Source organism: Amblyomma maculatum, chromosome 1 (genome assembly GCF_055883805.1).
Source record: "Amblyomma maculatum isolate TAMU_Amacu chromosome 1, ASM5588380v1, whole genome shotgun sequence".
In the NCBI taxonomy this organism is placed as follows: Eukaryota; Metazoa; Arthropoda; class Arachnida; order Ixodida; family Ixodidae; genus Amblyomma; species Amblyomma maculatum.
The window spans coordinates 222,522,949-222,644,844 of NC_139344.1; the positions used below are offsets into that span (position 1 = coordinate 222,522,949).

Consider the following 121,896-nt stretch of genomic DNA (forward strand, 5'->3'; position numbering starts at 1 on the left):
CGGAAGTATACCCAACACTTTTTGGTGCGTGGATGATTGTTTTGGCAAAACAATCATCCTCGGTATACCTACGAACTAAGGAGGAATTTTAACTGATTTTAGAACAACAAGTAATATGTTATATTTTACCTAGGAGCTTGCGAAGGGAAACAGTTTGCAGTTTTGGGGAATTAACATAACCCTTGCAGAAGAAGGTGCTTGCTTGCAAGGAATTGTTTACACGTGCACACGCAGTTTGACGCATTTGAAAAAGTGACGGTATGGCTAGCATAGCAGTCAGGGCGGGATATGTGCTGTAGCACTAGCTTGTGCGCTGCTTGTGTCGAGTCGCTGCCGTGTATGGCGATGCTCTGCTTCAGACTGTCCGCACGTGCCCGGGTTCTGCTCAGACGAGTGCAGTCTTCACTGTGACGCGGCAAAACTTGTTGCTAAGCTAGTTGGTTCATGATCGTACGGGAGAAAAGTAAGCGCAAAAAAAAAAAAAAAAAAGAAGGCAAACACAAGAGAGCAGACAGGACAACGCGCTACTGGCAACTGCTTCTTTTATTGAAATCCACACACAATATATAGGGACATCGTCGCGCCACCTCTCACCTCTCTTGTGTTTGTCTTTTTTTTTTTTTTCGCTTACTTTTCTCCCGTACACTGTGACGCGGGTTTGACGACACCTATCATCGGGCAGGAAAACCAGCCGTCGCGAGATACTAACGCCGTTCTCTTCATGTGTCACCTAGAGTCCACGTGCCAAAATACAGCCACACATTCAAAACGAGTACCCCCTTAACCTCCTATATTATTCATGCCCGGTCTAATAGGCGCCAAGAACAAAGTATGCTGGCCGTCGTGTTCTAGCCACGCGGAAGAAAGAAAATTACCCGGGGTTTAACTCCGCTTAAAGCAATTAAGACGCGCGAGTACACTCTCTGGCATGGTTTTGCTTGGCGGTTTAGCTTTGAGAAACTACCATACCGATGTCAGTGCACCTGAAAGTCCTTAGGTGGTGGCACCCATTTTCCATAACCCTCCACTGTGGTACCTCTTTCATTTCCACCTTCTTCTTTTCCCATACTGTGTGGCTCAAGTGTCCAGCGAGAAGTGTGAGACTACGCCTTTCTCTTCCTGTTTGCAATTTGCGCAGTTTGCAAGACGTCCGTATACGGTGCGATGTCAGTGTGCGTTAAAGGACCCCATGTCGTCTAAATTTCCAGAGCCTTCAACTCTGCGTCACTCCTCGACGAAGAGGACATACAAACATCAGACTACTTTGCCAGGCTCTGAACCTCTGGATTAGTGCTTTCGCACTAGGCATTGTTCCGTCGCAGCACCCGCGCTGTGGTGAGATAGCGGCCATTATAGTACGCGGCAGTGCAGTGGCAGCACGTCTTTCCGGAGGCTATGCTTTCTGCCTATTGCCTATTCTGCTGGCATTCCTACGGAGAAAGGACACGCGCACTGAAATTATTTACCTGTGTCAGCAATAAAACACTGCAACATGGAAATACGCCTATTTTACTTAAACGCCTAATTCTAAGCAAGTAGGAACTTTCCTGCCGCTTCTTACTGTCCAAGTCACTTTAAAAGCTCACAGAAACGTGTAGTCTGTCCAAGCAGCGATGGAGATGGCATCACTTGAGACTTCAGTAGCAGGTTGCCTCTTCTGACAGATAGCCGTTTAGTAAGTTTATATCGCCAACAACAGTCCCTGGTTACACGATCGGCAATACAGCTGTCAGGAGTATGGTGATGTGCAATTGGACCGAAGCGCGCATCGTCTTCTACTACTACTGCATATTAGTACCCTGATCCGCTGTCTTGAATATTTTGTAAATTTGGCTACGGCAAGAGCATAATTATGCACTCCCTGGGAAGAAGGTTTCTGCACGTTGCTGCAGCCGCAGCTACGTGCCATTAAAAGAGAAAGTATATCGTTCTACAGCGCTCCTGAAGATAAAATTCGAAACGCAGGCGCGCCTCCAGGCTAAAAAAGAGTCATTCGAAACACCCGAACATAATATACGCATCGAAATTATAGGCGCTTGTGTCAAGTGCCACCGTAGAGAAAAGTAAATAAAGAAAAGTAAAGAGACAAAACTATAGGTGCTCGCGACGATGAATGAATGAGCCAGGTTCTTCTGCGCAGTGAGGCGCATACATCGTATCGTAAGAACCACAAGCGCAGATCGCCGCGCAGACAAGCGCAGTAAAGCTTCCATAGAAGATGTAACAGACGAAGGTGGGATAGTTGGTGGTTGACTATGGAATGCATATTGCCGCGAAACCTTCAAAACTGTATTTGTTGTTTTTCAACAGCCGACGGCGTACAGGCTTATCACTCTGATTCTGGACCGCGTATCAGTTCCTTAATCTTTGTTTGTTAATGCTCGATGTCGCGAGTCACACCTTCATCAGTTTCGTTGTAGCGCAAGATGCACCGAGATCTATCTCGAAGATTCCGGCCACTCGTGTGTCCTTCCACAATGTTCCAGTCCGTGCTGGTAGTTGTTTGCGACGTTATCTAGATTGTTCTGTGCAGCCTTTAAATTGGGCGTTGACGAGTGTGACGAGCATTCTTTGTTCGACGACCGACGAGCGCGTTTGTTGCTATCGCTGCTGCCGAGTTGCTTAGTTCTTTTGCGGGCGCAAGTCAGCCCCAATAAAGAGTTATTTCAGTACCATCACGCCTGTGTCTTCTTTTGGCGTGTACGGCCTTGTCACCACTACGTGACATCTGGTGGAGGTGCTGCCTTGATCCTTCAAGCGAAGACCCAAACCGTGTTCCTGTCGCCCTGGAAGACCAGTCTACAGGTCACCGAGCCAGTCGTCGGCTTCAAGGTTTCCAACCTGAACACTGTCTGCTGCCGGACCCCATTCGATCTCGGAAGGCATCGATGCTGACAATGGCCCAGTCTACAGCACCGAGATGCTGGAGACTGGATGGACCTTTTCGACCGTGTGGCAGAATTTAACGGCTGGAACGACGCTGCGAAACTAAGGCAGGTCTCCTTTGTTCTTCAAGGACATGCCCGAGTTTGGTTCGAAAATCATGAGGCAGCTATGAAGAATTGGGACATTTTCAAGGAGGCGTTTTTGACTGCTTTTTCAAGCGTCGTCCGAAAGGAAAGAGCCCAGGCCCTCCTTCAGTCAAGACTTCAACTTACTAACGAGCCTGTCCTGGCGTACGTTGAGGCGATGAAGCGCCTCTTTCGCCGCGCCGACCCTAACATTACCGAAGGTGAGAGAGTAAAAAATTTAATGCGAGGCGTTAAAGAATCGCTTTTTGCAAGTCTTGTCCGAAATCCGTCAAAAACCGTGGCGGAATTTGAAACGGAGGCGTCTACTATCGAGAAGACGTTGGACACCCGGATGCGCCACTACGAGCGACTACTTCAGCCGGACTACTCAAGCCACTACCCCAGCGCATCTGCAAGCGGAGAGAACCTTCGGGATCTCATTCGGGAGATCGTGCGAGAGGAGCTCCGCCGATTGATGCCATCCTCGCAACAACCTCAAGTGGCGACGCTTGCGGACGTCGTCCGTGAAGAAGTCCAGCAAGCGCTGGGCATTCCTCAAGCGACGGCTGCGACTGTTCCAGCACAAGAGGCAACAGCGATGAACTACTCTGGTGCATTACGTTGCCCTGCGCCCCGACGTGATGACTTTCCGAACCCTCGCCGCTACCATCCTGTTCCTGAAAACCGCCCCTTGGCCCCCGCCCGCCAATCCTACCAACGACCAACAAGCCCCAGGAAGTGCGACGCATGGAGGACAGCGAACAACCGGCCATTATGCTTCCGCTGAGGTGAGGCCGGTCACATTCTGCGGCACTGCCCGTACCGACGAATCGGTCTCCGCGGATTTGCAGTCGACGCTCCACGACCTCGCCCAGGTGAACGACCGCAAGAAATCGACAGCTATCTGCGTAGCGGTGAGATTGCGCCACCAAGCCGTCGGTTCAGATCTCCATCGCTGTACAGGGCCCGCTTTGCGTCGCCAGGCCGTAACTATGATGAGAGTATGCGCGGAAGGTCCCCAAGCCCGCGCAGGGGAAACTAAAGGCAGCAGCCTTTGGAGGTGAGGTTGCTCAACGGCGAAAAGACGGATCCTCCGCCGCCGACGACCACTAACGACGACGCAGCTATTTCATGGCCGCTCCACACGACAACATCGACGACAACACGACCAGAGTGCAAGCCGACACCGTCGCCCAGCGAAGTAATTGGTATGCTCCGGCCATGACCTGAAGAAATGACGGAGCCGAGATCGGACACTAAGGCCCACGTGCAATGCGAGGGCGCGAACAAGTGGCCTTGAAGTTGATATCGACGGTCGCAGAGTCACTGCCCTAGTAGACACCGGAGCTGACTATTCAGTCATTAGTGGACCGTTAGCCTCTCAGCTCAGAAAAGTTACCACCGCTTGGGATGGCCCGCTGATTCGCACCGCAGATGGCAACCTGATTACTCCATCGGGGCGATGCACTGCAAGAATAACCGTAAATGGGCGTACTTACCCCACCAGCTTTGTGGTCTTGCAGCAGTGCTCCCGCGACGTGATTTAAGGCATGGACTTCCTAAATGAACATAGGGCTATCATCGACCTGCGATCAAAGCTCATCAAGCTCTCTGCAGACAAAGCCATTCCTGCTACGACGACGTCGACGCAACACATCGCTCTAAACGTTCTCGATGAAGAATTGACCGTCCCGCCCCGATCAAGCATCGCAGTCTGCGTAGGTAGCGCAAACATCGAAACCGCTGAAGGCATCGTCGAAGGAAATATCCAATTGCTCTTAGAACGAGGTGTCGGAATCGCAAGAGGCATCGCGAAATTCCGGAGAGGTCAAGCTCAGGTGCTGCTAACAAACTTCACCGAAGAATGCCGGCATTTCAACAAGGGCACGACGATCGCTTTTCTCGACGAATTAGCGGACCTCAAAGATGCATTCACCCTCCACGACCAAACGCTGGAAGACGCACCGGACCGATTCCGTCAGCCCAAATTTGACATCAACCCGGCATTGACCCACAGCAGGAAAGACCAGATTCTCAGTCTTCTTCGAAGCTACGGGGAGTGCTTCTCGTCATCATCGAAGGTACGACAAACGCCATTGACCAAGCACCGCATTATAACGGACGAACACGCCCGACCTCTGCGCCAAAGCCCTTATTGTATATCGCCACGAGAACGCCAGACCATTCGCGATCAAGTTGAGGAAATGCTGCGTGATGACGTAATCCAGCCATCGAACAGCCCCTGGGCGGCACCAGTCGTTTTGGTCAAGAAGAAAGACAGCACACTTCGCTTCTGCGTTGATTACCGCCGCTTGAATAGCATAACGAAGAAGGATGTCTACCCGCTTCCCCGCATCGACGACGCTCTCGACCGGCTCTGCAATGCAAGGTACTTCTCATCGATGGACCTGAAGAGCGGATATTGGCAAATTGAGGTCGACGAAAGAGATCGCGAGAAGACCGCATTCATCACACCGGACGGCCTTTATGAGTTCAAGGTGAGGCCATTTGGCCTCTGCTCCGCACCAGCCACGTTTCAATGAGTAATGGACGCAGTCCTGGCAGGCTTGAAGTGGCAAATTTGTTTGGTATATTTGGACGACGTTGTTGTCTTCTCGTCAAACTTTTAAGATCACCTAAAACGACTGCAGACAGTGCTGGAAGCCATCAAGTCATCGGGACTAACGCTAAAAACAGAGAAGTGCCACTTCGCCTACGAAGAACTGCGTTTCCTAGGTCGCATCGTTAGTAAGGATGGTGTTCGCCCAGACCCGGAGAAAACAGCTGCAATTGCACAATTCTCACCGCCTGTCGACAAGAAAGCTGTGCGCCGATTCCTTGGGTTGTGCGCTTATTATCGACGATTTGTCAGAGACTTTTCGTGCATCGCCGAACCGTAGATGCAGCTTACAAAGGCTGACGTACCTTTTAAATGGGAAGCGCCGCAAGGGGAAGCCTTCGACGAACTTAAGCGCCGCCTGCTGTGCCCTCCTGTACTTAGCCACTTTCATGAAAACGCCGAGACCGAAATTCACACCGACGCGAGCAGTGTGGGCCTAGGAGCCGTTCTCGTCCAGAAGAGTGCCGGACAGGAGAAAGTAATCGCCTACGCTAGCAGGTCCCTCACAAAAGCCGAAGTCAATTACTCGACGACCGAGAAGGAGTGCCTTGCAATCATCTGGGCCACTTCTAAGTTTCGTTCATACCTATACGGCCGACCATTCAAGGTGGTAAGTGACCATCACGCGCTCTGCTGGCTGGCTAATTTGAAAGATCCCTCCGGCCGCTTTGCCAGATGGAGCCTACGACTTCAAGAATTTGACATGACTGTAGTCTATAAGTCGGGCCGGAAGCATTCCGACGCAGACTGCTTATCCCGCGCTCCCGCCGACGCTCCCCCGAAGGACGATGACGACGACGCCTTTTTGGGACCTGTAAGCGCCAGCAGTTTCGCAGAGCAACAGCGATCAGACCCTGAGCTGAAAGCGCTAGCCGAATACTTAGAAGGAAAGACCACTTCCCCTCCTGGTGTGTTCAGGCCACATTCGTTCGCGTTAAGAAATGGCCTCCTAGTGAAGAAGAACTTCGCAACCAACAAGACCGCGCAGCTTCTTGTAGTGCCTAAAAACCTCCGGCAGGAAATTCTGCCGGCGTTGCACGATGAGCCCACAGCAGGCCATCTCGGATTTGCGCGCACGTTGCGCCGAATCCAGGAGAAGTATTACTGGCCGCGACTGCCTGCCGAAGTTGCCCACTACGTGAAGACGTGTCGTGGAGTGCCAACGACGCAAGACGCCGCCGATCAGACCAGCAGGACTACTAAACCCGATTCCGCCCCCAATCCTGCCCTTTCAACAAATTGGGATGGATCTCCTCGGCCCATTTCTATCTTCGTCTATGGGTAACAAGTGGATCATCGTGGCCACTGGCTACCTTACCCGTTACGCCGAAGCAAGAGCACTACCAAATGGTACCGCGGCAGAAGTCGCCAAATGTTTTGTCGAACAAATTCTCTTGCGACATGGCGCCCCAGACGTGCTCATCACGGACAGGGGAACGGCGTTTACGGCAGAGTTGACGCAAGCCATCCTGGAATACAGTCACAGAAGCCATCGACGAACAACTGCGTACCATCCCCAGACCATGATGGCCTTACGGAGCGCCTGAACAAAACAATCGCGGACATGATCGCTATGCACGTCGACGCTGAACACAAGACCTGGGACGCCATCTTGCCTTACGTGATCTTCGCGTATAACACGGCAGTCCAGGAGACGACCAGAGCGACCCCGTTCAAGCTTGTGTACGGTAGGGAGCCCACGACGACGCTCGACGCAATGCTACCGCACGTAACCTACGAGGACAACCTTGACGTCGCCGCCTACCTGCAGCGTGCAGAGGAAGCCCGACGACTCGCATGGCTGCATATTAAAGACCAACAGCGCACCGACGGCCGACGATACAACTTACGACGACGCCACGCAGAGTACAATCCAGGAGACCAAGTGTGGGTTTGGACACCAATTCGCCGTCGCGGACTTAGTGAAAAGTTGTTGCGTCGATACTTCGGGCCGTACAAAATCATTCGCCGCGTCGGACCACTGGACTATGAAGTCATTCCCGACGGAACGTCAGCATCACAACGGCGACGCGCACGCCCAGAAATTGTACATGTTGTACGACTGAAGCCTTATTACGCGCGTTAAAGAATCTGTGGTGTTTAAACTTCGCAGTGTGTATGTTTAAGTTGCTTTGTTTTGGAACATCGAGGCGATGTTTTTTTTAAGGGGGGAGTAATGCCGCGAAACCTTCAAAATTGTATTTGTTGTTTTTCAACAGCCGCCGGCATACAGGCTTATCACTCTGATTCTGGACCGCGTATCAGTTCCGTAATCTTTGTTTGTTAATGCTCGATGTCGCGAGTCACACCTTTATCAGTTGTAGCGTTGTAGCGCTAGATGCACCGAGATCTATTTTGAAGATTCCGGCCACTCGTGTGTCTTTCCACAATGTTCCAGTCCGTGGTGGTAGCTGTTTGCGACGGTATCTAGATTGTTCTGTGCAGCCCTAAAATTGAGCGTTGACGACTGTGACGAGCATTCTTTGTTCGACGGCCGACGAGCGCGTTTGTTGCTATCGCCGCCGCCGAGTTGCTTAGTTCTTCTGCGGCCGGAAGTCAGCCCAAATAAAGTTATTTCAGTACCATCACGCCTGTGTCTTCTTTTGGCGTGTACGGCCTTGTCACCACTACGTGACAATATTGCAACCGCGCGAAGTGACAGGGACGAAGAGAAGAAAGCACGCTCTTCTCTTCGTCCCTGTCGCTTCGCGCGGTTGCAATATGCATTCAATTGCCATAGAAGTCCATTGTTCCCCATTTAAGACGCTAGCGCCAATTCATTTTATAGCGGCCGGAGGAAAGCATATTGAAGCGTTGTAAATCAACTTCATCTTAGAGCGCGATTCGAAATATCATCGGCGAAAAAGGAGTACTTCCCGCACATTGACCCCACACTCTCCAGCACCGAGGATATTGCCGTGAAACCTTCAAAACTCGTTGCTCAGAATAAACCTTTTAGAGCTATTGCAATGTGGCGGAAAACTGCAGAAACGGACCTGGCTGATGAGTTTTGTCAGCTTATTTCTCATCCTGGCGTTTCATTAGTCTGCGAAGAACTTCAAAACTGTATTTGTTGTTTTTCAACAGTCGCCGGCTTACAGGCTTATCACTCTGATTCTGGACCGCGTATCAGTTCCATAATCTTTGTTTGTTAATGCTCGATGTCGCGAGACGCACTTTTATCAGTTTCGTTGTAGCGCAAGATGCACCGAGATCTGTCTCGAAGATTCCGGCCACTCGTGTGTCTTTCTACAATGTTCCAGCTTGTGCTTGTAGCAGTTGCGACGTTAGCTAGATTGTTCTGTGCAGCCTTTAAATTGGGCGTTGACAAGTGCCACGGGCATTCTTTGTTCGACGATCGACGAGCACGTTTGTTGCTATCGCCGCTGCCGAGTTGCTTAGTTCTTTTGCGGGCGCAAGTCAGCCCAATAAAGAGTTAGTTTCAGTACCATCATGCGTGTGTCTTCTTTTGGTGTCTATGGCCTTGTCACCACTACGTGACAATATGAAAGATGGTTCACTCCTTAAGCATGGCCCGTTACTCAGAATAACCCTTTTAGAGATATTGCAATGGCACGGAAAACTGCAGAAACGGACCTGACTGATGAGTTTTGTCAGCTTATTTCTCGTCCTGGCGTTTCATTACTCAGCTACGTATGCGCAACGAAAAATTAGTGCATGCTTAAATGTGCAACATGTCTATTTGGATTCTGTATTAAAAATCGGTGAGCTTAAAAGTGTTCTTGTGTCGTGCCGTAAAAAGAGTGCCGCTGTGCCTGATGCCAAGTCTTACGGAATGCTTCAAAATCTTGGGCCCAAGGGCACTGCAGTACTTTTGGGGATATGTTAATGAGTTCATTCCCCAGTCATGGAAGATTGCGCGTATCATTCATATTTTAAAGCCCTATAAATCCCCTTTGTTTCTCGACTCGTTTTGGCCAGCGAGCTTTTTATGCAAAGTGATGGATAATATGATTAATGCCAGGCTTCAGCGGTGATGTAATGAAACAGGAGTGTTTTCTGAGTTCATGACTGAATTTCGTCGACGTATGTGCACTATGGATGCAGTTGTGAACCTATAGTAACATGTGTAGAGAAAGGGCAATATTACCATCGCAGTATGTTCGGACATCAAGCGTGCATTTGGTACTGTAAATCACATTCATGCCCTCTCAAGTTTGCCAGATCACGGTGTGAGTTGAAGATCGCTGCGTTGGATTTCCCACTTTTCAGATGGCAGGAAATATTCACGCAGACGCGGAAGAAGCGCCCAACATAGCCTAGCCTTATGCAAGGAGTGCCGCGGAGCAGCGCGCTAAGCTCTTTTCTTTTTAACTGTGTGACGGCGGATTTGACACGGACTCTTCCTTCCTATGTGCCGACGATGTCCGCATTTGGATTTGTGGCAAAACGGAAGACTTCATCCAGTTTACCTTGCAAGCAAGCCTAGATGCCATATACTGCTTTTTAAGAGAGGTGAATGATGCTCTCTCACGCAAAAAAAAAAAAAAAAAAAAAGAAAAGAAAAAAAAAAGGCTGATTTGCCTTTTACTCGAAAGAATCTAAAGGATTTCTGACTCTGTGTCATCGGTCAACCTTTAACGCCTGTTAAGCAGCACCCCTTTCTTGGTGTTGTTCTTGAGAGCCAACTCTCTTGGGCTCCTCATATAAAATCTATCAAGGACCAAGTGAACACTGTTGTCAACGTGCTTCGTAGGCTTGCAGGTATACGTCTTGAGGCAGTTCTTCGTCATTTCTGCTCAGAGTTTGCAGTGAACTCATATATCGAAAAATTACGTACTCCTCGCCGATTATTGCACGTTCTGTCGCGAACCTCACAGAAATGCTTGCAAAATAATTCTAGTGGTCTCCGTATGTGCTTGGGAGTTCCTTAAGCAACTTCCAGCGCTCTGGTAATTGCTGAGGCAAGGCAGCCTCCGTTAGAAGTGTTACGGACAACAGACACCTGCAAGCATATCTTCCGTCGGATAACCCACCACAAAATGCATATATTAGTTTCCACGCTTCATTAACGAGATGGAAGTCATATGCATCAAATGATTTAGCAACAACGCCAGTTTCTTCCAAGTAATTACTTTCGGAAAGGAGAGACAGAACATCCCCCATGGCGTTTAGTTACAGTACAGTTGTCTGTCGAAGGCATAATTAGGAAGCGTGACACGATGGTATTTGTGGCTCAGCAGTTAGCACTTTACCAGATGCACATGTGGTATCCCGGTTACATTCATGTGTATACTGACGGGTCGAGTCTTCAAAATTAATCAGCGTCTGCGCATTTGTGATTCCGCACCTGAATGAGTGACAGTCATGGAAACTAGCTCACGCGACAGAATTAACACCTGCCTTACCCTATTTATTTGGCTTTCCAGTTCATCGCATCGTTGTGTGACCCGCGTAAATCTGGGTAATCTTTAGTGACTCTCAGTCCGCACTGAAATCTCTTGACACTGCTAATTTCATACCATGGAAGGCTAGACTGGAATACGAAGATCTTAAATAATTTTCCACGGTTGCTAAAAAGTAGCATATTATAGTCTTCCAATGGATGCCCGGGCATTGCCGTATTCCTGGAAACACAGAGGCGGCTAGGCTAGCACACTCCAATGCCTTCCGTTCTCGAGAGGCTCACAGCGCCGCTTTTTGAAGTCCATGCGTAATGAGATGAACGAATAGACTTGGTTTGAGCCAAACCGTAAAAATTCTGATCTACATTTCATCGATCCATTGTTACGGTTTAACATTCCGATACCTATCAGCAGAAGTTTAGAAACGCCCCTTCACTGCTTGCGTTTAAAAACGGCTTACACGAAGAACTTTCTCCATAGAATTGGCCGCACAGACAGCTCACAGCGTGTGTGTATCGTCATGAAAACGAGGCTGCGGCTCATCTATTATTGGATTGCCGGGTGCATGGCAACTTCATGTAGTGATTGAAGAGAGACATAAGAACTCTGTCCTTGTTTATTCTTATATCTCTAATGTATGACAACCTTGAACGGCGTCGGAGCCAATGACCAGCCTTGCCACCCTAGACCAGCCATGGAAAATTAGGGACTGTTACCATCAATTCCGGTCTTTAAGACAACTTTGTCAAATGAGATGTAGACGATATATATATATATATATATATATATATATATATATATATATATATATATATATATATATATATATATATATATATATATATATATATAGGCAGATAAATGAAGAGGAAATGAGGGTGCTCGTTATAATACATGAAGGAAAGAAGCCAACAGTCGGCGAGGCCAAGGAAAGCATTGGGGATTGTACTTTGTCTTTTTTGTTTTTAATTTTTGCTTCTAGAATCACATAAATTAGTAATGCAATCTGTTTAGAGGAAAGATGATTAAACACAAAGTAGAAGAAAAAACAACGTGCCGATGATGGGAACCAAATCCACGACTTCCGAATATCGCGTCCAGTGCTCTTCCAACTGAGCTACATCGGCCGCTGTCCCCCATGCTACTTTTTTGGGTATTAATGTTGTCTGTATACGAGCTTACGGGGGTCTCGGTTCTGGCAGTCTTGAAGCCATAGATAGCGTAAGAGGGTTCTAGCACAGCTTTCGCCCTCGCTCTCGCTGGCGGTAACACAGGACGTTCCACGTCCACCGCTATACTTGAGGGTGGCGCTGGTGAACACTCTCAAGGTTCGTATACAGACAACATTAATACCCAAGAAAGTAGCAGGGGGGACAGCGGCCGATGTAGCTCAGTTGGAAGAGCACCGGACGCGATATTCGGAGGTCGTGGGTTCGGTTCCGACCATCGGCACGTTGTTTTTTCTTCTACTTTGTGTTTAATTACCTTTCCCCTAAACACATTACATTACTAATTTATGTGATTATCAAGTAAAAATTAAAAAAAAAAAAAAAGACAGTACAATCCCCAATGCTTTCCTTGGCCTCGCCGATTGTCGGCTTCTTTCCTTCATGTAATATAACGAACACCCTCATTTCCCCTTCATTTATCTGCTTATATATATATATATATATATATATATATATATATATATATATATATATATATATATATATATATATATATATATATATAAGGTCAAATAGGATTCGCACGTATATCAGGGAAATGTCGGAATGCGGCTAGTAGTGTCACTTCAATAAAACGGCCAATCTCGCAGTTGTCATAGTGGGCTCCGAATGCGTCCTCAAAGAATCGTAGTCATGAAGTGCAGGGGAGCTTTGGTGGACAAATTCGGAAGCCAAAACAGGCTGGTTTTAAGCACGGTTGCAGATGCGCTTCTGAAAAGATGAAACATAATAATGAAAAAGAAATGCAGAGGCGATGGTTACAATTTATGCGACGAGGTACACGTTAGCAATGCACATATGGTGCATATACACTGTGCGATGAACATATGGAGAACACTAAAGCTGTGATTATGAAATGCCTTTATTTGCATGTGCGCCGTATACGCTTTCTCCATAAATTGAAGACATATCAGTTTAATGGACGGAAGTATTTTGTTATATCCGAGTCTTTCCTCTCTGCCCTTCAAGAGGAAAACGGAGATTTTCCTTTCTCCATTTTGCCTCCTGCCAGGTCTGACCCAGCTAGGTATCCTTTTAAGACGAGAGCGTCATTCGCGCCGTGAGGACAAGGATACACAACAGGGAAAAAACTCGGGGGACAAATGACTTGACAGCGTTAAAGGATCCGTACAGGCACTTGGTGTGCCCTGGCTTACCTTATCGCTAACTAAACCCACTCGAATGAAAGTGACATAATACATAGGGTGTTTGAAGCGCGACCGAAGTGTCAGAGTCATGTTTGATTCCACCGCTTAACCACCCACTTTTAGAGCGCAGCTCTTTGGCGCCCGTTCCTGCGTTTCGCGTTGTCGTCGCCGTTGGCGTCGGCGTTGATGTCGTCCCTGTAAGCAGCTTCGCAGCTGGGGCAGCTCGCGCTCCTTCTCCCACCCCCACCCCCCTCCTGCTTCCTCCGTGGCGGCGACCGCGTGTGTTATTTGATTGCTGCTGCAACATTCACAGATTTCGCTCTATCACTAGGTTCAAGCCAATCGTAAAACCCCCCCACACTTTTTGTGGCAAAAGCTACACTACACTATACACTTTGCGCATTTCGCGGTGCCTGAAAGAGAGCGGCAGTGCGCGTGCGCCAAGACCGGCTTCCGAGTATAGATGTTGCTGTGTTGTAATTTTGCCTAGATTTGCACCAGCCTTCGCTCTACCGAAACTAAAATTCAGCTTTCCGAAGCGGTATCAGACGTGGATAACCACCTCCTCCACCTCTGGGAAGCGCGGCATTGCCTTGTCCGCCGGTGGCGCCGACAAAAGCCTAACCGTAAACTTAAGGCTCGAATTTCCGAGCTCACCCAGCAGGCGGCCGAGTATGCGGCCCCGCTCGCAGACGCCAACTGGGTGGATCGTTGCAACACGGCGGCGCGGGAGATGTCCAGCAGGAACACCTGGCGGCTCTTCCGCGCTCTTATCGACCCAACGCAGACACACACAGAAACTCAGAAACATCTACAACGTGCCATACACAGCTTTCAGGGCAACACAACTCAGCTAGCGCACAAGTTGCGGGACCAATACTTGTGCACTACCCAGGACCCCCGCGGACCGGCGCACTCTTATGCAGGTTCGGAGAACGCTGAGCTGGATCAGCCGTTCCAGCTCCACGATCTGCGGGCAGCCCTGGCGAAAATGAAACGTGGCACAGCCCCGGGTCGGGACAAAATTACAGTCAAATTACTAGCTAACGTACCCGACCCGGCCTACCAGTCCTTATTGGATTACATCAATTCAGTTTGGCTTGGGGACGTGCCACTCCCCATCAATTGGAAGACTGCTCTGGTCACTTTCATTCCAAAAGCTGGCAAGGCTATCAAAACGGACAACCTTCGCCCCATCTCTCTAACCTCGTGTGCGGGCAAACTAATGGAGACGATGGTGCGTGACAGGTTGTCCGAGTTCATGGAAAATCAACAAATCTTCGCAGACTCCATGTTCGGATTTCGCCCGTACAGGTCCGCACAGGATGTTTTGCTACAAATTAATCGGGACGTTCTTGACCCGGTCGAATGCCCTCACAACGACAGGGTCATACTCGCCTTAGACTTGAAAGGAGCCTTCGACAATGTTACGCATGAGGTAATACTCACTCATCTTTCACTAACCGGTTGCGGACGCAACGCGTTCAGATACATTCGGCAATTTTTGACAGATCGCCAATCCTACATTAAAATCCAGGACACCGAACATGGCCCGTTCCAACTTGGAACCAGAGGAACACCACAGGGTGCAGTGCTGTCTCCTCTCTTATTCAATCTGGCTATGATGCACCTGCCGGCCCAGTTGGGTGCTGTCGCTGGTGTGCAGCATGCGCTGTATGCCGATGACATCACCCTGTGGGCCACGCAAGGTTCTCCTGGAGATATTGGGGCCAACCTGCAGCAAGCGGCAACCATAGTGGACCGTTATGCTCGCCGCTGCGGCCTTCAATGCTCCCCTTAAAAATCTGAATTTGTACACATACGCCCCTCACCAAAGTGTACGGCCAAAATTGAGCTCTTTTTAGAGACATGATCAATTCCTGAACGCACAGAAGTCCGGGTACTGGGGCTTTTCATTCATCAACATAGACAGTCGGACACTACCTTGGCGAAACTCCGTAAGGAGAGGGACCAGGTGGGCCGCATGGTCCGCCGGGTTTCTAACAAACGTGGGGGGTTGCGGTGCAAAGACACAAGACGAGGATGCACTCGAAGTCGTCCTGCGCAAAATTTTTAAGAGAGCCCTCGATCTCCCCGTGAACACCTCCAACCAGCGTCTACTGGGCCTAGGCATGGTGAATACGTTCCGGGAGATCCGAGAGGCTCACTTAACCAACCAATACACTCGTCTTTCTAAGACACTGTCGGGTCGCCGCCTCCTTGCCCGGCTACACATCCAACATACCACCCTTATGGAAGAACGTGTATGCCTCCCTTTCGAGTGGAGATGCGCCCTCCACGTACGTCCTCTTCCTAAAAACATGACACGTGAAGACCACAATGGCCGGCGCCTGGCGCGGGCGGAAGCCCTGGGCCGCCATTATGGGTCGAAACCCGGCATTTACTACGTGGACGCCTCCGGCCCCCACCATGGGGGATGGTACACGGCCGCAGTGGGCCACCAGTCTAAAACTGTTAACGGGCTTACATTTCGCGCCCGTAACATAACCCACGCGGAGGAGGTCGCCATTGCTCTGGCAGCTACCCACACTGATTCTAAAACAATTATTTCCGACTCGCGAGGGGCCTGTCGGAACGTCGAGCAAGGCTGGGCTCCATACTTAGCCTACCGACTACTTCAAAATTGCACCTACACCGGGGACCCCGCTTACCGGAAAATAGTATGGGCTCCTGCTCTTATGGGTCTCGAGGGGAATGAGGCAGCCGACGCCGCCGCCCGCGCGCTCTCTTTCCGGGCTTCCCATCTCGACCCCCTAGATCAGGATCTCGAATTCGAACCCGCGTATTCTTTTAAAGACATTGTTCTTTATTATCAATCTTGTCATAGCCTTTACCCTCGCCCGAGTAAAGGTCTATCTAAGACGGAGGAGCGGCTTCTACTCCGTCTTTATACCAACACTCTGCTGTGCCCGGCAGCACTAAAACATTTTAATCCCTCCTTCACGGGCAGTTGTCCGCACTGTGCGGAGAAGTCTTCGGACATCTACCACATGGTGTGGGCTTGCCCATCCAACCCAGCTATTCCTCCTCACCCCAACCCCACTCGGGAGGACTGGGAGGCGACCCTGCTCGGCTGCTATGACCTGCAGGCCCAAAAGGCCTTGGTCGAGCGCGCCCGGGCAGCGGCCGACGCCACTGGGGTCCCATACTAGGGACCCACGCCTTTTTGACCAATAAACGTTTGTCACCACCACCACCAAGACCGGCTTTCGCCGCAGGTGCGCCGCGTGTTCGGCCCACATCGTGGTTCGGCCGTTGGCTGCGCTCGTTACAGAGGAGAAGGAGGAGGGTAACGGCACCCCAGCAGATGCACGCGCCGGCGCGCATCTGCTGGGGTAGTTTCCACACTGCGCATGCGCGCGCCGCCGCGGAGAGTTAACCGAGTGGAGCACCGCATGCTCACGGCATTTTGATTGATTGATAAACTTAATTGGGGGAAACTGAGGTTAGGGGTAGTGGGTTAGGAAAGAGCAGTAGTCGGCAGTCCTCTGTCCAGGAGTCCGTTGGCCTCAGCAGCGGCATAAAAGTGAATTTTGACTAGAACGTTGGTGAACTTTGATGCGTTCAGCGGAACGCTGGTTGTGTTCGGTGTAACGCTCGGCGCCCGAAGCCAAAGCTTTCGTTTCGTGCTCGGTTCAGCAGCGTTGAACTCCTCTAATTTTTGAGACCTCGTTATGACGTACTACTTTGCACAAAGAAAAAAACTCTCATCTAACCCTCTTCCAACTTTATACCAAAATACCGCAATTGATGTTTTATATACTCATGACGACATGTCCCGTAACGTGACTTTCGGTACTACTACTTCCGGCGACGTGTTCTGTATTCTATGAGGCATATAAGGTTCTCGCCTTAAAACCAAACCATGCAGTTAAATGTTTTCTGGGCACGGATCCGACCGCGTTTCGATGGAGGAAAAAAGCAGACGTCCGTGAGGAATCCGGCCCGAGTTTTACCCTGCAGGCGTGCATAGGCCTATAGTGCCACATGCGTCAGAAGGCGGCGACATTTAACTGCCCCCTCCCCCTTCCGCTCCCCGAAATACCCCTCCCCCTCCCCCCGGTCGCCAAGAGTGATGCCACTAAGATGGCCAACATAAGACGCGACCAGTACCCCTTCCTCAAAATATCCCATAGTCACCACCACCATCAGCTGTTGAAAGTATTCCGAAGCCCTCCACTATACGGCACCTCTTCTTTCAAACCCGCCATCCTCCTTTCTCTTACGGTGCGGTTAAGATGTCCACGAAGAATAGAGTGACGGTTATTGGGGATTTCCTTTTTTATATAAACCAAACCAGATTTTTTAAAGGCGATTGACACTTTGTAAAACTCTGTGCCAGTCTCTCACTGCCAAAATTTCGCGGAATGAAATGCGGACGGCGTTAGAGGTTACCGCGTCTACTCTACGGCGGAGCTTGAGCGCCCTCATTTTTTAAAAGTGGATAGGCATCAATGCGCTGGGCGGCGCGCCCAACACACTGGCTTTCCTAACAGCATGACCACCGTGACTGAACCGAGTGCCGCCACGCACGCATGCATAGTTCAGAATGCAGCCACGTGCTATCATGTGGAATTTAGAATGCAGCCATGTACTCACCTGCGACTTGCCTTTGGGACATCATCAGTGAAACGCTGTAGATCCCCGTGGACAGAAAAGAGAACTGAGGAGTCGCAAAATAGGAATGAACTTTAAACCAAAGTTTATTTCCCGACAGTCAATGAAACGTGCAGGAGGGGAGTTAAGTTTTAGAATGGGAGAAAATGAGTCGCCTTTGCATGTCGTTTGGCCGAGAACCCATTTTGCGCCTGTGAAGCAGTGACAATTAGTCTTCTCCCCTTTAAGGGGCAGATCTGAAAAAAAAAAAGGAAACGTATGGTTTATCACCAGTACTGAGCAGGCAAAGCGATGCATGCAGGATGAGAAAACAAGGATCGGCTGCACCGCTTGTGGCTTTCAAATAAGTGTAATGTATTTAGAATGTTGTAAACTTCTGAAAAAAAAATAGGCCCTATTCATGCAACATACGTCTGGCTGGCCGCACGAGATTGAAAAGTTGCGACCTTTGCAAGCAGACAAGCTTTGAAAATTGAAAGCCTGCGCGAAGATTTCAAGAAAAGTTGCAACTCTGTCACTATTAGTAGTTCGTTGCGCCAGCTTATCAGCAACGTCGTCGGTGATGAACCCTACCGCGACACTTCAGCCACTGTCCTTGATGTCGCGGATCGCTTCCCTCTGGGCTGGGCATGGTACCTGCTTGCACTTAAGCCAGGCGAAAACCGCTGTCGCTGCTGCTGTTGACGCGATCGCCGTCTCCAGTCCTCGGTTTACCGCTACCTGCACAACGGGGCCCAAGGATGCTTGACTTGACGTCGCCGTTGGTGTCGTCGCAAAAAGTGACCTTCTTCTTTCGCCGAGCAGTGCGTCGTCGCGGAATCGGCAAGGCTTGATGTTGCGATGCATTTGGTTGGAACTCTGACTGATTAAACTCTGGTATGTTCCTTGCTACAGAGTGGCACCTTAAAGCAGACTCTGCTTGAGATTCTAACGGAATGAGTCGCGACGCACCTGGTTGCGGCTCCGGTAGGCTAAAATCGGGTATGCTCGATTCTCCCGACTGGTACCCCTGAGTGGAATCTGCTTGAGATGTCAATGGAAGACGCTCGTCGTCTTCTGCCTCCGTGGGCTTGCAGCAACAGGAAACTAGACAGCCCATCGTTCGTTAGGTGGTCTCGTCGAAATCCAAAAACCTGAATATGTTTCAGGGGAAGCGAACAGCCATGGTTGACACCGTCCGGCGGTAGTTCTCTCAAGAACTCTTACGTGGCAATATCTGCGAGGATAAAATCCTGCTCGCGATGACGGCTACGAGACTGTTGCTCGAAATGGCCACGTGCACGTGAGGCCAGCATAATGATGATTGCGCCGCTCAGCTGAGCATATGTCGGCGATTCCTGCGCACGACCGAATGCCTCGTGTACCACCAGGCTCAAGGGTTCACGGGCCGATGCCGTTCCTTCTCCGGAGCGGTTCTATCCCGCGAGCAGCTCCGCGATGTGGTAGCGTGCGCGGCTGTCCTGTGCTTATATGGCCCTTCCTAGGTGCCGGTCGGTACGACTGGGATTTGGTGGGCAGTGCTTGCCTTTGTTCACAAAACGCTGTCATAGCTAACAGTAGATTCAGCGCTTTCTTTTTGGTGAACAAATGAATGAGGCGCCTCGAAGGCACCACTATATATATGACATAAAATATAAGGCTGATTAATGCTTGCGACAAGCTGCCGTCACACTTACCAGCTGTTCAGGCGGGAGGTGACGACCAGAACGCAAAAAGGCATATCAACGTCCGATTCCTTGCTGCCACGCAGTGCACCAGCGCACGCGACAAAGTAGGAAGGGGCGCGCAGATTAAAATGTATCTATCATATCTTAATAGTCCTACGCCTGGCGGAGAAGGCTTACTCCGGCCAAGACCTTCTCTACGGCCACGGCGCAGGAGAGCCGGCAAGGAGACCCTCCCCCTGGCTGAGCCCCTGCCCCGAGGTCTATGTCGGTGTAAATAAAGTCTCACTCACTCACTCAGATTATATCTTTCATTAGCGGCCGAATTCTACTGACGCCAAGATTCAAATTTCTCTCTAAATTGTAAACTAAATCGTGCATCCATGTGTGAGCGTTTTGCCTGAGCTAGTGTCAGTGATAAAGGCTTAACCACGGCGCTCCTTACAAAAATTGCTTTGGACAGTTCATAGACAGTCTATAGACTTCTGGCAATAAGGTCTATAGACCAGCCCTTTAGACTGGCCTCTAAACAATCTATAGACCTATGATCTTACACTTCTTTTAGATTTCGATCTATAGACTGTCTATAGACAACATAGAGTCTATAGACATGGTTTTGTGGACTACCAGTAGACATTTGTCTATATATTATCTATAGACTAATGTCTATTATGTGTTAATAAACATCAATCTATAGATCGTCTATAGACGACCTATAGATTTATGGCCCTTTACTTTTAGTAGACTCATGTCTATAGGTCGTCTATGGACAAATGTCTATGAATGTAATAGATTTTTGTCTATAGACATATGCCACGTTTAGATATCTACTCTCTCTTGTGCAATGTCTGACTACTTTTCTAGTCTTATTTCATTTATATGGCACCCATGAACATTGCCTGCAAGTTTTTAAGCAAGGAGCAAAAAACGCCAGCGCAGAGTTTCTAGCAAAAGGCAGCTGTGGCGTCATCTGGCGTCGCTGAAGGGAAGCGCTGCTGTTCAAAAGTGCCGAGGCAAGCATGGCACGTTCCTGTAATGGTGCTAGATGGCGCTACTGCTGCCCTTCGGCGGAAAATTTACGTTTGCGTCTTTTGCTCCCCAGTCTCGTCGCAGTCGGTTCTGGTTTTTCATCATGCGCGGCCAAACCAAGTATGCACCACGGTCAAACTTACCTCGTAAAGAAGGGGACAACAATGCGCAAGCTTTCTGCGCAGTTTCAGCCCAAATTAGCCTCCGGTTGAGGTGGGAGAATGTTTCAAACGGGGGTTCGATAAGGTTGCAGAACACTATATAAACTTACCATAAGTGGGCGCTGAACTTTGAATCCGTTTGAAACATAATACATGCATAATACACGAAGAAAACACCGACGTAACCCACGCGGCGCACGCCTTGTTATGCCTTGTGAGCCGGCCGGCCATTCGAAATGGGCTGCTGCTCGAATGAATTCCCGCTGTGTCTGCTCGGTCGCAATAAACCGCGAAAATAAAAACAGATTTGAAAGGCATTTCTCTACCATTCACACATTTGGTCGACTGAAGTTTATTCGCGTATCCTAGAACACAGTGATAAATTTGTTTTAATGCCGAAATGGCTAACTAAGATTACAAAAGCTTTCATTTTTAACAAAACCAAAACCAAAACCTGACCATTTTCCGCATACCCATTGCCTTTCCCCAACTGATGAGTATGGTGCACTGTCACATTATTTTTCTGTCCGTAGCGAAAGCAGTCGCCGTTGTAGTCGGTGATGTAGTCGCGTGTCTAGAATAATCGGGGGCTGCATGAAAAAATTGTATCATTAATTTGTGGTTCTAGTGATTGATTGATGAGTGACAGGCAATGACAAGTTATTTATTTATTTCAATACCTTTAGGGCCCGTGGAGGCAGTAGAAGGGAGTGGAATATAAGACAAAAATATATATAGCACAAGTGTGGTAATACAAAAAGATACAAAGTTAATTAAATCCCATTATACATTTTGAAAAATAAATACAAAACATAAAATATGAGATTCAAATGTGTCAAAATGCTCAGACTGAAAAGCCAGTGCTCGATTAAGCTAATTACGAAAATTCAGAATATGTAATTTATCAAATATTTAAAATAATAGAAACAGGAAAACTTGGTAACAGGGAGCTGAAATCAAATTGCCCAGAATGAAAAGCGAATGCTTCACCATGTTCAATAAAAAACTTGGGAGTGCATAATTGATCAAAAAATGAATTAGGATAGTTGAAATAAAATGAAAAATATGCATTCAGAGGTGTGAAAGTACTCAGCAATAAAAACGCAATGCTTGTTGATGCTAAGTATATTGTCTATAAAAAATAAAACGATTTAAAATAATGAGCCACGAAAAAACCGTCCCTGCGTGTGAAACGCTGCCCCGTCTTGCCTTAACGGCTGTGCTTAAGTGTCTTCCTATTTTTTCTAAGTGTGTTTTAGAGAGGGTCACTTTCCTAAATTCTCATACTTGATTTCCTTTTCGGAATTTTTAGGCGAAATGTTGATTGGCTGATACAAAACGTCTTTAAACATTTGGTCATAGCGACCTAAAGATTGTTTTCATTACCTAAAGATGGTAATGTTTTCAGTGATTTGCTCTAAGAAGACTTTCTTTTGTTGTATACAGTGGAGATTGTGAGAACCTTAGCTTTAGGTATGACTAACTTTCTTCGCTTTAAGTGTTCCGATTAAATATTGCTTACTTGTGCTTTCGATACCTGCAGTGATATAACCAAAATAGCCTTTAAGAGGTCCCTATAAAACAATACACTATCGGACATTACTTTATAGCTGAACAAAAAAAAAACCCCCGAAAAACAGAAGCATGGAGAAGCCTCAAGCTACAGCTACGGTCTCTCGCTGCAGAGTTCCTTTCTGCATGCAGTGGTCAGTGCTCAACTTGTGCACATTCGCGCACTTCAAGTACGGACTCCTAGACGCTTTAGACAACAAGCTATCGATACTCTATGGATTGTGTATGACTAGAAGAAAATTAAGGGCATCAGAGTTCAGTCTGAAGCAGTTCAGTCTATAGACAAAAGGAAATGAGAGACATTTTAAACAGTAATCTACAGATAGTCTACAGACTGTCTATAGCCAATAGAAAATTAAGACCGTTATAGACATTAGTCTACTGACAGTCTATAGACAAAAGAAAATGAAGGCCATTATAGACTTTAGTCTATAGGTAGTATATAGACAAAAAGAAATTTATGTCGCTCTAAACATTAATCTATAGATAGTCTATATATTTTCTATAGCCAGAAGAAAATTAGGGCCGTTATTGACTTTTAGCTATACACAGTCTATAGACAGAAGAAAATTAATGCCGCTTTAGACATTAATCTTTGGATATACATTCTATAGCCAAAAATATATAAGGACTTTATTTCCTTTTGGCTATAGACAGTCTACGGACTGTCTATAGCCAATAGAAATATCTTAGATACAGACTTTTGTCTATAAATAGTCTATTAATCGTCTATAGGCACAAAAGTCATGTCGAGTGCTTCAGACTTCTGTCTATAGATGAGCTATAGATTGCCTATAGACAAAAGTCAGGGTCTAAAGGTTGGTTATAGTGTCTATAAAAAGTCTTTATATCGTCCATAGGTCAATTTTATAAATAAAACAGATATAATCCCTGCCAGTTTAGTGTTCCGGATTTCGTCGATTTAGATTTCCGGTGTCCATCTGCCTAACCGAGTGTTCAACAACCAAACGTAGGTTTTCTATACATGGTTATACCAGGGAGGTGAAATTTCTTATATTTACCAACGGTAACAAATTACAGACTGTAGCGCCAAGCTCCCCTTCAGTTACGCTCGTAGCGGGAGGGGGCGAACTGGTAATGGACTTGATGGGGGAGGCCGAGAAACGGAGCGGTCCAAAAAATTAACAGGGTTTCAACTAAGGTTTAACCGAGTCCGCAAGCACGGTTTAATTCGGTTTAGCTGTTGGTCGGTATTTTTTTTTTTTGCTCTAAGTTTCGACTTGGTTTCTCTCTATTATATACACACGTTAGGCAAAGTGCTCACCTTTACGGCTTCTTCTCTCCTGTTCCAACTCAGCCCGCCGGACACGGCGCGCTTTTTTCGGCCGAGATAGTAGAAGGAGCGGACTCACTCGCCATCCTGACGTGGTCATGCGCGGTGCGGTGCGCCTATGCAGGCAACCATGGCGCACAGCAAGATGTTAAATTGTTATTTTCAGTTTTTTATTTTATTCTTTTGTTGCAATAATTATTACAAATTACTATTTTATTAGTATTTTTATTATTTACCATAATCACTATTTATTATTTTACACAGCCTACTAATATTTTCATTAGTAACTGGATTACAGGAAAGGGAAGGCGTATAGTATCTGTCACGCTCTCTGTGGACACATATAGTAATAATTGGTTTACAGGAAAGGAAAGGCGCAATATCTGTCACACACATCCTGAAGGCCTGGTTGGACCTCGTGAAATAGAGCATTCGCACTAAAAACAGCGCGTTGAAGGGGGTGTCAGTAGATTGCTTTGGGCGGTGCTGGTCGCGCGCTCGCATGCGCCCGCACCCGGGAGAATGCTCTGCCAGTAGATTTTCTACTGCACTGTACTATTCCTGCAGCGGCGCGACCGACTCGCTGCAGAAATGACAGGATGGAAAGAAAAACCACAGGTATAGCGCTCTTACGGGCGCACGCACACACTCGCAAGAAAGCGCGCCCGACCACGGCAAGAAATCATACAGAGAGCAGGTATTGGTCAAATATTTAGGAGAATCCCCCAAGGTGGAGTAGAATTGTAATAAGGGAGTAATTTTACTTATTGGCATCCACCTAAGCTCAGCCATACGACAATAAAGGAAAGCTATACAGCTTTCTCAGAAACTTCGTAGTTAAAGAAAAATTCGTCCTGATCCGGGGATCGAACCCAGGACCACCGCCTTTGGGTTCAGGGTGACAGCCCCGGGAGCGTATTGCCAAACCATATCCTGTAAGAGCACTCAAGCAGATGACGCTCTGGCGCGTGATTCCGTTCTCTCAACGGTATGGATGGATGGATGGATGGATGGATGGATGGATGGATGGATGGATGGATGGATGGATGGATGGATGGATGGATGGATGGATGGATGGATGGCTGGCTGGCTGGCTGGCTGGCTGGCTGGCTGGCTGGCTGGACGGACGGACGGACGGACGGACGGACGGACGGATGGATGGGTGGGTGGATGGATGGATGGATGGATGGATGGATGGATGGATGGATGGATGGAATGGATGGATGGATGGATGGATGGATGGATGGATGGATGGATGGATGGATGGATGGATGGATGGATGGATGGATGGATGGATGGATGGATGGATGGATGGATGGATGGATGGATGGATGGGATATAGGAGCGTCCCCTTTGAAACGGCCGTGGTAGCAGTAGCTATCATGCTCATTTTTCTACCTATATCTTAATTATTGATTTAGATTGGTTAACTAAACCATCATTCTATTTCTTAAAGTTTTTGTTTCTACATTACTAATATTATGTCACTTCTCTGCTTTTAAGCCACCAATCTTCCAGTCGTTTTTTGCTAGTTTCCACCGCCGGTTTATTCACCCGGCCACTGGTATCTCTAAACTCCAGAGCTTCAGGAACAGTTACTGTGCCTAACTTCCGGGTGGATACCATTACATTCGAGTATAATATGGTCAATTGTTTCACTGGAGTTACCACATACAGCACATGCGTCATCTTCATTGTTAAATTTCTTTTTGTAGCTGCGTGTTATAAGGCACCCTGATCTAGCTTCAAAAAGTAGGGCACTGCCTCTTGAGTTATCAAAGAAAGCTTCCTTCCTGATCTGCATTTTCGACTTTCGGTATAATTCCACACTCTGTTTCTTCTCCATCGAATTTATACAATTTTTACCGTCTGTGTTTTTCACCTGTTCCTTAATGCTCTTTATTTCTCCGTCCTTGTTACTAGCATACTTACTGGTTAGTTTCCTAGTTATTTTCCTCCATTGTGAGTCAGCGCTTTTTAAGTACAGGTATTTAAATACTTTAGCTGCCCATCTGTTACTGTCCAATTTTCCTCAGGCGTTCCTCATATAATATTTTACTCTGAGCTTCCCGTACTTCGAAAGATGCCCAGCCCATATCTCCCTGTACCGCCTCATTTGTAGTTTTGCCGTGGGCACCTAGTGCTAATCGTCCAACGGCCCTCTGATTTATTTCTAATGTCGACTGTACCTCTGATTTTAGGCACAAAACCGCATTTCCGAAAGTAAGTCCGGGTACCATAATTCCTTTCCAAATACCCCTCGAAACCTCATACCTGTTGTATCCCCACAATGCCCTATGCTTCATTATCCCGGCATTCCTTCGCCCTTTGGCCTTAAGTAATTGCTCATGCTTTACAATGTATGCCAATCCTTCGTTTACCCATACCCCCAGATATTTGTATTCTACTACTCTAGGTATTTCATGGCCTTGTATTTTAAGACCCTGATCAGTTGAGCCGTTGAAAATCATCAGACCCGACTTAACTGCGCTGAAACTGAAGCCTAGAGCGTCCCCTTCGTCTCCGCAATACTTAACTAGAGTTTGCAATTCTTCCAGACTCTCAGCTAGCAGCACAATATCGTCTGCGTACATCAAACCGGGGAGGCGCTGCTCTACCGCCTTTCCACCTAATCTATATGACAGGTTCAAACCTAGGTTACTGTCTTGTATCCTCCGTTCCTGGTTTATCATATAAAGAATGAACAGCAGCGGTGATAGAGGACAGCCTTGTCTTAATCCTTTGCATACTTTGACATCTTCCGTACTCTTTGTCCCTTCCCATGTAATTTCTACTGTGTTATCCCGGTATATTTCCTGTAGGAACTCTATTATCTCATAACCGATACCTTCTTCTTTTAATATGTTCCACAGGAGTTCCCTATTTACGTTGTCGTACGCCCCGTTTATGTCCAAGAAGGCCAAATACAAAGGTCGTTTTTCCACTCTAGATATTTCGATGCATTGGGTAAGCACGAACAGGCTATCATCTAAGCGCCTACCATTTCTAAAGCCGTTCTGAAGTTCTCCGAGTGTCTTGTTACTTTCTACCCATGATTGCACCTTTAATTTCACCGCCTCCATGGCCAACCTGTACATAACAGATGTTATGGTAATCGGCCTGTAGGATTTTATGTGCATCCTTTCTCCTTTCCCTTTATAAATCAAATTAATTTTACTCTGCCGCCAGCTGTCAGGAATTTGCTTATTCGTTATACTGTTTGCAGAGCTTTTAACAACGTTTCCTTACTTTTTGGACCAAGTTCATTAATCAGCTTGATCGGAATTCTATCTATTCCTGTAGATGTGTTTTTAGGAATATTTTTTTCTGCCTTTTCCCAGTTTAGATTGGTCAGTTCTAAGCTGCTTTGTATTCTGCTACCTTGTGTTGCTTCCTGATTTGCAGAGATTACCCTATCGTCGCTTTTAAATGACTCGGCTATAAGTTATAACTGATGTAATGTAGCTCACTGCGTTGTCTCCCTTTAAACAATTTCCCTCGTTATCTTGAATCCGATCTTGCTTTCTTTGATTCCTCTCAGCAGTGTCACCTGGCGACAAATAGCGGAAATATTGTAGCGACAAATAGCGGAAAGAGCTCATTTAAACCCAGCCGTTCGTGTCACTTCTGTGATGCATTGAATTATTTGCAGTACATAATAAATTTTCGTGGCAAGAAACAGATAACAGGTGGTTGCCCTGCCAAAAATAGAGACAATGAGGGATAAAAGTCTCTGCGTAGCGCTGAAGAGTCAGTACATGGTCTTTCCAGTAAAGCGCACTATTCTTATAGGCACTCAACAAGACTCCAATGTATCTGGGTGGCCTAGATGTCCATGCCACGCCAGCATGATCAGCAGGCATCGATCCCCACATTCCAAACCAGAGACCGCGACTCTTAGATCTTTTGATTCGAGCACCTGGCACTGAACCGAAGTCCTCTGTAAAACGAATAACCTCATCAATGCTTAGTTTGTCAGCGCAGAAAAATGTGAGGTCATCTGCATAAGTTAAGATCTTCAGTTCGTGACCCATAATACGTAAACCACTAACTGCTCTGCTGTTTATGACACTTATGCAAAGCGACTCCAAGCATAGAGCGAACAAAAGCGGGGACAGTGGGCATCCTTGTTTAACAGAGGATTCGATGGGGACAGGTTGTGATAGACGGCCATTTGCAATAAATTCATGCGAAACATTCTTTGTAAGAAAGGCGTATCCCAGCAGAAACTATTGAACCAAGATTGGCACGATCTAACAGAGAAAAAATGAATGAATGAGACGCATGATCAAACGCTTTGTCAGGCCAATTTGCAGCAGTTCCAGTTTTTCGTGAGCATCACTGCATTGCAAAACGATACGCGCCACATGTAGATTATAGACTGTATTGACCGGACTCTCAAGCCACATGTTTGATGAGGTCCAATCAAAGTAGGTATTTCAATGTGTGGCTGATTTGACAGGATTTTAGCGAAAACCTTATAATCAACATTTGAAAGCGTGATAGGCCTGTAGCCGTCCACAAATCGGAGTTTTTATTTATTATCAGTTTATGGTATTAACACAATGTGACTTTTGATAAAAGACTGCGGCAGGAACCCGACACCAATACTAGTCTAAAATATTTGGAGTAGGACAGGGGAGAGAACAGATTTGAATGCCTTGTTCACCTGATATAACATCAGGACCCGGAGTTTTGGAAAGCGGCAAACGGTCAATAGCGTCTTCCACTTCAGTTACGGTTAATGGAGAACTTATCGCCTTACATTCATCCTCAGAAACGGCCTAATCATAGTAGAAACAAGGCGCTCTACATGAACGTCATCAGCATTACTTGCAGTGGCAGAAAAAAGACAGGTGTAGTGATTTGCAAACTTGGTTACTATTGCATCAAAATTAGCGAGCAAATCACCACTACAATAGAATTCTGAGACTCGTTTGACCAGCGTTTCCATTTTTGTGGGATTCATCTTTGGAATCAATGAGGCGTGATAACTTTTTCCGACCTGTAAGTGCATGCCGGCGGTCTTGGTCTAGTCCACCTGTCAGCGCTGGGAAAGATACTTCGAAAAAGTATCTTCGATACCGATTCTCGATATCCTGAAAAATTGTATTTCCGATGCCGATACAAGATACAGGATCGAAATCGAGTTTCTATACAAATGCTCGGTACTGTGTCGTCGATACTTCGGTACATCACACAAATCCTAACATAATAAAGGTGGCAATACGATTAGTGGCATTAGGAAATTATACCGTGCTTTCTGGAATCCTTAGAGCATTCCTATATTTTTTTGAAAGAGCTTAACGAATACGCCAGCACGGATTTACTGTTTGTGCAGCTGTCCTTGCAGAACTTCACACTGAATTGAAGCCATGGTTACAGTTAAGCAACGCTTCCACCAAGCCTTGCGAAATATTTCTTTAAACTAATGCTCTTCATGCGAACCGACCTGTGAGCACTGTTACGACCGTGCATCATCCGCACTTGCGCACTCTATTGTTCGCCTGTGGGCATGGATAAGTGCTGTGGATATGTGCTGTTGGTACAAGGGCGCTAAGTGAGCCTGTTTCCAGGAATCCTTTTGTGTAAGCCTGTTTTGCTTTGTGGACACCCTGCAAATGCCAAATTGACCCTGTCAAGAGAACATCTAGAAAAACACAAAGAAATGTCCCCCTGCGGGAAATAGCCGGAAGTGCTTTGGTTCAATTGTTCACCCTTCCCGTCGAGAAGCCCTATCGTCCAGTGAGGAATGCCTACTGTCCAAAGGAGACGACAGAGTGACACGTCCGCTGACGTGCAGGACAAGAAAGGAGCATGACGCATACGGCCATTAAATGATTTCCCGGGAATGCAGGAAAGATTTGCAACTGTCGAAAAGGGACAATGCTGGGAGCAGTATGTGGCGCGCACGTGCTTGGGTTTCTGAGAAGGAAATCCACTTGCCGGAACCAGCCTATCGTTTCTTTGCTGAAGAATAGAAATGTACCTCCTCTCCTCGCCGTTCCCAAGCTTTTCCCGCCAACTAGTGATCACGCCCAACGAATCAATGCCGGACCAGTCAGTGCCTCAGACCATCAGTGCAGTGATGTGTTCGATTGGATGCCGATATCTGAGGGGCGTGCCCTGGAACTGGTTGGTCAGCATCTTCAGAGGGGGGCTGGACATAGGGGGTTTTAAGGACATTGCAGAGCACAAAAAAAACGCTCTGAGCCCTGGGTAAACGGCTCATCCAGTCGCTTCTCGCTATGAACTCTTAACGCTTGCCATTTTGCTGATGTACCCTTCTTTTTCATGTAAATAATCATGTAAATAAGTTTTCTCAAAGTGCCATTAAACCTGCTTGTATATACTTTACCAACTTCGAAGATTCAATCCTTCATCAACCCCGAGTCTCTGCACGCTACCAAGTGAAGGCCGGGTCGACTTAGTCCCAGCGTCACGACAGCACTTGGATATGCATACAGATACAAAGGTGCAACCTGCGTGCGTTTGGGGAACTGAGCAGTTATATTGCCATTAGTGCGATAAAAATTTTTTTTAAGCTCTGCATATTGTTAAAAGCTAGAAGGCAGACAAAATAAAATGACTGAACGTTATTTAGTCCGGAAAGAGCGCGATGAGGGCGTGCTAAAAGCGACGCAAATGAGAAAAGCCTCTCTGCATACGCACACGAGCATACCGCAATGTTGTATTCGATGAAGATGCCTTTTATCGGCGTATAAGAGTGAATCATATCAGCGTTAACTCAAGCCTCCTGAATGTAGTTAGGAAACTCGAGGTTCACTAGCGTCGCTAGCGAACTACGGCTGGTTGTAGATAAAAGATGGAAGTATCTTTAACAAAAAGTGACTAATACGATTTTTGTTTTTAAGATGGAGATATCTTTACAAATTTTATTCAAGGTTTTCTCGAATATGTTTCTCGAAAAACATTCTGACAACGCATAATGTGTTATTCGAACTGTGCTGGAAAATTGAATTCATATAGCTTTCATGTCGTGAATTGCATAAAATTTTTTACGTAATATTTTTTCCAGAAAACAAAAAAGACTAGTAGGAGCCTGTTTCCTGCGCAGTTACAAAGGATGGATTTGTTTTCCATCAAATGCCGATAACTACAAGAATTTGATTAGTCGACTGCGTCGTCGTGGACTGAGGCCTTACAAGCTTGTGTTTTTGCCGCCTAGCACAGCCGGCACGCGAAGCCCAGGGGTTTTGAGTAGTGCATAAGTTACTGCGTCCGACAGCACACCGAGGGCACTGCTTGACGAGATTCAAACACCGCAGAGACGGGGGGCGGATGGCAAAGGGGGGGAAGAGCGGATACAGCAGTGTGCAAGATCCCTACTGCGTGTTCGTCTTGCGTCTCCGCTTTGCTCATATCTCTGTGTGTCTGTTAAAGGCTTAGCAGCTTCGGGCTACACACTCTGTGCTCAAAAGTAAAGCACCTCGGGAGCACCTACTTACCTTTGCCTGCTTCAGTTTTAAATAAAGGGAATCTGGAAATGTGGTTGACGCTGGGGGGCCGGGGCATTTGAAGGGAACTCATGTAGTACTACAAGCCGTGTCTCAGGACCTGTACTACCGTCTGAGCGAGCGCCGTCAACCCAAAGTGTCACAGTGGTTTCAATATTTGAAGTTTTATTTAGTATCGAGTATTTTCAAAATACAATATACTTCAAAAATGTATTTTCGATACCGATACTCCGATATTTTCATTTTCAGCGCACGATACCTAATACCGATACACAAAATGTATCTAAAAATAGTATCGAAGGTACATATGTATATTCGATATTGCCCATGACTGCCACTTGTATGTCCGGCAGGTAGTTTCGCGTTTCATGTTTTTCCTTAACGTTTCCCGTCCGTGCATTTTTGCAAGTTAATCTAGTTCATGTTTTACCGAATCTTATTGTGTCTTCTAACGTTGCTGATCGTCCGTGCTTATGGGGTGTAATGCATGAGGTGTATTTTATCTCTTCGATTCCTATTTGTTCGTTTCTGCCCAGAGTTCCTGTTTTCTGTATCGCGGAAGCGTTTGTACAAAAATTTAATTTCTCTGCTCTTTTCGCCACCCATGTACCATTCTGTGTATATTCGGTTACCGGGACATGATGTATTTAAATGAATATAGAAAATGCCGCTCCCGCCATGCACGAAGACTTTCTTTTATACGTTGCACACTGAGACCCTGCATGTTATAACGTGGTTAAGGAAAAAGGGGAATTTTTGTATCTACAGTAAATTGCCCTCCTTGTGATTCTCCGGAAACCATTGAGCATTTGTTTCATCGATTGTAAATTGTTTTGGGATATTTTGCAACGGACATAAAAAAAAAAAGACTTGATTTGACACCGAATTTTCTACGCTATCTCAATTGCCATTTGTTGATAAGCCTTTAGACATGTTCTTTCTAATTTGGTTACGCAGCCTGTGGAAAATGCGCATGATGGACAGACACTGTGAATATGTTGTTTCTACAAAATACCACTTCTGTAGATGATTGTCTATTTAAGGGAATTGTATGCACAGGCAGGACTTTGAACCGGAGTGGCACTCACTCCTTGTGATGTGCTCTAAATTGCCTCTTGTTTAGAGTTTTGTTGACTTGGTGTATCCTATTGCGCATCGTGTTTTTTCCTTAATCATTTGTACATAGTCCATGTACATAGGACATTGTTTCAGTGTAATAAATACCATGCGAAAAAAAAAAAAAAGCTTCTGTGGTGCATTTTATTAATACTACGTATCTCAGAATTCAAAGGATCTGTTCAAATCGTCTGGGTGCAATTTTTTTCTTACTTTTTTTACAATTCACTACATAAAAATACATTAGTAACTTTCCTGGGGCGTGCTCCCTTTTAGGTTGCATTATGTGATGCTTTTGGTTCTTAATAGCCACAAAACCAGCCGTGAACAGAGCCACGAGGTGATGGTATGGCAACTATTACACTATGCAATTACCTTCACCGTAATCATTTCCTGACTTCAGTGGGTGCATGTTACCTTTAGGTTGCGTTCAGACAGCTTCAGCCTTCCAAGCCCGCTTTATATATGCAAAAGAACTCAGTTTGCTGGCAAACCGTGCGGCAGTAGTTGAGTCAGCATTTCCACAGGTGATATGAAATTAAATAATTGATACTCATATTCATTCTACACATTCCATGCCATTAAAATGCTTTTTTGATCTAACATACCCCCCCCCCCTCTCTCTCTCTCTCTTTGTAACGCCAAAAGGCCGTGAGGGTAAATAAATAAACAGTGGTTTGGTTTACGGGGTTTAACGTCCCAAAGCGACTCAGCTCCGGAAATTTCTACCACCTGGGGTTATTTAACGTGCCCTGACATCGCACAGCACACGGGCGCCTTGCTTTTCGCCTCCATCGAAAAGCGACTGCCGCGGCCGGGACTCGATTCCACATCCTTGGGCGCAGAGCTCCCTAACCACTGTACCACCGCGGCGGGGCGCAAAACAACGCAAGAAAATTGAGAAAATGCGTGTTCTAGTTACCTGCTGGTTGGTATATGACGCAAGTGATAGGCAAAATACAGGCTTAATTTTTACACTACCCTTCCTGGAAGAATCGTCGCCTTCGAAACCAAGCTCGAGACGCACTTACGCCTCCCCACAGCACACAAAGGCCACAAGTTTAACGACACCAACCACTGCAGCTGCCGCCTACTGTAATAAACCAGCTCCAACTGTACCGGGGTACAGTTGGAGCTGCACGCAAACGTCTTTCCTCTCACGAAGGGGCGGGGAGCCAGCAGGAATGAGATGCACAGCGTACAAAAGCCTCGAAGAACAACCGCGACTGTGACCGATAAGCCAACACGCAGAGAATTCACGGCACCAGGCTGGTCAGGCGACAGGCGCAGACGTCTGTTCAAAATTTCAAGGGAGCGCATAGGTCACCTTACGTACAACAAATCGAAAGCATTTTAGCCACCCTGCCGCGATCCTTGGGATGTCCCTGATTTCTCCAGAGAGAGAGAGAGAGGAGAAAGTCAGAGGGAGAAGTCAGAGGGAGGCTCTCGGGCCCTCTCTACTCTCTCTCTACTAAGGGAGGAGAAGAAAGAGGAAAAGGAGGATAAAGAAAGAGAGAGCCTCTCTTCCTCTCCCTCTTTCTCTCTGTGAGACAGACTTCTCCCTATCTCTCTAGAGAGAGAGACGCTCTTTTTTCTCTCTCTCACTCTCTCTCCTTATCATCACTAACTATCATTATCTATCATTAACTATAACTATCGATCACTATATACCAGAACCCCATCGATATCCCGCCGGACACAACTCGACACAGTTTCTGCGGCCGCCATCTTGCGGAACGGAGTCGGAACGGTTACAACGGTTCGCGCAAGGGCGCAGCGGTGCCGGCGGCACGAGGAAAAAACTCAAGCGAGAAAGAGAAATTCTCCTTTCAGCTTTTGGTCTCTCGATTTCGCCCCTGACTGTGAGGAGGTGCCGCCGATTTCCAATTCCTGTTTCCATCTGCCTAACCGTGTGTTGCTATAGTAACAACCAAACCTATCTTTGCTATATATGACCATACTGTGACTTGCAATGAGTGACCATGACTACCTGATTACCATGCGCAAGGCCAAGGTCAAAAATACTTAAGCCTAAATAACGCCAATTAAACCTGTGTGAAACACAGGCTAGAAAATGAAGTCTGGAAGAGTACAAACATCCAATGACATAATTGCGCCGTTATGCTTAGTTAACCCTAATATGCCTAGCTAAGTCTAAAGGTCTACGTACAGGGTCACATTACACTAGTACGTTACCGTCTGAATGCACATTGATCGTAAATACACCTTCCTAAGCCCAATTAGCTCGATAGGGCTTAGCTAAACCTCCTCAAAGCATGCGTGCTATGCGGAGAAGAGGCATTTAGAGAGGCAGGAATGAACAGCTTAGCGACTCATTGAGAGCCAGTCGTCGTGTGGGCGACACGTGGCTCAGAGCTGAATGCTTTCAATGGAATAGCACATAAGCCATCTCCCTTTCCAACTGACAGCGGAAACGAATGAACTGCGGGGCTCCTCGGAGCATCATCCACGGCCGGCGTAATGCAAACGCGAGGCAGCCGATCGGAAGCAGCGTCGCGTGCACCCGTCGTCGGGTCAGGGCGACACTACCGGCGGGCCTTACCTGTTTCTGCGGGTGGGACGACGTCGTGCACACTACATTCTCTTGCAAGTCTGACGACTTGCGGGACCGCTCACAGCACAATAAACTGACCGCGCCCAGTTGCAGACGACCATGCACCACCCGCTGTCGTTAGCAGACGCTCTGGAGCTGGAGGCGGCCGCGGTGGGTATCACCGTATACGCTGTCGTCTACTGCAATGAGCGAATCTCGTTCGGTCCGTATTGTCGTATGGCGTTTGACAACTGCTTTTTAAATGTAATTCTGTCTAGGACGTATCACTGGAGCGGCAGTATTATCAAGCTTATTTACCCTATGCGGCAGCATATCAGACTGTAAGCAAAACTGCGCGATTCGCTACACCCAGCTTGCCTTTTGGCGGTGTCTGGATTCATAGCACAGGTTATTCGGGGAGTTTTAAAAGTAGGCTGCCTCCGTAATGACGCACCATACTTTATCACACACTTCTTCAAAGCGCTGGTCAACGTTTAACGACCGGCCACCACTTCTAATGATCTGCGAAATGAGAAAAATGTTTCGGTAAGTTGCATTTACATGTATTTCTACGGGTCGCCCTCCCAACTCGCACCTCAACATGTTTCGCGGTATTTTAAAACTACTTCGCCTCAGTAATGAGATTTCATATTTTGACGATCTGTTCTAGGATGTTCATAGTTGCTTTGTACCGAATAACGACATCACAGGTGCTCCGTGAAATGAGAAACCTGCTTTGGAATATTTCGATTCCATGTATTCCTATGGACTCTAACCCTACTTTTCACCCCCAGTCGGCTGCGGCACCGCGAGCGCCCCCTTTGTTTGTAAACACGGTGTTGGTCTATAGGGACGTCGCTGCACTGCACCGTAGTGTTTTTTGTTCTTTCTGCCTTTTCGGCTTTCTTGTCATCCCAAGAAAATAGCTTGTCGTTTTAGTGTACACAGTGACGTTGTCTCCGCGATTCCAAACTTATTTACGGCTGTCCTATAGTTTTTTTTTTTTTTTTTTTTTTTTGGTACGTTACGTAAACTTACTGAGGAATCTTCCTGCACTGAAATTTTGGAGCCCTTAAATTCACGGCAATTCTTGAGGATGGCTACTTTTTCTCTATAATCGACCAACTTCAAAATAACAGGTCGTGTTTTTTGTTCCCGACTCGAGAACCAAGTTTATTCTTTCTACCCCTGAAATTGATATCCTCAGGGTATCCTTCATGACTTTCGAGGTTATTTCTTTTTCTAGGTTTTCCAGAAGATCTTCATCTTCTTCGATGCCATACACAATAGCGTTTGATCGTTGACTTTTGTTCTCAAGGTCATCAACTTCAAGTAAGAGGCTGTTCATGCCGCTTTCAAGCTGTGCGATACATTCTTTCACATAAGTGTTTTATATTCTAGTCGCGTCAATACATAAAGTTTAATGTGAACTTCGGTGAGTAACTTGTTCATCATCTTATTTTCGGCCTCCTTGCCACTGATGTCTGCAGCCATGTTACGAATTTCGGACAAGACACCCTATAGACAAGCGTCATGTTTGTAAACAAAGGTGGTGCTGCGATCGGCAGCGACATCGGGTGTAGGCAAAAGCGCGGCGTGCCTACACTGCGCAAAGCGACGCTGTCTTCGAAACCAGTTCGCGCGTGCGAATATATTGAGACGTAAGCTTCGCTTATACGTAGAAATAGCTTGGTTTATGCCTGGAGAGTATTTCCGCACATTATCAGCCGATTACAGCTAGAATTACTTGGCGAAGAGCGCTGCATTGGCTTCCTTCTCCGTGTCCTCAACAGCGCGCGGCTGCCGTACGTAGGCGACGGCCGTGAGTGATTAAGGTAAATAAAAACGAGAAAGCGCAATGTATAAGAAAGACTAATAGTCAACCCTGTTCAACTCCCAGGCCTATTCCTAGCGCATGCAAGGAGGACGACAATATGAATGAAAGTGTGTTTTTCATATGACGAATCTATTGACTGCCACAGCGCTCGTGTTGTACGTTTTGTTCTCTCGTCCCTGTTCTTTTGCGCTGTTTTAGAATCTATTGACTGCCTTTCTGTATTGCTTCAACACTCACTCTAAAGAACAATATTATCGGCAACTATATATAGTAAACTAGAAATCACATTTCTAGCTCACTTTACCGGCAACTTAAGTCATAGAATTTCGTATCTAAAAAGAAGAACTCAATCTTTTAGATCTTTTTAACATGTTGGCAAACTTGCACTGCCAACTTGTTTTCGCCTGCCCGATAAAAAAGACGTTGACGTCTATCTCATCTTACAGATGTAGCAAGGCCATTCACAGGTTAATATGTACATGAATGCCAGTACGAAAGCTCTCATTTTGTTCTCTTTGCTCTATAGGAGAGACGCATGAGTGCAGATGAAACGTTCTCCACGATCGCTTGCAGCGAAATTTGCGTGATCTGCTGAGCTTTTTTTAATATACATGGAAATGTTTTATTCAAATGCGCATCATCTTATTCTGCTTATTTTGCACCCCTCATAGTCGATTCCTCTTTGGAACATTGAACTCCATGTACCATATATACTTAAATATCCTGCTCGATCAGAGCTAGATTGTACGTGAATATTTAATTCGTTCGTCAGGATCTCATAAGGACCACCAAAAATAAAATTTAGAAATTAGAAATAATGCTGCGGGACTGTCCGGATCATAACAATGTTTACTATAGAACTCGTGAAAGTACAAACAAAGAAAAGCTATACTTTACAGGTCCGGGCCTGTTATAGCCAGCAATATCGTACTGGAGTGGCCGCGCTCAAAGTAATTGCAATTACCTTCACAGCAGCGTTTGTGTCCTTTCTGTGTGAACATATGCACGGGCAGCACTGCAAGTGAATAGAACTCGCAGTGCAGCTTCCCTGCGGGATCATACGCACACGGAATATATCGCGTCTGAACTTCTTACAACTTAATAGCATATCAAAATGGGCACGAGCTGCAGACGTTTGTTCTTGCGCTATTCGTCATGCCGCCGAAAAGCAATCATGATAATTAAGGGTTACAAACGAACTGATCTAGTTTCGGTGAAGAACTGCAACGCATATATATGTTAGCCGCGAAGGCAATATCCGTCACCGAAGAGTCTACTTGTCGCGCTCAATGCCGCTGCCCTTCGCTCTCATCTTTATTCTACCGCTAGAAACATGTTAAAACAAGTGCCATTTTGCTTGTTGTACCTCGTGCCGCAATCAACCGCACCACAGCTCGTAGAAATATTGGGAATTATGCCCGAAAACACAGCAATCGCCGCGCATCCAACGCAGACGGCTCGCGCTTTTGCCTACACCACGAAAGTCACTGCTGTCGCCAGCGCCACCGCATCTCCACTGACGTCACGGGCTGACGCTTGTCTATAAAGACGGGTTTATGGTAGATTGAATTGAATTAAAGGTGATTATTTTTAATTAGATCGTATTAAGTTGGAATATTGCGGACTATGACGAATTAAGAATTATGGTGAGATTAAGGCGAAATATAATGTACTGAGTTAGATTAAGGCGCACTATAATACATTAAGTCGGATTGTAGTATGTTAAGATGTATTAAGGCGGTTGTGGTGAATTAAGGCAAACTAGATTCGATTATGGAGGACTGAAATAGGTTAAGTTATATTAAGGTGGATTAAGTTACAATGATGGGAGTGTGCTGGATTGTTGGATTAAGGTTGAATATAATAGATTAAGTTGGGTCAGGGCGTACTATAATGACTTAAGTTAGATTTGAATGGATTAACATGGATTATGACGTGTTATAGTTATACTAGGGTAGGTTAAGTTGGATTGTGTTTGATTAAGTTTGAGAGGGATTGGGGTGGATTAAGGAATTGGAAAAGAAGTTATCTCACCAAATAATAAGCAGATACGACAAGGAGCCCGCATGCTATCCGCCAGTTCTTAAAGTGAAGCTTTAGCGTCCCCATAATTTTTTATTTCTTCTCAAGGTCAGTGCCCTTTGCCTTGGCGCCGGCTGTCTTCTCTCCGAGCGGCGCAGCTTTCGATGACCACAGCCCTGCATAGAATGCTAGCCCATTAAAAGCACTTTTTTTGGTGTAAGCCTGCCCTTCGTCACAATGTGAGCCGGCAAGTTTATCACAGAGATGTTTTTTTTTTTTTTTTTTTTTTTTTGGGGGGGGGGGGGCAGTTTATTTGCTTATTTTAGCCTTTCCTCACGAGATACGCTTCCGCGGAAGGCTTCGTGCCAACCATCGGGTGAAATAGTCATGCCGCCCGGGCCTTCCCGTATTGGGTGCGACTCAATATGCAGACATTACCAATGGAAATTAATGGGCTGCTACTCAGGTTCTTAGAAAATGACAAGGCATACCCCGAACGAATTATAAGTAGTTCGTTCGCGGGATGTCTTGTCATCCTCCAGGAACATCAGAGCAAGGCTACATAGCCGTGTACGAGGTTCTTCCGACAAGAAAACAACGGGATTTATGGATATGCTTGCTGATTAGGTTACCACCATTTCCCACGAGGATCGCGAAATACCCGCGCCGCTGCATTCAGTATCGGGCCGACGGAACAGTCTTTCCCAGGCCGGAGATGGGGTGTGGCAAACCCTCAATCTCGCCTTAGGTAAAACACAGTAGGTAGTTTTAGAGTAGGGTCGGAGCGGATAGAGTACGCTGGCAACACTTAGCCGCACCCTCCGCCCTTTCAGTGTAGCATTCTGCGCATGCGTATATGCACCCTTCTATTGCCCCTGTCCCCCTAACTGACAGGGTCACCCTATTCTAAAATTCGCTAGTGACGACAAAGCTTCCAAGTGTGTAAGTACTGTATCACATTTCACGTCTTCGAGATACCATTGTCATTATCGGTTTTAACTATTCCTCTTACTCAGTACGCTTTGAACCTAGACAAAACCTCCGCGTAACAGGAAGCCGTCTTTACAGTATGAAATTGTTTTCGTCGTTCGCAGCGAATAGAAAAATATTGCGAGGCCAATGAAGTCTGCTTTAGTGGGGAAATACGAAAGCATTAGTGCTTGTGTTGATGATCCCGAATCACGTGACACTTCTTGTGTGACGCTATTCCTTTTTGCAAGTCATTCTGAATCGCATGGCACTTTGTCATGTGTCTCCTGTGTGACTTCATCACTCTTTGCAAGTAATCCTTAATCACGTGACACTTCTTATCATGACTTAGTCGTGACGTCACATAATTAGTATAAAGTTACATATAACTGTCGTAACACCTTCCACTTTTACTTTTTGTAATGACACATGACTAATCATAATTACACGACTTATTATAACGTCATATGACTGCGTATTGCGCTATATGACAGCATTACACTGTTAATGATGATATGTGACTGATGAGACGACATAGACCTTCGTATGACGTAATGTGGCCTTTTGAGACCACGACTGACTCTATCTGCGGACACTTCCTGCGACGGCTTTTCTATCTCGTGTCATATAAGGCTTTCATCTTAAAACAACAGCATCATTTGCATTGAATACTTCACAAATAAAAAGAGTGGGCACTACAGTAAAGAAACTATCGTAACACCTGAACGCGCTACGCCACTCGTGACACCGCTCATCGCCCGCCGAGCAGCCGTTCGCATACATCCTACTCGGTTCTTAACTCTCCAGCACGCCAGACATGTTTATACCGGAGTTCGCCATGGGTTCCCACGCTTCTTGCCGAAGGACGGCGCGCCTTTCTGGTCTGGGTGTGAGAAACAATGCGCCTGTCATTGGCCACTGGTGGGCGCTTGGCTTGTACACATTCAAATTCAAATTAATTTATGTTTGCCTTGTAACGTTACAGACAGAGGAGGCGCAGAAAAAGCTGTCAGATACAGCTTGACAAAGCCGCAGCCCCCTTTCGATTGGCAGCGGCTTGCAGGAAGGCATCTAAATCAAAGGCAATCGCATAGCGTAATAAACAGATATACAATTGCGAACAGGTGCGGAAGAATACGAAACAATATTACACAAAGTTAAGTTACAATGGGCAAATGCAAATGCAGCAAAACGAAATAGGAGATATAAAGAAAATCTACATATTAATATACATAGTACGCAAATATTTGTTTGACGAACTGAATAGGTCAAAATTATTATATTCATATTCATTCAAAAGGGAAGGAAGAGTCAATTACAGACGTTCTCTACCTGAATTTATTCGAGGGGTCGGCCACAGTACTGGGGGCTAGGCGGCAAGACCTTATACCGTGTGGTGTTATTGACCACGCGACATTAAAAAGTGGATCCTGTATCGCTGCTTCTACTTAAACGATGCTTGGGGCCTGATCCCCCCCCCCCCCCCCCCCATTTTTTTTTTCCTTCAGGGTGGGAAGCTTAACAGTGCTTCTACTAGTAAATTGTATTGGACAAGAGCACACTACCTAATTCCTTTATTCTCAGGATTTTCGCACCTTTGCACGTGAGTTCGTGGCTGTTACAGAAAATACTATCGATTGACCTCTCTGCACGTGAACACGGGAGCGCGTAGAATGCAGTTCTATCAGAAAAGTTGAAAATTGCCAAGTGCTCGCAAAATGTGATGCAACTAGCGGTGTGTTATCAACTATATCGAGGCTATGAAAGTTGCTGAGAACATTCATGGACCGTTCCCACGCTGCTCCAGATCTGTCCATGTACACTGCGTTAGAACGCTGTGGAGCCGGCGGAGCAGTGTCTGACCTCTATAGCAGTCTTTCAATTCATTGAATGGCAGACGCTCGACCGGACAGCGCCTGCGCTTCCACTGATGACAATCGCGCTATACACAGACAGTTTGACGCATGGATGTACAAAGCTGGCCGTCGTCTATGCTTGATCTTCATCGACTCCTAAATTCTCTTTTCATTTGCCATTATCCACCTGGGAAGAGATTTTCGTTCGAACTGAAACAACCCGTTTAGCTCATCAGCAATGGTACACCTCTCACGTTTTGCGGTTCTCAACGAGAAATTGAAACAACGGCCCGGCGTTCTTTTCTTGGTGGGGATTTTTTTTTTTATTAAACTGACTGCTTCGAAGTCGATTTCAAAACAGATTGTGTACACTACCGATCGGGAATCAAGAGTTCATCGCTTGCCAACAGCCGTCGCGTAATGCCACGTCCTATCATGGGTCACAGTAGAGCTGGCGTCCAGAGAGCAACTGCATCAAAAACAAACGTTCCTGTTTTGTGACCTGTCCTGCTATTCCTGCAAGCTTCGCGGACGCGTCGAAACGCTAACCCATTACCCTTTCAAATTTATAGCGCTGTGCATTGGTGCGCACCTCTTAATACGCGTCATTAACGCGTCACGCTACGGGTGCATGCTACTCTGCAGATCAAAGTGCCGCGCAGTCACATGCGGCTCAGACCTGGCGTTTAGTGTTGCGTGGCAGTGTGCGATGATGCGTGATGCTCTCTCTACTCCGCCTTGTTACCGAACGGGGTATGCGTTGCAACGGAATCCACCTCTGAGCCTATTCCTCTGGTTTTATGTTTTGCCGTAGTTTTTGCCTCTTTCTTTCCTTCTATGAATATTTATGTGCTCTAGTTTCAACGATATATTCTTGTAATAAATGACGTCGACTCAAATATTCGTCGATTCTTTTTCTGGTAATCGTTAAAAAAAAGAAAAGAATGAGCAGCCACTGTTACCGCGGATCGAAGGAACATTCTACAATTAAAAAGACGTGTTTTATTGTTATTTACTCTTTTACACTAATTTAATTATATTGCTTTCACCATAGTGATGTGGATAAGGAAATAAGGAGCTAAAAGTTACTGCACCCGCCGTATTTTATATACGTGCGAACTGTCTGCTACGGAACGCTTAACTCCACGATGCACTACGTCTCCAAAGAAAAACACCATATATACCTTGTAGCGTTACGGAGTGTGTCTCACTATGTGTACCGCGCAACGTGTGCTTAAGAAATACCCCTACTTTCATTCTTATTACGCGTTTCGTCGGCGAGTGACAGTGGCAAGTTGTCAAGTTGGCAAGGCAGTGTACCCCGCCCTTCAAGGACACCACGATTATAACGGTATACACGAAGCAAGAGAAGGGACAAACTTGCACAGACAGCAGGTTGCGAAAACATCGGAAGGCAATTACCCTTAATGCAGGCGGAAATCCCGCAAATACTTTTGAGAGAGGGGTGGAAATGACGCACCAGGAGTAAGTAGCAGCGTTCACTTTGTTCCTGAGTCCGGAAGACTGCAGTCTTGCAACGACTGGCAGTGCACAGAGTGGCGTGAACACTGACTGCGCTTACTTCGGCCCCCCTCTTTCTTCCTCCAACGTACGGTAAGTATGCTCTCTTTATCCTATAGTGAAACAACAAAATTATTGGATTCGTCCATTCGTATCTAATAATTTTTTTTTTCATAGACTTTTAGCGCTTTGTTGGTTTAGGTGGCGTTGACGAAAGAGATCTATAGGCTACAGAGCAAGAGGGGGGGGGGGGGATACTGGCATCGGCTGGCTCTGTGGAAAGCAAGTAACTGTACAGAGCTGCTCGTTGTGTTTGCTGGAGCGTCTTAGGGGGCCCGGTTCGTGCATATTCCGGCTGAGGAATTTTCTGCCCCTGTTTATTCACGTGGGCTCTGTGGTGCCCAGATAAGTTTGATATGAAAATCAGGCGGGACCCGATAGAGGGGTTTAAGTGAACCTGGGGTGGTTTCGTTGGGCGGAAACTTGCGGGCGGCGGCTTGGAAATATGTCATGATTAAGAGTAAGCCGGTCAGCTGTGGCCGTTGTTGTCTCTAGGGCGATCGCGTATTCTTCTGCTATAGTGATGTCTGTAGAGCTGAGACTTGCCAATGTGAGAAGATTAGGCGCGGTGGGTTGTTGGAAAAAGCAGATATCTCGGACTCGTCAAGACAAGCCACGCGTCCTATCGCTCCTCAGACATCACACCTAAACGTCAACTACAGTGAGAGAGCACTAGCCCCGAGGGGCTGCTGTGGCTGACGGCCCGAGCGCACTGTACAGCAGAGTCCAGTGCCACTGCACCAGTGCCACTACACTAGGAGGAGGTATAGTCCTAAAATGCAACGCCTCTTTTGACCAATAAAGTATTCAACCACAGCAACAATCCCAGGGTTTTTAATGTGATAGCATTTCAACTCGCGTTCGCTGAAAACCCAGGGGTCATAACAAAATTTCCTGATTGATCAACACAGTGTTGACATCACAGGTCGTGACATCGTTCAACCACCGTTGCCTCCTAAGAAAAAACTCCTTTGAAAATCAGAAGAGGTATACGCGAAACTCGAACCGCTGCGCTTTAGATTGCAAGTCGGGCGAGCGAGCAAACTTAACGCTACTGAGAGCTTCTTTTTTTCGGCATGGCATTTATTAACCCCGTTTATATATAGGAACGGGATATATATAATAATAATTTGCAAAGCAGCCAACTAACGGCTCCGCTGCTGCAACTTGACGATAATGTACAACTGAACATACACAGATGAACAAATCACATCTAATAGGGTAGCAAGGAGAAACAATACCTCCACAACGGAAACCAGTATATTGGATAGTCCTTTTTATTCTAAGTGAAGTGTCTTTTAGCTGGAGCAGCTTCTGGCCAAATTTTTTTCCACGAGAAACGACCGCGTCAGTATTCCAGTCCGACGTTCGAGTTTTCAGCAGGCTATGCAGACCAAGTAGAAAAATCATGTCGTAGGGTTCGTGGTCATGCTGAGCGGCTATAAGGTGCCGTACGTTTTGGGAATCCAAATCAAAGCGTTCTGAACCAACTGGTGTAAGAAACCGTAGATACCGTACCATACCATACCATACTGTACCATAGAATACAATACCATACCATACTGTATCATAGAATACCATACCATACCATACTGTACCATAGAATACCATACCATACCATACCACACTATACCATACCATACTGTACCCTAGAATACCATACCATACCATACCATACCATACCATACCATACCATACCATACCATACCATACCATACCATACTATACCGTACCATACACTACCATACCATACCATACCATACCATACCATACCATACCACACCACACCATACCATACCATACCATACCATACCATACCATACCATACCATACCATACCATACCATACCATACCATACCATACCATACCATACCATACCACACCACACCACACCACACCACACCATACCATACCATACCATACCATACCATACCATACCATACCATACCATACCATACCATACCATACCATATCGCCGGTGATCATGGGAGTGCAACTTAAGCGGCGTTAGAAGGCGTGTTAATGTCTTCATTCTATGGCTGTTTGGTTGCCTATATATATGGCAACGTTTAGACGGCTGTCTAAGAGGGAGGTTATTCTGAAAGTAAGCACGATTACCCATGAGCTCAATAATGCTGTCAGCGATTAAAATCCGGCTTTATCTGTAGCTGCGCTAAGCATGTCATTCGTGGACAAATTTCATTTCTTTCCGGGTCTACCTCGGACCAATTAAAGGACCAGCTGTCCTCGGTGGAAGTAGTCCGTTCCATCCTTGGCGACTACCAGGAATTACTAATTCAGGTGCTACCTTTCACTTCATCTAGGCTGCAATGGGGATGATGATACTGATGATAATGGTGAGGTTGTCTTTTTCGCTCTCTCAGACGGTTATATCAGTTTTGTTATGTGAACTCTATGCGAACGCGGCCTGCAGCCGGAGATGGATGACGGGAAATTTCTTGCATAGAGTTTCACAGACGGTGACAGATCTGTTACGATGTGACACCATAATGATAATTTCGGGGTTGATTTCAACCTAAATGTGGTTACGATTAACTGACGTCTGAATGCAACCTCCATGGTTGTGGCGAGCCTGCGACCTCTCACTTTGTATGGCCGTACAGTTTAGTCCTTACAGCAGTCGGGAAATGGTAGCTTCCGTGCAGCGTCTTGCGTTGTTAGATCGTTAATAGACCTCACGACGAGCGTGTCGAGCGGGCCTCAACACTACCTGCCCAGCAAACACATTGCGGCAACGACACCTGCTGCCCACCGTATGCAGACGCACCTGTTTCCTATTACGTGAACAAATGAGGCAGCAAAGAAAATGCTTGTGGAAAAGAATAACCAGCAGTTTGGCCACTTCAAGCAATGAGCGGAGACCCACCTTCGATGTGCGTCATCCAGGCGTCTAGGTGGGCTATACGTATTCGCCACCAACGAAGCTCTCTCCTTCTGCGTCTTGCTGGGAGGCGATGAAGAGAAGTTACGCTCCAAACTTACAAGTGATTAGAAAACATGATCGGCCTGGTTTCCAGCACTAGCATTTTCCATGACTCAGCAGTTGAAGGTTTCTTTTCTTTTTTTTTTTTTTTCGTCAAGAACTTCAGCTGAGTTCGTCGGCACCAAATTCTTGTTGGGTTCTACTCTTCAGTGCAGTGACGCTTTTTATGTATCGTTCACTCGAGCCTCCATCGCTTCGCGTATTATTCACTCTTTCTTTCCTCTTTCACCGTTTCGAGACTGACATTCGCAAGAATCGATTGCTTGTGGGCAAAATTTAACAAATCCGCAGGAACCGGCCACCTGTTTAAAACTTCCTCGTGATGGTCATGTCCTAAAGTCATTTCAGTACTTTCTATGTTCTGTCAGTACCAGCCGCGACCTGTTAGCCATGGTATCTTCAGCATTTGCGTGCGATCGTGTTTCTCTTCAGCCGAGAAAAAATTACACTGCAGCCACCAGAAATGGTCCATAGGATATGGTACTGACAAACACCACACAGCTGACATGATTTCAGCGCGTGGTCTTCTTGGCACTGACGTCTTTTTCGCGTATAAGGGCATACGACTGTAACGTAGACTTTAAAGCCACTTCCGCCATTAAACCACGGAGGAAATGACGACTACTTGCAGACAGCACTGCAAGAACAAAGTCGGAGTAACGGTGCATTTACCAGAGGCACCATCTTAGCAGGACACTGATCAGGTACTAATGATATTCTGTTCATTAGGATCACTTTTGATGTTTTGCGCTTTGCGATAAGCAATGAAGGGGATCTTGGCATTGTTTAGACCTGGAAAATGGTGAGGAAAATATTCATTTTTTTTTTCTTTTTACGTGTTTCGATGCTCGATCTTGAAACGGAGAGGCGCTTTGGGGTGTTGACATAACACACGCTTAATCAATATATATTGCAGTGAGGCAAGTAACTGTATTAAACACACAAGCCTTCAGTAGAAGGCTGCGCTGCACGGGAGATGTGTCGACGGATCTCGGATTGATCGGCGTCGGATGGTCAAATAATGCGAGCGCCATTTCGCAGACATCACAACGCGGCGAAACATCAACGGGTCTGTCGCCTGCAGCGGCAACGCCTTCGGCAAAGTGCTTCATGTATTACGCAAGGGATCGTTCAATAACCGGGCCTGACTTGGCCTCCCCCTTGCTCTTTCGTAGGAGCCGTTATTTGGCGCGGCGTGTTCCGCGAAGGGCACTGTCGCGCGCAATGAATCAGCGCATGAGTAACGCGGGCGAGTTGGCTTTTTCGCGCCCGTCTCCTCGACCAGGAGCGCAGAGGACCTCCTCCCTTTCTGCCTAGCTGGAGTGGGCCTTGGAGCGCGCCCATTGTCTCTTTTTTCACGGGCTTGCCACGAAATTAAAGAATTAGCCACACCGGAGCGAGAGCAGCAGCGGCAGCCGCGAGGGCGGCCGCAAACCGGTCGCCCTCTTTCTCCTTCCGGAGGAGCGCCAAGGCCACGCTGCGCCCTTACCGCGGCGAGAGTGAACCAGTTTCGTTTTGATCGGCGCGCTTCGCTGGGTCAGTGTACCGGCGAAAGGCCCCCACCACGCGCGCGCGCCGGAACGCTCCCCGCCGGCACTGCGCGCTGCCCGCCGCCGCCGCACGACGTCGTCCCACCCGCAGAAACAGGTAAGGCCCGCCGGTAGTGTCGCCCTGACCCGACGACGGGTGCACGCGACGCCGCTTCCGATCGGCTGCCTCGCGTTTGCATTACGCCGGCCGTGGATGATGCTCCGAGGAGCCCCGCAGTTCATTCGTTTCCGCCGTCAGTTGGAAAGGGAGATGGCTTATGTGCTATTCCATTGAAAGCATTCAACTCTGAGCCACGTGTCGCCCACACGACGACTGGCTCTCGATGAGTCGCTAAGCTGTTCATTCCTGCCTCTCTAAATGTCTCTTCTCCGCATAGCACGCATGCTTTGAGGAGGTTTGGCTGAACGGACGGTGAACGATAACGCTGCTGTCTATAGTATCTCGAGTGCGCAAAGTTGTTAATAAGGTTCTTCACGACGTGTTTTAGCACCATTGCTCGGCCGAATGGGCGTGAGCGTAGTTGTGCACAGAATGTCCGCCTTGGAAGTTCCGGGCTTCTTCCTCAAGTGGCAGCGGAACACGATAGCTTTCGACAAGTTTGCATTTCACGCCTTTGCTCAGGTTCTGTCTCAGCTGGTTTGGCAATCATACGCGTCTTTTTATTATGAATAATGTATCTCGTGAGAATAATGCAGTCGCGACACTTGCAACCTCAGTAACGAATACTTCAATTCGCTTTCGGTGAGCACCTAGCTGGAATGGGGCATTTCGCAGTGTATTTCCAGTCGACAATATCTCGTACATACTGGCGCATTCTTTAAAGACATTTTACTTCTACAATGGATATAACCAGATAAATTAAAAGTTTTAATTTCGCGGGAAGTGCATTCCACGTTAGAATGTACTTCCCCCGCAACCGCGCAGGTTTCGTTGCCTAGAAGATGTTTTTTGTTTCCTTGACGTGTTCCTACTTTGGTGGCTTTTGCAAATATGCGACAGAGCTTTAAGTAATGGGAAAAGGTACAGATGATGCGCAACAGCTCTGCCGATTTGGCTTCAACCTCGCAAAAGAGGCCGTACGACCTTTGTTTTTACGCGCAAGTGCCAGTCCTGTCGTTTGGAGGCTCGACGGAGACAGAGAGGCGGTAGAGAATATTTTATGATGCCGCTCTATGACTCAGCCTCTCGCGGTGCTTGATGAATGCAACGTTTGCCGATCCCTGAATGATGGCCCCGGGTTTGCTGGACCCTTTCCAAAGCGAACCTGGCACGTCCCGCAAATCAGCTACGCCCTCCTCGTCCTCCACTGAGCGTCGCAGCCCAACTCCGGATTCTGGTCGCTAATGTATTCACCGCTCAAGCCGATTCACTTGTAGAAATGTCGCAGTGGTGAGCACTCTCAAAGCAGGGTTATAACGCAGCATAAGTACACACGAAAGTAGAAGATTGTATATACAGCAGCCGCCGTAGCTCAGTCGGTAGGTCGCCGTGCGCAATATTCGGAGGTCGCAGGTTCAGATACAAGGGGCATGTGGTTGCACTTTCTTCTCTTTTTGTAATTAATTTCTTCCATTTATTCGTAATTACACTATTAAGTTCCCTTAACGCCACAAATTAAGCATAGAAACATTCCTCTGTGCTTGATTTGGGTCTACTAACGGTTGGCTGTTCTAATAAAGTTCAAGAGAGAGCGATAATAAGGCCCTTGCGTCCAAGCAATGTACAAGACAGGACATCATATATATATATATATATATATATATATATATATATATATATATACATACACACACACACAAATATATATATATATATATATATATATATATATATATATATATATATATATATATATATATATATATATATATATATATATATATATATATATATTAGTCAGTACGGAACACAACTTCCGCTTCCCTGACCTGTGACCTGGCGCCCAAATATAATTGTATATTTATTGTTACGCCTTATACCATTAGGTATTTCAGCGCAGGTTTACATTTATTTTTACACTTACCCATGGGTTGATGCTGACTGGTGTGTTTGTTTACCTCACGATAAGATCGATACGAAGCGACAGCAGATGCAACACGCGTAAATTAATTAGCGCTGTTGGATGCAGACAAGGAACAGAAGCCTGTGTGCAGTGGAAGCAACTCGTTTGGCGTGAAGAGAGGTGTCCGGGTTCATTCGAGACTTCATATTTATTTCGTGAAAAAGCAGCCCAGAGCCACTGCTTTAGCAGCTTCAGGATCGCTATCAGCTGCGCAGTACATTTGCTTCGCGCGAGGCTGTTTCCTGTTACGGACACCTCTGCACGCTCAGCTCGCGCTTGCCTTACGATCGCGGCCAGGACTGGGCTTCGTAAACCGTCTCTCGATCAAACACCCAAAAAGGAAGGCCGCCAGCGATGCGCACCGATAGGCGTCATCCGTCTTGCCCAAAATCGCACGCTTGCATCACATCGTGCAGAATATCGGGCGCTCCTTCACGCAGACGCCAGGCATTATTCAGTAAGAGCAAATTAACAAAATAAAAACAGCAAGTGTGGCCTGGCTGGTGGACCGCAAGGAACGCGAGGGCGATGCGCTGATCTCCAATAGTCACGTACTACGTTCGGGGGGCCCGCGAACTCAGCGCTGACGCCAGCGTGGCGCGCCGCGGGGCATTTGCGCGCGCTTTCCGCCGGCGCTGCACGAACGCACCGCGGGGGTGGCGTCCTCCGCGCGAAATGGGCCCCGCGGCCGTTGCATAAAGAGGGGCCTGCCCCCCGCTCTGCCTAACACCGCGCTGGCAGCTAGAGGGGCCTGTGCACTGCGTTGCTGAGCTGCAGAACCCCAAGGTGGTGTTGCTTCGCTAGCGGGTGAGTCTCCATAGACACTAACATAGTGGATGGTCTTTATTTTCTCGATAAGAGTTTTCATCGGGTACTTTCACACATTGCTCACTTCTTGTGGTCTCGTTGCATTCATTGTCGGAGAGAGGGCTTATCAACTTGTGGTATGAAATGTCAGAGTGTTCAGAAGTCTTCGAATACATGTATACGCATCTGTAATCGCTTAAATTTTATGATATCGTTGTAGTTTGTGTATATAGATTATGTTGCGTTGCTGATACGCTTGCGACAGTAGTGGTATTCGTGTTCTAGAATATTTGTTTCTATAATGACGCTCAGGTAGTTTCTCCTCTCGTATATAGATGGAAGACTTTGATACTTAATTGCCAGCGCCCATAAATGCCCAGTTATATATTTTTTCTTTCTAAGCAGGGCGAACTGTATTGCGCAAGCTTAGGCTATACGGCATACGCCACGTTACTCAGCCCTTCTTGGGCCGCCTGCACACTGACCGCAACGCCGAGTGAAGTCATGTGCATCCAAGCGCTCCATTCTCAGTTGGCACCGATGTCCTTGGGGGACGCATTCACGCACACATACGTCTGCACGGCGCTAATGACAGTTAGGTAACGACGCTGAGCGTTGCCTGCTGAGAGTCTGCAGTGTAGCTGATGAACACTGAAAGAGAGAGAAACCCTTTAATGAAAAACAGATTTTAGCTGGCGTTTAAATTTCGCTGACATGCTACTCTGTGTGGGAAGGAAAATTGGGGAGGGAAAGATTGAAAAAGAATGGTGAGGAAAATAATAGAATTAAAGGTGGAGATAAAATGCGGCCATTAATTGCGTTGTAAGGTACATCGTGGAGTAATGGTATAAAATGGAATGATTAAATGCATAGTTCGATAAATGTGCAGCGTGAAACATTCTTGAGGGTAAAATTTAAGGTGAAGTTTGTCTAAAAGTCAAATTTATTTTAAATACGTAAATAAAAAGTTCATTGCGAGTCTCTGTTGCCTAGGGCAGGCTAAGGGACCTAAAACAATGTCCATTGTTAAAGGGACTGGGGAGAGCTTTTCCATGCTATGTTCGTAGTACGCACGCTCGTTAGCGTACGCAGGATACTCAAGTAGGATATGTTCCACAGTTTCAATCGAGCCACAGTTGTCACAATACGGGCTGTTCATTTCACCGAAACGGTAGCGCAATCCATTTGTGTATGCACAGTTTAGACGTAGTCGATGGTAAAGAGTTTCTAGTTGGCGAGGATATTTCGGAGGAAGTCTTGATTTTAGATGTGGGTCAAATGAATAAAGAAATTGGTAGTGATGCATCGGCAAGTTCCAAAGTCGATACTTTGTTTCGGAAGCAAATTTTTTAGCCAGTTGGGATGCATCAAATTTCTTGAAGAAGCTCCGAATGTATCTTTGATGTTGGTGGCCTTTACGAGCCGCCTCATCGGCTTTTTCATTGGCTTTAATGCCACAGTGAGCTGGCATCCACTGAAATGTTGTGCAGTGGCCTGCGGCAATAGCCAATAGCCAAATGATGCAGATACCCGATGTCAAGGGAAACAGGCTGATTGATGAGTGGTTTTCTTCAGCAGGTTATACAGGATTTGCAAAGATGCTCGGGAATCTGTGAAGATAACCCATCGTGCGGGGGTCTAGCGCAGGATATAGGAAACAGCTTCTTTAATGCCGAGGAGCTCAGCTGTCGTAGATGGCGTCTTCCGCTGCTGCCGGCAGACAGTACATGGTTTGTTGAGGGCACATAAAGGCCATAGGAAGAAGTGTATTGAATAGTTAAACCGTCGGTGAATATGTGGGTGTACTGCATATATTCCTTGACTAAGTAAGCGAGAGCGGCTTGCGGAAGTGCTTCCTGTGGCATGCGGCTCTTCGCATCCGCGCCAGGAAGAGACATATTCACCTTTAGAGACGATATGTGCCCATGGAAACACTGGAAGACAGCCTTGCGAAGGTTCATTTAGCGCAGATAAAAGGGAAGCGCCAAGGCACGCAGCTGGAATGCGCCTCCCGATATCGGTCGGCACTGCAGTAATAGCACCGCGGGCGACCCGCCGTATTTTGTTTGCGCCGTTCAGAAGGGGAGGCACCGGCGGAAGAGGAAACAAATACGAGAGGATGGAACGGAGCCCGCGCGGGTCACGCTGGGTGTCCCTATGTTTGCAGCAGGGCACGGACGACAAGGGGACCCTCTAAAATTGGCGGAAACATATCCAAAAACCGGACGTACTTGTGAAAACCACCCCGGTTTGGCAACTGTGCCGAGGCACTCGCCAAACCGGTCACGTACTCTTCAGTCTCGCCAGCAGAGCGTCTAGAGCAAAACGCGGCGCCGACGCAATTCCTTCGGTCAGGTCAGCATCCTCCCCCTTGTCGCCAAAGAGGCTGGAGACATTGCGAAGCCCGATAATAAATAATAAGCCTGGCTCGGAACCCTATAGCTTCAGGCGCTAACTCGATCATCGTGGAATGTGCACGCAGCGTAAAAGCGGCTACTTTTCCTGCATGCAGTGCTATCGCGGTGTTGCGTTTGCCGTTGTATATTCTTCTCCACCACAAAGTAGCACTCGTATGTGGTGCAGTGGTCCTTTCTTCCCCTTATTTGATATTTGAGACTTCGCTGGGCGCGCGCACTGCAGCCAGTTGTAGCGGCGCTGCTTGCTGCTTACAAAAACCTTTGCCAGTAGCTGCACCATGGAGCACATGACGCATTATACTATAACATGTGCTTGTTGTCTTCCTTGCAACCTTCTTTGTAGCCGGAGACTTTTCGCTGAGGTCCTGAGAATGTGTGTGTGTGTGTTTTTTTTTTCCCCAGTCTCGCATCACATCCTCTCTTTCACAAAGCAGAAAAAAGTGGCGACTGCGGCAGAAAAAGCTAGGCGGGCATTTTGGAAATGAGAAAAGCGATCGCCTTTGTTTCGGGCTTGTACGAGCGGGAAGGCTGTCAGCTACTCCTAAACAATCGTTATCTGGGTATTACGACAGGTTTGTGGCTTCGCCTTACTCGTGGCTGCCCCTCCGGGGTGGTGCAGTGGTTAGGGCGCATGACTACTGTGTCCAAGGATGCGAAATCGAATCCCGGCCGCGGCGGCCGCGAAGGATACATTAAAGAAAAAAACAAAACAAAACAAAAAAGGTGTGTGGGTAGGCGTGAGACTGGATCTGTGGCAGAGGCTGTCGACGCGGAAAATAATACAGCGTGACGCGTGCTAAGCTTTTCTGCCATTTTGATGTGCAAAAGAAAACAAGGGAAACACAGAGGGCTTCTTTCTGAGGGAAATCACCTTACACTCTCGAGGGCCAACGTCGCCTGACCAAGGCTCCTTGGAAGCGTGGAAAGCACCCATGACTGCTCGTGTGCGACGGAAACTGAGAGCGAGCGCCACTTCTACCGAGAAGGCGATTCTGCTCGCGTGATTCAGCGTGACTAACGTGGAACAGACCGTGCTGTTCGCTTTCGGGCGCGCTCCACGTAACTAGCCTAGCCGCAGAAGACCACGCACAACCAGCCAGAAAGAAACAGTGCCCGCCTTGCCTGATCAAATGCGCATACAAATAAAACAAAAAAGAGGCCAAGCGCGGTATACGCTAGTATCTTCTGAGTTATCTGCAAGCTCTGTTTCGTGTCTTCTGTGATGTTTTCTTTTTTTCCTTTTAGCCACCGCAATTTCCGCGACAAAATTATGCTCGACGAAGAGGCATCACCCTTACACTAAAGAGAAAATAAAGCATAACGCTCTTCCCATCTTAATTTTACATAATATTTATTTTCAATTTCTTTCTGCAGGTAGAGAAGGGGAGGGGGGGGGGGGGGGTGATGTTCTTGTGGCAGCATTTCACGCTCGACTTGAAAAACCAGAATGACTAAAAGTGCTTTTAATACCACCAGTTACACGGGCAAAGTTAACAACTCCGGTTAGCATATCCGCGGTTACGCGAAACCGTGATTAGCCCATATTACACGGCAGACCAGACATAGTAACTAGTTATGGTGCACACAGGGCCGCACTGCCCGCAGTGATGGGCTGCGTGCATGATTTTGACAGCCCATAGTCAGTGGGAAGACCACCGTTATGCTGAGTGCACGGAACATGCTGTCATGCGAAGAAAATAATATTCTTGTATACGTGATATGCTAATGCAGCCCTAGTAAACATAAAGCTGACACCAACCCCGTAGCAGACGGCGGTGACGACTCAGCGTGTAGTTCGCGACGAAATATATGCAAGTGTAAATCTGAGCTCGATCTTATTCTCGCGGAAGCCTGTGCTCGAAGCTTCCGTGAAACCATGCGCTGGACGGGCAAAAATTATGGACGGGTGCGGAAAAAGAAAGAAAGAAGAAGCAATTCACTCTTTTTTTTCTTCACATAATCACCTAGCAAGCCAAGTAAAGCAGAAGAGTTTTTTCGGCGTGATTTTGTCGCAGTCAATGGGTGTCCGTCTTCGAAGGTCGGCCCGCGCTCAGCACGAAGTAGGCCCGGCGGCCCTCCTTGCCAAAAGCATTCTAGTGGCCGCGTACCGGCATAAAAAAGAAAAAGGAAAAGAAAGAACGCGAGCGGCAAGAGGTAGCGTAAGGCTCCGCAAGACACTCTGCGCGCGCCCGGCAGCGCCAGGCTCGGCGCATCGCATTCGGCGCACGTAGCCTCTTCCGTGCCAGCAACGACCTCCTCTCCCGGGAGCGGCTGTGCAACGCGCCAAGAAGGATCGCACACGTAACCCGCCGTCGTTGAGGGGCCAAAAACGTAGGGCATGTCCCCCCCCCCCCCCCCCCGCCCTCTCTCTCTCCTTTTTTTTTTTTAATTATTTTCAATGGCTCCACATACCTCTGTTGTTGTTTTGCCCTCGTCAGCAAGAGCCCTAAGGACGGCAACCGAAACAGTTGGCTCTTGTGATCCACAGCGGCGATCGGGTTATAAATGACGCCGTACTGGAAGGCTAACTCCTCATCAAAACGGGACCCTTACAAAGTAGGGATTTCGGTTGATGTCCGTTGGTGCAATTTTTGATTACTGGCCGTTCTTACCGAGACTCAGTACTAGCGTTTTCGGACTCATCTGCGTCGTAGAAATATTGTAGCCACGGTCTCGCTCTGTCCAGCATGTTGTGTTTGGCTGCGCAGCGGGTTCGTGAGCGACCTGCGGCCGCAAGCAATCAGATTAAAATGCCGAACATAGACGGTTCCGTCAATTAGCGACAAGTGAATCGTGCAAGCGGGCTTCTTATCCCGAATCTCGAGCTCGGTAAAATGTTTGGTCGTCATGTTGGAGAGCGCTCGCGAGCCCCAGCCCATCGTGGCTGTTAATTGCTTCGCGCCCCAGTTCATAACGCGGGCGTGCGCGTGACATCATGGTTCCTAAAAAGCTGCCGGCATTTCCTCTCTGGCTCGGTGTAGCGGGTTGCGGCCGGAGCGTGCAAGCGGCGCATCATCAGCGCTAGTTGCAGACCGAAGCTCGGGCTGAGCTATAGCTCTCGGGGTTGCAGACACGAGTCGAATTGCGGCCGCGTTTCGCTCTTCTAGGTGGCCCAAAAATGAGCTGGCGAGTGCGATGCTTCACTGCTGAATATGATTGGCACTTAGCTGGCATTGTGAACGCGAGTGACGCACTCTGATGCAGCACTTGCAGTTAATTCAGACTATAGTTCCATGCCACGCAAATGATTTCAACGAGCCCGTTTCGTTGGCAGGAGTCCACAGTGAGGTAACTTGAGTCGAAGCGGGGCTGTTGAGCCAGAATTCCGCCTAACCTTCTCTGCCGGCGCTGGATCATAGGCAGTGGGAACTGTTAACTCTGGAGCAGGAGCACGGCCGCCTGACTAGAGAAAACAGCTGCACTCTGTTGTCCGTGCCGTATTGGCAGCTCGACCGTTCTAACGGAAATAGGAAAACAGAGACGTGGGGCAAAACTGACGTTTTACTCTTGGCATCGAGACTTGTTGTTTGCGTGGAGCACGTTTCGTGTCCCCACCTCAAAAGTGTCTCCAATGCATGTATGTCTTTTGCCAAGGAGCGTTGGCTTTCGGACTGTGTTGGGCTGCTCGCTGCGTATTGCCACCACTCTAAATCTCTCGAAGAAGGTAAGAGAAAGGATATCGTTGCCCCCGCTTCTCCGAAACTTCACTATACACGGCTTAGAAGCCGTTACGGTTGCAGAGCCCAAGTGAACAGCGATATCGGAGCGAAAAAATGATGAACATTTCAGAAAGGATTACTTTTCACATGTGAGTGACAAGCACACTTTCACATTTTTTACATATATTATTTTAGACAAATAGTACCAATTTGACGCCCTTTTTGTTTCACCTCTCCGCACAGACGTAAACAACCATTTCATATTGGAGATACTAATGCAAGAAAACGCTTGGGGTGTTGGGGCCATGCGATAGTCAGCTTGCGCCGAAAGCGCGCGGCCCCTCGAAAATAGGACAAATTTAGGAGCTGGAAAATCAAAGTGGCGACAGCTTAGTATGTCTGTGCGCACAGTTGAGATTTCACGCTTGCTTCACTTTAACACAGCACCGGCAGCAACGCACGTGTGTGTGAAATGCTTCGTCGACACTTTCAGCTCGAAGGTGATTAGCCCTCAGAAGAAGCCGTATATATAAAAAACAGTATATATAAAAAACACGCATAATTTTGCTTCATCATTTTGACGCGCTACACTGGCTTGCCGCGCAAACAAGCATCAAGTTTCTTATGTTTTCTCACTAAAGAAAATTCTGCAAGCACCGCGCACCCGTTGAAGGATGCGCGGGATATCTTAGTGCTTTTTTATTATGCATGCCTCTTAAGCACTCCGTGACAAGGCAGCGGATGCGTTCAACGCGAAGTTGGCGAGCTTTCGCAAGGAGATTTTCTTTTACCTCCTTTCTTTTCATCTGTCGATTTTTATCAGCGAACACTCCTTTTTTCTTGCTGGCGAAGCTCTACACCACGTTAATACTATCGTAAAACATAACACGCGAGCGAGCGAAATTTTGCCCTTATCATGGACTGGAAGAAAGGGACTGCTACTGCTAGTGATATGTATTCGCATTGACTGAACAGCTAGCTAGAGAGACAGAACTAGCCAATGCATCACAACGACCACACACATCCATTCTTCAGCAGACATTTCTTCGTTTATTACCTACAGGAGGACAGCGAACGACTTGAAAAATATCTCTGTTTTGTTGCTGGATGTCAGTAAACGGTGGCGTGCCTGGGTTCGCTATTCTCTACTCGCGGGAGGACCCCCGTTCAGCCCACGTAGGAAGCAAGAAAAGCTTACATTCTACACCTACCCTTCTCGACACGGTCCGAAAATTTGTCGCACTAAAGGAAGAAAAAGCGACTCTGTGCTGTGCTGATATAAAGTGGTAGACAAGCAATGTATGCAGAAAACTCCATGAGGCAATTCGCTGTCCGTGATTATACGACACCGGTTGGAGATAACTTCATGGCATGCTTGCCAAGCAGATAAGTAGTGACCATGCTAAGCGTAGCGTGAAGTCATCAGCCGCCGCAACGCCCTCCCCCCTCCCCCGCACACACGCACACATACAAACAAACAAAAGGTTGCACTAACGCGGAAGTGTGGCATCAAGGCCACGAAGCGCAATTTGCATTCATCTGGTCGCCAGCGCTGACGCGGGATAGGTCTCTATATCGAGCGCACAAAGTGCGGCTCGCGTCACATAACTGCGACACCAACAGTCCTCCAGTTCAGAAGGCAGCATGAAACAAAAGAACAGTTACTTTCTTGCCATAACTGCGCACCACCCTTTGCCCAAAGTCTTCACACCAAAGCATGTTCACTGGAGTCAATCTCCCTCTAAGGCTGCACATTGCGGATCACTGAAACTAAATGTCAAGCAGAAGACTTCTCTGCCGCGATAAGAAACCGTCTCCTGTAGCATTTCAAGGCCGTTTCATGTCAGTGGCACCATGACGGATTCATTATGCGGCTGAAACGAAAAGCCTTTGGCTTGCAGGCTTTTGACCAAGACTATACTCAATACCTTAGATAGGCAATGGTATTGTTGTGCTGATTTCTCTTACGTGATGCCGCGCTTACGTATGAGTCCAGTTTGTGATAACTGACAGTAGGTCCGCCCCCATTCGGTGATTTGTTGTGGGGCGTTATTCTGCATGACATATTTTGTTGTAGCTTGCGATCTAATAATTGCTTGCAACGTTGAATTAAAACACTAACTTGTGTTCGAAAGGAGCTGACACCTGCAGGCGTCAGTCAGCGTCAGCGCGGCTCTTGAAACATCAGTGCCTTTGCTTTTTTATAACCAATGAGATCGCCGAAAGCGCAGGTGGTATGCGAAATTCAACTCACGTGCTCGTTTTGTTAGACGGTCATTAATGGAATGGGCACGCGGTGAACTCGTTAGACCTACCCGGATTCTCGCGAGTGAGAAAGCTCTTTAACTGCAGAGAAGATATTTTTCCGGCGTATTTGCGACCGCGTGCGCCTGCACGCGACTCTGCGTGTAGTGGAGTAAAGAGACCCTAGAGACAAATTGAAGCCGGCTTATTTTCACTCGGCAGTTCGCTCCAATCGCAAAGAGGCCACTCCCAGCAGAAAAGGAGCGTTAATAAGCTGGAATAGACCAATAAACTAAACAGGTGTCGCCACCACGGACCGATGTCGCAAGTAAACTACTTGCGCCGACACCGATTATTTTTTTGCCGCGGATATCAAAGGCAATGCTGTACTGCCATTCACTTCAAAGCGGAGGAAGTCCGTCCTTTCGGTGAGGTCATCACAAGTTTGCAACGAGTGAAGCAAAATAATAATAATAAACGATTTACTTCAATTGTCTCGTCATTAAATCTCTGTTTTGCTCCCGGACATACGTCAACATGACCAGAAAAAACCTGATAATCAATTTTTGCTCAAAACAGTAAAGGTCGTTGCCTTTTAAGCACTGGAATAAAAATGTTTCGTTTGGCTTAGTTTAACGTTTATCGTTAAATTATCGTTTGGCTTAGTTTAGTTTAACGTCCCAAAGCGACTCGGGCTATGACAGACGTAGTGGAGGGCTCTGGAAATTTCGGCCACTTGAGGAACGTGCGCTGACACTGCACAGCCACACAGTCCCTTGTTTTTTCGCCTCCATCGAAAAGCGGCCGTCGCGGCGGGGATTCTATCCCGCATCCTTAACCACTGAGCCACCGCGGCGTGAAAGAGAAATCTTGCGCGGGAATGACAGGCAGAAACAGGCAGGGCACATGTTTTTATCGTTACTGTGAGGAAGGCCGCCTACCCGTCCGGAGTTCAGAGGTGGCATTTGCTGTGCATTAGACGCCAGTACAGGGGTTAGTATATGGCGACTATACTTAATGAAACAATACCAGATGAATAAGTCGCGCCGATAATTCGGGGGACATTTAAGCTCCACTTCAATGGAATTATTGTTTGCATATCGCTTCGCAAACACAGATCCGTGAAAGACTCGATTGCTATCGCTTTTTTTTATGATCGTAAAGCGGTCGGTTCTTAGACAGTGTCTCGGCCAGGAGCATATGGTTAATTATGATGCATGGATAACATAAAAAGCGGCTTGATAGTGTCTGCTTTGAAGACGCAGACGTCCATGAGGTATTTTTAAAGAAATAACTGCCATTTTTTTTTATCAAACTTATCTTTTTTTTTTTTTTTTTGCCTGAAACAGGGCAAGCACACTTGAAGCGATTTTCGGATATAACGAAATCCGTATTGTCAAGTTCGTTATAACTTTGCTAGACTCTATTGTTGAAGTGCGTGAGGTGGGGCTTTGCCCATTACGATCGATAGGCTGATACTAAACTTGTACGCGACACAGTACCACAGGAAGCACTTGGAATACTCGACACTGCACAGTCCTTGGCTAATAAATGCTGCCAGTTTTCCTTGCCCAGATCCACAAATATAGCCGCGGTGAGACAAAACCCTGCTGAGGCACCGCATGACTTGACATATTAGACGTTGAGTGATTGCGACACGACAAAAAAAAAAAAGTAACAAGTAGGTCATGTAGGCAATTTCAAGGAGCTATTGTGCCTACCGGACGCAACCTTGAACAGAACTTACTGCTGCCTACGTATGAGCCCGTACTTTTTGAATTGTGCGCTCTGCGGGACTAATCATGTCCGGATTTCGGCAGCTCAAAACCACGCATGAAATCCAAGGTCCCTGCGCAAGTTTAGCAACGATTTTGCTTGAAGCTTACTCGAGCAGGCTGGTGAAATGACCTAGCCTGTCTACTATTGGAGGCGATATATTCGAGTCGCGCGACCGCGTTCTCTGTGAACCATCAAACGCCGTTTTGCATTCTGGGCGAAAACAATGCAGGTATTTCATTTGTCATTCGGGTCAGGTCAGTGCGAAGCGTGCGCCCGCTAGCGTCGCTTTACCCTTCACACCGATCTCGCTGCGAGACAACACATTAAACGTAAAGTGGATATCCGCAGAGCTATCTTAAAGCAGATGCTCGGGAGCACGCTGCATCGTAACGAACGCTATAATGGAGACTAGATGGAGGCTGATGACTGTAATAGTGGATCCTTGAAAAGGTATCGCAGAGTGAGAGACATTTACGCACGCGTGACGCCCGGAACGTTACCCAAAAATTACACTGGGTCGCTGCTACTTTTATGCTCGGTTTGAACGCACAAAAGGCAGGTAGGACAGAAAGCAGAGAGAAAGGTGGAACGAAGGTTGCATTTCAAAGGCCCAGTCCGGTGTTTTTACATGGCTTCCCTCGTTCCTATATATGTCATGGGCATATGCTAGATTAGCAGCAGCAGTAGGGTGATTTGGAGGTGCTCGGTTGGTTTGGCGGGCCAGCTCTCCTAAACACACCAGGTGCCGCGAGTCTTGGAAAAACCAGTGTAAGGTGTTCTACATCACATAGGAATGATACCATGCGCCTAGGCCGCCGCACACACACCAGGCGCATGTCAGAGGTGAAATGTTCGAGGTAACGGTTTCAAAAACGAGACCGGAATAAATTCCCAGCGTATGTTGTTACGTCACCAACTCGCGAGCACATTTGGTCACGTCTTGATGTTGTGAACAATAAGGGAGGCTAACTCTGTGTTTAGTTTTTGTTCAATTACTGTCACCAATGGCTCTTTACTTAAAAAAGCGCACCTGATGTCAGCATATGAGCAGTTATGCTAATACTCGCTTTTCTTTTCTTTTTTTGTGCCCATTCCTACATTGGGTCGTAAAGACCGATGATATTTTTTATTAAATAAGTATTAGTGGCTAGTGGGATGAGCGGATCACTCACTTAACGTGTGTGTATCAGTGGGCAACCCCTGTAATGGGGGCGCGAAGTGTCCGAATTCTGTGCCCAGCACGGGCTGCTCGCAGTGTGTATTCGCAGCCCTTTGAGACCCGCCATAGTGGCTCAGTGGTTACAGCGTTCGGCTCCTGGGAGCGAGAACGCCCGGGCCGGCCTCGTCGGGGCCTCGTTTCGGTTGAGGCGAAATACAAAAGACGCCCGTCCGCTGCGCAACGTTAGTGCACTTCACAGATTATCAGAATTAGTGCGCAGTCTTCCACTTGCGGCGGCCATTTCTGTCTTTTTTCTTTCTTTCTTCCACCTCATTTCCCTATGGAGTGGTTAAGAAATCCATCGAGAAGCAGTTGCGATGCCTTTCCTTTCCGCATCGAGTTTAGCTTTCTGGGACATGACTTTTCGTTGTAAAGCGACTGTGGAATTTTACAAGATACTGAACACAATGAAAGGGACAGCTTAGGCTTCCTGCACGTGGCAAAATCTCGCTTTTGAAGTTTGTCCTGGGCTCGTACCAATTATTTAAGACTTTTTTTTTTAATAATAAATAGGAATAATATATAATCCTTCCGAAAGATGATCTGCAGTTATATTGATTGCAATGGTACAATCTTACGCTATACGAAATAAAAAGTGCAGTCATAAACAATTTCCCGATGAAAACATGTACTTGTCCAGAACTTCTGAAGGTGTAACTAGTTATTATTGCCTTAGCTCTTGAAGGATAGTAATTCTTTCCATGAATTTTACTTCAGTTAGCGAACTTCGTTTCGAAGTTAGTGACCGTGTCTTCCTATCTCTTTTGTAAATCCGACCATGTAAGTATGCGTGTTCCCGCCGCAATCTCCGACACTGGCGTCATGCTTGCTTATGACCATGTCTCAATGTTATTTTTTCCGTTAGTTGTGATCAAAACATACAAACTTATACACATCATCAACTCAGGCGCAATCATCATCATTCGTGTTCGACCCGCAACGTGAATAAATCAGGGAAACAGTCCTGGTGGCCGCCGCTAACTTTGCCAAGACATGGGGAACCTCGTTGGCAGGGATGTATGCCTCAGCAAACGGTTATATTGGCGGCCTTTTCACTACATTATGACACAATCCTGTGCTTATCTGGTCTATATAGCATCACTCGTAGAAAGTGTGGAATTAGAGCATTTCAACCTCCAAAACTGCGCTTATATAGGATGTGAGAACCGCGTTAGTGCAAATTGCGGAATAATTTTGAATTCTCGGGATACTTTTGCATTGTGCCTCTATGACAATGCAGAGTCGCACACGCTATCTCGTGCCCAGCGACAGAACATCACAGACACTGATCCACAACAAGGTGTAGGCTGCCAACTATTCACAAAATCCAGCATAAGTTAATGATAACTACTGCAGCTCTATAAGCGTCACAAACTTCAAAAGACGTAATTTGCGGAAGCCCATGCACGGTGATACTTTTAAACTTGAGTGTTAATGTACAGGCCCAGTGTAGTGAGCCTACTGGAGACAAAAAGTCTGCGGGAGGCGTGAGCGGCAATCGAAGCTGACAGCTCTGTTGTTAGCCCGTGGCTTGGGACGCCACACCTTATGAGTTGAAAGTCTGACGCAGATGCTTTTATTAGTAGTAGTAAAAAGAAGATGATCGTTCTCAAACATGCAACTGACGCACCAAGATCGCTTTTCTGGCGTCCTGGAAAACCTTCTCTCCGATAACTTGCACTTTATAAGTGGAAACGGTAATGTACAGCCTTTGTCGAAAGTATATAGCCCAGGGGAGTTTTCTTGTGGACCATGCTCCGTACGCCATCATGCACTGGCAGCATTTCAGCCGTCTTAAAGGTCACAAATACTCTCGGCCTCATCCCTCCGAAACTTGAAACTTACACGCATTCTACAACAGCCACGCACCATAGGCCGCTCAGAGAGAAACTCCTTGAGTATTATACCCGAAATACGCGTTCCAAAAACTAATTACTTGAGGGAAGAACCTCTGATTCCATTTATTTGAATTCAGCGGGCTTCTAAATTTCTTCGTTAAAAAAAAAAAAAAAAAAAAAAAAAAAACGACCTTCACGAAAGGGGGCTGGAATAAAATCCTGCAACTATTTGTCTTCGCTAACAGGCTATACCGACGCGAAGCTGGAACTTTCTCCTTTACTCCCAGTGATACAAAAAGCACCAATGTATCTTACGTTACTCACTTTGAAGAGAACCGGCTGTCGCGCGGCTGCGCTGTTCGGTTCTTTCTTTTCTACGCAGTTTTGATGCAAAAACATCCCCGTTAGCAGTCAGCTCCGTAAGAGAACAGAATGCGAGCGATCACGAAACCAATATTGCCATGACGACGCGGGTGATCGAGAGGGACACGCCTCTCGTCACGTGCACCTTAAGAATCGCTGCTGCCTTAGGGACCCCCGTCTGCCGAGACGCAGCTGTCGGCTTTGCCCGAGGGTTAGGGAGTCGCATTCACGCGCGTGTCGCTGTTGGCCGCACCGAATGTTGGCATTCGTTTTGCACCGAGGACGCCGTTTTCACGGAACATAACCACACATCGGGATGCACCGACACTGACGTGAGTTGTGAACACCCGGGTGACTAAAAAAAAAAAAAAAAAAAAATCTAGTTAGCAAAAAAAAAAAGGAATTCCTGGATTTATTCGTTACAATGCTAGCTGACGTCATTTGCTCGCCCTTCGTTACGGAATGCCATGGAATCCTAAAAGCAGCAAACGAACGGTAATGACAACTCATCGAAGAGAAAATTCCGAGCCTTCACGAAACTAAGCGGTATCTTTCTCGCCTTCACTTAAAAAAAAAAAAAAGAAAAAAAAAAACATTGCTTGAGACTTAGGCTCTCAGAGTATAGTCGCATCTGTAACGAGCGTCACATATGCATGATCGGCCATCTTCACTCATTTAATTGAACAGACAAGGGTGGGAAATATAAGTGTACATTACGGCATGCATATGAAGAAGCTAACATTTACCGAAGCTAAAAGTATTATAGGGTAATTGTGTTTTTTTTTTAACCAGCAGTATCTATACCAATACGAAATTATAGCGCAATCATTGTATGCCTTCAATATAATTTATTAGAAAGCAGAACAAAAAGCATCTACTTGCTGCCAGTGGGATCCGAACTGACGACCTCCGTGTGTCACTGGTGTTCTAACACGCAACACAAACACCCCCAATAGCATAGAAGACAAAACAGCCGCCGCCATAGATTAGTTTGTCGATCTCTTCATCCAAATATTTAACTAAAATTGGTGCTGAGACTATAAATTAGCCACGAACGGCTGTTTAAGCATTTCGCGGAAATGGCGCCACAGCAGTGAATGGCAGCCAGAGAAGAAGACGCGTGTGTGTCTCGTGTCTTATCGTTTTTTACAATTACTTTTTCGTACCTTTTTCTGATTAATGCTTTTATCGTGACGGTATGTGCAGGATTTACTGGTGTTACATTTTGCAGCGTCTCTGCACGTTCCTGTGCTCTCGCCCCATGTCTATAGGCATCTGTGCGGGGTTTTCGCTGAACGTAACAAACGACGTCTATGCGGTGTGGAGGCTGGATGCAACCGGGTGATGCAACCGTGGCTTGCTTGATAATTTGCTACTTTGTTAATTTTCAAAAGTAGCTGTTCTTCCAAACTTCAGTCACTAATTACCTTACGTTTTTCTTTTTTTTTCTTCAAATATCAGCAGCTAGTGAAGCATTAGTCGGAGGTAAGAGCCGTTGTATAAAGCATTAACACCTTGCATACCAGCTGCCTTGTTTTATTTCACTGGGCTACTGCCAACGTGCTCCAGACTCCTGAAAGTGCTTGGAATATTCTGGAAATATTATCGATTGTGATTATTTCTCGGTTCCACTCTATGAATCAAACGCTCAGAGAGTTGTGCGGACTTTCTTTTTTTTTTCCACGAACTTCCTCTGACTGGAAGCAGCGATGAGGCGCGAGGCTTGAACGATGGTCTGGCGGGATTTGACGGCACAGGATCCTTTCAAACCCGCCAAGCACATGTTCGGTCGTGGCATGTATCCATTTGATGGGGCCGCTGGGTGTTACTGGTATGCTGGAGCGTTGGCCTAGCTGTCAAAGTATGTATACCTCGCATAAGAGAGATACCCGTTTGGACACCAGTGCCTCCTGGTCATCAACATCAGCCGGACTATATCCAGCGCAGGGTGAAAGCGTCTCCCATATTCCTCCAACTAACCGGGTCCTGTGCTAGCTGTGAGCAGTAGTGAGTTGCCTGCTGGGGCTCAGCGGTTTTCTAACGAGTCCAAGGTTTCTCCAGGCGGGATGTTCCGCTCTGCTGGAGTGAAATGCATGCTTGTGAAATAGCTTTTTCTAATCTACACTCAGTAGCAAAAATTATTGTCACCTATTTTGATGGAACGGAGGCGAGACTTCCAGTACTTCGTATCTAATTAGTTTTTATATTAGCCTCAAATTACTACCGTTAGCGTTCGTTCCGCATATCTATGTGTACCAACGAAAATAAAAATGCATGCACTGCGTAAGAAGGTAAAAAAAAAAAAGTAGTGCGATGGCATTGCAGGCTTCGTTCTCATTTAAAATTTGAGGGAGTAGTACGTGTTTCGAGTAAGTACGTATATTTTAATTCTCTGAACCTTAAATGGTAGCAGTACCCCTGAGAGGCACTCTACTGGATGTACTTATTCTCACTGTAATAAATGTTCAGAGAGAAAGTGTTGAAACAAACGGAGGTCAGCGAGAAACGTGTCTTTATTGCAAGGTGTGATATACGATCCAAGTTGTTAATTATTTTTTGCCCAACTACTTTTGTTAACTACATATCCATGTCGGGTGACGTTTTGACATAATGTAGCAGCTTACGACGACATGCTGATGACTATGTACGGGATAACAGAGGCACAAGTTAAGACACTAGCGATTAAGCGAGTAGCAGAGTAAATGGACGCTAACAAGTATCCGCAAGGGAGCCGGCAAATGGCTCTTGATATCAGATGGGAAGTTAATTATTTCAATAGAAATATCCTTGTCTGGAGGACAGCCCTTTTCGTGCTAATAATTTTTTGATCGAAGAACTTCTTGTATACAAGCTTAAAGGCACCAGGTGTTGAACTTTAATTAGTTGGCACATAGCACGAAAAAGAAACAATATCGCAAGAAAGGCAATCACAAAAATACACACCCAGCGTCGTGACTATTGTGTCTTTTCGTTCCCATCTTTGCTGCGCTGTTATATATATATGCTTTTTATTTTTTAATTCCGGAAACCCACGTGATCTAAATATATATATATATATTTTTTTTTCTCCTACTATATCCATAACTCAGTAGTATTGCATCGCTGGTTTCAACGAAGTCCTTGCTTTGCGCGTTCCCTTGAGCTTATCCGTGTCTTCGCGCCCTGTGTAGAAGCTGCCGTGTTCGGTGCAGTGGGATGGGAGACTGCAGTACCGTCTGACAAGACGGGTATTCGTATAGAGAGGACGCGTGATATATCTTGGAACAGGAACTTCCATAGCAGACGGCGGTGACCCGGTCGCGCTCCATGCATGGTCGAGTACGATGCTTCTCCGAAGCCGCCGTCGTTGTCGCTCTGTCACCAAGGGAATAGCATCGCTAGCGTCAGTATTTGCCGCCAAGTTGAGGCTCTCAAACTGTACCTTCTGCTACTACTAGCTTTTGAAAAGGAAATCTAAACAAGTAATTGATTACAGGAATAGGGGATTGAAATATTTAGAACATTGCCGCTCGAAAAAGTAATCGACTGCCTACAAAATTATTGCAAAATGTAACTGATTACAAATAATCAGTTCCTTGTAACGCCTTATTTACAGCCTTTGTCAAAAGTATACGGCCCAAAAATGTTTGTTCTAAGCCCAGTAACGAGGCTCATAAGGCAACGCTAGCGTTCGAAATATCGTAGATGACAAATCTCGCCCTCATTCTCCTCGAGCTTACATTCATATTCCATTATTGCGGCCAGCAGCCTCGTTACAGTGCTTAGAAGCGAGCCTCTTGGGCCGTGTACTTTTGACAAAGACTGTACGTCTGCAGCCGATAAAGCCACAGTAAGTAAGTCGATAAAGCTACAGGAAATTTTCTGCTGTCACAACGGAACTTATGTGCTGTTTTTTTTCGACACTGGACCTGTTGTGACTACAGAGATCTTGGTAGACGCATCATAATTTTGCGTAATTACAACAAAAAATTGCTGATCAACTACAAACTACGGAAAACATACAGAACTGCAAGAAAGTACCGCAGAACTACAGAGAACCCAGTCGGAAAAAACTACACAAAATGTTCTGATGTTACGACAGAATTTCTGTGCGGTTTTTGACGGGAAACCTGTTGTGCTAACAGAACATTCTGTTGTAACATCAGAAATATCTGTAGTTACAACAGAAAAGTGCGACAGAACTACAGACAACAGAAATATACTACAGAAAAACTACAGAACTGCAGAAAAGTACTACAGAACTACAGAAAAATCTGATGGTTACAACAGAACTACAGGATATTTTGTCGTATTTTTGACACCGTTCTGTAGTTTTTTTCGACTGGGAAGTCTGACGTGACGACAGAATGGCGTAATATTTTGCCGTATCTTTGACACAGTTCTGTAGTTTTTTTTTTTTTTTTTCTACTATAGCTGCGCCCATGTCACTAGGTTGCCCATTTCCTCGCCCTTCCTCTTCCTCACTCCTCTACCCTAAAAACGGATAGGGACGTAGCCACCTTCCAACGGAATCAGGTGCGCTACGGATGCCAATGCGCGAAACTAGGGCGCAAGCAAAGAAGAGCGAAAGTAGTAGTAGTATGGGGTTATTTTATTATATGTCCAAAGGAAGGAAAAGATGTTTGCCAGCCCCGGTATCTGTTATCTGAAGCACCTGAACTGGAGCGACGAAAATAAAGGGATAGTGAGGAAGCGGTAGACGAGATCCAAGAGGTGAGCGATAGGGCGAAAGGACGGGGTAGGCAAAACTAAAGATAAATATATGACACAATGTAAAGTAGTTTGATAGAGGCCCACCCGCATATGTCTTAGGTCACTGAGCACTCGGCACATTGGACAGGCCTCCGCAATAGCTCTAAGTGCCAAGGCACAAAGGCCCAGGTACAGAGGCACGATCCGTGCGCGTGCTGTGTTCATATAACTGTTACAACTCACGCATGCGGCACACTGTAAAAAAACTGACGGCCGACGTGGGGCGATCGGCCGTTATTATCCTAGATAGCACACGCGCAGCGTTCGGTCACAGCGCGCTCTATGTGGCGAGGTGGGACATTAAGCCCGCCTGTTCGATGTGTTCACACAGGCTCACATGTGTTCAAGAGTGAAAGCTTAACTAGAATTGTGTATAGAACTGTGTGTGTGTCTGTGTGTGTCTGTGTGTTTCTGTGTGTGTCTGTGTGTGCGTGTGTGTAATTGTGTATAGATTTGTGTATAACGGAAGCGGCCTAGAGAACGCTGAACCCCGCCCTCTGGAAGCAGGCTGATCACCTACAGTCATGAGCAGTATGAGATGGAACAAGGTTTTAGCATTCATGTTTTGGTTATTCAATAATTATCTCTGAGAAGTCAATTTTATTTTCGTTTTCTAACAAGTTTTCCTCACGACGCATAAATCCATAGGTAGTCCTCATATTTAAAAAATCTATACTGAGAAAATTAGCAATTGTGTGCATAATGTTTGTTCCATCTCATACTGCTCATTATTTTACAATATAGAAATCTTTTTCGACGCTCTTGCAGCAGACTTTTACGGATCCCCAAGCGTGTCGGGTTAGTACCGTTCTCGGGCAGTGAAGCGATGTGCCGAACCACTCAATCGGCACGTCGCTACGGGGTGTGATCGACATGAAAACCAGCCAACCACTCGGAGACCGCGCCCGGCTTCTCTTTATGGAGAGCTTCCGGAGCTAAACGCCTGACCGACACACCTCGTGCATTCGTAATCAGTGTGTCGCATTTACTGCCCGCTCACACAAAAGCCGGCAGGATATGTGCAAGGCGTTCGTGCGGAAACGGGCTTCAAGAGCAGACGCGCACGCTGCTTACGCGGGCACCCGACCTTGTGGCGCAGCCCGTCGACGAGCATTCCTCATTAGTCCGGTTGGGCAGAACGGCATACGATACGTGGTGAGCTTCAAGCTGGATGTAGTTCATACGTACAGTGATAGCGTGGCTTGAGCTTATACGCTGATGGATCGTAATCCGTAAATAAGCTTCCATTTTCCATTTCGTTTGGCTGCATATCAGTGTGACGGTAGCATCAGACGACGAGCTGTCAGTCATAAAAATTACAAGATATATCGGATACTACCGTCGGTGATAGTCCTAGCCACTCGCAGAATTCTCACTAGATAACCACCGGCTGCGTTACGCAGCCAATGCTGAGGTGTGGCGCCAGTGAGCCAATGGTCGGGCCGCTTCCACGGATGCTTGAGTGTCGCAGCTTCGTCACACAAACAATGTCAGATGCCCAAATGGATTCGAAATAAGAAAATGAGGATAATGTCTCCAGGCCATGGTGGCGTGTGGTGCGGAGCCAGCGTCACCTTTCATGTCAGTGGACAACTAAACAATGGCTTCATAATTTCAGAACCTGAAATCACAGCGTAAGTGACGTTTAGCGTGAAAAAGAAACGCTTGAGCACCTCGATGTTCTACCTTGACAAAAAGAGATGAGAAGGCTGCTCACTAACACATCTAAATAAATATATATATATATATATTAAAAGGCAAATGAGAGGCTCGTTAATAAAGCATTTAAATGAGCGAACAGAGTCCCGGAGTGCAAGGCAAACTTTTTTTTTTTATTCATACTGTTTACATTTACAGGAATGTTGTCTTGTGTTGATTATTGGAATAAAGAACATTAAATGCAAAGCGGAAGAAAAAACAACGCGCCGATGGTGGGAGACGAACACACGACCTCCGAATGTCGCGTTCAGTGCTCTTCCAACTAAGCTACATCGACGGCTGTCCCCCCCTCCGCTTGCTTGAGTATATATATATATATATATATATATATATATATATATATATATATATATATATGTATATATTGATACGTGGTGAGGTTAGTCCAGTCGTGGGAAGGTTAGTCCAGGTTGCCGCAGCACACGAAGCACAGAATCACAACAGCGTTAACCTTCTTCTAGCACTAAACGTTGCTACCACTTTGTCGTCGTCTGTGTCACCGTTTCTGATCGTTGTCTTCTTTAGCGTCCAGCGATGCAGGCATATATGTCACAATATATATATATATATATATATATATATATATATATATATATATATATATATATATATATATATATATATATATATATATATATATATATATATATATATATATATATATATATATATATATATATATATATATATATATATATATATATATATATATATATATTGTAGTTTTAGTAGGAAGTATTCTTTGTGTATCTAGTTCATTCGTCCTCGCTTCGTGTGTAGTGCTGTGCGATTCGGCTGTGGAAGGATTGTGTTGATCGAGTTTCGTTGACATAAAAAATGCAAATAGCGGATCTTTTCAAGTCGGGGTTTATTATTTGATTACGAAAATACCCATCTAATGGTGGTGATTCAACGTGGCTTCTTCTAGTCCACGAGACAAATTCCAAATCTACCTGTGCAGAGCATGATAAGCTATTTGCCAGCTCTGCATAATTCCTATAAGAATACAATGAATAGTTTTCCACTTTTCCAGTGCAATTGTCCTGAGTTTTAGAACATACGGAGGACAGACATTTTCATTACCGTGATCAAAAGTTACGCATACCAAATGACGCGCTCCAACCAGCGCTCCAGCAGTGAAGAACTAAGGGAAGGTATAAGGGGGGAGAGCAGGGGGGGGGGGGGGGGGTAGCTAGAATCAGCTAATACGAATTGTGAGCCATTTTTGGCCATAAGAAATGTTCAAAAAACCACTTGCTCCAAAAGATTACCCAGGAAGATTTTAATGAAACAACCGATCTCAATAGAGATCGCTTCGTGCTTTCACTTCGCGGTTGCATGAAAATAGGGCTCTCTAAGGTTTTCTAAAGTGCACTCCAAAAATGAGATATATACAAAGTATGTGTACACTTCAAATTACCAATATGCACCGCCGCGCCACTATGCACACCATATTTTAGACACAAAAGTACGGCCATGTGCACGATGACAGTGACGTTGATTCATCATGAACGCAAATAACAATAATAATGCTTTTCTTTTTATCCCAGTATAGTCAGCAGAATTCTCGTAGCAATTAACGTATTGAAGGTGCCAGGAAGTACACAGGATTCACAACGGAACACACCCTTTCGTGTAATATAATAAATTACCGTCCGAAATTGTCCTGACATTTGCCGCACAGGCGTTAAAGTTAAGATTATTTTGTGGGTTCTGGTTTATTGTTTTGGTTTATGGTGGTCAACGTCCCAAAGCGACTCAGGCTATGAGAGACGCCGTAGTGAAGGACTCCGAAAATTTCGACCACCTGGGGTTCTTTAACGTGCACTGACATCGCACAGCACACGGACGCCTTGCTTTTCGCCTCCATCGAAAAGCGGCCGCCGAGGCCGCGAGATTCGATCCCGCATCCTTGGGCACAGTAGTCGAGCGCCCTGACCACTGTGACACCGCGGCTATCGGTGCTGTATGCAGCCAGAGAGAATGACGTGCCAAAGAACCGAAATGGCTATAATATCCAACTGTCGCAGTGCTATTCCAACGGGCCACTTGCCAGTGTGACTCTCCAAAGGAGCAAAAGTTCGTGCGGAGTGCGTTCTTCGTCTCGAACCACATCAAGTCGTTCAGAGATAACCAGCTCGACACCTCACGACGGAAACTGTGAGAGGTAGTAAGAAAGTAAGAAGCATACAAGTTGCACAGAAACTTCGTAGCTGAAAAAAAAAAAAAAAATAGCCTTGGACCAGGACTTTTTTTTTTTTTTTAACTGCGAAGTTTGTGTGAAAGATGTTTTCTTTGTAGCCGTATGGCTGCGCTTGGGTTGGATTACTCGAACTTGAGGGAGCCCTGTAAAGTTTTCACCATGACGCTGTCATTTGGTCTTAGACATCATTTGAGCTCTGCCTTAGCGACCCACGTCAAATGACCTCGGTCGCGCGCCACATACTGTGCTCAGACTGTCACGCAGAATGTTAGAACCTTGTTACTTTCATATGGAGTACAGTGAAAACTGGCTTGAAGCAGAATGCGGCAGTAATCATCCGTCTATAGTGCTCAAACCAACCCAAGGAAAAATAAACGAAGGCGAACTATAGCTTCTCATAGTTTCAAGCTTAATATGACGCCATTCGAGCGGGCTGTTTTTAGGACGTCATTACACCGTGCGATGCGGGTCGCTGCCGACTCACTCGGCTTTCTGTGAGCTGACAGAGCGCGTGCCATTCGTTTCTAGTTTTCAGAGCTTGCATTTACGATTTAAGCACGCAAACGTAATCCTCATTGACCGGCTTCTCGCTCTCCGCTTTCGCACGCTGCGTGGATCTGATCACCCTTTCTTCCGCACGTAGAAGCGGAAAGTACGCGTATGCGCGCTCTATCCACTACTGTTCTTACGCAAAACACGCTTAATTGCTGTCCGCGTAGCTCGCATGGCGTCTGCACGTTGGCGCGCAACGTATTGGCGGCGTTGCCTCGAAACAGGCGCATTTCTTTACCGTTTCTTTACTGGTACTGAAGCATGCACACAGCCGCACTGGAACCTCGCGGCCGCCGATCTACGCTGCCGTCGAATCCAATGAAAAAGGCTGTCCTCCGGCCTAGCTCAGAGCTCCACAGCGGTGCGCCGCGTTACGTTGAAGCATAATATGCGTCGCAGAGGTGCCCCGCCAAGCATGATTCGACAGAGTAGCATTAGCACAGTAATAGGAAAGTGCGCCTTCATGTGTCGCTGTTCTGTATTGATAAGACGCTCAGCCTCTTTGACTGAATGCGGATGCCTGAAAAAAAAAAAAAAAAAAAAAAGCAGGCCTGATGCGTTGTGGGCAACTCTTGGAAAACTCGTGGCTGTGTTAGTCAAGGGCAACACGCTCAGAGCGTCATCTGCTCCAGTGCGCCTACGGGATATGGTTTGGCAATACGCCCCCGGGAAAGATGTCGAACGCGGCGCAGCGAAGAGCGCTGCGCCTGTCGTTCCGAACACGTTGTAACTGGAAACTGAATCCGGCAACGTTTATCTCAGCAATCCTATCTGATTAGCCTATCCTACTTGTACTTATCCAAGAATGATTAGAGTTTAAGTGGAATGTCATAAGGCTTAGCAAGGTAGAAGGACTAGTGAGGAATATGGTGGAGTTGAACAATGGGCATGTCCTCTGCTGTATACAGGGCCGCCTCAGGGGAGAGAACACGAAGCGGAATTCTCAATGCACAGAGAAAAAGCGGGAAGCATAAACCACTACCTCTGAATTAACGAAATGGTAGCAGCCATGGTGTGCAATACAGCTGAACAATGGACACGAACTATAAAATGTTTGAGGGAGGGGGGTGTTGAGCATGACTTCAACTTAATGATAGAGCGAAAGCTGGGAGTGTTGCAGCGATAGCCTTTGTAACACCGCCTTTTCAATCCACGGTTTTTTCATGATTCAATAATAATAATAATAATAATAATAATAATAATAATAATAATAATAATAATAATAATAATAATAATAATAATAATAATAATAATAATAATAATAATAATAATAATAATAATAATTGGTTCACAGGAAGGGAAAGGCGCAGTAGCTAACACACTTATTCATGTGGACACCTGAACCGCGCCGTAAGGGAAGGGAGGAAGGTGAGAGTGAAAGTGGAAAGAGAGAAAGAGGAGCTTCAGTGGAGGGCTACGGAGTAATTTCGACCACCTGGGGATCTTTAACGTGCGCTGACATCGCACATCACAAGGACGCCTGTCCGTTTCGTCTCCATCGAAACGCAGCCGCCGCGGTCGGGATCGAACCCGGGTGCTTATAGTTTTTCATTAAGTTATTGTTTTGGGAAAAGGAAGGCGCCTGTACTTTTGGGTGGACACCACGAAATATTGTACACCTACACCTAGACAAGTCAAGGTCATGTTTTCTTATTTTTTTCTTGTAAATTATACATTGGTTTATAAAAAGGGAAAAGCGCAGTATATTTCAGACTTGAGGGAAGGGAGGAAAGTGGGAGTGAAAACGGAAATAGTGAAAGAGGTCCCGTAGTGGAGGGCTACGGAGTAATTTCGGCCACCTGGGGGCATTTAACGTTTGCTTACATCGCACAACACATGGCTGCCTCTCCGTTTAAGTTAGGTTTTGGGGAAAAGAAGGTGCTGTGTATTTTAGGATGGACACCACGGCATCATGGACATCCACACTTATTAGGTCAAGGTCACTTGAAGGTCAAATTTGGTGCCACGCGAATACCGGCTATACCTAGCGCAGTGAAGCTTTCGCTTCAACTGTACATTTGTTTACAAAGAAAAGGCGTAGTATCTGTAACGGTTACTTGAAGGTCAAACTGAGGCTTGCGCGACGACTGCTTTGCCTAGCGTAATGAAGCTTTCGCTTCAAAACCTCAAGCTGACACGCAAACATCAATTTAGAGGAAGTTCAAATAGATGCCGAGACAGCAGTAAAGTGAAAACGTAGCTTTAGCGATTTCAGTGAGGGACTTACTTCAACGCTGAAATGGGAGAGCTGACAACAGGAAGGCAGTTGAAAAAATGTATAGTTAAGGCTCTGAAGATGGTCGAGGATAACTGTTGGCAAAATTTGCGAGAAGCAAGAGCCTAAGAATATGCTCTGGATTATGTTCCGGAATATGTTCCGGTTACATCTGGCGTACCGCAGGGGTCTGCGCTAGGACCACTTCTTTTTTTAATTTTTATAAATGATATCGGTTTGGGTATAACTTCTAAAGTTAGGCTATATGCAGATGATTGCATGCTGTATCGAAATATAGAAAATAAGGAAGATACAAACGATCTACAAACAGACCTTAACCGGATCATAGAATGGTGCTGTAAATAGAATATGACTCTAAAACCTAAAAAATGCTGCCATATTCGTTTTAGCCGAAAAAAGGTAAACATCTCTAATAGTTACTTTTTAAGTAGTCATCAAATAGCCACATATCAGGATATTAAGTACCTAGGCGTTAATTTTATGTTTCTTGTAATTTAACCTGGAACAAGCATGTGGATTACATAGCAATGAAGGCTGGTCGCGTACTTAACTTCATTAAAAGAAATTTTCGTAACGTACCAAGTGACGCGAAAGAGTTCTGTATATCTCAAACGTGCGCTCAATTTTAGAATATGCAACGGTAGTGTGAGATCCAGCTACTAAAAATCCTTATCAAGAAACTTGAAGCGAGACAGAATCATGCAACATGTTTCATTTTAATTACTTATGATCGTCACAGCAGTGCCAGTTTCTTAAAAAAAGCATTTAGGATGGGATTCCCTACCAGCTCCGTCATACCTTCTTCAGATTTGTCTTCTTAAACGACATTATGAAAAAAAAAAATGCCATTGATGCTTAGCTTGACCTCCCACATACATTTCCCGTAGAAGAGACCATAGCCGTAAAACACGCGAAATTGCCTGTCGGACATCTGTATCTAATTCAGATTTGTTCCCACGCACATTAAGTGAATGGAACAGCCTCCCAAACGCAATAGTTTCATTAGATGACAACAGCTTTCCAGCCGCTCTTAAAACACATTTACGGGGACTAACTGATGCATCACTGTACCATGCACCATAAGCTATTGACTGCTCTCCTTATCAATAGAGAGCTTTGGCATGTTACTTTTTCGCTTTGTATATGTTTTAACCCTATCATGATTTGCACAGCATTTCCCAAGTGTTTGTTACTGTTCTTAGCTGCATTGTTGCTGGGTCTTTTGTATGAATTTACATTAAATTAATAAATAGATAAATAAATAAATAAATTGTATGTGTACCTTCTTTTTTAAAGCCAAAAGCAGAAAGTGGACATCGAACAGCCCTTACGGAGATAGCGGTATTCAAATGCACTTTATATTTATTTATTTACTTATCAGGGCCAAAGGCGTTGGCATAAAAAATGTTAGCGCAAAAACTTGGACGAAGGCTAAGAAGAAACACATACGGCTCGGTAGTCGTCTTATCGGATTTTTTTTTTTTTTAGGTCCAAAATTTTAAGACAAATGTAATTAGGTTTAGATTTATTTCAGCTCTGGGGCTAAGGCTACAGCGGGTACCGTGCTGTAAGAAGCAGATTGCCTCAATTAGCTCGCTAATTAACTAAACACGTTAATAAACTTTTTTGAATTTTCATTTTAGGGGGTATGTTGTATTCGCAGAATTGGAGCTCATGTTCCAAATAGTAGATCTGAGAAAAAGTTTTCTTTAAAAAAAAATTATAGCGCGCGTACAAAGCCCGCATAACTGTGCTTCACACACTATAGTACAGCGTGTTTGACGCAGGTCGCTCCAACCAGTATTTCGTCGCTTTGGTGACATATCACCTGAGAGGCAGACAGGCACGCGGCAGTTCGTCGTCAATTTCGCTTCGACTGCGGCCTTGCTTACAGACCGGTACCTAATGCACGCAGTCACTTTGCAAGCAATCTGGCATTAAAATGATCATTGGCCGAGAGATCTACGCCGAAGATGCGCCCGCTGGCGTTGTGTTGCGATGTGTTGCGATGATGCTGCAACGTTTTTAATGAAAAATTCTTCTTGGCTATACTATTTGGACGACAAGCTGCAATTTTGCAAATACAACATATCCCCTCAAGTGAGAATCAAAAAGTTAACGTATTTAGTGAATTATCGAACTAATTGAAGCATTAGGTCTCTTACCCTATGTTTCAGTATCAGTTTATTTCCTACAACAAGTATAGTACCTACAAGGTGTGACGAGGGTGACGGGATAAAAGTTGTATCAATAGCAGCTTGACTGGCCCCGTCTCCCCAAACAACATGGCAGCAATCACGACAGCTGGGAAGCTCGGTACACATATATAATGGGAAGAATAACAAGTAGCAACCACTTCATATTAGCAAAAAATATACATACTAAGACAAATGGGAACAAACAAAAAGAAGGAAAATATGCATTGATTCAAAAATACAGTCAGATTGTACAGTCCTGGTTAGTAATTTCAAATATTTTTTTCTTCGTTAGAATACGCAGCTGCTCGTCCGTTAACTTGTATTTGTTCAGTATACTTGACAGGGTGTTCTGAATCATCTGGCGACCATAGTTTGTACGTGGTCGTGGAATGTACCAATGTTCATGATGGCGGGCGGAACGAGATGACATGCTAATCTGTAAATTGGCAGCGACCCGTAATGTTGTTCTATGTTTATGGATTTCCGATTTCAGGGATGCTAACAATTGATGCTCGCAGAGGGTAGGAAGTTTAGCAATCTTGTATTTACAGAATAGATCGGTAGTGGGGGAATTGTAAGGAGCGTTTGCAATTGCTCGAACTGCAAGTTTTTACGAAGTAACTAACCTATTTATTGATTTCTTGGTACCATTACCCTAAACCAAATGACAATATTTCAGATGAGATGCAGAAATCGTGTTATAGAGCTTCATTGTTTGAGGGACGAGTAAAAAGTGCTGCACTTTTCTCAACATACTTAATGCTTTACACAGTTTAGTTGTTATGCTATCTGTGTGAAAATCCGATAGCATATTTTCATGAAAAACGATTCCTAGTGTTTTTGCTGAGGAAGAAATTTCGATTTCAGTATTGTTGCACTTCAGCTGATTAATGCGAACATTAGTTTGTTTAGCTTGAAAGAGAACTGCTTTTGATTTGGAACAGTTTATTTTTAGACTATTTGCGTTTGACCATTTACATAGTTTGTCTAAGAATATGTTTGCTGTTTGAACAAGGTCATTTGCATTATTTCCTGTAAAAAATGTACTGGTGTCGTGGGCATATATAACGTAATTTATGGTGTTATTTATTTATTTATTCAGGTTACCCCTAAAGGCCTTCCAAAGGAGGGTATTACATAGGGGGGGGGGGGGATACAATTTAAAAAAAAAACACGATGCAATTAGCAACAATTACAATAAGAACCGTTATATAACATCAAAAGAGGAAAGAAAAACAACACCAAATATTCTACACATTTCCGTCACAGCGAAGTAGCTCTTGGAATTTTTTTATGTTAGTTTCTGTAGCGATGTGCGATGGCAAGTTATTCCATTCAATGATAGTGCGAGGTATGAATGAATTGGCATAAGATGAGAAATGACACTTGGCGCGTTTAACTTTGAAAGCATGATCAAGTCGTGGAAAAATGACATCAGGTGACTGAAACAAATCACTGCGCAGTAGTGGATGGTGATAAAGCTTATGGAAAAGTGTTAACCGAGCGTGTTTACGACGACATGATAAGTCTTCCAGTTCAGCACGTTGTTTTAATGCTGTGACGCTAGTGAAAGGTGAGTAGTCTGAAAAAATAAAACGCACAGCACGGTTCTGCAAGGATTCGATGTTGGTGATAACATAGGCTTGATCAGGGTCCCAAATAGCCGCAGCATATTCAATTTTAGGGCGTATTAGAGTGATATAAGCAAGTTTTTTAACATGGATAGGAGCGTGTTTGAGAGTACGTTTAAGAAGACCAAGTGAACGGTTAGCAGCAGCTAGGGTGAGGTCGATATGGTGATGCCATGTTAGATCAAACTGAAAGTGCACGCCAAGGTATTTGTAAGTGTTTGTTAGTTCAACAGCATTGTCATTGAGCATGTAAGTGGTTGAAATGCGAGCGGTACGACGGGTGAAAGATATAAGTTTAGTTTTAGAAACGTTTAAAGTCATTAACCAGGTTGAGCACCATCAGCTTACTGCGTTCAGGTCCGATTGTAGGAATTGGCGATCACTGTCATTAATAATGTTACGGTAAATTACGCAGTCATCTGCGAAAAGACGAACTCTAGATGTTACACAGGCAGGTAAATCATTAATATAGATTAGAAAAAGCAAAGGACCAAGCACACTTCCTTGGGGTACACCAGATGTCACATAAATCGAAGAAGAGTTAGAATTATTAACTGAGGTATACTGAGATCTAGAAGAAAGAAAGTCCTTAATCCAGGCGAGCACATTAGGGTGGATGTTAAGCTGTGCTAGTTTTAGTAAAAGTCTGTGATGAGGGACCCGATCGAATGCTTTTGAAAAATCCAGAAAAACTGCGTCGACCTGAAAGCCTGCGTTAAGTGATGATTGTAAGTCATTAACAAAGCCAGCTAGTTGAGTGTCACATGAAAAACCCTTGCGAAAACCGTGCTGATATTTGAAAATAATGTTATGATCTTCGAGGTAGTTAATGACTTGGCTATGAATGATATGCTCTAGAAGTTTGCAAAAGTTGCTGGTTAACGAGATGGGTCGATAGTTAAGTGGGGAGGAACGATCACCTGATTTGAATATAGGTATTACCTTTGCTCCCCTTCATGGATCACTGCCTTATCGTGGCGGAGGGGCTTGATGAAGTCGTGAGCTCTGCTGTGTAGGGCCACCCAAGATAGACAGGTCACGGCAGAGAGTCCTGACAAAATGTGATTCACTGGAGAAGGTAATGGCAACCCACTCCAGTATTTCCTGCCAAGAAAACCCTATGGCCAGTCACAATACTATTAATGATATGGCGCCGGAAGATGAGCCCCCCAGGTTGGAAGGCGTCCCATATGTTACTGGGGATGAACAAAGGGCGATTCCTAGTAGCTCCAGGACGAATGAAGCGGCTGGGCTAAAGCCAAAAGGACGCTCAGTTGTGGATGTGTCGGGAAGCGACCGGAAAGTCCGATGTTGCAAGGAGATGTATCACATAGCAACATGGAATGTAAGATCTATGACGCAAGGTAAACTGGATATCGTCAAGCGAGAAATGGACAGATTGAACATTGATATCTTGGGTATCAGCGAGCTCAAGTGGATCGGAATGGGAGAATTTAACTCCAGCGACCATTATGTCTTTTATTGTGGGCACGAATCCAAGAGAAGGAATGGGGTCGCTCTCATAGTAAACAGAAGAATGGGCAAAACAGTGCTAGGGTACAACCCCAAAAACGACCGAATGGTTTCACTTCGGATCCAAAGTCACCCTTTCAACATAACAGTTATCCAAGTCTATGCACCGACCACTACTGCTGAAGAAGCTGACGTTGAGAGATTTTATGCGGACCTACAATGCCTTTTAGACCGCACTCCATCATCAGACGTCGTTTTTCTCATAGGAGACTGGAATGCTAAGGTAGGGAGTGAAGAAATATCCGGAATTACAGGCAAGTTCGGTCTTGGTGAGCCAAATGAAGCTGGGCAGAGGCTAGTAGAGTTTTGTCAAGAAAACAACCTGACCATAGCGAATACTCATTTTCAACAGCACAAGAGGCGCCTGTACCCATGGGCTTCGCCGGACGGTCTGTACAGGAATCAGATCGATTATATTATTTGCCGACAGAGATGGAGAAGCGCTATACAAGCAGTAAAAACAAGGCCTGGGGCCGATTGTGGCACCGATCATCAGCTTCTTGTTGCCAAGATTAAGCTTCGATTGAGAAAAACGCAGAAAACTAGAAGGCCTTTCAGGTATAATCTGGATCAAGTTCCATTAGAATATGCTGTGGAAGTGAGGAATCGATTTCAAGAATTAGATCTAGAAGACAAAGAGCCCGAAGAGATGTGGACTGATGTTCGTGATATAATACAAGAAGTTGCTGCTAAGGTAGTTCCAAAGCAAAAGAAATGCAAGAAAGCAAAATGGTTATCTGAAGAGGCTTTGCAAATAGCTGAGGAAAGGAGGATGGCAAAAGTTATGGGGGAAAGAGAAAGATACAAGGTTCTCAATGCGGACTTTCAGAAAATAGCAAGGAGAGATAAGAATGCCTTCCTGAACATACAGTGCCAAGCAGTTGAGGACAACAGCCAATTAAGGAACACAAGAGCTCTGTATAAGACAAAGGTATCAAAGGAAGCTTCTGTGCTAAGATGGGCGTGATAAAGGACAAACGAGGCAAGGACCTCACTGAAGCCGCAGAGATAAAGAAGAGGTGGCAGGAATACACAGAAGAACTGTACAAGAAGGACCCGAATGTGCAAACCCAACATAAGACGGTTGTGCTCACTGATCTCGAGCCGGGCATCCTGAAGAGTGAAGTTGAATGGACCTTAGCCAGCCTTGCTAAGAACAAAGCCAGCGGAATTGATACAATTCCAGCTGAGTTGCTTCAAAACCTCAACCATGACGCTGTTAACATTCTGCATACATTATGTCAGAAGATTTGGACAACCCTGCAGTGGCCACAGGATTGGAGGAGGTCAGTTTACATCCCCATTCCAAAGAAAGGCAGTGCCAAAGATTGTTCCAACTACCGCACGATCGCGCTTATTTCGCATGCTAGCAAGGTGATGTTGAAAATCCTCCAAGGTAGGCTGCAGCAGTATGTGGATCGGGAGCTTCCGGACGTGCAAGCTGGGTTTCGCAAGGGCAGAGGAACTAGAGACCAAGTTGCCAACCTTCGCTGGATCATGGAAAAAGCAAGAGAGTTCCAGAAACCCATCTACTTCTGCTTTATTGACTATGCGAAAGCGTTTGACTGCGTAGATCACAGCAGATTGTGGCAAGCTCTCCAAGAGATGGGAGTTCCAATTCACCTCATCTGTCTCCTCAGGAACCTGCTTGAAGGGCAAGAGGCCACAGTCAGAACTGGGCATGGTCTTACTGATTGGTTTCCGATTGAGAAAGGAGTGAGGCAAGGCTGCATACTGTCGCCCTGCCTATTTAACCTATATGCAGAGGGCATCATGAGGAAGGCTGGTCTGGACGAGTCTTCAGCTGGAGTGAAGATTGCTGGAAAACGTATCAACAACCTTAGATATGCGGATGATACCACTTTAATGGCAGAAAGTGAAGCGGAACTCAAGAGACTTCTGATGCGCGTACAAGAAGAGAGTGAGAAGTTTGGGCTTAAACTGAACATTAAAAAGACAAAGATCATGGCGTCTTGCCCTATCAAGTCCTGGAGCATCAAGGGACAAGAAGTGGAAGCTGTGACAGATTTTTCTTCTTGGGCTCCAAGATTACTTCGGAAGGAGACTGCAGCCATGAAATTAGGAGACGCCTGCTTCTGGGAAAGAGAGCAATGGTTAGCCTTGACCGCCTAGTAAAGAGCAGAGACATTAGTCTGCCAACCAAGATCCGTATAACTCGTGCTATGGTCTTTCCAGTTGTGATGTATGGATGCGAGAGTTGGACTGTGAAAAAGGCTGACCGCCGAAGAATTGACGCGTTTGAATTGTGGTGCTGGAGAAGACTCTTGAGAGTTCCTTGGACTGCCAGAAGATCAAATCAGTCAATATTGTCGACCATAAACCCTGACTGCTCATTGGAGGGTCAAATTCTAAAGTTAAAGCTCAGCTACTTTGGTCATCTGATGAGAAGAGAGGAGTCGCTGGAGAAAGATTTGATGTTGGGAAAGGTTGAGGGTCGCCGGAGAAGGGGTAGGCAGCGAACGCGATGGTTAGATGGCATCCTCGAGGCACTGCAGATGAAATTATGTGATGTTAGGAAGATAGTGAGAGACCGGAAAGCGTGGCGTGACATGGTCAATAGGGTCACGAAGAGTCGGACATGACTGAACAACTGAACTGAACTGATTACCTTTGCTGCACGCCAGTCATTAGGAATTAGTCCGTTCGATAACGACTGCGAGAATAAACAGGACAAGATAGCGGAGATGCTTCTAGATGTATTTTTTAGTATCTTATTGTGAAAGCCAAGGTGATCCGAGCTACTTGTAATTTTGAGATTGTTTAATAAAACTGAAATACCTGCTTCGTTAATAACTATGTCAGGCATGCAGATGTCATGAAATGTAATTAAGATAGCAGATGAGCTAATGTCTTCGTTGGTAAAAACTGATGAGAAGGTAACGTTAAGAACCTGAGCACAATCGGATTCATTGATTATGACGCCGTTACTGTTGGAAAGCAAAATGTCAGGGTGAAAGCTAGGATTTATGATGCGCCAAAATTTTCGAGGGTTGTTGGTTGATAGAGAGGATAAGTCATGATTGAAAAACTGACGTCGAGTGGATTTTAATAACAACTGGTATTCTCTGTCGCATTTCTTATACCTTTCCCACGTGCCTAAACTATACCATCTTTTTTGGCCTGCCGATAAAGTCGCCTTTTTTTGTTATTCATACGCCGCAGCTTGTGATTAAACCATGGTGTATTGCTGCTACATCTAATGGACGTAAGAGGCACAAAGTTGTCGATAAGGTTAGTAAGGGTAGTTTTGAATAAACCCCAATTTTGCTCAACAGTGCGTAATAAATATTGATTTTTGAACTGGACAGCGAAATAATCTAATTCAGTGTTAATTCTTTCATAATTAGCTCTGTTGTAACATCTGATTTGTTTAACAGTAGTTTTCCTTTCGTTAAAGGAACCGGTAATGCGCCCTGTTATTACGTCGTGATCAGAAATGCCGTCTAAATGAATTATGTCTGAACAAATATCAGGATTATTTGTTAGTAATAAATCAAGAATGTTTGCGGTGCTCGATGTGCGACGTGTGGGATTGGTGATCTACAGATCTTGTATCTACAGATACAAGGTCATTAACGTAAGCATTGAAAAACAGTGGGCCCAGAATACTCCCCTGAGGTACGCCATGCTTATTTTTTTGCAGTGAGGACATTTCATTTCCAATATATATTGCTTGATATCGATCTGTCAAGTAGCTTTTAACGAGATTAAAAGAGGTACCACGAATACCATAGCAAGACAATTTCTCTAGTAATATATTGTGACTGATTCTGTCAAACGCCTTGGAAAAAGTTACCAATAGTCCTAGCGTTAGTTGTCTCTTTTCAATATTACCTAAAATTAGTTCTTTTTGATGAAGTAGAGCTGTCTCAGTAGATCGACCTGACAGGAAGCCATATTGCGATGATATAATAATAGAATAATAATAGAATTAGCGTCAAAGAAAGTAGTGAGTCTTATAAATACTATTTTCTCTAAAGGTTTTCAAAATATTGGTAACATTGAGATAGGCCTATATTTTTCTAAGTTATCTTTTTCTCCGCTTTTGTACACTGCTCTCACTTTAGCATTCTTGAGTTGCTCAGGAAATACACCGATATACAAAACTTGTGTTAGGTATGGGGCAATAAGATCAATCACAAAGCTAACCGGCTGCATTTTTATTCCGTCTATATCCGTGCAATTGCTTTTTTTTTTTTTTTTTTCAGAGAACAGAATAAATTGAACACCTCGCACGCATCAGTAGGTTTTAAAAATACGGAATGTTCCACCGGGGCAGATAAATACTGTAGGGCGTGAGAATTATAAGGGCTCAAAACTAATAATAAAAAATAATCATCAAAATTTTTTCTAAGACCTTTTTCCTCGTATTGTTGTCCATCTATTTTTATTTGCAAAATTCCTGTCTGATGCCTAGAAGGCAGAACTGATCTAAGTTTCTTCCAAGCTTGTTTAGAATCCGTAATTACATCGAATAGATGTGCATATTAATCGCGCTTTGCCTGTTTCAAACACTTTAAATTTGGATACTTTTTAAAATCTTTTAAAACTTCTGGGTCACGACCTGCAAGGAAATTGTGATACAACCTTGTTTTCTTCTGTATCATTTTTAGCAATTTAGTTGTGATCCAAGACTTTCGCGCATGTTTTGGTTTCTTTAATACTTTGTATGGAAAATGTTTTTTGTATATTGAACAAAACAGGGAAATAAAACGGTCATACGCCTCATTGGGCGAAGAATAACGTAGCAAGTCATCCCAGTGTGTGATGGCTATTTCATTTCGAAACAGCTGAAGGGTATTTTCTGTAATATCCTGAACAATAAAAGTTTGCCTGTAATTTTTTGTGGGCATACGTTTTGAATCGGCGACGAGAAATATAGGTAAATGGTCCCTAATTGCTGCAATTAAAGTACCATTAGTAAATTATTATCGGGAGTATTTGTAATAAATAGGTCAATCGCCGTTGCACTATTCGCAGTAATGCATGTGGGGGTTTCTACGTTGTTAAAAGAATGTGAATCAAGGATCATTAAGAACTCGTTTCGTTTTGCATTGCAAGAAAGTATGTCGATGTAAAAGTCACCGCTAAGAACCATTGTGTATTTACGCTCATTTACACAGGAAAACACCCAATCTATGTAAGCGAAGAACTGGTTTATGTCACCCTCAGGTGGCCTATACATGACAGAGAACACAAAGTTACCACGCTATACAAATACCTTCATAACGATCGGTAGTCAGTGATAAGTCATTCATAATTTCGTAGCTATTTCCACACTTAAAATATAAACAAACACCAACATCGCGTTTACATTGCCGATTCAGAATTACTGGACTGTAACCATGAAGATGAATAACATCACTGGCGTCACTATACGACGTTTCAGACATCATGATGACCGTGAAATCATACTGAAATTGTTCTAGAAAGGCACAAAATTCATCGCTCTTATTTCGAGCTGACTGCATATTCAGGTGCAAGAAAGTAAGGGCTGATGCATATCTTTCTTCAATGAGCGAAGACAAGTCACCTGGCATGAAACATTGCTCAAGCATAACGCACAAACGGTCCTATAAACACCATAGAACCTAATATAGTTCCAGAGGTAAAATAAACCTAAAGCGAGTTATGTTTCTTTAAAAATTTGGGACCTTCTAAAAAAAGCGCCCAGTCACTAGCCCGACAAAACGTCCTACGTCATTACAGAGGGAGTGGTTAAAACATATAATAGAAATGAATAAGAAATACAGTAAAACGTTTCGAAAGCAAACTTTTTAATGCTGCATTAACACTTCTTTTTGGGCGAGTTGGTTCATTTTGACCATAGGAAAAAATTTGAAACAGCGCTAAAACACACAACCACAAAAGATAGACGACCGACGTGACACAAGCGGTTGTGTCACGTCGGTCGTCTATCTTTTGTGGTTGTGTGTGTTAGTGTTGTTTCAATTTTTTTTATAATTTTTAATGCTACATCAAAATCGCCGATTCTTCCATTTCTCCTTTCACCTAGTCCTTTTTTTTTTTTTTTTTTTTTTTGCACTTCAAAGCTTTTATTTCAAGACGAGAAGCTTCGAGTTAGGTGATCTGCGGGATGCCAGAGGCAGAGTGTTTTGCATGCCCACAGCTACTACAGTTTTACGTTAACGACTGTCTACAGTTGGTAAAATTAATTCATCGTTTTCCGACAACTGCGAGATTAGTGGCAAGGGTGAGACGTAGACGTCAGGAGCATATCATTGAATAATAGACCAATTTTAAAGTGATGCATGTCTGAGTTTACGAATACCATACAGGGATGAGACATGACGGCATTTTTTACTAAAATAATCCCGCAAATGGCGCGCTGTTACTACATGAGAGCGCCCAATACCCCCCCCCCCCCCCCCCCCAAAAAAAAAAAAAAAAATGCCTCTTCGGTTTGCATTAGTTGCGCCAGTACATAAATGGATTTTAATACAAGTTATACGATACCAACAGATGTCATCGCTACAAGTAGCGCGCAATACACACTACATTCCCGCAAAGCTGATATGTTCGGTTTTCATGTTCCTTGCACATCGTCACCGTCAAACGCCCTTATCGCTTTGTTTGCTATGCGAGACGCTATCAGATCAACGTGGAGAGGTCATGATCACGGGTGAGAACTTCTACCGTGTTTGGGATTATTGGTGGTATTGCAGATGCCTTATCTCTTATCTGCGCTGTTTAAACTTGCTCGGACGAGGACAACATGCATTATGATCTCCGCCCGCGGCGCTACCGCTCCTAGCGCTGCTGACAACTATCCTGTACGTGGGCACAGGTTCGCGCTGCGAAATGTCATTCGTTCACATGCCAGCCTGGATCCGTCGTTAGTCGTTCGCACCGGTGCGCTTGCCTGTGCGGCACCGCCACGCGATGATACTACGGAGCGGTTGCATTTACTGTTGACGAAACACTTCCACCTGAGCCAGCAATCTTTTATAAATTGACGTCAAATGTTGTATAAAATTAGAAGCGAAGGGGCGAAGAGATGCAGACAATACTATCACCACTATATATTGAAGGTCTATTGCGAGCGTTGCAATTAATAGGGAGCATTCAGAGCAAATAGCACAAAGGCAATTACATGAAACGCCAAAAACAATTGAAATCACGCCATGCCTATTTATTAAAGTATACAATCCCCCTGCTAGCAGGATGGCGGAAGTGATTGCATGCCTCGATAAATATGCGGTCACCATGACGTACATTCAGCTATTTTTGGTCTTTCATGTCCACTATCTTCGCTGTCGTGCAGTTGTGCTCTAAACGCTCCCGATTTATTGCGTCGCTCGCAGTAGACTTTCAGTCGTCAGTAGCATTCGTGTTGTCAGACTCTTTTCGTCGCGTTTATTAGCGTAAATTTCGTAAGTAGCGAACCAAGCAGCTCAACTTCACGTTAGACTTCCACTTGAAGTGACTTCGCAGGTCACAAGCCAGAAACGTACGATGCCTTCTGATTCCTCTTTCTGTTTTCTTTCTTTTTTTCAGTTTCTAAAGAACCATGATTCTACGAGCGATTCTCCTGAGCTGGCTAGTGGCCGCTGTTCTCTGCCAAGGTAATTCAGTGTTCTTGGCTCGCACAAAACCAATTTGCGTTGCCTAATGCCTTCCATTTCTTACAAATGAGTACGAACTTCCCAACGTGTATGTTGCTTTTGGTTTCTTACTAGCGAACACAGCCTCGCTTCTCCGCATACTGGTGCTTTATTTTCCTTATCCCTCCAAAATACCTTACCGTGTCACTTGCGATCATCCATTAGGTGTGCAAGGTTCGCATTTATGGGGTGAAATGTCGTGATTCTCGAAGCTCAGCCACTATACTGCCGCCATGCGTAGATTTACACGGCTGCAAGATCATCCAAGCTTCGGCGCTGTACCCTTTGCAGTTCAAGAGTAGCGAAATAATGCTTTTTTCGGCAGCTGTGGATGCGATGACGATGACGAAGATTTGACCAAAGAGTTTCGTGGCAAAATATGTTTCGCTTTTTACTCAAGGGGGTGTGAAAGACCCGTTTCGCAAACATTTCACCCCAGATAAGCCGAGCACAGGGTCGTGGTTATTCTATCACCGGTCAATACCCAAAAGTCACTGGAAAGCAAACCTCGCAAATCCAGCACACGAGGCGGATGCGGGCAACTGTAGACCTCCGCTGCTGTGAGCAACGTATTCCATTATTAATGGGTACATCCACGGGCAGATCCTTTTAGGGTAAAACAAGTCACTGCGACTGTGATGCATATGTCGGTCGTAATCGCACGCTGTTCCTGAACTGCGGTTTATTTAGGTACTGGAGTAACTTCAATTGCATCAACCGTTGCCTCTTCATTGATTGCTGAAGACGGCCGATTTCTGGAGCGTTGGACGGCTCCTCCTCGGCTTCTTTTGCACCACTATATATACGAAGTGACGGTTTATGACGAGCGCCCTCTCCACTTCACCCTATCACCGACGCATTCTCCCTTAAATGTCTTGCCACATCTTCTTAGGTCGTCCTCTGGGCCCCTTAAAGTAAACTCTCCCTCTTTGATGCTGTCCGAAAAGAGTTTTTAACGCTCACACTCTTTCCATATACGCCTTTTCTGGGGCCTTTCACGGATCACTGAACCATACTCAACACCGTGTTTCTGGAACGGAATGCTGTTAGGAGCACCAGATTCGGTGTGACATTACAAAGTTGTTTTTATCTGTCTGCACCCAGAGGAGCCAACAACACCGAACTTCGCCGGGGACCAGCCGGCACCATCGCCGTCCGTATCGGCGGATGCCGGAGTGACGACTCCTGCTCAGACCACTAAGCCCGCCCAAGAAGACATTGAGGAGGACATCAACGACGCCAACGACTTCGTTGACCAGATCCTCGAGGAAGTGCAGACGAGCGAGACCATCCAGGCAAAGATATCACCGGCGTCGTTGGGCACTCTGCAGTACAATGGCTTCGTGCTCTCCAATGCGATGCTGTACGGAGTCAACTCGGTGTATCGTAGCGACAACTGCACCTTCCGCTTCGGTGACTCCTCGTTCGACGTGCTCGTGCACTTGGGCGCGCGCGACCTGGCGCTAGAGTCTGACTGGAGGAGGACTTGGCTCCTCATCCCCTTCAGAGGAAAGCTGGCCGCGAAAGTGGACGACGTGCGTATCTCCATGGATATGAACGTCGATAACAGCGGCACGCCATCACTTCGCAAACTCAAGGTGAGCTGCGGCGTGCCAGCAGCAATCTCTGAAAGCGCCGCCAAACAAACCATTACGCCAAAGACGATAATATCGAGTTCTGTCGCCAGGAATTAATCACGCTTTATGTCAGAAATAAAGCTGCACTCAAAGTACGATGACGTCACGTCTCGAACATCACGTTTAGGTTTATGCTCTGTTGACCCAAAGTTCAGTATACAAGAATCCAGAAGGACATGGCGGCGCCCAGCCAGTGCTGGTGCTATAATGTATGACCGACAGTCAGGTTGACTAGACCAGCTGCTCTGTATGGAAACTGGTGATGACACCGAAAAAAGAAGCGAGTTCCTCCAAACTCGAGCTATTCGCTGCATGACTTCGACTAGCCTAGAAAAGCCTCTTCTTTAGTTCTCCCGGGCTGCAGCTCAAGTCCCCCAGGGAACCGTTCGTGATTGAAAGCATTTCTTTGATAGGAACGAATGACGCGTTTGATTGGCTCGCGAACATGTTTTTCGTAGCCTCAGTTTGCCATAACATGGGTCGCAAAGCTTGTACTGGCATTGTTTGCACCGGACAAGCAACGCCCAAAACAAGGTGGAGTCACACTAGAAAGAAAACAGATTCTGTGCTTGGTCGCTCGTCTTCATTGCGTTCGAAACCCCCTACACACTGCGACATTTTAAAACAAACCAAGTCGACAGTATTCGAAGGATTCTGATGCCAGTTGTGCGGTAATGACAGCTGCAAGTAGCCAGAGAGCGAACCCCTTCCCTAGCCCATGCTATACCGCTCTGTGCTCCCCGTTGCGTCCCTTGCCCGGCCCCGGTGTGTGGCCGTGTCTCTGACGAAGAACGCGCGTCGCTTTGCAGGTGGTTCAACTGAGCGACATACGAATTACCCGGGCGACTGGCGCGTCCTTCCTGCTCAACTGGGCGCTGCGAAGCATCCTCAACTGGGCAGTCAACGCCAACAAGGGTCGCATCATCCAGCTGTTGGAGACCGACGGAGCGATGGCCATCAACGAGGCCATGAAGGACCTCGGCAGCAAGCTCACCTCGCTCAATGAGTTCCGCAAGCGCTAGGTCGTGCCCTGCTGCGGCCCACGCAGGAGAGGGAGCGGGGATGTCACGGTGGAGCGCGCAGTCGGCAGCAAAACGGCCTCCCGACTACGCGCTCAACACTTTGGGCGGTGATGGAAACACGTGGGGGAGGGGGAGGGCGACGAGGTACCGCTCTTTTCGTGCTGGTTCACTTAATCGTCAAGCCGAGTAATACGAGTTTCGTGTGGTTATGTTTTAAGCTGGGCATTACACTGTTGTTGGTGCGCGCGCCAACTCACCACTTCGTCCGAAGTACCCGCATGCGCGGCTGAAGTGGCGGACATGAGCTTATGTTATGATAAAGGCTGTATAAAACCCGCAGTACCTTGAACAGTTCGCCACCTTTAGACAAAGAGTGGCACAGCACCTTTAACTTCCGCAGAACGCTTGCAACCTGCCCAAAGGAGCTTTATGAACAACCTTTCTGATCAGCCTGGGACTAACTCTATACGCCAAACCGGTAGCCAAATGAGAGTTGTTGGTCCCGCAGCGCGGCGAATACATAAGCAATCCCGCAAAACTAGATCTCTTAGCACAACGACGTGCAGCCTGCTTTCACCACGAAACGGTGATTTACTGTGTCCTGTAGATGAATGATTACTATCGCTTCTTAATTGCACGCAGCACAAAAGAGCTTCCCGAGGCGGTATTTGTCGTCGTGCGCCAGAAATCCGGCAGCGACGCGTGCTGGCAACTGAATCACGCAGGCGATCATACAGCGGGACAATACTGCAATAGCGTTGGGTTTTGCCTACTTGAAAACGCGATACCTGTGATAAAGACACAGAGAATAGCTGTATCTAATGTAATTATAGTCTATGTGATTTTCATATAGTATCACATATTTAATGCCGCTTTACGCTCTGACCAAAATAAACATGCGTTCATCGCATGTGTCATCAGACTTCGCGCAAACTGAGCTCCATTTTGAAGCTGGTCAGTCATGGTTTCCACGACACGGAAACTTCAGTATTGTAGCCTAATTACACTTGCGCTCGATGTCACCCGGTGATGCTGTATAGTACTTAATAAAATTTCGAATTTATCTTCAGTTTGCATTTCTTTCACTTTGCAATATCAGCAGATTAACAGCAACGACATACCGACAAATACATGCGTGATTTAAAAAGGATCCGCTATAGTGGTCTTGGCGGTCAGTAGGTGCCCGCTGTTGTCGCTGCCTTTCATTCTCGCTCTTTTTCAGGGTGCATTCCTGCGCTCTGGCCGCGACCTCCTGCTTTCGCTGTAGTCACCGTTCGCCTTCTTCTAATATCACCACTCTGTGGATGAGTACTCTTCAGCCCTCGTCATATCCACCTCCTTCTGAGATGGCCACCCCGTAAGTTCTTCCCGTGGCAGCCCCATTACGGGTACGCATTCCACCACTCTCGCCATTTGAATTGGTGAAAAAAAATTGCGTCGGACCATGCACACCACAAGAAAGAAGACGACACGCAGGCGCTACTCACAACTCCAATTGCAACTCCAATTTTTTACACCAATTCAAGTATGCACCAACTAGCCCAAGAAGCTTGTTAATGCACTCTCGCCACACAACCCGAATCACTCAGCTTGGGTCTCCCGTTCGCTGCTACCCTCTCTTTCTCCTAAATGTGGGGATTTCCATCAGCTCCGCTGCTATCCGTGGCAGGTGGCTTTTCGCTTTACTACCTGCCATGGCCGGCAGGCGGCGTATTACGCCGATGACTATTAAGGTGCCTCGATGCGCGGGGGAGTGGGCGCACTGAGGCACTCTATTATGACGACTACGCCGACGACGAAGCGCAATTCAGGAACGGGTGCCTAAACAGCTGCTCTCTTATATAGACTACAAGGTACAAGTGTGAGTACTTGGAGAAAAAAAAATTGCGAGGTTCAAACTCGCGGAGCTTCTTTAATCAGTCTGGAAACGAGTCTGCGATCTAGTTGGATTTTGCCCTTCAGACTCGAAAGCGTTTCTTGGCGATGCAAGCTCGCATCTGGGGCGTGCTGGCTGTTAAGTTGTGGCTTGAGAAAGTGAATCCTGCTGCGATAATACTACGTTGTCGTCCCGCGATGCGCGTCGACTGATCCCTGCAACGTGCAGAATAACTTCAGGTGAGTTGTCAAGACGAATACCATTACTTCGAAGACAAGGGAGGAGGAATGCAGGGGGTGGGTGCGGATGAGCAATGCCAAAAAGCCAGCCATTCGTCCATTGAAAATTTCACTGTTTGTGAGGATCTTGACAGATTTTTCTGGCCACCCTCCATTTTCTACGGGAACGCTATCGGCGCTGGCAGATTGTGGCATCTTGCGCTTTATTCTGTGACACTTGATCGAAATTGCTAAGGCAGAAAGCAAGGCAGTGGTTTCTTTCGTTGCTAAGAAAAAACGTTCGCAGAGGCCATGGAAAACAAAAGCGGCATGTGGGTCTTAACGTCCCAAAGTGACACATGAGGTATGAGTAGGGGTCGGATTTACCCCCCCCCCCCCCAAAAAAAAAAAAAAAAAAAAAAAAAGAACAGGCCGATAAAGCTACACGGAATTCATTTTTGTAAATTCGTTTTTAAGCCAGGGACGCGATGCGAAAGTGTTATTTTCGGATAAACAGCGCGGTTGTGCGGCTTGACGTATATATAGCTCCGCTAGTTTGTATATCAGTCTGCAGACCGGCAAGCAGCGTCTCCTCGTCGCCTGCTACCTATAGCACTGTCTGTTTACCCCAATCACCCGCTTAGGCTCAGTCGGTTGAGTAGTTTATCAACTACATGCACAGCACTCATCACGACGCCATCACCACGCAGGCCAAGTGATGACCCACCGTCTCGCTCAGCTCAGTGTGGCAACCCAACCAATAGTTCCTAGATGTAAAATTCCACTTGGGTGTTCGTCTTTCGCTGTCCCCATGTCACTTGCGTTACGTTTTTGATGATGACAGCAATTCCTTCTAAAAGCAGAGCTCCAAGCACTACTTTTTGACGCTAATTGCTTGTAAATAAACTGTTCCTGCTTACAGAAACACCGTGATTGCTCTAACTGTTGCCAACACGGGATTACCATATTAAATCACAGAAAAAAAAGGTCAGTAATGCATCAATTGAAAATAATAGCAACATACAAAAAAAAAACAACGAAACTTGCGCTCTGAAATAAACAACCAAAAAAGCGCAATTAAAACGAAAAGTCGAACCCAAAGGGATTCTTTACCATACACTGGCACCGCACAGTGCACGAGAGTAAGTGCACTTTGTCTCCAACAAACCAAAAGCAGCCGAGCGCTCGAAGTGAGCCACCGAGTCGGGGCGGAAAACGAAGGCGTCCTTGTCGCCACCGGCTGTGCCTTTTGACGCCGCTTTAGTGGTCAAGCGTCCTCTCTACCAGCTGCTGTGTCCAGAGAGGATTCTCTTATTAGGCAGCCCTATAATTGCTTTCAGCAGAGTGCAGCGAAGGCTGGAGCTGCCAGCCTTGGGCCCGGCTCATATGCACGAGAAAGGGCGTGGCTTTGTCCAGAAGAATGGGTTTCAGGCAGGCAGCCCGTCAACTCGCAGCTAAGAAAATGAAAGAAAAACGGCTTGCATATTTTAGCCTCCCCCGCCACGCCCGCTGCCCCAGCCAAGGCCGGTAGTTCCGCTTTTGCAATCGCGTGCTAAGTGGCCCGAGGCCTAATTAAAAAAAAAAAAAAATCTCTCTAAATGAAAAAAAAGAAAAGAAACGTTGCAAAGAAAAAAAAAAAAAAAACAAATGCACAGCAGAGGCTGGTCAGCATATAATATTGAATAAGGCCAAATCTCGACGCGCTATGAGAAAGGAAGAGTAGCGACGGTGATGCTTATATATGCACGCAGAATTTATGCGTCGGCCCGAAGTATAAATATGCGCGTTACGACGGTTGATATAAGCGTACAGCTATATACATCCTGTGTCCAAGGTAATCACTCCTCAGATCTTACGGTTATCGGGTTTCTTGCCGTGTGCAATTAACGCGCCGCCCCAGCCAGGTTACTCAACGGACACTGTAAAACAAAAAGAGGAAAATCCGCTTTAATGAACTAGAAGAAAGGCAAAAAAAAAAAAAAAAAGAAGGAACGGGGGAAGAGAGCTGACGTTACCGTTATCAAGTCAGGTTAAGTTTACGAAACCCTCATAATTTCATCATAACCCCCCTACAAGAGAACGGCATGGCCAACGTGGCGGGTAAAAGCCCTAATCAGCAGCGTCACTCATTCACTGCATTCAACTTTTTCTTTCAAGTTTCAACGGTGCCTGACCTCGGAAAGATTTTATTGTTCAGAGAACCAAAAAGAAAAAATATACATATCTCTGGTTATGCGATGAGGTGTGCAAAAGCGACAGATATACACAATGTTTATTCTACTCAACTGCTGGTGAAGTTACCGGAATGCGACAAAAATTTTCGTCAAGCCTAAAGGAGACACTTTTTGTTGTTTCAACAAAATAGGTCTGCCTAAGCGCGAAAAAATAAATAAATAAATAAAGGCGCCGTAACTTTTGTTATTACACATCTAGACGCCTTGGCCTGCAAATCTAAAATGATCGCATAAATAAGCTGTTCATCTAATACCTGCACACTTGTCACCACGACCGGATTTTGACTTGGAGTTGAAAATTTCTTCATGCTATGCCATTCATGCCGGCACCCATTAATGGATCAACATTGAACAATTTCTCCACGGCGAAGCCGTTAAAAGAGAGAAAAGAGAGCTCCGCGCAAAGGAACATACATGCAGTTGCTATGGAAGTTATTTGCCTTATTTATGAATTGTGGCAAAAACTTTACCCCCCCCCCCCCCCCCCCCTCCTCCCTCCGGCGTGTCCGCATCCTTTCAAGTGAAGTTACAACGTATGCGGGACATAGCACCACACCGAGACACGGAGGGTTGCCGAAATTATCAAAGTAATAAAGTACCTACCCGACAGTAGCTTTGAGTACATCTCATTGCTGCCTTGCATTCCTCCGTGTTAAGGAAATTGTGTGACTGGAAGACCGTCCCAATCTGCCCTGGAGGATCCTCAAAGAAAATCCAGTAGAATCCGATCCACTCATCTCGTCAGACTAAGATGAGTGGATAGCCAGTATCTAAAGATACATACCGGGGCCAGTTTAGCATGCTACCACGTACTCCCAAAACATCTTTTTCCCCAATTCACTCTATGATTAAATTAGGGCGCGCGCGTAAATAGTTCGAGGTGCGACTTGTTTCCGCTGCGGCCATTTGGGGGCGAGGAGAGCAGCGCACGGTGCACTCCTGTTCGCGAGCCGAGGGGCCAATTTCGGCCGCAGCCGTGCCAGGTGCGTGGCTCCTCTCTCCACACTGCATGCGCGCACAGCAGCAGCGGCTCGGGTCACGTCGCCGCTCCACGGGGGGCTGGACACGACGCGCATCACGAACGCCATCGTGGGATGCTGCGCGTGTTCCGGCTGAACGCGGCGCCGAGGCATCCAAGGCAACGCTTCCCGCGCCGCCGCTGCACGACGTGCAGGGACTGCCTGCGATGCAGAGCAGTGGCGACGTGGCTGCGTCGATCAAGGGCGACGTGTCCACCTTGTCGGGGAGCCCCGACGAGCCGCTCGTGCTGTGCCACTACGACGCCGGACCGCGACAACCCCGCGGAGATGGACGGGCAGCGTCACCAACCTCGCCGCCCTGGACTCGGCGTCAATGTGATGAGGGACGCAGCCGTCCTGGATGGGCCCAATTGATGGGCGCGCTTTTCGCACACGTCCCCGCTGACATCCGAGTATGAAGAACGTTCCACGACATGAGACATCCGGACATTTGAATGCAGGTACGAAATGTCACCCAAGATGCAGCACAATAAAGACTCAAGGTCGAGAGTTTTAAAGACGGGACAAATGTCGCACCTCGATACCATTGCTCGGTGGTTTTGCTAGGCAGTGTTGTGACTGGTGTCAGCGCAGGCTCTTCGAATGGAATGTTGGCCATTGTCGCCAGACTGTGCTCCCAACACACTTCCCGCAACTTCTGTGTGGTGGTCGCTTTGGGGATTTCTTTTCTATTTGGCAGTGTGACATGAACGAAAACTATGGCATTCGACATCTGCCACAAAAGGACGTCGCCCAAGGACCCCTGACCCTGAGATACAGAGGTCCTATGGGCTGAGGACTGGGCATCCGCAAGAATGCTGATGGCCTCAGAGCAGGTGGACTCATATGGACGGGCGGTTTATTTCCTATTTCTCTCACTATGGACTGGACTGTATGAAGCTCGAATATCTATAGCGTATTTTTTGCCATATTTCGAGCATGGCCGTCAGAGATTTTCTAGGCATGTTTCTAAACTGAGCACAAATAATATAATGGCTATGATCTCTTATTGACCGCTATATAGGGGATCTGACTATCTCGAGGACATGACGCTAATTTGATTTGATTTTTTGGGTGCAATGTCCCAAAGCAGCTCAGGTTATGAGATACGTCGTAGCAGAGGGTTTCGGAATTTACAATCACCTGCGGTTCTTCAACTGCGCTGACATCACGTAGCACACGGACGCCTTGCTTTCCGCCTCCAGCGAAAAGTGGCTGTCGTGTCCGGCATTCGATCCTGCATCCTTGTTCACTGCAGTCGATCGCCCTAACCACTGAAGAACCACGGCAGGTTTACTACGCTTAACATACGAGCACAACAATTCGGAGTATATAGGGTTCATTTTAGCCAGGACATATATACGAGACGCCAACTGCTATTTTTTGAAGCAGCAGGCGACAGAAAGGAAACAAAAAGAGCACTGCAGAAGCTGCACTGGAGTAATGCGAAAGCACGGGTGCTGCTGTTGGTTGCTTCTGGTTGCAATTCACTTCTTGTTTACTCATCTTAGTCTTTGGTGCTTTCAAATTGCATGCCAATCCCTTCCTATGCTCTTTTTCGGCTCTAATTCCGCTTGCGTGACGTCACATTCATGACGTCACATTAATTCAATTCTTGTTTACCCATTTGTCTTCGCTACTTTCAAATTGCGCGCCAATCCCTTCTTATGCCTTTTTCGGCTCTACTTCCAGTAGCGTGAGGTCACATCCTTGACGTCACCCTAATTGACTGCCTTAATTAACTAATTTAGTTTTTGGTACTTTCAAATTGCGTGCCAATCCCTTCCTATGCCCTTTTTTGCTCGACTTCAGGTTGCGTGACGTCATCTTAATTGACTGATTTAATTAACTATTTTAGTATTTGATGCATTCAAGTGTGGCGCCAAGCCATTGGCGAATGAGACCATTTTCGCCTTTACTTTTAGCATGTCTTACCTTTAATTAATTGCATAATTAACTTATTGGTCTAATTGTTTTTCGGACGCAACATTACGTCCCCCTCTATCGATTGAGACCACTCATTAACCTCTACCACTTCTCACTTACTCACAACTGCTGCGGACACGATTTTGCTGGCGCGGTCTGCGGACGCGGTCTGTGGACAGAAATCTGTGAGCATAGCGAAGTAATGTTTTCGCATTAAAACAAAAACTGAAGAACACTTAAGCTCAGCCTTTAAGGGTGTGACGCGACAAAGTTAATACTTTGGCACTTGCTTAATCACTAATCCCCTTAACTTGTGCCTCTTTAATCACACAAGTACTAATTTACTCATTAGCATACAGTCCTAAGCTACCGCATTATGTGAGCTACTAACCAACAGAGATATAAAGCCCCAGGCTATGTGGCCTAGGAGCAATGTGTCTGATTCGAGATCAATGGCTCCTGGAGCATTCTGTTCCCGTTCAACTCTCGGATATCAAAAAGGCTGCCCCAGGGAAGCTCCTGCCAACTCGGCCATGTGAAGCGGCCCCGTAACGTCACACAAGCCACCGACCAATCAGCGCCCGGCTATGTCCCCTGTCAACTCTCACGTACCATAGACATCCCAGAGATTGCCTTCCTGCTGCGTCTTTGAATTTTATTCAGGGGTACAGGTTACCCGAAATTGACCATGGTCAAATTGGACCAAAGATATGGCCGTGCCTGGTGCTATTGTCGCGCTCAAGTTTGGCCTGGGTCACCCGAAAATTGAGCTCAGCCAAATTGGACTAAAATTGAACCCAATTTGGACTTTTGAACAGCGTCCACTTCAGTGGTCACACCTAAGTGTGGCCCGGGTCACATCAAAATTGATGAACATAAATGTACCGAATGGACCGTGTCTTCGCACTTATTACCGGTGTAATCACATTAAAGCGCTGCGACTTTTTTAACCGTTTACGAACTTCTATTAAAAAAAAAAAATTTCAACGGTGCCTTCCACACGCGAAGAATGCGTAAGCATGCCAATTATGGGGCAACCCGCCTAAACATGGAGCTCACCACTGAGTTCACCTCGCCACCGCCATAGTCAAATTTGGTTAAATAGCAATTTTTGTCAAATCCGAAAGTTAAATTTTGAGAGTTCTAGGAAGTTAAATTTGGGGGTGGACCACCCAAAATTTGGTTACCAGTGAAGTGGCTGCACTAAAATTAAGCATCAATTTTGGCCAAATTCGGATCAAATCAATTTCTGGGATCCATGGGAGCCAAATTTTGGGGGTGGCCAACTTCAATTTGAAGGTCACCCCTTTGTTGTCCATACTCAAATTACCTTAGACTCCAATTTTGGTCAAATTCGGACGAAGACAAATTTCGTTGTTTACGGGGTTAAATTTTGGGAGTGGTCCACCTAAATTTGGAAGTCACTATTTAGTTGGCCATACCATAGTCAAATTCGGTTTTACACAAATTTCAGTCTCTTTCGGAAGAAGTCAAATTTCACTAGTACAGGGACCAAACTTTGGATGTGGCCGACCTAAATTTGGAAGTCACCACTGAGGTGGCCCTACTCAAATTAGGCTAGACATTGCTTTTGGTCACACCCGGATGAAGTGAAACCTTGGGTGTCGCGGGGAAAAAAAAAATTGGGGGTGACTCATCCAAATTTGGAAGTTGCCGCTAAATTGGCCCCATTCGAATAAGGTTAGACATCAAGTTTATTCCACTGCGAATGAAGTCAAATTTCGAGGGCTCAGGAAGGCCAAATTTTTGGGAATGGCCCACTTAAGTTTGAAAGTCACGACTGCGTTGTCCATTCTCAAATTACGTTAGACACCAACTTTTTGTCAAATTCGTACGGAGTGAAATTTCGGTGGTCAATGGTGCCAAATTTGGGGCTGGACCACGCAAATTTGGAGGTCATTGATTTTGACCATACTTGAATTAGGTTGGACAACAAATATGGACAAATGAAATTTCGAGGCTCCAGAATAACAGTGTTGGGGATGCGGACAGACTGGACACACTTCCTACGGACACCTTCCGTGGACGCTATTTTGCACCATTGAGCCAACTAAATGGTGAAAAATAGAGCAACAAAATATGAGAGACAGTCTCTGCAGTTTGCGCAGGTGGGTCTCACAGCAAAGCGGAGATGAACTATACATTACATTACTTTATTGCTAGCTGATTAATCAACTATCAACTAACCAACATTCTACTTTTGATTTTAGGGGGTGATATATTTCGAAGTGGGATGCCATGAACATCAAAGGTGAGCCCTGTTTTCAATTTTTTTTTTCTAATCGGCAGTGTGGTTTGAAATTTCTAATGAAAAAAAAAAAAAAAAAGCATTTGAAAGCTCGTTGAGTTAGCTTTTTGGCATTGCACATTCATAAAATGGCCTTTGCCTTATTAACCATGCATAAAAAACATACGCCGTCTGAGCATTCGAGAATATTGAAGAATTTAACGTATTTCTGGTGACATTAGCGGTGTCATTATATAAATATGCAATGCGGGAAAGCCAACTCAACAAGGTTTCAAATACACATTTTTAATATTCGGTATTTCGAACCACAGTGCTGAACAAGAAAATGTAAAGGCAGAGCTCACATTAAAATTCTAGAAGTCTTCCATTTTGTGGTTAAATTGCTCCTTAACGTAAAAAAAAAGTTGAGGCAATTTTAGGCAATTAATAGTATAATCATTAATAAGCTCTACATCGTACATAATGCCCGACTTGCTGTAAAACTTACCTGCAAAGACTGCATGACGTATATCTCTCGTAGTTTCAAAATACAAATTTGTAAATGGTTAAAAAAAAAAAAGGACCACCTGGTATATGAACTGACGTGGGAGTACAACACTAGGCCTAATTTATCTAGGAAGGCATTGTTGCTTCATGTTTTACTGAAGACAAAAGTGTCTGGAAAACGCTAACGGCAACCAAAGCACATAGTTTATTATCGATCTGTAGTTTGTGGTCATACTAATGGATGCGAAAGTTGGAAGAGTTTTTCATGTACTTTGGCCGCAAACCTCGTCTTCACGTTGCCCCCAGATCCTGCCGCCGATATCCAGTGAAATGTACCTGGCTTCTTTTTTTCTTTGTTTAAACGTCGCCTTTTAAAACCCGCGAGAGATACATCGGTGCAGTCTGTTCGGGTAGATTGCAGATCACGGCGGACATTGTGTACGTGATAGTGTTTAGGGATTAAATGATTAAATAACTCAAAAATTACTTATTAACTTTTGGATTTAGGGGCCCTCATTGCATTAAGAAATTGAGGGCCGTCGACGTTAAAACTGAGCCAAGTCTTTAAAGGTTTTTATCGACAATGCAGGTCGAAATATTTAACGTCAAAAATAAGCATTTTTGTGCTCGTAAAGTTGGCTTCTCCCAATGCACATCTTTAACATAGTGCCACTTGTGTTTCTAATACAGCAAGTATAGAAGTGTCTATTTGATATCGTCAAAGCAGTTAGCGTGATTTCTTCGACACTACTAGGTCCAGCGACGCCGTGTGTCCCGCTGTTGCATGAGTCTACATAATTGGCCAGAAACAGCCAGCAGCCAACATGTGCAGTGATGGAAGCTGTGAGGATTATCGACTACAGGGGTTCCTGCATCAACACCTGCCTCTATTGCCCTCATCACAAAAGAAAACAAGTGCCTCGGACAGTTTTATAAGTTTTAGCTCTGATTTCGTTACTGGGGTTGGTTCGTCTAGCCCCTGACCGCGCCTGTCACCTCCCCTCCCCCCTCTTTTTCGCCTCTTTTATGTTCTTGTTATTTCTTCGCCGTTCTATAAACGTGTTTTCAAACACTGACTTCAGCTTTTTATTCCTTCCGGGTTGGCACTTTATGCCACGCGCGTGTATACGTGTTTTATTTTTGGTACTTCGCTTTGGGGGGGGGGGGGGGGGGGTCCGGTGATGTCGACTACTATATATGCTCCATGGCGACAGCGGAGTGTATATTTTGTCTTACCTGCCCTCACCCTTCCTCTTTCACCTCTACACTGTTCTGTGCGCGCCCTAATAAAAATCAGTTGTTAGTCGGCATCGTGTCGTACTCTTTCTTGCGTGATGTTTCCTGTTCGACTGTTGTTTTACTTACGAAATGATTAGACGTATTTCGCCTGACTGGCACCAACACAGCCGGCGTGCAAGTTCGATGGCATGACTATCAGTTGTACTATCTAGGTGCCCGGAGTAGAAGGAAACAATGTGAGCCTCGAACTCAGTTCACGTTTCGCTGAGTTCGTCCCGGGGTCCCATGGAACAACAGGTTTGAGCAGATTATGCGGTTTTCAGTGTCACCGTAGTTGTTTGTCAGTGCTTTAATATCGCGATTAAAGTTCGGCCAAATCGGGGTTGGTTTCGGATGTAGCTGCAAGTTTTGTGTTAGTTTCGACCAGTTTTTCCAATACTTCGACGCGGGCTGAATCAAGGCAAGCTGTGAAACTACAGTGCCCTGAGCGGATTCAACCCGTGACATGACTTGGGAAACTGATTCTAAAGACGGGTGTATCGCTATCGGTAAGGCATGGGTTCACTTCGGCATCTCCGGGTTAGACGAGCAAAAGACATGGTAAGGTGGGCATTTGCGCAGTAGAAGAAATCAATACACAGCATCTTTCTAGATCAAGACACTACCTACAAGAATGGGTCATTAGTGCGACAGAATGTGGCACAGGGTAGGTAACTATCCTGCAGCAGAGTAAGAAAGGGCGTCTGTATGACCAGTTGGGATGCGGCATGCGCGCCCGAAATTGCCACAGCGCGTCAGCAGCTTACGCATGGACACCGAATTCCCGCGCAGGTGCATGGTTGCCAGATGGCGGACCGGTCCACCGCAGGAAGAAGTGGATGTGGGACGATGCTGTCTTCGTTGTTGTCGGCTGGCACCATAGAGTTTCTTACTCTTACCTAGAGGGAAAGCTGTGCTGCCGTCTATGGGAGTTTACATGGAGTTTTCAGACGGCCAGTTCAGCCACCATGTGCGCTCAAAGCATCATGGGCCGGAGAGCTACCGAGTGCAGAACTACAACTTTTGGCCAAAACTAATGCAAAGATAAACGTTGTTCTTATACCGTAAATAATGTCCTAAGATTGAATATTGTGACTATAAATTACAAAAAGAGAGAGAAACAGAATGCCAGTGTGAGATTTATCCAATATAAGCGATGACTGTTTCTCCTATTGGCTTAGTTTTGAGCAGCACAAATACCAATATTTCGCACTTAATAGGCAAATTTTGAAATAAAAAAACGTTATGAAAATATTTATGGCTGTACAATCACTTAAGAAAGTTTTTAGTGGAATTTCGGGAAACAGAAACCATTTATTGACGACGTCTGCTTTAGCGTCTTCGCTACTATGGCTTTCGCGGTCTATGTACGCACCTTCAAATGATGATGATGACGAAAAAGAAACATCGCAGTAACGCCACTCCACGTACCCGAGAAAAACCGACTGTCCCGCAACAAGTAGCACACCGGCCCATGATTCTTAGCGCGCCCATGGTGGCTGAAGTGCAGCGCCCTCAGCTTTCCCTCTAGGTAGTGTAAGGAACTCTATGGCTGGCACCCAAGCGGTCTCGTTGGCGCCGTGAAGGATCTCGAGTTTATAGAGTTGAACAGTGAAATAGCGAAACCTCATGTTAGGATCATACATGGCAAAATTACTTTTGAAAAGAAATTAAATTACATTACTAATTACTTTGCTCAATATCGCAGAAAAGTAATTACATTGCAATTACTTAGACTAAGTAATTCAATTACTTTTAAATTACTTTCTAGTTTTCATCCATGCAAAAACCAAGTAAAGCTACTAAACAAAACAACAACTTGTTGTCCAGGCACGAAGCACGCACATTCTTTCGTCTTCCCGCCAAATTCCGTCCCAGATAACTATTCCTTCCCTCTTTCCTACAGCACCTTACTTTGAAAAAATAAGACAACCGCAAAAAGAAAAACAATAACAAAAGCAGAAGCATGGTCGAACGGTCTTGAAATGAGCGGCGAACCCAGCGCCTTGCTGGCCCGGAGCTGTCTCCGCCATTTGAAGGTCCCGAAGGAGCTAGGCTATTTATTGCTTCCGTAGTCCCAAGAATCGTCCTCGGCACCTTGCGCTCAGTAATGCTCCCACCACGGCGGCTCACGGCATGGACCCTTGTGCCTGTTTGCCCCGCCCCAATCCTCCCTCGCCCCGTGGTGACGAGTGTAACCAGGCACCACTGTGCTCTAGCCGACGCAACACGCCGCGCTTCCAACTAGTTTTCAACTCCGGCTTTCTTGCACCATCTGTCCCTTCGGCATTCCCTTGACGCCTAGTTTCCTGCTGCTTGGAGAAAGGTTGCCATGGGATAGCCGCACTGTGAACTGCTACACAAGAGGTCTCAGGCGCACTGTTTTGCTCAATTTTGCCTCGTTTTGTCGATCCGTTACGCTGACTTCGGCTTGTGGCACGTCGTTCCTGCTTTCGCAGCGCTCTACTTTGTTGTCTATTGAAGGAGTAGTGGTACATTTAAGTAAAAGTAATTTCGAAAGGAATTAATTACTTTTGCTGAGAAATTGCTGTCAAAAAAGTAATTCATTACATTACCAATCCGAAAAAGTAATTCCTTACATTACAAATTACTGAAAAAAGAATTAAACTACAGTAATTTATTCAATTACTGCCATGTATGGTTAGGATGGCCTGCAGCAGATGAAGAAAGGGTGTCAGCATGATCAGTTGCGATGCGGATGGCACGTCCCAAATTGCTCCAGCTTTCTTCTTCTGCGCCCCGATTTTTTACGATTACCCGTCGACTTGGCGGGCGACGTGTAGTTGACACTGGGAGATGAAACATAATACACACGGAGCAACAGACGAAACTTGACTTCCATAAGCAGTAACAAAAAACAAAATAATACATACATGTATTTACAAAGGAGAGAGGCGAGTACACATCTGGAGCAAATACTGGCTCGAATTACGCACAGTTTCACGGGCTGGCACGCTAGACAGCACTCGAGTTTACAGCTCTCTTCTCATTTCACCGAAACCGGTACCTGCCTGCTTCCGCCGTCGAAGCCTAACTCAGAACCAACATTAGCGGCGCGACACGTTCTTAAAATAACAATGTCCGAACACTCGAGAACCACCCTTTCTCGCATATTCCACGAGGTTCTTGCGGCTCCCTTAGGTCTGTCGCTGGACAACCTGGCGTCCGTGACTACGGGTCAAGGACGCGCGGGTCTCTGCGGAACAGTTCAATTTTTACGCAAAGCCTACTGGGCTCGTTGCGGCGAAATGTGGTCGCCGTACCCAGGTTTGGGGGAGATATTTCAAGGACGAGTAAAAAAATCGCCGGATAAAACGTGTGGGCCGTCGCCATGCAGCGGTCACAGGAACTCCAGAACTGATAGGGCTTTCCTAGAATAGATGGCGCCACTGCGTTCCAGCACAAACTAGGTCTACTTCAATGACGAGTTCAAACACGTCGTAAAAATAATGGACGCCTTGTATGATGCGTATATGATATATTGCTGGTTCATTGGTCGGGGGCGGTTGATAGTGTGATTGGTTAACTGATTGGTTAATGGGTAGTGATTGATGATTATAGTGAATGAAAGCAGCACAGTACAGAAGAATAATTTCGTGTGTGTATCGCTGAGTTAGAACACGTGTGATGGACCCTGTGGCTGGTACTAGTGCGGCAACGTCGTCTGACATTGCATCAGATGCGTGTAATAGTGTGTGTGTGTGGGGGGGGGGGGGGGGCTTAGTTTGAGGATATGCGCCGTCTCGTGGTGGTCGCGCTCGATGACCAGGGAGACTTCGTAACACAGATGCCAATAAGACGGCGAAGAACGCTCGGTATTAGGCAGCTAGATGATTGAAAAGAAGGCGCGATGTCGAGGTCCAAGCATTAGAACGGAAGCGAAGCGCCGTAAGTGTGCAGAGGAAGCCGAGCTAGAACGTCAACAAGATGTCGAAAATCAAAAACCGCATGGGCTAATTTGGTCCGTAAAGCGAAAGATGCTTGGCTGACACGTCGACGTCGTGTAATAATATGCACGCTAATGAGTGCGCATGCTATTACATCGCGTCTACTCAAGTTTTTTCGCCTTAAGATTAAGAAAAGTGAGCATCTTTTGCCCGACTTTGAGAGGAAATCGCAATGCTCAGTCATACTCGATTTTCACTCATAAAAGTCTGCATATAAAAGTGGCTGCAATGAACTTAGAACTATCTTGGGGACACTGGTTGCGGAGGAGCTTTTTCCATGTAGAATTTCTGCGTTTGTAATCCCTCGGACAATCTGCATTCCAAAAACTAGAAGAAGTATTTCGTTTTGATAAACGCACCAGAAATTCTAACTTCTTACGGCATTCCTCTATAATCAGGCATATCCATTTCGTTCTTCAGCAGTATTGATAACTGACGCATCAGTAGCATCAGTGATGCTACTGATTAAAAATTATTTCAACATGTAACCGGTTCCAGTGACAGCACGTGACCGTTCAGACTTTTTCTCAGTCCTTTATCGTCCAATGAAGAGTGATGTGGAAAATTTTCTGCTTTTTAAGCATTCTTAAATTCATATATGTAAGCATGCAAATACTAGCTTTCCCTTGGTGGTGACCTGAACGTTGATATGATCAGAACTGTCAAAGCCAAAAGAGATCTTTTTTCGGGCTTAGAATTGCACGGGTTTTCAAGCATTGTAAATGTGTCAACACGTGCTACGTCCATGTCCGAAACTCCTCTCGACTTGTCGGTCAAAGTGTTTTTTTTTTTTGTGCGCTTGCTTCCGATATCAGTGACCACTTGCCTATATTCGATTTCATTCATGCAAAAGATCACGCTGCGCTTAGAAACGAAATGTACAAAATATAACCCTATCTTCCTTGGCTTCCTTTCAAGCCGACGTTGAAAGCCATGACTGGAAACATGTTCGTTCAACAACTGACGTATATGATATATGTACAAAGCTCTTCACAAATACTTACCGAAAACACTTTCCTTATACAATGCGACGAAGGCGCAAAACATCACAACCCTGGGTAACGTGCAAGTTACGTTACCAAATAAATGTAAAAATCGCCTTTACTGAAAATTTACCAAAATCAAAGACATAAATGCACTGCATACCTGTAAAACGTACAAAAATAGGTTAAATCAAGACGTGAAATTTGCCAAGGACGCATACTTTGCTAACTATCTTAAAGTATAACTAGCGTTTACGCAAAGTGATATTTTTCCCAGCCGAAAACGACGCCTGGCGCAATAAAAAAACTTCCTGGTGACTGCGGCGTCACTTTAATGTCGCGCCCGAGATAACACAATCTGCTTTTCTGGACCGTGCTCTCTACGATGAAGCTGGTTTTACGCACTTGGCGAATGATTTAAAATAACAGCTGGTCACGTGACAGCATTTTGTGAAGGCCTATAAATAGGGCGGCGTAAGCCGTAGCGTGATGCAAACAACGTAGCTAGCTGTTTTTCGAGAAGATCAACTTTTTAATTTTTTCTCTCAAGCTACTAATTTCAAAAATAGCTAATTAGTCTTCACTAATTAATTAATTTTAGTGAACGAACAACAAATGTGATTTGCAGAGTTTGAGAGCATCTTCTCAAACCCCCATTCCATCTATTTTCGATAAAGAAAGCCTCACGTGTATCGTTTTCCGAAGCCCCAAAGAAAGCCCGCGAAATACAAAAAGTATCACGTGACTGGTGCATTCATGCGCCACGATTACGCTGCTACAACCCGGCTTTCAGTGAACGAAATTAGCTGCGGCCTTGGCTCCACGACCCCGTTGAGCGGCAGGCCGATATGTCTGCGGTGGTTCTTCGCCCGCTTCACGTTGTCGCCGCACGTGACGATGCAAGTCCCAACGAGCTCACCGCAGTAATGTTGCTCACCGCGCCGGCTGCAAACATCGCCAGCATATCAGCCTGCCGCTGGGACTGACTGGGCTGTTGAGTCACGGCCGCAGCTAATTTCGTTCACTCAGGCCACGATTGAGAGCACCACAGTCTTGGCGCACGAATGCGCCAGTCACGTGATAATTGCTTTTTTTTTTTTTTTTGCGGGGGGGGGGGGAGGGGGGGGAGGGGGGGCTTGGAAAAACGATACACGTGAGCCCGTGAGGCTCTCTTTAACGGAAATAGATGGAATGGGGGTTTTAGAAGCTGCTTTCCAATTTTACAAATCACATTTGTTGTCTTCAGAGCAATAGTTCGTAAATTAGAAAAATTGTCTTAATTACCAATTAGTTAATTGCAAAACTAGAAACTTCCTGCGGTGCGCCAGATGGCTGGCAGCTGTACACAGGTGGCTTCTCTGGCCCATCTCAAATGTTTCATTTTTAACTCTTGGATAAAGTTAGCTTGGACACCGTTTACCGTTTAGCTTGGACCCTGTACACCGTATATATATATATATATATATATATATATATATATATATATATATATATATATATATATATATATATATATATATATATATATATATATATATGTATATATATATATATATATATATATATATATATATATATATATATATATATATATATATATATAAATATATAGAAGTGTGTGTGTGTGTGTGTGTGTGTGTGTGTGTGTGTGTGTGTGTGTGTGTGTGTGTGTGTGTGTGTGTGTGTGTGTGTGTGTGTGTGTGTGTGTGTGTGTGTGTGTGTGTGTGTGTGTGTGTGTGTGTGTGTGTGTGTGTGTGTGTGTGTGTGTGCGCGCGCGCGCGCCGATGATCTCTTACATCAAACTCCAGCACAGTTCACGGTTTGTTAGTCACAACAGCGAAAATTCTACCTGAGACAATTACTTCCCGAGTCACTCAAGAAAGTATTCTGGGTCCTCTGTTATTTGTCCTTTATATAAATCATATCTTTTTGACTATTAAGGGTTTTTAATGGTTGGGGCGTGCAAATGACTCTCCACTATTCATTTAGGGGGAAAACTAGAATTATATGGTATCCATGGCAAGCATAACATTGCAGTCGATTAGCTGTTGCTCCAAGAACAACTTCATGAAAATGAAGGCAAAAAATAAACGCAAGCAATACTGTATAGCACAAAAAATACCAACGTCAATCAGGCAGAAAAATCGTTGTTTTGAAATGACGAAATCGGTCTACGTAAATCGCTTGGTGTCTTTTTTCCGAAAATCTAATCTGGGATAGCACGTTGAATACGTTTGCGGCGAACTAGAATATAATTGCAGACATATTTAACAGACATCGTCATAATCAACCATATAAAGCCAGAAGAACGGTATACAACACCTTATTTCTATCAACACTTAATTGTTGTCACCTTTTTGGGGGTCATTTTGTCACTTGCACACCTTTTCTTGACGCTCTATCTGACGGTACCAGTCTTTTTCCCGATATACCAACTAGTTACTCTTTTACAGCTCCGACAAAGCAACGCCCATGCTAAACCCGCTTAAATGGCCATACAGTGCTTACGCATTAATAATTCTTGGATCCAGCACTTCTGCCGCACTGTATACGAAAATCAGTGTTTATCATTCGATATCGCCGCCCTCCTGAACGCTCTTGTTTTTCTTTGTGTGGATGCCGACACACAATCTGGACGACCACTTTTCACTCAATTCTATTGCCATGCATCAGGTTCCCGGTACTTGCCGAAGCAATGGCTCTATTTTTCATTCTTTATATTTGGTTGTGCTGGATGACACCATCAGACCATATCATTCTTCGTTTTTGGGCTTTTTATGTGATTTTAGTCTTTCTATTATACATTGTTGTGATAACGTGTTGTCTCGTGTACACCCTATATTGTTGGCCACCAGTTGTGTCCCTTGTGTAAACTTCAACATCGCACTATGTATTTAAAGTGCTGTTTTTGTACAAACGTGACCTAAATTTCAGTGCTTCTATATTTTTAATGCTGCTGAGCTGTACCCAAGGGGGCTGGGCTTCGTCAAGCTATTTTTTGCAGCTTTTTTTCGTTGCCCCCTTCTTTCATGTTTAAGAAAAATAAAATTATATTGATTGATTGATTTAATTCATTGATTGATTTAATTGATTGAATGATTGATTGATTGATTGATTTATCCCTACTGCACCTTAGGTGACCAAATAAATGAGTACAGCGGTAGCAGGAAGAAAAAAATGCTATCTGGTGGACAGTATTCAGATGGTTTTTTGGGCCACTGTTTCTTGGGGGTCATTGTAAACTCTAAAACCAAATTATCGACATCGTCCCGACGCTCATTTCTACTATTGGCAATTAAAAACATTAATGTGACGGCCAACATTAAGATGAGACCTAAGTGCTTTGAGAGATCATAAAGTTATTGGAGAGTTTTACATGCTCACTGAGGGAAGTTGCATGTTGCGGCTTACGGCCTTGCGCTTAAAATTCAGTTCGCCCGTGTGCTGTGCGATGTCAGTGCACGTTAAAGAACCCCAGGTGGTCGAAATTTCCGGAGTCCTCCACTACGGCGTCTCTCATAGCCTGAGTCGCTTTGGGACGTTAAACCCCCTAAGCCAACATAATTAACCCTTAATATTCAGTTATCCAATCTTGAAACTTGTTTCATGCAGTAGTGTCATTCCAGAAAATTAAGTTTCAGTACAAACAAGGAATACAAGTTACTGTGCATCGTCTGCCGCGCTGGGCGAAAATTTCACCCGGTACGACGACTGACGTGGTTATGCAGCCAGTTACGCAGCATGGGTCGTCGCTGACCCAAAAATATTGCGCACTCGTAGCAGAGTTGAAAATGCTTGGAACTGAACCCTTACAAAAATGCATGTAGGGTTTCTATAGAAATTCGAAAGCGTTGTGTCAATACACGCTGTTGAAAGTCTGTCGATAATCGGCAACATCTTGGATGATGCAGTGTTGACCTCTTGTTGAGCGCTTATGAAATAGTGGCCCATGTGTTTCTTAAGAGCGCTTTTGGAATGCGCGCAACTGAAATTCTGTTGATTTCAGGCTCAAATGCTTCAGAAACTCTGCAAGTGACGCTTTTTGATTTTCTGCTACCTTTCCACTCCTGAACAACAGAAAATAGTACACGACCATCGGTTTGCCAGGAGCAGACACGAGGTGATTTTCATTAATGCAAAAGTAGTACAGTACATCTCCTAGCTGCGATAAGTCACCACATTCTATGTTCTGCCCGACCAATCAACAATCCTGTCTGATCAGTGCTGGTTAATGATAAGCATAGTGAGGCATAAAAGAACAAAACAGATCTTGATCTTTTAAGCCCCATTATACTTACTCACTCATTAACCTACACTAAACTGACTAAATTGTTGATTGGTCGAGCAGAACATAGAATGTGTTGACTGACCGCAGCAAGGATATGTGCTGTGCTACTTTTGCATTAATGTAAACCACCTCGTGCCTTCTCCTGGCTAACCGTTGATCACGCAGCATTTTCTGTTAATCCGCAGCGGAAAGGGAACACAAAATAAAAAATGCGCGTTAATGAGAAAGAAAAAATATGCATCTTTGGTGAACCCATAACATGAGCTGGGTTGTTTATTTGCTTTATTTCAATTCATGTGCAAGGTATGACGCCAGGCTGTTCTTTGCGTAAAACGCTGATACGTCCGGGAACTCCTCGCATGTGATGCTGAAATAAAATATAAATCATAATTAAGCTGTGGTATATACTAACCTAAAAATAGAGCAAAGGCATTTGTGCGCTGCTCCACGTCATAGCTCAAGAAATTTCTTGCCTAAAATGAGTTGTCACTGTCTTTCACTGCTTAGACGGCATCGATCGCCGCCTCCACAGCTCGGCAGCACTACCACATCGTTCATTTCTCCCTGATAAACAATATATGCTGCCGTCAAAGATCCCATTGTGAATATAAATAGCAAATGCGCAGGTCACAAGCATTACTACCCAGAAAACTTGAAGCAAAATTACCAACTATAGGCATTAAAATGAGTGGAAACAAAAACAAACACTGCAAAAATGGCGGAGCTGCACAGATTCAATAATCCACAATGTGTGACACAGACATATTATGATCTCGATAATGTGTCCGTCTCAGCGCGAGTAGCGTATCGAAAGAGTACAGCACTGTGGCGAACAATCCGTCAAAAACGGTCACCGGTTAAAAAAAAGAAAGAAAATGTCGCCATTCCAGCTGGCGTTCCATCGGCCCCAGCGTCCGCGTAGAGACAAGCCTCGTTCTCTCTCTCTCCCCCTCCTTTTTTTTCCGACGAGGCTGGTTTGTCTGCTAGAAATATTTACATGCGGGCTTCACCTTGTAACACACACTGTACAAGACTGGCACAAACACGAACAGGAAAAAGTAAAACACTCACCAAAGTGCAGACGCTCCCTCCGCCCGCGCCGGCTTTTCGCTTAGAATCCAAAATGCCTGCGACTGTTGAACTTCTTAAACACGTCCTCCTTGCGCAGAAGCTGCCGCCCAAGAGCGGAGTCCTCCGAAGACTTAAATTCGTACGTTCGCGCTCCAATTTGAACAAAACGATCTTCGTGATAATCACCAGCGAAAAACCTACATACGGTGCTTCGTTCACAGTGCAAGATGCGACCACGGTGGCGGGAAAACGCCAACTGAACTGGCACATCGCCGCACTCAGCGTACCCGCGTCTGCGTGCAAAGAAAACGGGGCGCAGAAGAACAGCTTCGGTGAAAAGCCGCCACCCCCACTGCGCTACTGCTGAAGCCAAGGTCATCTCCGTGAAAACAAACCACGGAGAAGGCACAGAGAGGAGACCAAGCGGGAGCAACCCCTCCTCCCTCCCCCCTTTTTCCCCCCAGCCGACAGGAAGCGACCCTCGACCTCTCCGGACATGCTGGCGCCGTTCGCGGGGCACGGGGGAAGTGGGATGCGGAGAAGCAAGGCGGCGGCCGAATGCGTCCTTGAAAAGAAGAGTCGCCGTTAGAAGACGCATGCAATCTTGTTTTTTTCTTCTTTTTTTTTTTCATACGCGAATGTTTTTGCTATGCGTGTTAACTCTATAGTATCCGTGGGATCAATCGGTGATTATTAGAACCCCTCAATGTTTAAAGTGACTTCATTTTAGCATGGTGTCCACTTTAAAAAAGGAAAGAAAAGAAAAAATTACAGTAAAACTCTCCAAAGACATAGAGCGGTGGAGGATTCCAATACAGACTGCACCTCATTTTGCGGCAATAAGCTACGGGCAAAAATACCTATGCTTGGGCAGAATGTCAGACCCTGAAGCATATATATAGTGAACTTTGGAACTGATTTAAAAAAGCTCTGTCCTGCCCTACATGGTAGGTTCAATCTAGGATCCTGTTTGTTAGTATGATGACTCACTGAACTTGTTTTATGATAAATATAAAATATGTCCTACCACTAAAGTTACCTTCTGCGACATACAGAAGCTGATCCATTACGGATTCTGATTGACATTCAACGATGTATTTGCATTATTAGTGGAGGCTTTGCCATCATGAAGTTTTTAGGGCATATTTTCACTGTGTTGCGAAGCTTGAGCTAAGTGTGCACCGTTAATAAGCTTGAGCTAAGTGTGCACCGTTAATATGTACTTTTATATAACATGAACGAGCACGCAACTGCATGCTGCTCTTATATTTCCCTTTGCAGAATGTGGCCAATAGTTGATTACAATTGAGACCAAAAATTCATAACGAAATTGTCACATCATGCTCTTATCATTTGTGCCTAAAACTACTTAAAAACATGGGTCAGCATGAACAGTACACGCTAATTGTTCGTGAACGTTGAAAACTGACAACAAAAAGCACATAGAAAAAATTGCACAAAAAGTCTATTGGGTAGAACACAATGAAAATTCTGTTGGCCCTGTAAAGATTGCATTCAGCTGGGGTTGAATGTCTATCGAAATTCAATAAATTCAAAAGGCGGTCAATAGTCCAACAATAGAGTTTCAAAACTCATTTTTGTAAGGGAAACAACTTCTCGAACTACATAGCTGATAGCGTAACAGGTCGGAAAGTTCATTGCAAGACTGAAATCGCGCGCAATATCTGTGGGTCACTGGACGGCCCATGCTGCACCATCGGCTGCATCACCACATCTTTAGGGACGAGTACGTGCGCTAAGCAGTTACAACCGTCATATCGGGTGAAAATTTTGTCCTGCGCGGAAGACGATGCACAGTAACTTGTTTTTAAGGCGAAAGCCTTTAATGGCCCATGACTCGCCAGCGTGTCTGTCCGTGCGTCCGCGAGAAGTGTCCTACGATTTCGAGAGATTCCGCGGGGTACCGCGAGATTCCACATGTCAATCACCCTGACGACGTCATAAAAAAAAAAATATACTGTTTCCACCGCGAATCGAACCTCCATCCATCAGATCCCCAGCCGAGCGCCTTAACCAACTGCGCCAGGACCGGGATTTTTTTATCTTTATTGCAAGCTGTAGGGTTCAGTATGACAAAACACTACAATACAGTACTATACAATGCAATATACAATACATGTGTAATACATTGCGATAAATACACGCTGGTGCTTTCACACACCTATAGCACTCATAACTGGCAGTGTGTAATGTACTTTTTTTATTTGCATCAGTTTATGAAACAGGACGTCAGTTTCTTCGCTGCATGCAGTCTCTGTCGATCAGGACTTCATGAAGTTTCGCAACGCTCTCCACAAAATATTTCTGTACAGATCAGGTCCCAGGGTCGCAGTCCCGGAAAGCCATTACACTGCGCCACACTGTTTGAAAACCTAGCAGGATAATTGTGTCGTATGGTATTTCTGCGTCCATCACAGGTAAGTACCTAATCCCGTGTGCTGTGAGCGGGATATCTTTCTTCAGTGTGCGTTGCAGTACATCCCAGAAGAACATGGTATTATTACAGTGAATAAAGACGTGTTCTACGTTCTCCTTTTTTTTTTTTTTTTCAGAAGAAACACTGCGTACCCCAAGGTACATAAATGCCCTTTTTGTTTAGCCAGGTATTTACTGACAGATACTTGTGTGGATGTAAAAGAAAAAGGTTATTGTTTAGGTATGACCCACATCTTTTTCACTTGCTTTAACGCGTTTCTTAGGGATGCAGCCATGAAAGATGAGCGATACAAAGGGATGAGAAAAACTGTGTCAGCTAAAGCCTTCAGCAGGCCTTTTCTCTTGACTGATGACAGATACTCTCTCAAGAAACGCGTGACAAGGAAGCGATAAGACGCAACCACCTTGCGGAGGTAACACGATGTTCCGTAAGGTCCACCTTCAACAGATGACACAGTCCGGCAATGCACTGGACAGCATAAACTGGACGAAATACTGGAGGAAAGAGTGTCTTTGGTCACGGAGAAACATGAACCGTAGCACCACTTGACGCAGAAACAAGTGAGACAGGGGAGGTCCCCTTCACCGACTCGTCGAAGGAGATTCGTCTGTGACGTCCTCTCCCAACTAGAGCCCCATATGAATGTCGCAAATACACGGTGGTATTTATGTATATAGCTGTGTATGTATGTATGTATGTATGTATGTATGTATGTATGTATGTATGTATGTATGTATGTATGTATGTATGTATGTATGTATGTATGTATGTATGTATGTATGTATGTATGTATGTATGTATGTATGTATGTATGTATGTATGTATGTATGTATGTATGTATGTATGTATGTATGTATGTATGTATGTATGTATGTATGTATGTATGTATGTATGCATGTATGTATGTATGTATGTATGTATGTATGTATGTATGTATGTATGTATGTATGTATGTATGTATGTATGTATGTATGTATGTATGTATGTATGTATGTATGTATGTATGTATGTATGTATGTATGTATGTATGTATGTATGTATGTATGTATGGATGGATTGTGGGGTTTATTATTAATTTAAACAACGCGGACAAGACGACAAAGGACAAGATAAAAGGAAGCCACAGTACAAGGCCAGTCATCTTTCGCTTTCTTTCCTTATTCTCCGTTCATCTCCATCTGAACGTGTACGGTAGCCTGGACATCGCCTAATTAACCTTCCTGCTATTCCGTTCTTCTATTTCTTTCTCTTCCTCGGACGTCTTTTGCGTTTCGCAAGAGCCTTTCGCACGCCAGCGCATGAAAATTTAACCGACTAGGTGTAAGGCCCAGCGTATATATATGCCTTGCACTTCGTGTGTGTGTGGAAGACTCTTTCTCTCTCTGTCTCCCTCCATCTCTCTCTCTGCGCTGCTTTCTGCTCTCTAAACAGCTCATGCCGACACAATATGTTTGAAACTTAAGCAGCTGACCTGACGGTAGGTGGTCATAACGCGGCTTTTCGAAAAAAGGTGGGTGGTACAGCCGGTACCTAACAGTAATTGATACTTTGAGCCTTGCGAGTGTTGTCCTCAGACATGGACAATGCCGGCTGCGCCGGCGCCATTTCGTCAGTGCTGAAGCTACTTTGGAAATCTGTCGATTCCTTCTGTTCACGACCAAGTCCTTAAACGTTTTAGTTACTGCATTTAAAAGCCACTGATAAGTGAATGTGAGAGGTTACCGGCGCTTATGAACAGCAATGCTACTTTCCGCTCCCATTTTGCACCACTGCGAATATTCCGTTGCCGTTCTTGCTCTTCAGCAGAAACTCGCGCAGCCTTTCCGTGCGCGTAGCTGATGCCGAATGTTCGACCGCAAGTATGTCATGACACACTGATACCGCAACGCTACAACATACTTCACTCCCCTCACTGCAACCCGAGGCTTCCGAATCACGGAATGCACCGCAGAGTATCGGTTCCTGCAGGAGCATCGTCGTTTTTCATACTTGGCGTCAATATATAGGAGCAGACGACAGCGCACTTTTTTTGTCACTTTATTTCTCTTTTTTTTTCAGAATGCGTAACCCGATTGTGTGCTTACGTCACCTGGCACCGTCCTACTGCACACGTCACGCATACGTCACAATTTGAGCAAAATGGCGAGTTGTCGAGAATAGGGCCCCAGGGCGCGGCCATTTTCTGCCGACTGGCGCGCCCCCGCGCGGCAGCATTCCTTGCACTGTATACACGTTTAGCTAGCCTTCGGGCATTAGAGAATATTGTCAAAAATATTTTTACCACACGGTTGTGTTGGAGTAAATTTGTTTGCATTGTCGTAGAGTTAAAATCGATTCGTTATTTATGGGATTTAGTTTGACATTCGCGTTAACTGTGTTGGTGCTAAGCACGCAGCCGCACTATAATGCTGCCGTTTCGGTGCCTTACTGACGAGAAAACGTTTGTGAACCATTGCAACCATTACTCTTGCGTACGACTCGCATGAGATCCAGCATGAGTTCGCCATTTTCCTGCCGAAACGTCTTTTCGAGCGTGAAAAACTCATTCTATTCAAAATCCAGAATGCTTTCCGGCGCCGGTGGCTGTTTTGGTTGGCGGTGAATGACAGTACCAAAACATTTAGCTGGGGGCTGAATCTCCACGAACTCTCCCCAGGCTACGTTCCTGCTGGTCTTTATTAAGGCGGAAGCCTTTCTTGGCGCATGGCTGGTGTGGACGGAAGGGTCGGCAGCGTGTGCTGGCAAAAACTTGCGCACGAACTCACACTTCAGAAAAAAATATCCGTCTTCACCTGGAATCTAGCCACTATCCCTCCGATCCCCAGCCGAGCGCACAAATCATTACTCCACGCCGGGATCGTGAGAAACCAATCGTAACCAGTTAGTGATAATGATGAAAGCCACAATGACAATGACGGTGCATTAATTGATAACGATAATGATGGTAGTAGCGACAGTGATGATTATGATAGTAGCGCTTGCAATGACGATGAAGTTGGTGAAAACAGTCCTGTAAAGCGGCGCTTGTGCTCTTCAGCAGACAAGCGCACTTCTGTAATTTTTAGATCTCGTTAAGGCGTACTACGCCCACATCCACTTTATACCTAAATACCACAATTAATTTTGGACTGATGACGTCTCGTGAACGGATTTTCTGTGCCACTACTTTTGGCGACGTGTTCTTCGTTATATGATATATAAGGTTTTAGTCTTAAAACCAAACAGCTGATCATTTCCCGAATTCGAACCCGACCGCATGCGGCCGCGTTTTGGTGGAGGAGAAATGTAAAGGCCACCGTGTAATCTCCAATGTCAGTGCGCGTTAAAGATCCCCAGGTGGTCGAAATTATTCCAGAGCCCTCCACTATATAGCACCCCTTCCTGCTTGTTCTTTGGACCCCATTTTCCTTCCTTCCCTTACGGTGCGGTTCAGATGTTTACGGAAAAGTGTAACAGTTACTATGGCTTTCCTTTCCTATAAACCAATTTGTTTTTGTTTTTAACACTATGCCAAATTTGGTTCTAGTCTCTCAAAGCCAGAATTTCGCAGAATGAGAAGGCGGTGTCAAAGGGGCTATAGCGTCTACTCTTACGGCGAAGGTAGAGCCCCCTCCTAATTTTTCATCACTTGATAGGCATCAATGCGCGGCGCTCGCCCGACATAATGACTCTCCAAAGAGCTCGGTCATGCGCTCTCATTCAGACACGTGCTCACGTGAGCCTTGTCTTTGATATGCGAATCATTTTAGCGAAACGCCGCAGTGCCCTATGGATCGAAAAGGCAACATAGTAGTCGCAAAATATAAATAAAACCAAAGTTTATTTCGCAATGGAATGTGGAGAAAGACGGGAGGTAAGGTACAAAATCGTTGGAATGAACTGCTTGAACGCGCGGTTTGGCTGCCAGCCGATTGCGTGTAAATGAAGCAGCAACGAGTCTTCACCGCTGTAAAGGGGCAGACCTAAAAAAAAGAAAGAGAAGGGAAATATATGGTTTATTGCCAATTCTGAGCAGTACATGTAGGACGAGAAAACAAGGATCGGCTGCATCGCATAAAGACAATAAGTGTATTGTCTTTAGAATGCTGTAAATTTCTGAAACGTATAGGCGCCATTCACGCACCACAAGTCTGGCTGCCCATGTGATCGTGAAAACCTTCAGCCTCTGTAAGAAGACGAGCTTCGAAAATTCAAAGCCTGCGCGGAGATTTCAAGAAAGGCCGCGATTCTGTCGCCGGGATGCGCCAGCTTACCGATAACGTAGTCTCTGATGAACTCTACCGCACCACTTCGGCCTTTGTTCTTCATGTGGCGGGCTTCTTCTGTCAGGGCTGGGTATCGTACATGCTTGCCCCGAAGGCAGACGTTGAACTCCGGTCATAGCTGCTGTTGACGCCCTCGCCGTCTCCAGTGTGCGCTTTACCGCTGCCTGCAGAACGAGACCTAAGGAGGTTTGATTCGGCGCCGTAGCTGGCGTCCTGGCAAAAAGTGACCTTCTCTCGTGCAGCAGCGCGTCGTCGCGGACGCGGCAAGGCAGGAGGTTTGGATGCCTTTGGTTGCGGATTTGGCTGGTTAAAGCTGGGTATGTTCGATGCTACAGACTGACACCTTAGAGCGGAGTCTGCTTGGAATGCCAATGTAACACGTTGCGACACCTTTGGCTGCTGTTCTGGCGGTTTAAACTTGGGTATGTTCGATGCTATAGACTGACACCTTAGAGCAGAGTCTGCTTTAGATGGCAATGAAACACGTTGCGACGCCTTTGGTTGCGGCTCTGGCGGTTTAAACTTAGGTATGTTCGATGCTACAGACTGACACCTTAGAGCGGAGTCTGATGGCAATGAAACACGTTGCGACGCCTTTGGTTGCGACGTTGACGGTTTAAACTTGGGTATGCTCGATGCTACAGACTGGTACTTTAGAGCTGAGTCTGCTTTAGGTGCTAATAAAACACGTTTCGACACATTTGGCTGCGGCTCTGGCTGGTTAAACTTGAGTATGTTCCATGCTACAGACTGGTTCCCCAGAGTGGTGCCTGCTTGAGATGACAGTCGAAGACGGTCGTCGTCTTCCGTGGGCTTGTAGCAGCAGAAAACTAGGCAGCCCATCGTCCGTCCGAAATCCTAAAACCTGAAGATATTTCAGGGCAAGCAAAAACCCGCGGTTGACACCCTCCGGCGGTGCGGGAACTCTTCACGTGGCGCAATTGATCCACGAGGATAGAATCCAGCTAGTGAGGAACGGCCACGAGAGTATTGTTCGAAACAGCCACGCGCACAGAGGAGTCTTGCCGTAGACGACAATGATTATAATTGCGCCGCACAGCTGAGAATATGTCGGCGATTGCTGCACTCGAACCGTGTCCCAAGAGGATCAAGGGTTCACGAGCCGATGCCGTTCCTTCTCCGGAGCGGGTGTATCCCGCGAGCAGCCTCGCGATGCGGGTAGCGTGCGCGGCTGTCCACTGCTCGTATATGGTGCCTAGGAGGTGCCGGTCGGTACAACTGGGATTTGAAGGACAATGCTTGTCTTTGTTCGCGATGCGTTGTTACAGGTAGAAGTGCTTCAGTGCTTTCTTTTTGCTTAATTCAATGAACGAGAAGTGCTTCGAAAGCTGCCGCTATAGGACATAAAAGACACGGCTGTTTAATGTTTTCATCAAAGCTGCCGCCTTTCTTATCAGCTGATTAGGCGGGCGGTGGCGACTAGGACGGAAGAAGGCAAGTCAAATCCTGATTCATGCTACGCAGTGCACAAGCCAAAGTAGCAGGGGGTGCGCAGATTAATATAGATCTATCATATCAAGACGGATGATACATTTATTTAGTAGCCAAGTGCATTAACGCAGAGCTTCAAGTTTCTCTCAAAATGCAAACTAAACAGGACACTCATGTGTGAGCGTTTTGCCTAATACTGTGTCATTTGCATGAGCTATGGTAGTGATAAAGGCGTAAACACGGCGTTGCTATCTTATTTTTCGAAAATGCTGCGGAAAATTGGAAAAAGCAAGATCGCACCTGATTCTGACAAATCGGTGGTAACTATGGAAAGGTGCTGATTATCGAAAAATGAAGTTAACGCAGTAAAGCAAGGTATATTGGTATCTGAAACAAGTGGGTTGTAAATGCAATTTGGGTCCAGTCACAGAGTTGAAGCCAACCAGCATAAAAACAAGGATTGGTGGAAAAACGAAGCGTTCCGTTCTACGTGCAAGCTGCAGAGCAGAGTCTGCAGGAGCGATAACATCGCGCATGCCTGTGTGCGCAATGCTACTGCTTCTCTCTTTTCGCACGTTTTCCTCTTGCCTTGTCACGAACTTCAGAAAGGTACTGGGGCATGCACTTAAGTTTCCTGGCGTGCTGAGTGCGAAAGCATTTGGTCATTTTGGCCAATAACAGGGCGTCATGACTTGGTAATGTGACCATGTAACGCGGTGTTATACATGGTAGTGTGACAATATTATATGGCGTCATGACTTGGTCATGTAGCCATGTAACATGACGCCATGACTTAATTGTGACCATGTAATGTGATGACAAGACTTAGTATGTGATCACATGACTATGTAACATGACTTATTTCATGTGACCGTGTAACGTGACGTC

At 45.7% G+C, this 121,896-nt stretch overlaps 1 protein-coding gene and 1 long non-coding RNA gene across 4 annotated transcripts; both read left to right on the plus strand.

Annotated features, from left to right (window-relative positions):
* Positions 1 to 43,128: 43,128 nt before the first annotated feature.
* LOC146205702 (uncharacterized) lies at positions 43,129 to 92,274 on the plus strand. Of its 3 annotated transcripts, none has more exons than XM_084590362.1 (4): positions 43,129 to 43,178; positions 88,452 to 88,519; positions 89,663 to 90,156; positions 91,005 to 92,274. In XM_084590362.1, exons 2-4 carry the CDS (start codon positions 88,465 to 88,467, stop codon positions 91,215 to 91,217), a joined length of 762 nt encoding a protein of 253 aa, XP_084446488.1. In that variant the 5' UTR covers positions 43,129 to 43,178; positions 88,452 to 88,464; the 3' UTR covers positions 91,218 to 92,274. The 3 variants fall into 3 exon arrangements, with proteins under 3 accessions (XP_084446488.1, XP_084446487.1, XP_084446489.1); XM_084590361.1 differs by lacking the exon at positions 43,129 to 43,178 and adding an exon at positions 47,692 to 47,796; XM_084590363.1 differs by lacking the exon at positions 43,129 to 43,178 and adding an exon at positions 50,498 to 50,569.
* Positions 92,275 to 96,767: 4,493 nt separating this feature from the next.
* LOC146205703 (uncharacterized) lies at positions 96,768 to 102,363 on the plus strand. The gene is made up of 3 exons (XR_014703214.1): positions 96,768 to 97,025; positions 100,722 to 100,762; positions 102,000 to 102,363. It is a non-coding gene; the product is annotated as an uncharacterized LOC146205703 (long non-coding RNA).
* Positions 102,364 to 121,896: the final 19,533 nt, after the last annotated feature.

Excerpts from the sequence above, each read along its gene's own strand:
- LOC146205702 (XM_084590362.1), top strand. The coding sequence starts at position 88,465 with ATGATTCTACGAGCGATTCTCCTGAGCTGGCTAGTGGCCGCTGTTCTC. Across the intron at positions 88,520-89,662 it reads GGCCGCTGTTCTCTGCCAAG|AGGAGCCAACAACACCGAAC; the intron begins GTAATTCAGTGT and ends GTCTGCACCCAG. Across the intron at positions 90,157-91,004 it reads CATCACTTCGCAAACTCAAG|GTGGTTCAACTGAGCGACAT; the intron begins GTGAGCTGCGGC and ends GTCGCTTTGCAG.